Below are 144,179 nucleotides of genomic sequence, written 5' to 3' on the forward strand. Positions count from 1 at the left end.
TGCTTGGACTGGAAGCAGATTTGGTGATAGACATTTTTAGACAATAGACAATAGGGATTAAAACATATTTTGTTTAAGATTTATTTTTGAGTTTCATAAGTTTCCTATGATTTTCAGAGCAGGAGGGTTAGGTTTAAATCTAACTGGAGCTAATAGAGTAGTCATATTTGATCCAAACTGGAATCCAAGTCATGATCTACAAGCCCAGGATAGAGCTTATCGTATAGGACAGAGACAGGATGTTCAAGTCTACAGACTTATATCAGCCGGTACTATCGAGGAAAATGTTTATTTACGACAAATTTATAAACAGGTATAAAAAGGATTGTTTTATTTGTACATACTTATATTACAAGTTAAGCAATATAATGCAATTCTATGTTTCATAATTCTGTATCAAATTAAAACATTGCAAACTTACCAAAAGACCAGTGAAAGTGAAATTGAAATATATTTTCTGAATACAGTGGTAATAATTGACATGCCCTTGGAAGAATTGATACATTGGTATATGAAATAATTTGTGGAATGTTCAAAACCTCATATGTTAAATTGAAATAATTTAATCATCTACTGATTTGCAGAAGGTTCTTCAGTGAATATGAATGACAAATAATAACAGGTTTTTCTTTTTTATTTGCTTAATAATATTTCCGAGCAAGGAATTATTTAAAAATTGTTGTTTCTTTCAGCAACTTGGAAATGTAGTTGTGAGTTCTGAGAATGCTAAAAGATTATTTCATGGTGTTCAGGGCAATAGATTTAGACAAGGAGAATTGTTTGGGGTACAAAATATGTTTCAATTAAGAACAGGAGAGTCTTGTTTGACAATGGATATACTAGAGGTAAGAAAGTTTTGTACATCTTTCATTGTATTCCTTACCACTGGCAAGTAGAAAGTTTCCTTCTTAGTGTTTACAGCAGACAACTGCCCAACATTGTTACATCACATTCTTGGAAACTTGTATTGATGCAGGTAAACCTGAGCTTCCCACTTAGTTTTAGTGGTTTCAAAGGCTATTTCCCACTTAGAAACTCATTAAATGAATTTTTCATGATTTCTGTGACACATTGAATTAAGTACTTTCCTCTGCTTAATTTTATCCAAGGACCTAAAAGAAATTGTAAAGACATTTTATGAACTTTTGATGTGTATGTTGGAAAGTGTTGATTTGCACTTTCCCAATTTTTCAGTCAGTGTTTGTGGTTCTGCAATTCCACTAAAGGTTTGATGACGTCACTATCGAAATATCTGCTTGTATTGTATTAGACACTTTGGGATAGTGACATCATATTTTAATGGAATTGCTAGGAACACAGACGTCTGATTGAAAATTGGAATGCTAACAGTGTGCTCACTAAAAATAAAAAGTTTAAAAAATCTCTTTACAATCCCTTCCAGTTACCTTTGTGAAATTTTTTATTTTCATTCTTATATTTTGTAGAGAAATGCTCAAGTTGAAGCAGGATTAAAAGGTTTTGATATGACAAAGTATATTCCATCAATGTATGAAACTGATAATTCAACACCAGATATAGACAATATTAATAATAAAACAGTTGATAGTTCTACTGATTCTGATAGTTTAATTGACCTATTTCTCTCTGGTAATTATATGTGTATATGTTTTCAGTAGTAAATGATCATGTTTGGTATTATAAAGGTATTTAAAAGATGTTTTTCTTTCTCTGTGTAACTCCAGGAATCAAGTAATCAAATTGAAGTAATGCATAATTTGAGTTCTGTACAAGAATACTAAAAACTCAACAAGGAGAAAAGCAATAGTTCAAAACATGGCAGCTGCCATTTCAAATGTAATTAAAAGTGACTAATAGCTCGGATAGGAAGATAAATTTGCTCCCTTAAATCTCCTGTATGAACCATTCTTTCATGTTGCAATGAAAAAATTGATTGATGAAGAAGTATCTTATCATTTTTTTTAGGCATTGAAGACAAGGAAGAATCTCATGAACAGAAATTGAATAGAAAGGCTTCTGTGAACAAATCTAAATCCTCAGCTGATCGAAGTAAATATGATAGGAATAAGCCAGGACCTAGTAAACCCTATGAGAAACAAAGAAAAACCCAGCCTAGGAGTAAATTAAGAAAAAGATCAAGTAATATTGATGAACCTGTAACAGAATCCTTTAGTTCTGTTGGTGATGTTTTGGGTAAGTTTGTACATTGTAATGAATAGAATGACATAGAAATCAGAGTTAGCTGTTCAAGCCTTTCCAAAGTCTTTGATGACAACTTTTCTCTTGTCACAAGCAACCCTGTTTATGGGAAATACAGAAACTTGTCCGGTGAGATTTTCACTGAGTTGCATTTAGCAATAACTCTTTTTAAAAGGATTTTGTCTTACATTTCTTGGTTTTGTTTCCAGGTCAGTGTAGTGTTCTGCATGTTCATAAAAATGTAAAGGTTATTGGTGCCAGTCGTGCTGAAGATCACATGACCAGATGTGCATTGCAGGAAGTTTATGAACTTCATCAGAATTCACAAATCCCTGCCATACAATGTGATCCACTTTCTGAGGTAAGACATGAAGTATCTTTATCTTGTCATTAAAGACTTGTTGTTCTTGTCAATTAGGTGGCACAATTTATACGTAAAATTTTTCATCAATTAGCAAACATATTCTCTGTTAGATAAGGCTTTGTTACCATTGGTGATTAGTTCCGTGATACATGACTTATTATTGTCTTTAATGTTCTACAGTCCTCCAGTGATGAAGAAATATTACCCTCAAAGAAAAAAGGTGGTAGAAAGCCTGGTGAGACTAAAGTCCATAATACACCTAAAATAATCAAACATGAATCAACTCGTATATTAATAGGCCAAACACCTTCAGCAATTAGACAGTAAGTTACCGGTTTCCAATTGTAGACAAAAATATACAAGTCTGGAGGTTGAGGGATTACAAAATGTTTATTTGAAAAGATAAACACATTTTGTTACATAAAAGGGAGCTATTTGATCAAACATTTATCAGCATATTGTCAGATTAGGAATTATTGTATTGGAAGAAGGAGGACAAGTTACTGACTATTGCCAGAAGATCTTCCAGTAAGTAGAAGACCGATCTCAAACTATTTTTTTTTTCTGTGGTTATATCTCTTTTTATACACCCACACGCACGTCAGTCCGTCCGTCCACAATTGGCTTGTGAACATGATAGAGACTACAGTTCTTATCTGATTTTAATGAAATTTGGTGTGATCATTTATATTGATAAGATCTTGGTCTTTTGACTTAGCAAAAAAGCGTCAAAATTTTGACTACTATAGATACTTGATACACTTAAAATTTACCAGGAAAGTGGGTGTATCTTGTTCTATTGTTTCAGTAAAGAATTTGAAAAGTTGGCAGAATTTAAAGAGAAGGAATTAATCAAACTGGCAGAGGAAATAGTAGAGATGAATTCTGAGGACAGATTAGAATTACTGAAAGCTTTCTATATCAAGTTACATCCTCAACTAGCAAACATCATAAACAGTTCTCTTGCTATTATACCTATTGATACACAGCTTACTGTATCTGCTAAAAAAGGTATTCTTTTCAGACATGAATTTGGTCAAATTTTTTAAATTAATTTTCCCCCAAATTATGCTTTTGAGTTAGAGTTGTCACTGATAATAGAACAGTATTTATCTTAGAGAATATATAGGTAACATACTTTTTGTCATAGGGGAAGGATTAAAATGTTTGTTTAAGGTATACTACCTCTTGGCATGACAACAAATTAGAATTTTTGAACTTGGTTAAATAAGTCAATTCATCAGCGGACCTACCTTGCGTCACAACTATATAACAGATTCTGTCTTATAATTTTGAAACATGTTTAGAAGCGTATTTCAATAATTATTTAATTGATAAATCATGTTATATAGAGATTTTATTCTTAAGTCATGGCACCTGATGAATATATGTATTTGTTGACCAAGTTAAAGACTTACTATGTCTATTCTAAGGTTATCATTTTAAAGAACACACAGAGTAACTGAATGTCAGCTATCAATTCTGAAAAGTGATAAGGGTAATTCTAATTGCTTCTAAATAAATTCTTATTTCAATTTCAGAGAAACTCATCAAAACACCAATTAGTAAAACTACAAGGAGAAAAGAAGCTAAAGGAGTCTCATTTTTAAATCAAAGTTTTTCAGATTCTGAGAGTCCTTCTAGTATAAATCTCAGAAAAAGACAGAACTCTACAGAATCTACAGAAAGTAGTTTGGAAGTAGGTCGAAAACCATCTCCATTAGCCAAAAGACGTGAGCTTCAAGGAAAGCTTATGAACCTAAGATGTAATAATCGTTCAAGAAAAACCATAGATGCGTTATGTACAAGATCTTTATATCTCCGATCAGAAAGTATCAAAGGATCAACTGCAACCGAAGAATCAATCAATATGATTGGACCAACTGAAGAATCAACCAATATGATTGGACCAACTAAAGAATCAACCAATATGATTGGATCAACTGAAGAATCAACCAATATGATTGGACCAACTGAAGAATCAACCAATATGATTGGACCAATTGAAGAATCAACTAATATGATTGGACCAACTGAAGAATCAACCAATATGATTGGACCAACTGAAGAATCAACCAATATGATTGGACCAACTGAAATATCTTCTTGTATAATTCGTCCAAGATGGCTAGGTGATGAAGGTATCATGTATGATAATATGGTTGTCATTCCAAAAGGGAACTTTTCCAAGATGTCACATAAAATATCTGTGAATCTCAATTGTGAAGTCTCATCTCGATCCAATATTGGTGAAAATACACAAAATCTATTAAATGAAATGATAGAAAATGTTGAAGCTGTGAGGGAAGCTAAGTATGAAAGTGTGAAATCGGTTCAAATGACAAATGTCTCAAATCAAAGTGCTGAAAAAATATCAGGTGCTGTGGATAAAAGTATATGCATGAAAATAGTTAAAAATGGAAATATCCAGTCTAAAAGTGACGAATCAAACTATAAATCCATTCTGGATGATTTCTTTACAGAGGATCAAGTTAGTTCAAAAATATCTAACAAGAAATCTCCAGTTAAAAGTACAACTTCAGCAAAATTAATACGAAAGAAACGATCAACTGATGATCTGTTTGTTGACTGGGATGACTTGACCTCATGTTCAGAATCAACAGCTTCTTCTCAAATAGACAATAAATCAGATCTTTTGGATCATTCTACTCTTCAAGATGAGGAGGTGGACTGTTTCAGTGATTCCAAAAAATGGAAGAAAAGATCAAGAGTTAAGCTCAGTGTTTCTAAAACTGTGGATAAATTATTACAACAATCAGATGATGATTATGAACAATTATTTCGTAGGGGAAAAATGAAAAAGAAAAAAAGTTCAGTGCAATCTTCACCATTGTTTGATCATGAAGATATTAGCGAAAACTTTTCAGCTAGTTTATTTTCATGATTTTTCTATATTTCTATATGTCTTTCCTATATATGAAAGAGCCTCAAGAAAAGACGAGCCATCTGTTTAATTTTTGTAACGCAGATTGTTCTTGACACACATTGATTTCAAGACAGTGAGCTATGAACACTATTATTGGTTAGTTTAGCTAAAAAATTCCTTTTGAGACTATGGTACTATTGGTCAAATGGATGGCAAACCTGTCACTAATTTTATGATGGTTTTATTTCAAGTTATCTTACTAGTCAGACAGTGAAACAGACTGGTTTTAAATTTATTTTTGTTTACTAATTAAATTGTTAAATTTATTTGATGTTTGAATTTAATGCGTTAAAGATGCTGTTTTCTACTGTTTTATATTTCTTCATGTACTGTTTTTAATAGAAATGTTTGAACTTTTATTGATTTATAGAGAAGATTTCCTTTTAAAGTTCATGTTAAAGGTGTAGAGATTTTCTAAAAATTATGTGTATCGGGGACAGCATAGCATCTTTTTGAACCATTTCAATTTTCAATCAGACGTCTGTGGTTCTTGCAATTCCAATAAATGTTTGATGATATCACTAATTGCAAATTTCAAAATATGCTTTAAAACATGAGGCCCTTTGGTGACATCATCAAACGCTTAGTTTAAGTGGAATCGAAAATGTCTGATCAAAAATTGGAATGGTTCAAATTTGGTGTCAATACGCATATAAAATTAGAAAACGTCTTTACCATCCCTTTAATGAGGTCCAAGTTTAATTTCGAACAGTGATATAAAAAAAAGTTTATACATTATTAACAAAACATACAGACATTCTATTAGTATATAAAATAAATGTTTATCTCAGAATACTAATGACATTGACTAAGTACTAGTTTCTATATTTTTTAATATAGTACAAATAATATACCAATAATTAACCTAGATTTAACAAAGTAACTGGAATTTTTTGTATATATATAAAATGTGAACGTATATTGTAGTCAACTGCTCTACACTCGAGCACAGTTCTTTGGACAGACAGACAGGCTTTCATATTTTTGCTTGTAAAAATCGTAAAGGCTTGGGTCGTCACTTTCTTTCTTCTAAATTCATTCTCCAGTTGATCCAATCCTTGAGTAAGTTTAATATTATATTAATATTTCAAAATATATCAAATATCAACACATACTCTTATTTTAATTCTATCTATAGAGCTAAACAAAGATTTATTTTAACTCACTGCCAGTGGGATGTATAGATTTGTTTTGTAGTCATCTTTTTCATATTATTTTGTTTAAAAATATATATCAAAAATACTTTTCTTTCTTGAAATGTTTTTCTCATTTTACAAATAATCTCAAAATGAAAAAGTTACTTTATTTGACATTAGCCGTGTAGATTCGATCACTACAGAGTTCAGTCCTACCAGGATTCTCAGAAATATTTTAGTAGTCCTGCTTATACTACACTAAGTTAATAATAGAATTCAGATTTAGAGCTCAAAGGTCCACAAAGATTAATCTGATCAATCTATGATTAAATAAGCAATAGTGTAGTTAGTCTAATACTAATTAGATCAATACTAATCAGACTTCAATTTACAAGTCGCATCTTACCTACGATAACAAATTTAACTGAATGAGTCTTGTTATGTCAATAAGGTTACCGCTCAATATTTACAGACAACCGTTCAAAATGCAGTGGTTCAACTACCGTAGGGACGAGTTTAACCATGTTCACGGAGCTCCACCCGTCCAGGGCACCTACCCCCAGAAGAAAATGTAGGATGGCATACGTTAAAAAGAAATTTTCCGTGGGAGGGGCACCCACTTATCTAGATGATCCACTGTCAAAATGAACAGGTAACCACGCAATATCTATACCAAAAACGATTTATGAAAATTATGATAACTGACAACCGAAAAGAACTGAATTTCGGCTCTAAAAGATCTTTTAATATAGTTCATTGTTCAATATTGTAGACAGTTCTTATATTAATCAGAATGACACATTACATATATTCATTACAGGACTCATTTTATCATTTCGATGAATTAAGTTTTACAACAAAGCGACAGTTTCACACATTAAAATTAATTCATTTAATCTTTATTTAATAAAAAAAAAAAACATAACAATAAGGAATGAGAGACATGATGGTTTTTGGTATAAATGAATGTATTTGAATCAGAGACGTAATACAGACACCCTTTCTTAGCAAATTAAGAATTTGATTGATCACTTAAAAGGAGATATTCAAATGAATTTAAACCTTATCACGAAATACTATCTCTTAATATCTTTGTTTCCTTTGAGCATTTGGACTTCTTTCATCTTTTGGACTCATTTCAGGTCTGGGACTAGATTTGACCTCAGTTTGTCGTGGTGGTGATATTGCCTTCATTTCAATATTACTGACACATGTCTGGAATGAAACAATACTATTAGGTACATGTATATATCAATAATAATGTTATATTATGATACTTCCCTTTGATTTAATCATTACCGTCCTAGTCAATGCAACAACATCTGTAAATATAGATAACGGTCACAGCTATTATTTGGTTATTTTCATTCCACATGAATCCGGCGAAGACTCTGTTTGTGGTCTCACATATTCCAACATATTGATTGTAATTGCACTCCACAATTATGATAGTATTGACTTCCAAACGAACCAAGAAACCATTTTGTCACTCTGCAATTGGATTGCCAGTTCGACCACGTTGAACGAAACAAGGAAATATTTACCAGTAAATTGGTACTCATAAAATATGGTTTGTCACCTCCATTATTCATTTCACAGTCTTCACAGAAGCACATAAATATAGTATCCAGACAGATCTAAAATAAATTAAACCTTAAATAATAAATTACCCGGGAAACTACCTTTCAGGTGCTTAGATATCAAGTAAATGCGCACATAAATGACGCCATTTTATGAAATTAAGATACAGGAATGTTTCATAGAATATTATGCCAAGTTAAGTGAAGTGAATGCGTGAGGTGAAAAAACGACCCGAATCTGAGGATGTGGCGTTGGTATATTGGCGGTATGGAATGACATCGGAAATCCCAGATGATGGTTGTGGCAACGTGCATCAACCGACCAGCTATAGCAAAGCAATGAAAGTTCTGACCGGCTATCATTATTCACAGATTGCTATCACTGACAACCATAAAATAACCCACAGAAAGTTGATCTTGATCGTATGTACTTACTTCATATACCAACATAAAACAATGGGCAATTAGAAAAGCTATAGCTCCTCCAATGGTTAATGGTACCCATGTATAAGTTATGTCTTGATGGAACTGAAAAAAAGCAAATACAAGATTATAAATATGGCTTCTCATAAATTAAATCGGCCATTATGAAAACATTCTCCATTCTTCCAAATAAGTTAGGGATCCTGATACAATGTTTTTTTTCTTGTATCACAGTTGTCGGAAAATCCTTTAGTGGTATATATCCAGTAGACAGTTAACTTTAGAAAGAATCATCAAGGTTAACATTGTGTTATAATACATATCTTATCTATAATTACCTGTATTATCACACTACCGACCATCACAACAATAGCTACACATCCTATTTTATTCAGAAATAACAGGAAAGTTCCAACAGAATTAATAGCTAATACACGTAATGCATTATTTATTATAACAATTAAACCTTTCCTAGCTCCCTCACAAAAACTAGTTCCATGGATCGCTGAAATAAAAAAAAAAGATGTAAATAAGTAGTGCGTATAATAGCAGTCGGTAGCGACCACCATCAGCAAGGTAGGCCTATGTAGGGGAAAATAACTTTCAATTATCATCCAAACGTATGAACAAGGCGATCTCACTGAAGTATTCTGTAGCTTTATTGTTGCATAAAAGGATAGCACGATGTACCACCTAAAAGAATCAATCTATATAAATTTTACATTGAAACTGCAAAGTAATGTTACGCTCTGATACAAATTGTTTACGCTTTGGGGACGAATTATTTCCCGTTTTGATCAGGCCTTGTTACGCTTTAAATCACGCTTTGATGAGCTTTATTAAGCTTTGATGCGGTTATGACGCTTTAAATCACGCTCTGATACGATTATCAAGCTCTGTTATTCATTGTTAAGCTCTGTTACGCATTGGAAAATTTCGAAATGGCCGATTTCATGCCGCTTTTGATCAAGTGGTGACAGACCGTGAAAACTGGGGTCCCCGCTTTGTGAATAAAGCTCTGTTAAGCTTTCCTACGCTTTGAGTCAAGCTTTGCTGAACTTTGTTACGCTTTGTTAAGCTTTGATACGTTCTCGGCGCTTTAATCAATTCGTGACAGAGCGCCCAAAATTTTTAAACAGTTTAACATTTTTTGGCGCTCTTGCCGAATACCCAGCTTTGCTCAAAGCTTTCCAACGATCTATTACGACCCTGGCGCTTTAGTCGAGCTTTGTTACGCTTTGGTACCGCTTTGTACGCCGCTTTAAAGCGCCGTTGGTGTGAACTGAGCATTAGCATGAACACCATCTGAAAGCAGAAGTCAATTATAGCGAGTAACTATAAAACGGAGAATTGTGAGTTAGTTTCATTTTTAAGAAAGCCGTCTCAAGTGTTATATGACATTTTATTTTAATGATATTTTTACATAACATATAGTCGTTTCGGATAGCTTGTAACACTAACCAATTTGGATGTAGGCATTTCTATTGAGAAACCGTAGAAACTTTTCAAAACAAACCAAGCAACAATGTAACATTCTTAGTAGAAACTGGGCAAATTTGTTGGTCGCTCCTTTCAACCTTTAAAATAAATATTTTAAAATTGGATACATGCATCATCAATATATGCGTATTCACTCATGCATATCAAACTAACAAAAGACAATAAAGACAATAAAATCTAACGATGGATGTTTTCCATTAACGGTAATGGAAAATGCCTGTAACTTATTCTTTCTTCTTATTTTGACAATTGCATTTGCTGTTTTTTAGACAAACGTATTCAAAAAAGAACGTTATGAATAACCGCACCACAAAAAACATCTAATAAAATTGGCAAACACAGAAAACTGTCACATAGAAGAAAGGAGTAGTTTTTCTGTTGTGGTAGGTAACGCAATCCAAACATAAAATTATGTAGTTGAGCTTGTGTTGATGCGCCTGTAACTGTGAAAATTCCTCTCATTGCACACTTCATGTTGTTACCAATTATTGCTTCATGTGCTGATGGGAACTAGGTAGCGTTATGCAATGAGCAATGGAATTTGTCTTAACATTGGCATCTATCCTTTTTTTTTCTTTTTTCTTTCACAAGCTTTAATGTACCGAAAGACTATAGATGTTTTATCAGCCCTATGAAATTATAATGAAAGAATACATTTTCTTGTATTATCAGGTATTACAAGACCTCGTAAGTTCGAAATATCACCATCTAGAGCTCTTCATAAACACCAGACAAGTTATGTCTGTTATTCCCCAGCCTAAAGTCCATGTTATGTATTGATGTTTACCTTTGTTGTATCGTCATGAGAATCAATCTAGCAAAGCGTACCACGGCTATAAGAAAGGAGCCAAGTGCTACTGAACCCATATGGTATCTAATAAGATTACATGTTGCTCTTCCAATAGGCCAACCAAGCTTTGATTTTTTTCTACAAAAACAATGTTAAGATGTTTTAGATGTTTCTGTCAACATATTCGAAATTAACCTTTAGAGGTTTCTGTTAACAAATACAAAAGAATAATGGACACACATACTTAAGATCAAATACGACATGTTTTTGAATTTTTTGACTTTGTAAAAATACTTTTGACTTTGTGAAAATACTTTTGACTTTTGAAAAATTAGTTAGTAAATTCTTATGCATGATAATGTTTCATGGAATCGAAACCTGTGCCACGCTAGTTTGACACATTTGTTCGTACGTTCCCTACCACCGACATCAAAGGATAAATTAAACTTGTTTGAGACTGTGTGAATGCGCAGACGTTGGGGTTTAATAATCATTCAACCCCAAAGCAGGCGAGGTCAGCTAGACACTCCCAACCGATTTTAATATGTTTCAAAAAGTGAATGGTTCAAATTACCTGCAAGGGAACTGGGATACGCAGTCAAAGATTAATGGCCACTAGCCTCGGGATAATTACTGTGAACTATAGGTACCAAGACATGGGAAAAATGATTTCAGCATCATATCGAAGTTTGTTTTTATGGAGGACTATTTTTTTGGTCGAAATTTTCAGGAAAGAAGGGAAGACAGTTTGATATTTAAATAAACAAAGTATATGTAATGCTCGGTGATTTATCTAGCTAAAAATGCCATGGAATAACTTCTGTTCCATCATCATGTTGGCAGCTATATCACTTCCGGTGTGAATTTCTGATATTTGAAATATGCACAAACATAAAAAGTGAACGGTTTCAGTTCAATGACTGTTTTGGAATTACTTAAATACCTTGAAAAATACCAGACAGCTACTGCTCCTGCTATGACCAAATCTTGACAAGCTACGATAAAGGCTGATATCCATAATACACCAAACAGATGATACCAGCGTAAATACTGAAACAACGATAATATCATTAACCAAGTTGAAAGTTGAAAATTAATAACGTTATATTGTGTACTATGTTAATGGATTGATAAAGCTTTTTTTTAACTGGAGGACATGAAGAGATAGGCTTTCATCTTTTTATTACAAAGGACTACAGTGATGTGCTAATATTTGTTCCGTAAATTCTTTCATGTTCAATAATTGGAGGTTTGTTAGCAAACCTTTCGGCTGGTTTAAAACCGGATTTGTACATATCCTATTCTTAATTTTTTTCCTTCCCCCATAATATCATGATAATGTATCTGGATCTCATTATTGCCTTCGACAGTTATCAACCAAAATCCCTTTATGCATGCATGGTCAACACACATATAAAACTACGTATGGTTCTTAAATGGATATAAAACACACGAACGTAGTTCACAACCATTTTGAATCTCTTCCTCGACTTATTTTGATAAAGGCTTTAATATTTCAACTAAGCCTTCAAAACACAACCAAAGCCATTTCCAAACCTTTAAAATATTACAGCCTTTTTTAAAAATTCGACTTATTAAGTCAAAAAAGGGATTCAAAATGGTTATGAACTACGTTCGTGTGAATTATTTCCATGAAAGAACCACGTAGTTTCGTATGAGTCAACACAGTGGGAGCAAAGAGATTCTGGAGAAAGTTTTTCAATCGAATGTTTCCATTATTTCCCCATTTCAGATACATGATTTGTAGCATTTCTTAAATAAGTTACCATATTTCGGTATGATGTGCTGCAACATAATGATGTAAATGGCAAAACGCACAAAAATCCGTTTTCAATCCCATCATTTTGGCATTCCAATGTTCCATTAAAATGACGGCCGTCAAAACTGAAAAAATATTTACCCTCATCATGTCTTCTAGTTCATATTTTACATAACCTGATGATTTTACCACTGGGATTTCTGAAAAATAAATAGTTTATAATGATTTTCTGTTAATCGGAAGTTTATTATTAAGAATCAATTCAGCGTTAAGATGTTTTCACCAAGTTACGTATGAATCAACTAGGATTATTCTATATTATAAGGTAGAAATAATTAAATAACTACTGTTTTCCCTTAAAACGGTTTTGGACGAAGTGGCGACAAAAATATTTTGTAGGGTGTAAGAATGCATCAATAGATCACTCACTAGAAGATTCCAAATAAAAGGTTAAAGCTAGCAAGACTCCTAGAGCTGCTATTAATATCATCAATGTCTGAAATTATAAAATACTAGATCAAAATTGCAGATAAGAAAGGCAGATTTAATTCGTTTTACACAATCATATGTTGAACGCTGGTGATTCAGGGTATGTCGCCAGATGGATCTGTCGCAGTATTTACGGATCACAATCATTTAACAACAGCCTTCTAGAAACGTCTAGGATCTTTCGATGTTTCAATAGATTTTAATGTTTACTTTATGATTAGATTGATTAAATGAAATTACCCAAACTGGTTGTATTAGAAGAAGTGGCATTCTACCAATTGCACTACCAGCTTCTTTAAATAGCCGAACTACCTAAAACAGAAACATTTTGTTAATTTGTCCAATTTGAGAGGGTGGTTAATTATTCTCAAGTATTTAATGTATGTGCATTTGTCTATCCAGAAAGATGTGGAAAAGAGACAGATAACTGATGGACAAGGTCGTTCGTACTTCTACCGAAAAACTTCTTACTGATATTTCGCATGATCAATTCTCTCTAACTAACTTACTAATTTGATTCTTTTTCTCATAACTAGTAACACTAGTAAAACTACAACCTATAAACAAAATTAATATCGTTAAAACAGTAGACGAAAACCCTCAAAACTCTAGTCTTATTTGAAGGATATCACGAAGAAGGGAACTTATCGTGCCAATAACACCAACCACAATATCGCACTTGAACCACGGAAATATTCGACTTCCGACTTGCTGTTTCATATCTACTGTATACAGAGTTAGAGCGTGAAGAAGGGATTGGTTGCTGTTGAAGTGATGCTGATCATAGTGTCACAGGGTTCATGGATATTTGACTTAAAGAGGTACGACCAAAATCTATCAATTTCCTAATTCAAACTATAACTAAGTCATTAACCGCCGGCCAAATATACCAAAAAAGGGTAAAGTAGAAAAAAAACCTACTGCCACTCCTGAAGCTACTAAAGAATAAATCAACCATGTTCGAACAACATCTGCTTGTTCTGGAGTCTGATAAGTTGGATCTGTTGATTTATACAGCTTATCAGATAAATACCATTTATACCTACATACAAACAACAGTCCATCGTATAAATGTAAATGAATGTCGTTTTACGTTTTTGGTTCATTTACATGTTCATAAATATAGAGATCCATTTATCAGTTCAAACAACAATGATAAAAGAAATAGAGCTACTCAATAGAATGCTGGGGAATCTTTGAATAAGTCAGCATTAAATCAGATTAAATAAATTCTAAAAAAGGTATATACATGCTTCATAACATGCCTTAATATTATTTAGTTTCAATCAGAAAGTCTTGTAAAACGAGATTACACGCAATAACTGGCTTAATAGAAGCCAAAATCGATCATGTACAAGAAAAATGCGTTTTGAACCTAAAACGATAGCTTGCCAGGCAAGGTAATATACGCCCACTGGCAGCTTTGATTTTGAACATAAATATTTAGCAGTACAGTAACAATTACCAGTATGATATATTCAACCTTCAGACATACACTTCTTTTGAACTTTTTGAGGCGATACTAAATAATAACACCAAGTTTCATCAAAATCTGCCAAGAATTGGACCTTTTAGAGTGTTTACAGACAAACCTTGAACACATTTTTAAGAACAAGGGCAATAACTCATACTTAATATTTTTCGATTTTTTCTGATTTTCGATAGGGTTCATCCTTGGGTGATTACATACACTCACACCAAGTTTCGTCAAAATCCATCAATAATTGTGCTACAAATTGAACGCATTTTCAATAACAAGGGCAATAATTCATATTAAATATTTTTCGATTTTATTGATTTTCTATAGGTTCATCCTTGGGTGATAATAAACAATTTCAGCAAGTTTTGTCAAAATCAGTAAAGAATTGTGACTTGTAGAGTGTTAACGAGCTAAAAATCGAACGCGTTTTAAAGAACAAGGGCAATAATTCATATTAAATATTTTTCGATTTTATTGATTTTCAATAGGGTTCATCCTTGGGTGATAATAAACAATTTCAGCAAGTTTCGACAAAATCTGTAAAGAATTGTGACTTGTAAAATGTTAACGAGCTAAAAATCGAACGCGTTTTAAAGAACAAAGGCAATAATTCATAATAAATATTTTTCGATTTTATTGCTTTTCAATAGGGTTCATCCTTGGGTGATAATAAACAATTTCAGCAAGTTTCGTCAAAATCCTTAAAGAATTGTGACGTGTAGAGTGTTAACAAGCAATTGTGGGCGGACGGGCGGACCGACGGACACGGGTGACGGCAATATACGCCCCACATTTTACGTGGGCGTATAAAAATCAAAAGAATCTGTAAAAAATTGTCGCCTGTTGATTGAGCACAGGGTTGCACAATATAGCTAATAGAGTGAAACGTCAAGTCAGACACGATATTTCGGTGAAAAATTATCCGATCATCGCGAAAATCGATAGGGATCATCTTCATAATGACATTGACATACAAAATAAAAATCAAAAGAATCTGTAAACAATTGTAGCCTGTAGAGTGATCACGAGTTGCACAATATAGCTAATAGAGAAAAACTTCAAGTCAGACACGATATTTCGGTGAAAATTATCCGATCATCACGAAAATCAATAGGGATCATCTTCATAATGACATTGTCACACAAAATAAAAATCAAAAGAATCTGTAAAAAATTGTAGCCTGTAGAGTGAGCACGAGTTGCACAATATAGCTAATAGAGAAAAACGTCAAGTCAGACACGATATTTCGGTGAAAAATTATCCGATAATCACGAAAATCAATAGGGATCATTTTCATAACAACATTGACATACAAAATAAAAATCAAAAGAATCCATAAAGAACGGTAGCCTGTAGAGTGAGCACGAGCCAAATGTGAACGGATGGACGGACCGACGGGGTGATTACAATATACGCCCATCTTACATGTGGGCGTATAAAAAAATTCAACCAGTAACCATGCATTGATCCAAATTGAATTCTTTAAACGACAAAGCAATCCATACCACTGGTTTATTTCTGTGAGCACTAGCAGGAATTAGTTGATATAAGCACACAAGACTATTTAAAGGTATCTAATATATTGGACGTCTTGATTTCCTATGTTATAAGAATGAAGGATCAATATTGATTACCAAATAAACTTACCAACAAAAGCCAGCGGCGCCTGTTACCAGGATAGACATGAAAATTACTATCATCCACACAACAACGCCAGTAAATAACTTCAACATTACAATCATCAATATAGCAGTAGCTGTAATAACAAGCGGTTGCCAAGCATGATATGTCCACTATCCCAATAAATTTACGGTCTATCATGGGCTAGTTCTCTGTACAAATTTAGTGTATGGTTCTTAGATTCATACTTATTCAACATCTCGGTATTTATGGAATCATGCTCAGATAAGAAACCACCAAAATCATGTTAATAAAACGCAACAACATTCTGACAAACGTTATAATTTTAATTTCACAGGCCACTTTTTATACTTGATAATATAGAAATATTTTCAGTATGATTGTTGAATTCTTGCCCGTATTCGCAATTGTTTAAGATCTTGTATACATTTATGCATAAATCCAAGGGAAATGACAAAATCTGTGTCTTCTATCGCGTTCTCAAGCCCTTTCCCATGGAACTATCGGTTTATCAACAATGTACAGTTACTAACCTAAAGCAATTAACGACATATACAGAATTTCTACCCAACTCACCATCACATCAGATATAATAGTCTGGAAATGAAATATTAGGAATTATTGGGGTAGAAACACATATCCCTTATAAAAGTACACACAGTACATACTATAGATTATTTTATTTACCAATGTAGTTCTGATCACTACTCTAAAACAACCCTGATTGTCTCCTACCTCTAATACGAATAAGTAAAAACTCATATTCACTGTCTTATTTGTACAGTTTGAACGCATAGCTCTAAAAATGAATACCTTAGCTATGTCACCAGACATCTTGTGAGTAACTGATGAGGCTGCTGTTGCAGCTGTTTCAAAAATAATTTTTGGTATGCATCTATTCAACAAACTCATGCTGAAAATATAGGATATTCAGTACACACCTATTCAAACTCATACTAAAAATATAGAATATTCTGTACATATCTATTCAAAACTCATATTGGAGAAAAAGAATATTTGGTACACTTATATTCAACAAACTCAAATTGAAAATACAGAATATTCGATACATATCTGGTAGATGGGCTTCAAAAGGTTCCGGATGCACAAGTACGTTCTAAAATTTGCACCTCCTTGTCTTTACGGAGATTACATTTATAATTAATGATAATGATATGTGATTGATTAGAATATTGAAGATGTGTCAATTTGCTGAATGGCTGTACGTCTAATATAATAGATCTTCTCCTGACGTGCAAACGGTTTGATACGTAAAATTCTATCGGATCTCATTCATAGAAAAATGATTGCAGAGTTTCGCTTTTTAAAAGATGCAATAATCGATTACACTTACTGAGGAGTGACTGGTAAGTCAGGACAAACTGTAGAATTAGCAACATATGAATTAACATCATACTGACACAGTGACGTACCGGTTCTGGTAGTAAACGAATTGACATCTGATCCTATGATCATACTTTCATCAGGGCATTCTGCTATACACACCATAATGGTGTCTGGATCTGGTGTTACATCCATATTAGGCATTGATGCCATGAAATATTTTTGATCAAAGAAGAACAATTTCCTGGAAGTTAAAAGCAAGAGATTATCAATCAGGGATGCAGGTGGATGAAGGGATTGACAAAGAAAAAGACTTTTACTCGATCGGATAAAGATGCCTTGATATAATTCCACTTTCCTGTCAAAATTTTCCCAATTGTAAACTGCATGTTATTGTTTGCTTAATCGAGAGCAGAAAAGTATCTTTTTGAAGTTTTCCGGTTCACAGTTTAAAAGGCGCAGAATGTCCTAGGAGTTTCGTTTGACAAGTGTAAGAAAAGGTAAGACACTCACGGCCTATTAGTCACGTCTCTTCCAGCAAACTGGACAGAGATATTTAGATCTGCATTTGTCTGTCCACAAATATTACCCCAACTGTCATAACCATACCGTAGTAAATTTAGATTACCCTTAATAAAAGCTAGATATCCAACATAACCCTGAAATACACCAAGGAATACGGAAATATATGTAGGTGCATTTCCTTAATGAAGTAAAGGGATTATAATACTGGTACTCGATTATTCGATGATTCGGATTTTCCTAGCTACTTTCGCTCCTTTAATTCAGCAAATCATTGAGAAATATAGAAAATTTCTATAAAAATTTGAAACTCGACCATAATATTTTATCCCTTCTTGATTATAAATATTGCATGAAGAAGTCCTCTATTGACAGGTAATACTTTTGTAAGTTCTAACAGTTAGTTATTTCTCACCATTCCACCCAAGAACAATGTAAATATCAGGAAAAATAACACGTCAGTACACCTTCGATTCTTCCTAGGTCCAATTTCATCATCCTGAAAGAATTGTTAAAGCACACGTGAGTGACATAGTATGCAGATTTATATGGGGATTCAGGCCTGGGACTGGGTGAGGCATAGGAGTAGGTACTAATGCTACGCCCATTTTACAGGTCTAGCCTAAAGCTAAGATTCCATATACGCGTCATGCGTCCGTCATGCGTTATACGTCAAAAATCGAAATGGTTGGTTTAAGAGAGCATGATTCCATATATGCGGAAGCGGTATCCGTCAAATGGTCTCCGTCATGCGTCAAAAAAAAATCGCTGGGTGTAGCGATTTTTGACGCATCCTGACGCCTTTTCGCGTCGAGATCTCTCAAATGTGACGTATTTTGTGGGGATTCCCTGTCTTTTTTATGCACCAAAGCATCCATCTGTCTAGAAGTCCGCGCGTCAAAAGAAAGATAACGCATACGTTTAACGCACATGTGAAATCATATTTGACGCATGACGGATCCGCATGACGAGTATATGGAATCTTAGACTTAGTTTAATTCTATAATAAACCTAGGTATGGTAGAACCAGATGTTCTTAACTAAATAGAATGTCATAGTAGTTGATGTTGATGTTACTTGTTTATTAGCCTTTTTTTCTTGACACAAGCAATCGTTGAATAAACATGCAGTTAATCAAGCATGAAATTAGGCTAATACTAATGAAAAAAAAAACCTAAACAAAGCGAGGAGAGCATTGAATCACCTCGTCGTACTCAAAAGGTTCAACTGTAGTCGCTTTTCTACAGCATCCAAATGCCATGTTGACTGGGGATGAGTTGGTCGAAGTAGGCCTATCCTCCTGATATTTTTTAGCCAGTCTGATTATCACAATATAGCCTATCTTTGCGAAAACGATGAAATAGTTGAGACAAACACGACGTACAGATTGGCGGCCTTTCATTTACGTGACGTCACTTCCCATGACGTTAACATAGATTTACGGAATATTCCGATGCTACTTCGGTTTATTTCGTAGGACTTCGTAATTGTATAATTTCACCTATAAAGTGTTCTGCAACTATCTCGTTGCGTGGATTTAGATTTAAGGAAACTGTCTATCAAATGTGAAATTATATGCAATTAATCATAGAATTCGGCTCTTAGACAGACAGTGAAATTTTAAATTGCCTAGCCAACGTTTAGCCTATGGCGGGCCTGTTTGCTATTTTTGCAAGGGCAAAAAGTTATTAGGACTAAAGGATGTGTCAAGAATTTGTAATTTTCTTTCAGGAAAACGGACGGATTTACTTTAACTGAAAATACATATTTTTTAACAGAATTTGTATATAAAATTTGACTTCATTTTTACAAAAAAGAGCTATATAAATACACTAAGCCTATTTAGCCTACCTACCTAAAGGTACACAAGTTATACAAATTGATTTAACAAATAGTGTACAAAAATGTTACGCTCGCGTACCCCAGGTAGGGCCAAGTCAGTGAAATTTACTGCATAATTTGAAATAATACTTTGGTTATTTTGATTATTTTGGTTTTAAGTAGGCCTACGACATCATATTTTGTTATATTTGTGACTTGTGATCTATTATGCAAATAATGTTGATATCATCGTTTAATTAGACTACTGCCTATTAGCCTGAAGATATCCAAGTTTGAAGAGTGAAATAATTATGTAGGCCCATATAAAAACCTAGGTGAAATGGGCGTTAATTTCAATATGTTACACACATGAAGAAGTAAATAGAATTGAATTTCTTGATTCAATCATTAGATAAAGTAAAAAAATCTTTAAAGTTGCATTAAATTTTAAATAAAAGAGATTATTTTATTGTAAAACTTTCACAAAATATCAATAATTTTCATTTGAAGTTCTATATCCGTTTCAATATGGTTCCGTAGCAAAATAGATGTTATGATTATTATCTTGCATTATTTTATATAAAAGTCAAGTTGATCTATTGATTTATTTATCAACTGAACATGAACAGTTAGGCTGAACAGCTCTACATTCCACTTAACAAAACATCATGTTCCCCCATATATCTGCTTATTATTTTCTAAGGAGAAAAATCACTTTTAAACGGGTTATGGATCATGAAGATGAAGGGGCCAAGTAGGGACAAAATTGTCAAGGGGGACTCTTTCACGATGTACAATGATGAGAAAATTTGAAAGAGGGGTCCGTGGGAGGAGGCATAGCCGGTGAGTCTCTTTCTTTAGAGGAAAGGTGATGGATGGCCCACCCTGCCCCCTTCTTTTTATATTAATAGATGGACATTTGTTTATTGCACACCTGGATACTATATACTCAAAACAATAACACAAACAATTTATTTTATTATAAGGTAGGATAGGTAGTTATTAACATAATTAGTAATGATATTATTTTCCATCTTAAGATTCATACTGTTTGTAAAAATATCTAATTTTGCAACATTTTTGCTCGCTCATGTAATTAACTTTTTTCACCATTTCATATCGTATCATCTTAATGTTTCTATTTGTATATATATGTATTTGTAGCAGTTAGGAGATTCCAGGGAAGATTACCTCTATAACGATTTTATCATTATTAGTATATAGCTCAAATCAAAATAGATTGCAATTGTTCATGTTACATTCATATTCCTTCTTAAAAGAAAGCAAGCGAATGAAATATTAATCTGGACATAATAAGCGGTTCTCTTAGGACATATATAAATTAACGTTTTGAATCATGATTTAGATTAATTATTTCAATATGATTTCACTGAATTATCCTGCTGTTTTCTTAAAGGAATAGGCTACTACCTCTTAGAATAGACATAAACTTTAATCTCTCATATCTGGTCAACACGTGTATATTCATAAGTTGGACTTATCTGGTGCCATGACTAAGAATAGAATCTCAATATATAAGACGAAATATTAAACTAAATAATAATTGAATCGCGCTTCTAAGCGTGTTTCAAAATTACTTAGTAGAATTATTACAATACAATAAAATAGTGCAATTGTAGCGCGATATAGAGCGATATAGAAATACCACTATTAAAATAATGCCCAATACATCAATTTTAGAGCGATATAGAAATACCACTGTTAAAATAATGCCCAATACATCAATTTTAGAGCGATATAGAAATATCACTGTTAAAATAATGCCCAATACATCAATTTTAGGGCGATATAGAAATACCACTGTTAAAATAATGCCCAATACATCAATTTTAGAGCGATATAGAAATATCACTGTTAAAATAATGCCCAATACATCAATTGTAGAGCTATATAGAAATATCACTGTTAAAATAATGCCCAATACATCAATTGTAGAGCGATATAGAAATACCACTGTTAAAATAATGCCCAATACATCAATTGTAGAGCTATATAGAAATATCACTGTTTATAAATGCTCAATACATCAATTGTAGAGCGATATAGAAATATCCCCGTTTAAATAGTGCTCAATACATCAATTGTAGAGCGATATAGAAATATCCCCGTTAAAATAGTGCTCGATACATCAATTATTGTAGAGGATATAGAAATACCTCTGTTAAAATAATGCCCAACACATCAATTTTAGAGCGATAAAGAAATACTACTGTTAAAATAGTGCTCAATACATCAATTTAGAGCGATATAGAAATACCACTGTTAAAATAATGCCCAATACATCAATTTTAGAGCGATAAAGAAATACTACTGTTAAAATAATGCCCAATACATCAATTTTAGAGCGTTATAGAAATACCACTGTTAAAATAATGCCCAATACATCAATTTTAGAGCGATATAGAAATATCACTGTTAAAATAATGCCCAATACATCAATTGTAGAGCGATATAGAAATACCACTGTTAAAATAATGCCCAATACATCAATTGTAGAGCGATATAGAAATACCACTGTTAAAATAATGCCCAATACATCAATTTTAGGGCGATATAGTAATACCACTGTTACAATAATGCCCAATACATCAATTTTAGAGCGATATAGAAATACCACTGTTAAAATAATGCCCAATACATCAATTTTAGAGCGATATAGAAATACCACTGTTAAAATAATGCCCAATACATCAATTGTAGAGCGATATAGAAATATTATAACAGCTTTAATATTTGTAGAAGATTTATTACTTAGTTTTATGGATTAATTGGATTATAGTGGGATTCCTTTGTAAGTTATCACACCACTATTTTACAGTGACCTATTCTAAATACTTATTTAATACGCATTTAAACAATCAATCTGTTCCCTATTAGCCATTAATGTATTTCCATTGAAATTGTTCGTCTGTGTTTGCTATATAAATATTTTAAGTAATTTTTCTTGAAAAAATTCCCGTAGGCAAGTTTTTAAACAAAAGTTTCATTTTTAGTTTTATATATGATTTATGATAGAAGCGTAGTTTTAGCATACCGATAAATCGAGGGTACGAATCCAAACAAGACCTCAATCGAAGCAGTGATCTGGTGGCTCCAAATTGGCTAAAGGGGCAGAAATCATTTTGTTCTTTTTGTACTAACCGATATAAAAAAAAACCATTTAAACAAATGTAGTCAATAATGCAAAACTCGAAAAGCAACTTTTAACTATAAGCGTGAGCGTCAGATAAAATGCATGTGGCCTTCACCTGCATGCGTGCGAATATTAAAGAGACGATAAACGACGCCTTTTTCGAATACTGCTTCTAGTAACCTTCTAGAAACTAAACTTAAATTGTCAAGTTTATAATGACATTCATGATGGTTATAACAACAAGGAAATTAACATTCCTGGTTATACTAGGACAAAAACGAAATCAAAACCTAGTTTGAGACTCGAGTCACCTATGTATGGTAATTGCCACCTTAAAATGAATTTGGTTTCCGAAATACGCTATTAAGTTGAGTCGCACCGACCGCCAATAAAATCTGTTCACATTTTGAAGACGGAAAAGAAAATTATTATTCAACATTGTTTTTATAACATTTTGAATATCTAAAACATAATAAGAGAGGGGCACTGCTATGAAAATAGCGGACCTTTCCTTACAAGTGTTAAAAAAGGGCTGTTGCGCCCCCTGCAACAATTGGGCGCCCCTTGATTTTCCGTCTCCGGTAATGGAAACTTAACTGCATGTATTGAAAATTATAGTATAGGAGACTGCAGGAAATAAAAAATTATCTTGCAACATTTCCTTCTTTAATTTAATCAATTGATTTGTATATTGGATTAATGACATCATTATGATGTTATACCTCAGCAGTTCACATTCTGACTTTGATTGTTTATATTGTTTATCAAAGTCGCTACAATATATTGATTTATATAGTATATAGGCCTAGGCCATTAGTCAGAGTTTATGGTTTAAAACTCCATTCGAAAAAAATACAGATAAATGTATATCAGATGAGAATAAGTGAAGAATTTCCGTAGTGTTGGACTAGTGCTGTACACAGCATGCAATTGCTTGTTTTATTTTTTATATTTATGGGAATAGGGAGTGGTCAAGTATGTGAATTAATATTTATGAAAATCCAATACACAGAAAAATTAATAAACAGTTATATTGAGCATTTATCAAAGGTAAATTCGGAACAGAAATGTGCGGAATATTGCAGAGACGATGTTTTATGTAAATCAGTTGGTATTGACACCAGTAAAATGGATTGTTATTTATATGATGGTAGAGTTTATGCTGGATTACCAGGAACAGTCAATACAGATATGATATATTACTGGCAGCTAGAAGGTAAGTGGTGATCATACCAGAATATCTAAATATTAATGTTCAATATTAGATTAGGTCAGATGCGTTTATTGCATTGGCACTTGCAAAACATAATGTTATAGCATTGACAAAAAGTAAATACAAAAAACGTTTCTAATACATTATTTACAAAATACTGATCTATTTGTATAAAATAGAATAATGAATATATAGAGGTTATCTTATGGCTACGAGTGGGTATGGATTTTATGCTTTCTGGTTGTGATATTTTCACATAGCCACTCTTGAAAATATCACAAGCACTCATGGCATAAAATGATCGAAAGAAAGATCAGAACTGGTTTGGTTTGTGATTTGCTAACATTGATGCTTTTAAACAAATTGTATTGTTCTTATTACAGGATTTTTGATACGATCTCCGGTTCTCATCTGATTTATTTCTGTTATAAACATTTCGAGATATACTAAAAGCTTGCTTTTCCAGTTAACAAACAAAATAGGAACTTTTTAAATCACATTTTCTTACTTTCAAATATACGATAAAACACTTTCTATGCAACTATAATCTTATAGTAAATATAATTCATTACTTGTATTATTTCAGCTGAATGTCCTATACATCTTGGATACAGTGAGAATCCTACTAGTAAAATATATAGTAAATATAATTCAATACTTGTATTATTTCAGCTGAATGTCCTATACATCTTGGATACAGTGAGAATCCTACTAGTAAAATATATAGTAAATATAATTCAATACTTGTATTATTTCAGCTGAATGTCCTATACATCTTGGATACAGTGAGAATCCTACTAGTAAAATATATAGTAAATATAATTCAATACTTGTATTATTTCAGCTGAATGTCCTATACATCTTGGATACAGTGAGAATCCTACTAGTAAAATATATCGTAAATATAATTCAATACTTGTATTATTTCAGCTGAATGTCCTATACATCTTAGATATATTGAAGATCCTACCAGTAAAATATATAGTAAATATAATTCATTACTTGTATTATTTCAGCTGAATGTCATATACATCTTGGATACAGTGAAGATTCTACCAGTAAAATATATAGTAAATATAATTCAATACTTGTATTATTTCAGCTGAATGTCCTATACATTTCAGATACAGTGAGGATCCTACCAGTAAAATATATAGTAAATATTTTTCATTACTTGTATAATTATTATTTCAGCTGAATGTCTTATACATCTTGGATACAGTGATGATCCTACCAGTAAAATATATAGTAAATATAGTTCAATAGTTGTATTATTTCAGCTGAATGTCCTATACATCTTGGATACAGTGATGATCCTACCAGTAAAATATATAGTAATATAATTCATTAATTGTATTATTTCAGCTGAATGTCCTATACATTTTGGATACAGTGAAGATCCTACTAGTAAAATATATAGTTAATATAATTCATTAATTGTATTATTTCGGCTGAATGTCCTATACATCTTGGATACAGTCAAGATCCTACTAGTAAAATATATAGTAAATATAATTCATTACTTGTATTATTTCAGCTGAATGTCTTATACATCTTGGATACAGTGATGATCCTACTAGTAAAATATATAGTTAATATAATTCATTACTTGTATTATTTCAGCTGAATGTCCTATACATCTTGGATACAGTGAAGATCCTATCAGTAAAATATGTAGTAAATATAATTCAATACTTGTATTATTTCAGCTGAATGTCCTATACATTTTGGATACAGTGACGATTCTACCAGTAAAATATATAGTAAATATAATTCAATAGTTGTATTATTTCAGCTGAATGTCCTATACATTTTGGATATAGTGAAGATCCTACCAGTAAAATATATAGTAAATATAATTCAATAGTTGTAATATTTCAGCTGAATGTCCTATACATCTTGGATACAGTGAAGATCCTATCAGTAAAATATATAGTAAATATTTTTCATTACTTGTATTATTTCAGCTGAATGTCCTATACATCATGGATATAGTGAAGATCCTACCAGTAAAATATATAGTAAATATAATTCAATACTTGTATTATTTCAGCTGAATGTCCTATACATCTTGGATATAGTGAAGATCCTATCAGTAAAATATGTAGTAAATATAATTCAACCGAAATTACGTGGCTAGAGGCACGAGATCAGTGTCAAACAGAGAATGGTATTTTAATGTCAGTTGATACCCCGGAAAAAACAAATCTTCTTCATGAATATGCATCCAACACAGGTAACAAAATATAATGTTGGATATAATATTCATAAAAGTTTCATGGTTGGTAGAATGCAAAGTTTGATGATGTCGCCTTCAATAAGATAATCATAAAAAAGGATGCCCACAGCTCATTATATACCTATAGACCTATATTACCATTCTCTCAAACAGTAAATCTTAATTTTGAAAAATTATTAAGCCGAAATCGAGTGAGGAACCAGAATCTTTCTCTTTACTTTCAGATTCACGCAAAAAATTGTTCCTGGGAGCAACAGATATAGCGGAAGAAAATGTATGGAACTGGTTTAATGGTATACCTATAGATAGATCAAAATTTAATTTAAATCAACCAAACAACTTTGATAATGTTCAGCATTGCTTGATTTATAGATATGATACACCAACCGGATTTGATGATACAGAATGTAATAGTTACAGGTACAGTTTTATTTGTGAGGTTCCTACAAGAATAGCCTATAATACTTAAAAAAATATAACAAATAACAATACTGTATAAACTTGGATGGATGTTCTTATATAAATCATATCAATATATATTATATTACGATAGTTTCAAATCGAAAGAGAGAAGATTATCCTATTCTCCGGTGTGCACTGTTTGTGTTGCTAGTCTACATTAGCCAAATGAATTACAGAAAAGTAGGATGCAAAACTTCATTTCAATTTATTTGACTGACATCACGATTTCCAATATGCAAAGTTGAGAGCAGTTCACCATCCACCAGAGTATGTTCAAATCAGCTGAAAAATGAATATGGGTTAATTCGCCAATAGTCTTCAAATTCGGATTATAGGGACGAGTTTGCCATTTTTTGACCAATGGAATTCATTCAACACGAAATTAGTACACCCGGTATAATTATATTTGAATATGCTTTATATTTATACCAATGTGTTTTTATTCTTTCTGGAAGTAAAAGTTCATACGACTAAAATAGCATTCTTATGATAATCGATTGAAAACGTATTCCATATCACCATATTAATGTATGATTGATATCCTGTGAAAAGCTCAATCAATATGTTGTTCTTGATTTCTGGTTTTTAGTTGCTATTAGGATTGTTAGTACTTGGTTTATTTATTCTACTTATTTAAACAGATTTTATAATTATAAAGCCTATGTAGGTTTAAGAGTTTGTACAGCATACATTTCTTTATAATACCACAAGGTAGTTATATAGACATACATTGTATTTGAATATATATACATAAATAGATTGCAAACAAATGTGGTGGACTATATGATTGTATCAGTATTGTATTAGATGACTGAAAGAGACTGGTTTTCTGCGAAAGTTGCGTCACGAATTCTTAAAATATAGTGCGCTAGCTTTTGAACAAATTGCTACCGAAATGCTAACCATTTTGTACCATACACTGGATGGGCATTTATTTCGAGTTAAAATTCTCTCACATGCTCATTTATCCACCCCTCTGTGTTATAAACAATACACAAAGTATGGTCATCTTTTTCGAAGCGTTCACAACACAATCATGACACCCATGAAATTGATTTATCGACAAACGGTGGAAGGGACAAAGGCATATTTACTATCCCTAAATAAGGCCCCACTCGTACGTCGTAAAAAGAGTCGGTAGTCTTCATCCACTTTAAAGATGATCACATCAATATAAACTTCACGAATTACGTTGTAGATAAGCTTTACAAGTAGCACAGCAATTAAATCGGAAGTTCGAATATCGACACATTTTTAACATTCCCACTAAATTACAGTATCGAGATTTGTCTGCGCATTCTGAAACGAAAAATCAGAACTTAGATTATGGAAACAGACAATACGATTATGGAATCAATGTCACAATATCCATCTCACACCAGATCCCAAGAACTTAGGTTTTGAAATCTTTCATGAGACGATGTGAATGTGATCCTGAATTTACAATTAGAAACAGTTCAAAGTTAAAGAAAAATTGTAAGCCAATCAAGCAATCAAATTCTTGGGTATGGCAACACCTCATATAGACGATCATAAACATGTATTGGCGAAATTCCAACCGCTATTTTAAAGTCATTGTGGCAACCTTCCATTGTACTTACCTTCTACACAAGGTCTCGGTGAACAGGTCTTTCTTGTTATAGGTCTTGGTTTACCTTTGCATGCTGACCATGCTGGTAGTTTAGATCTCTTCCAGATACATGTCAATATACGACTTTTATACCCTTTCTTTGCACATCGCGGTAAACACTGTAATTCAAAAAACAGATTAAATCAATGTACACAATGTACACAAGTCCCTAAACATCACAACACGGCCAATTAATATGTAAAAAGCGTGTAAATGGGTTTCCATTTCGATGTAAATTCGTCTCTGCAAATCTCAACTGATTGATTCAAATCAATCCTATATTTTAAAAAGTCAATTTTCTGCAATGTGGAAACAAATACCTCAGTCCATTTCGTTGTTCTCCATACACTATAACAATCAAAACTACGACACTCTTCTTTATGCTGTGGACGCTCTAGAGCCGCACAAACATCAAGAGGTGCCCTGGTTCCATTTGAATGAATACAATGTAAAGGTCTTTTCTTCTGACCGTAACCATCTCGAACACACTGCTTTTTATTACACTGCAAGTAGAAAACAGAACTCATCTTGAATTATATCAGTTCACCAAAAGAATATGAAAGAAATACATTGTCATTTGCATTTCATATTCCGAAGAATATAACAACGAAATTCATTTTAAGGGAGATAAGAACAATTATTTGTAGTTTGGATCAAGACAAAGTTACCAACCTTTGACCACTCTCCAATTTCCCAAGAAGGACAATCTTCTCGAACTAAACATTTCTGTATTGAAATTGGTTTCGTCAAACCCCACCTCTTGCATTCTCTGTCGCTTAGCATTTTCATGTATTTGTGTGTAATTCGAGTGCATTTTACTTCACGGGTTTGCTGACCGGAGCCACAAGTTTGTGAACACGGCGACCATGAACCGGAAGTGAAGATCAACTGCTTTGTGGCGTTGTATCTAGGATCTTGAGCGGCTTGACCTCCGGCTGCCTCATCGTTTATTGGCAACACTAAATTACTCTTTTTGTTAGCTTCCCTTAGTATTTTCTTCATTTCGCGCGCTTTTTTAAAAGCGTCTCTTTTGCTTTGAAACACGATGGTAACTGAAGCACTCTGTAATCCAGCACTACACGTATACACACCAGCATCTATTTCCGGTTTAGTTTTTCTTAATTTCAGATTTCCGCTAAAAGTCGTGTGAATCCGACCTGCCATCATAGGGATGAGTTTATATCCTTTACTCCAGAAAATCAACTTCCGCTGAAAATGTTTGACGGGACATTTAATAACTGTTGATTGTCCCGGAAGTAGTACAACCTTGCCCCCAACTATCAACCTCACCCTTTTAGAACGCCTAAATTGAACGTAGGTATAGTTCTCAGATTTTATAATTGGTGGAGGTTCCTCTGTTCCAAAACATTTACCAAGATGGCACTCTCGGGATGTGATTGGTTTCGGACCCATACATTCTGTATCTGATACTGTAACCTGACGACCAACTATTGGGGACTTGACACAGAAAGCTCTACGATTCTGGATACCAACACCACATGAGGTTGAACACTGAAAGAAATTGTAAAAATTGTACTTTTCGGCTCTACTTGTCGGAATTGAGATGAATTGATTCAAAAGTGAAAGTGAAAGGCACAAAGACAAAGAATATAAGCTGTGATCTTGTATTTTTCACGCGTATTAAATTTAAATGGCTCCATTTTTGCCAATTTATCTCGATATAAAGGCATTACAACATTACCTTCGACCAGTCCCTAGTCATCCATCTAGCTGGACAAAACTGTGTGTTGCAATTACGTTTTGACATGGGAATAGCTCCAGGACATCTGTGAGATTCAACTGGTACTTTTGAAATTAAAGATCGTTCTTCAATACATTCTACTGGCCTTTCTTGTACCCCACCTCCACACTCAACTGTACATGGTCCATAATCACCCACTTCCCATCTACAATGCAGATAACAAAATTACAAGACTCAGTGATGGTTTTATATGGATTGGTATTAGAAATTCCCTTGGAATAATTGTGATAACAATCAAATGAGATGCAAGCAGACAGTGGGTTGTAGAAACGCTTTTTGGGGTGAATAAAAAAAAATACGATGCAAGATAAAAACTACGGAACACCTTTGAAAGGCATCAACATCAATTGATACATCTTTTTACATGTCAATGACATATAAGCTATGATAATAATGTTCTTACCTTGGCGGACATGCATGGTCATTACAAATAGTTGGTTTCACCACGGGTGGTACTAATCCTTCACAATGTATTTTATCTACTGTTTGTTTGGTTATGGAGTAGATGCAGTCCAAGAAAGGAAGCCTCTCCCCTACAAGCATAACAATTCATTTAGAGATCAAGGTGTAATGTCGAAACCCAATTTTTTTTTCAGAAATGTCACAATTATATGTCAAAGCTTATTCTGTAGTTTGCTTTTCACTTTTACAGTCCTATCATTCTTGACGATTATAATGATAATGTATTCATACTAGACTGAAGATTTCAACAATGAGTTAAAATGCTCTAAGGCGCACAGTAGATATCTGTATGTATCACATTTGGTTTCTAAACAGTAGAAATCCCAGGTGTACAGGCCACTAGAAGTAGAATCTAATCTGGAAAATAAAAAATGCCACCATATCTGAAACTAACCTTCCAGACAGCTCTTACTACATTCACCATATCCACCAATATTCCAAGAATAGGATTCGCTTGCTGCAGTGGTTGTTTCAATGTTTATGACTGTTGTCGTCATATTTTCATTTATACATCTGTCCAATTGACATTCCTCTCGATCATTTGGTCTTACATCTTCTGAAAATCACCGAAACATACTGACTTGAAATATTCATGAAATGACTTTTATATAATAGTTTATAAAGACCAATTCTGTCAACGAGTAAAGACACATGACTCTCAATTAAAACTCAGGGCGATGGGGGAAATAAAAGGACATTCGCGATTAAAAATAAATCCAAATATATCGTGTGCGAAAAAAAATGATACATTGCAAACTTATTGCTGTTTTAAAAATTTAAAGGACATCTGCAAATAGATGCTTATTGATCATTCCATAAACGTACTCGTATATTATCTTGTATAAAAATATGACATTACTAACAGTGTACTGTTTCTAACGCATTCTGTTTTATTTAGCTGGAATTAGTCAGGTTCGAAATCGTGTTCAAGGTCAATCACGTATGGCCATTAAATCATAAAATCGTTATTTAGTGCAGACTTGTCATTTCCGGTCTATGCCTGTTGCAGATAAACGAAGCTCTTATTGGTACATCAGGACTCACTCCACTAAAACATTTTATGCAAATGTAGTCCAGACTATTTTTAGAAATCTTCTTTCTCTCTCCCTTTTGGGGTTTTTGCCTGCCTATTTTTGGGTAAAATTTGGTCTAGATTTAGAATTTGATGTCTGAAATTGCATTATCTTTCAGATTTGGTGAGATGATGAGAGACCTAAAGGCGGAAGACTAATTCTAAAAATAGTCGTTTTGTGAAGTGCCAAACTCTAGCGGATGAGTATAACCGGTAGTAGTCTACTTTCAATTTTAGTACCTCAAAATTTTCATGGTCATCATATAATGAATTTTTTTAGGAGACATTGAGAATTGGTCAGGCTTTCATTCGACATATTGGAAAGCTTTCAACGAGATTTCTGGAAAAAGTTATAGAAGGTTGAATTTCGTGTTTTAACATGGGAAGAGATGGCAAATGAATTAGTGGAGTGAGTCCATCAGGTCAGTGTCTAGATCAATCTAGTTTTTTTTTTAAAGCAAATGATACCGTATCATTCAAATATTCAGACTGGTTAATTGCGACACAATAATCTTTAACATTCACGAAAGATAAGATGGTGGTATATCGTCGAAAGTAGTTTGAACTTTTATGTTTCTAATTCATGATGAAGTATATATTGTTTTCAAATATCAACAACCTATTTTTTCAATTCATCATTTTATCTTAAATACTTCTGTTATGTTTTCGTTGTTTTGAACTGTATGCGCTAACGTATGCAAGAAACATCATCTATAGGCCTATCATGAATTCACACATCTGAATATTCATTTATTCTGTCTGCGATTTTTTTTTATCATAAAAAGGTTACTCAAGAGAGTTTTACGTCTAGATTTCGGGCACTTCAGTACATGTATTCCATTTTCATTTGTAGAATTTATCATTTAATGAACACGCATTGTACATCAATCTATAATAGAATGTGGTTTGAAATTTTGAAAAACAAACTGCTTTTAGGTTGGTTTGAGTATGGAAGTCGTAATAACTCAAATATAGATCAATACAGACGCCGACTGTTATACACTGGTTCGCCTTACCGTAACATTCTTCATCTTTAACAACTTCAAGGTTCTTGGTTTCTGGTAAAATTGTCTGACATTCCACTGTTCTGGTTTTAATTCCAACACCACATGTAACGCTACAAGTGTTCCATTCTCCTGTGATGTATCTGAAACACAATAGTATATAGATCCCATTGTGGAATGCTTTCGGAACCTTTTTCTTAGAATCTTTACTGTCGGAAGACATGAAGTTTCATGCTTGTTAGGTAGAAGAAACTCCAACTTTGATCACAGACAATACACCACAGGACAAAACACAGACAGCTGTCTTTCCTTGTCAGCGTTGTCAAGTACTTTTCGGATGAGCTTTGACTTGTTTAACACTATTCGCAAAGAGGCGATGAACATGTGGCATAATGGTATCTCTTTCTTACCTTGGTTTGTCATCCACTTCCCCAGTCATCTCAGTGGGATAATCGGGAATAGCTTCTGAAACAACAACACATTCGTCTTAAATCATCATTAAAATTTTCAAAGATCTTGTCTTTATAACTCATCGTAAACATTTTCAAAGATCTTGTCTTTATAACTCATCGTAAACATTTTCAAAGATCTTGTCTTTATAACTCATCGTAAACATTTTCAAAGACCCCGTCTTTCTCAGTGTTGATGCCAAGACACTGCAGTTCTCAATAGTTCCGATAGTTTTATATATATATAGTTATGTGGTTATGTGTTTAATTACTGCTCATGCATTATTTACCAGGCGACAAATATTATTATGTTAATAAAATGATAATAAGTCATATGTATGAAGATCTGTAGCCAGATGTCAACTCTTGTAACTTACTTACCATCACTGGGATAATATAACATATCTTCATCTACAAAAAAGAGAAAAGTTTATTGCCTCAAATTATGAACTGTAAAATACTATGTATAATGCACATCTCATGGATATTACGTCATCAAATATAAAAAAGCATGCTTCATAATGCAATGTGATCTTCAAGGTCATACGCAGTGTTGAGCGTTATAGAATCGTTTATCTCAAGAACAGATGAAAGCAGCCAAAGAACATTTTCCCACCTTTCTGTGCACAAATTATTCCAGTATAGCAGATTCGACGATTGGTTGGTTTTGATTCACCGGAACATGGCCCATGTTTACATGAAACAGCTCTAAACTGAAACCCTTTACCACACGTTACTGAACACTGCAAATGCCAATTAATCGTTGTTAGATATGAGAAGTATTTTCCAAGGCCAATCAGTGTTAAATTATCAGAAATATTCTCAATTCTTCAGACGAATGGTATTATAACGGGGATATGCCACAAAACGATGAGACCGATGTACCAAAGAAACAAATAGATATGACTTGTCATACAGTTACAGGATATACGATGTACCCCTCAGGACAACTACAAATCAGTATTCTAAATGATGCAAGCACATCAGTGAAACAGATATTTTAACCTAATCCGCAAATGAGGTTAATCTAAAATTAGTAATTTTTGTCTTGTATGCCAAATCCGTAAATCAACTTTAACCTTGTGATAAGATTTTCTTTTACTTACCTGTGACCAATTTTTAAAAGTCCATTCTTGACAATTTCCGCCTTCACACACTGGTACCAGGCCATTGGTACAATCTGTATAACATTCCCTAGCAATCTGACTAAGTTTACCATCGACAGGACAATGTTTGTCTGAAACCGTCATATTGGTTGTGTGGTCTGTACAGCTGCTTTTCGACCTCTGTAATCCTGTCTAAACAATACAATATCATCATATAGTAACTAACCACACAGTTCTTCGTATAGTTATCAAATATTTCCAATATTTACTGTTTTTTGCATAAACAGGGAACAGATTTCAAATAATCCTATATGACATAAAGAAGTAAAGGCAAAGTTTCAAAATTGAACATTCTGCCTAGTAGAGGCTTAAATTGTGCTTTGATTTATACAAAGTGATGAATTTGATATCACTGAGATTTTTCAACTTTTTAAAGTTCTATTACATAGATGGAACTAGATAAAATACTCACACCACAAGATACAGAGCAAGACGACCAGGATATCAGCCAGGAATACTGACTAGAGCAACTTCCGGTTCCACCACAAACACCACATTTATCTACAGACAACCCAGATCCTATTATATCATCACAACCTACAGACTGCAAACAGACAGATTTCATTACAATCAGTTAAGTTGTTTATCTCATATGTTAACCGACAGATTTTGGATCTGATCAGGTAGTGCTAATTTCAATCAGGGTTTCTTCTTTCAAGATGCCGGTCGGAGGGTTGGACAAGGAAAGAATCATTCAGATGAGACTAACATTCGTGATTCTATGCAGTACAGTCTGTGTTCGTGTTCAATTTAGAATAGGTATGGGAATAAGTGAAATTTATTGCTTTTGCAGGTATGTGGGGTAAGCGAGTTGGTTTCTTACCATACATGTACCACCTATACAGACGTCATCACCTCTATCTCTACACTTGGTACCATTTTCAACCTTCTCCGAGAATGTAACAGTTACATTACCACTCCGACATATTAAAGCACAGGGACTATTTGTATCTAATAATGGCACCCATTGATGTGTCTCTCCATGGAATGGTTTTGAATTAAATTTTTGACACTGTTGATGTCTAGAATCTATACTATTGTCTAAACAAGGCTGAAATGATATAGTGATTGTTTCAGATAAGTTGCCTTTTTATTCTGATGCTACATTTTCGGTTTCTATAAAGTAGTATTTCTAATAATGTTCATAATAAGAAACTTTCTCCACATTTATAATTGTAGACTCCTTTAATGCAACATCGAGTTGATCAGTTCCATAATCTTCATTGTAGAAAGCAACACGTGCTGGTAATCCAAAAAAATAATAATACTGAAAGATGGTAATTTGGTCACCTTTTGCATCGTTTCATATGCCCCGTTGTGTTGATAGCAATGATTGTCTCATAGCTGTTTCTATTTATAATATCCAACACTGGGCCAAATGGAGAAAACGCATCGTCATGCTCTTACCCATTTTCATAATGCAAAGCTATTACGAATTTCGTATAATACCTCGACTGTAATAGCCGCCTTTCATGTCACGAAAGTTTGTACATGCAGCGATTTGTCTGGACTGTGTGCTATAAACTATAGCCAACCTGGGTCTTCGACCGGGCTGTATTCGCTGCATTATCAAACTTACGTGATACCAAGAAAATGTGACTATTGATGTCATTGTATTAGTCGCAGTAATATCTTGATGTTGTGAACATGAGACTTACCTGTCTATTACACAACTTAAATTGGTATTTAATCCCGCTACATGATTGGTCAGTTTTTAAACATGGTATTGTTCTATTGGTCAATCCAGTATCACATGATCGAGAACATTCACTCCATCTAGTCTCAGAATCTTGGCAAAATATGAACTCCAATAATAACACCACCTACAACGAGAAACAAATCATTGTCACTACCCAAGTTACATAATGTCTTTACTTTGCCATAGTATACCCAGTTGGTAAAGTACTCAAATCAAAACATTTATGTAATAAATACCAATTATATACACCAAACATTGAATCTCAAAGAAGCAAAAATAGTCGTTCAAACCACGACCCCTTATCATAGATGGAGCGGCAATTCACTTTAACCAAAAAATCGAATTTTTTCATAAGAGAGGGGTAACACTGCAACTCACATATTATACACGAGTTTCTTGAGTGTGATAATTAAACAAAACTTAAAAGTGGATATGTGCAAGCCTGTGGATTGGTCGATTTGAAAATCATGCCACATCATGAATATTTATTATCTCTGGCCCAATATTAGGTCTACCAGCTAAAGGGAAACATTATAGTTATATTAATAGTTTAGGAAGTGTTGAAGAAACGATAATCTTACTACATGCATTCAGCGGTAAGGTATCAGCAACGGACCTTTACACTGTGAAATCTAAACGCGACAGATTGTTTCCTATCAGTTTCCGGTGCTGAGGTCAAGGACTAGGGTAATATAAACACAACATTGTTTAATTTATCACTTCTTCCAATAATTCAGAAAATCATAAAATAATAAACCAAGTTCACCTCTAGCACTTCAAATATCAAATTTATTCAATTTTACGACAATGAAACAGGCTGGTTTACGACAGCGCGTGACCTATCAATGGTAGCAATGAATTTTTGGAGGACATTTTATTCGGATGTCATGCGTACAGATAAACAGATTGTGTGCACTAGGCTACTGAGAAAATATACTTAATGTGTTAACCCCTCGAGTAAAACCATAAAGATTATTGTACTCAGCTACAGTGAGAAGTCCCTGAAATAGAACTTTAAGTACCTTGATCAGAAATATATTTATCTGACAGAGGCGCATTTACTTAATGTATAAAATCACATTTTGACAACTATAATAAAATACTGCAAGAGCGACGTCATTGGTTTTAGACGACAGACTTCCTACTGAAAATTGGTATGGTGTACAACGATGCTATCAATGTCCCGAATATACATAAAAAGGAAGAGTAATGATCTTTACAATCCCTCTCAATTTATTGTATGTCTGAGTATTTTTTGCTATTCTAAAGTTTGAGTTTGAACAATTAGTAGTTTTTACTGTTCATGTCTAGCGATATATATCAGACAGGAAGGTAAAATGTTATTTACCACTATCTATCAGATATTGTGACCTTTCATATGAAATGTTAAAAACAAAGAATACAGTGTCAACATGCCATGACCTACCGGAAACAAAACAAGTTGTAATTAGTGATTATCAGACACTTATTCGAATAAATAGCTTTCGAGCATGACAGTTTAGAGATATTGATATTAATTGATTCTGTTTTATAATATTAAACCGGTTCTACACAATCAGATAGTCAAATTTTGAGTAAATTGGGTTGTGTAAGCACATCTTGTTGACCTCCAAAAACTGTCGTTGATTAAAAAAAAAACAATGGCTTTTTCTATGTACGTGCGTAGTGTATAATAATTATTGTTTCTATTAATGCAAACTTTAAGTTTGACGTCCATATACAAGGTATCATTCCTCCAAATTTCAAATTTTTGGATTATATTTGATATGATAGACTCGGTTAACAACAGTTCATATCTAGTTTCAAATAGATTATATATTATTTGGGGGGAGTGCATATAGGATAATAAGACAGGTGCAGATAAACGGACCATTTCAAAGTACAAACAGGTGTTTGGTTGTAAAGATGATGTATCATGTGAAGGCAGGAATGTTGTTTAATCTGACAGGGAAATAGAACGGAGTAATACAGAACTGTCCCACCCAACCATCCCAAACGACAGCACAGAAACTGAATATCAAAGAGTTATGCTTTTATGATATCATATTTTATCATATCTGGAGTGCGTTTCGGTGTACTATATAAGTATGGAGGGCCTCTCATAGGTCCGCGCTCAAACTCTACACTATTGTGTAGTCTACGTTAAACAGTTGATATTTTGATAATATTTAAGCTACTTTACTTTCATATATTTTATTCTTATCTTTGTAAAACAATTGTTCCTTATTGTCACTGGCCTTGTCTATTTGTGAAACTCTGTATTGTCCGAATTTACACATTAAACGACTTAATTGAATTATAGTCAAGTCAAATGATTTTTATAATGATGTTGTAATTGAGTTCTTTATGATTCTCATGCCTCCGTTGAATTCGCATGTGACCTAATTAGTCGTAATCGTGACCTAATTAAACAAAGTAATCCTGGATAGAGGTCAAGAAATTGACCCCACAATGGTCATCTAATCCTTTTCAATACAGAGAAATGTGATCTATACTGGACGATGTTGGAGAATTCTTGGTTCTCTTGTTGACTTAAGATTTAACAGATCAACTAACAAACTAACAACTTATAAAGCACTTTTATTTAGAAATAAGGGTCAAGACCTTTCAGTGGTAAAACGTTTATAGATTTATTTTATTCTCACTCGTTTAAGGAATTAGTTCAAGTAAAGTTTTCCCGGCATAATGCATTATATTGAAAGTGTATATATACCGCATTATTTTTTTGTTCATTACTCATACTACCACCTGAACAAAAAATATGGACTGCCCGTTTTTATGCTTTAAATAGGAAGGGATGTGCAAAACTTATTTTCTCAACAGTAAACTCCCATTGCATAACATCTATCAAAATTATAGATAACACAATTTTTGAATAAAATCAGTAATTGAAGACTTCTCCAAAATTATCTATATCGAACCACCTTTACTGAAAACCATTCAAGGAATATCAATGACAGTGTTGAAGAGTATCATAATTATCAAAGCAAATGAAGCCTTGTATCTCATGATTCTGAAAGCGCACATATGAGATTTTATAGGTAAAACGAAAATCACGAAAAGAAATGATCATTTTGATTTTAATATAGACTTTATGTAATCGTTAGTTTTATCTGTTAAGATATTAACTTTATTGATTTATTACAACTAGTTAAACATAAATATCACCAAGTCATTTGGAGAACACAACATACCCCGTAAGTTGGATAGGCACCCGTATCACCTGTCAGAATGAAAATCTAACTTCAAGACAATCTAAATTGTTTGAACTTCTATCAGGCAAAACGCTGGTTATATCAGATCTAATCGAGATGATATAGAATTATACGATAATGCACATTACATTACGACAATTTCAGCTTTCAATACAACCTATAAATGATTTGATTTAAAGGTATAATTGTTATGATCAAATAGTTTCTGTATTGACAAAAAGGACCGAAACTTGCCACAAGAAAGATTACTTTACGTGCAATTGTTTGAAAAATGTAAGCTCGAACTGCTTAAGGGAACACGTCTGCTTTCATTTCGATAAAGATAGGAAATAAGATCTATGATGTGAAATCGGTAACTGTTTCTTCTTTGTTGTTTAAAAAGAATTCTTATTTCTAATGCTAATCCCTGTCTGGAAATTTGTTAAGAGAAAAACATTGTTTACAGACAGTATTATATTATTTTACACAAATTCTTTATTAGAATCCTAGAAGTTATTCTTTATCCCCGACACAAAAAGTTTGAATGTAGTTTTTTAAGATTCATTCCACGGATTTTCTATTTCGATTCAGACAATGCCCAATTGATTATGAATATTGTGTTATTAGGCTGTCACAATGAGGCAAATTTGCGGCGGACAAAAAATTATAGCCTCAATCATCAATAGGTTCTAAATTGTGAAGCCACCTCACTCTTATACCCATTTTCTTTATCGGGGATTGTTCAAAAATTTAATTCTTCCACAGCTAGTCTTACACAGGTTAACAGAATCTGAAGAATAAACCTCTGTATGAAAACAACCTCAAAAACCCAATTTTAGCAGATTACCATGAATTCAGCACATATTTGCTATGTCTCCGTACAAAGATCAAAGACAAGATGAAACCTTGAAAAAGTTTGTAATTATTTCATACAGTGACTTTATATATTATGAGTCGAGAAGTTTTTTTTTGCCCCGTTAATCAAACCATTCAATATCTGAGAATGTATAATGTTTGAATTGAGATAACAAGTGAGCCAAAATAAGAAACGATGGCGTCGGTGTATTGACTTAGGCTTAAAGAGACAATACGGCCAAATACGACTACTTGAATGTTTGAAGTCAACAATTGACAATGAAATACAATGAAGCATTTAGATGAAGACGTCTACAGTTTTCAGGTTTTCATACAGAATCATACTGAAAACATTCACTTTACCGCACCATGAAAGAAAATCGGATACGTCAAATACGACGGTTTTACTTTGTGCTCCAACCTAGCCTTATTTACTATGATTATTAATTGCAGGCTTATCTGATGTCGGGGGTTTTGTTCTCAAAAGTGATTATGTAGTTGAAAATGAGTTCTATCAAATAGTTGACAATCAGTTGCCTGTACTCATTTACAGCGCCCTAAACACTGGATGAATCTGGAATATCAAAGATGTAAGAAAAGGCAACTTTAAAAGCAGACAAAATAAAATGTATAAGAAGTGATAAGGGTAATTCTATGAATGTTCAATAGTAATAAATAGTTGAGTTGTTATCAGTGAAATAGTTGATAGAATTTATAATGATTTTATATTGTAAATATCTCCTATATCTTCTCTTGTTTAATGATTCTTGTCTAGGATTTATTTAATGCTTAATCTATTTCAAGACCTTGAAACTTGACTTTCAGTTGTGTTAAATTTATTAATTACGATTAATACAGATTGAGCGTACTTTGAAATAACATGTCATAAAGAAATGGATGAGGATCAGTAACTTTAGGATCTGAATATTAATTTTTTATAACTTGTGAAGTCTAAATTGAATGGTTCTGTCTGGTTTATACAGTATTGGTTTGTGTACAGCTGTTTGGATCCTGTTTGTTTTTGTTAGTCCTAGTATGTTCTAAAGTTAAATTATTCTTTAATTAAGTCCTATCCATACGTAATTTAAGCTTGATGGCCCTGTCTGGCTTGTGTAATGTATTTTATTATCTAAACTAGATGGCGAGAGTGTTTTTGTGATGTCTTTTATTATCTGCTAGTTATCAGCTAGGGTAGCATGTGTAACATGGGTAGCATGACTTTGTGTTATATACATTCGTGTGTGGTAAGCTAGATGGCTCTGGGTTGTTTTTGTAATGCGTTTCGTTATCTCAGCTAAATGGTAGCTTGTTAATATCAATTTTTGTTTTTCTGCTAAATGGTTCTAGATAGCTTGTGTAAATTGTTTTGTTTAGTCATCTTGATAGTTCTGGGTGGTTTGTGTAATATAAATTTGTGTTTTGTCAGTTTGATGGTTCTGGGTGATTTGTGTAATATAAATTTGTGTTTTGTCAGTTTGATGGTTCTGGGTGGTTTGTGTAATATAAATCTGCGTTTTGTCAGTTTGATGGTTCTGGGTGGTTTGTGTAATATAAATCTGCGTTTTGTGAGTTTGATGGTTCTGGGTGGTTTGTGTAATATAAATTTGTGTTATGTCAGTTTGATGGTTCTGGGTGGTTTGTGTAATATAAATTTGTGTTTTGTCAGTTTGATGGTTGTGGGTGGTTTGTGTAATATAAATTTGTGTTTTGTCAGTTTGATGGTTCTGGGTGGTTTGTGTAATATAAATTTGTGTTTTGTCAGTTTGATGGTTCTGGGTGATTTGTGTAATATAAATTTGTGTTTTGTCAGTTTGATGGTTCTGGGTGGTTTGTGTAATATAAATTTGTGTTTTGTCAGTTTGATGGTTCTGGGTGGTTTGTGTTATATAAATCTGCGTTTTGTCCGTTTGATTGTTTGTGTAATGATGTTGGTCAACAGAATTATGTGACTAAGTGGTAGATTATACGATGTATCCAATATTGACAATAAACTTAATAGAAATATTATCATCATGTCATCTGATATGGTATTATGTTAGTATTGTTACATAGCTAGGTGGGAAGGAGAAGCTTTATATATCAATTCTCTCTTAGTGTCCAATGAAATATTGATATGCAATTTAATGAATTTATCAAAATTCAAAGGTATGCCAGAAAGAATAGATTGTCTGTATAAAGTATTTAAAAGATTTTTGGTGTTGTCTTCTTTCAAAAAGTTGTGCAAAATCGCAACAAATGATGTTCCATTGTGTTGATGAATGCTTCCTTAAAATACCAATATTGCCAGGTTAGCATTCTTTTTACGAAAGTTTAAACAACGAAACTAGAATATGTATTTTGTCCAATAAAACTGCATGGCTGAACTGTATATAAAGTCAGAGTAACAGACCAAATAATAAATAAATAAATAAAATATATAAAATAAAAAAAATTAAATAAATAAAGATACATGGCATGTGGTGTGAGGTATTTATTTCTAGTAACAATAGTCATATGTGATGTTTATTTTTGAAACCCTATCAGACCCGGTCCTCTCAGACTTCCTGGTGAAGGTCAGGAATGTGTAATTGATACGTTCTTCATAATCAATTATCAGACAAATTGACTCCACCTGCATTTCAACCAGTCATATCATCAGCATGTGAAGTAGGTTTAATCTTCTACTTTGGCTTTTCCGAGATACTTAGATACCTGATGCCGACGTCGTGAAAGATCACTTGTTTGGACACCGGGTGTGCATGACCATTGGTCTGAGAAGCCGTAAAACAAGTAGAATCCCTCCCTTTCACATATATCTCATAGAGACGCCGTAGCGTCAAGTTTCACAACCATACATTCATAACATTCGATTGCGAAGTCTTTACCAAAAGTTGAGTTGGAACTTGTGATTAAGTGTTGTTGGTGGACAAAGCTGTCATGGCAACTTGATGATAAGTGCAAAACACCATTTAGCCATTTTATCATTTCAGATGTATGAAAACGTCTGTGGTGGCGTTGCTTGTCCGCTAGGTCCCGGGACTGAGTCGCCTAAAGTCCTTCCTACTATCGCCAAGATTCATTGAGGAGGTGAAAGTGTCTACGATGAAAAACACGACCCACCTTTGTTTGCTTAACAAACCTGCCAATTGTGCTGAATAGACAATTTGTAGGTTGTACGTTTTCATGATTACGGGGTTGGTAAGTGTTCAACATGAATACGTTTAAGTTTTAACGATTCTTTTAATTCTATTTACATAAAACATTCACTTTAAAGATTAATAAACATCCAAAATTCGCAAGAAAAAATGATCAAAGAATTTCTACCTTTTTGTATTTTTTCATAAAAATCTGTTATAAAATAATGAGGTGGAACTCGTACACAACATGTAGTCTTATAAAGTCTCAGGTGGGTTGCTAAGAGCGGTTCTTTTGCACCTTATTATTTGTTTTTTTTAACAGTTTATCCGCGCTGATACGTTGTTTGATACGTTTGTCTTGATGATTGATTTAGCAATGTATTTTTCTGAATATGAAAGTTTCTGGAAACTACCGACAACCCAAATCTCCCAACCTTTATCTCCCCAATATGTTGCTTTTATGACATCATGTAACGTCAATTTCACACGGAAATCAAAAGTTATATCCTTGACACCCGAGTGTCACCATTCCGTTAAACATAACTTGTTAAGCTACGTACCTTAAAGCCATTACAGGTGGAAAGGACTTAGTTATTAATTGGCTGTCACTTTGTAACTGTTAGCCCTGAACAAAGGAGGTATCTATTCTTCAAAGTCATTTGTTATTAATTATATTATATAGTACTTTACCAATAGTTCTCAGTGTAATACAAGGTGGTAACTTATACCTTTGACTTTGGTTACTTTCATTTACTAACTTCAATCAGTAACTTCTTAGGCAACTTCGAAGTTACAAACTACCACTTATATTGACATTGGAGATTTTTCTTCCAGAGTTGTCACTCTTCTAGTTCCTGTTCTATGAGTTCGCTCTCTCGGCCTCTCTCATTAGAAATTAAATAAAATTATTCCTTGACATCTACTTGATTTTATTGATGGCATCAATAATACTGCAAGCAGAGATAAGAAGAATTTCTAAAAATGTAATGTTTCATTAATTCATTAATTATATGTTATAATCTGGTTTGCAGGCTTGTAAGTTTTGAAAAATTTAATCTAAATTGAAACGGATACCTTTGAACTTTTAATTAATTACATACTAACAATTGCCTATACAGTACTACCTTCACGAAAAAGGTACCGTACCCGACATTGTCTGTTTTTACACTAAGGTGATGCTAGGTATTTTTCACAACAAATTTCATCACACCTTCTTATCTTCATCAGAGCAGACCCTAGGCAGTGTGCTCCACAAATCATTTCACAAATCATTTTGAGATATAGCCACTATTATTTAACCTTGTTTGGATCAATGTGCAACATAACATTTTCTCCTTACTTTATAATAGCACAAGACCCCTCCTCCTAACCCCAGTCCTTCCATTTAATATTTATTTGTCGCTGAATTTAACTGAAAAACCATATAGAATCTGTGTACTACAAATCTACCACAATAAAGCACTGAGAAGGTCAATGAGATGATTCTATGTTTCATATCAAAATAAATATGTATTATTATAAGGATTAATGAAGTGGGCCAAGTTTTAAATAAATAATCACCCAATTCAAGATAATTTATCAATGCATGGAAATACGTGAGCTGGGTTATTTCTAAGAAATATGAGACACTTTGCGGTTTTGTATTCATTTGATTAAACTAGTAAAACGTAATTCTAACTAGGGGCCGTTGCAGTCACTATTTTGTATTATTTTGCAATATACAGTGATGAAAAAGGAGCGCTTAAAGAATGTTTCCGCGACACCTATTTTCACTATACGATTTGGTTGGTCATTTCGGCACCCATCTAGAGACTCCACACAACTTATAAGTTAAAAATTATGTCCATAACCAAAGTTGCCAAGATGTAAAAAGATAAAAGAGAACTTACCAGAACTGGTGTAAATACTGATAATCCTTCAGTCCTCATTGTGGTAACCATGGAATCATCACAATTCAAAATTCAAATATCCTCAAAATACAGAACTCAAGTCATGGAGTACAATATATCAGACATGGTTTAAGTTGTCACATGTTCGTCCATTTCATTGCATACTTTTCTCTGGTATTTTAGTACAGACTATAAAATAGAAGGTAAAAGGAAACGTGTATCTACAAGAATGAACTAAAATATAAAATCTGCACTTAGTACCAAAGGACTGATCTGGCATGTTAAAGGATTTGAAAGAGTTTTTCCAGTCTGGTGCACTAGTTATCTGAGGTTTAAGCTCTGGCCAAGATTTTCTGGAAGAAACAAAAAGACATAAAAAGACAGATTTGGAATATTACTCCTACATATATACAAGAGAAGAGATAAACGAGGTCATCGCAATCCACAATATCAAAATCAATCAATAATACAAGGGCCAGAGTTACATCAACAGGTTACAACACCATACACACCATGACTTTATTGTAAACCCTCTTTCAATCGAAGAATCATATTGAATTTCACAAAACCTTTTCAGGCACATGACCATTGATATAACTTAGCAGTACATTAGAACCAAATGTTTGATTTTGTATATCTAACAATAATATAGATATCTAAACAATGCAACTACAAAAATTCACCATACGTTTAAGTATCAGACACTCGATTTCACGCTCAATGCAGTTATGATATTAATATTTAGGTTACTGTGGCGCTATAAAGTACCAACTTTCATTATTAATTCCCCAAACCTGTTGGAAGACGTGCCAGAAAAAATAGACTGATGTCAGAAAGGGCAAGAATTAATAAGTACTTCCAGATCAAATGTGTTTCTACAGCATATAGCTTATAATACTGGGTTGGCTGTTGGTCAAGGCTATTCTTTTGTTGAACAGGTATTCTTTTAATTCTGTTGCGTTACATCGATTGATAAAAGCTAATGCTTAACCTTTAAGATGTGTATTTTGTATATCGTATGTATATTGTGGGCTAATTCTAATAAATGAACCAAACTATGTATGAGCAAATAATAAATAAACCCCTCTCCTTGTGTGATAATCCAATCAAGAGGACAAGACAGTTTCAGAAAACTTTTGAATAATAGCTTTTACAAATGCCAGAGCATATCAAAATCAATCAATCCACCAGTTCCTACCATTTGTTCGTTCGTCAGTAAATCCTGTGGTGTATTTTATTGACAAATACTCCATCATCATCTGTCTCCTTCGGTCCTAGCTTGAAGTCAAGTTCATAAAATAGTATAATTTATATAGTAGCCTTTCCTGACTGGTATAGTAAACTACAGATTGATTCCAGATGGTTGGCATTAGAACAATACATGAGAACAAGGTCTTGTAAACTAGAATGGTTTCTTATATCGTCTAGTAAATATCATCTGAAAAGGTATCTACCATAGTTTACAAGTAACGTAGACTTATCAGTTTAATATATTAGTACAGTTAAAAGATAGCTGAATATTTTGTTCATCATAGTTGCATAGTGAAATTAAAACTCTCAAATATATTTTCCGAAAGATTTATGCCGTTTATTTCAATCAATTTATACAATCTTCATGCGGCTCTGTATAACATAACCAATGTGTCAATATGAATCTTTTGGCCCTAAGGATATATAAATTATCATTTCAGATGCAGTAAAATACGATTGAGAGTTTTTTCATCAGAAATTATCTTCCCTAAAATTCCTTTATCACCTTTTAATATCGGCATTTTTCTAATTTGTACTTTTACCAGAGTTGGTAGTAATCTAAAATATCCAATATGCCTGTGTGCAGTTCATACCATAGCAAGATATTTTTTATATTGGTGGGAATAAGAAAACATACTTAAGATTCAAAACACTCCATACCATATGCTGAGTGACTGTGACATTACAGTGTTTCGTGTGTTGCTGTAACACAGAGATCTTGAACCTGGGGGTGTGGGTAATGAGGCGCTTTTTAACCCAGCATACAATATTTTGAACAATTATATCTTTTAAGATATCTCCATCATGAAATAGAAAGGGGGGGGATAATGAAATTTATCAATAATTCTGAAAGTGGTAATAATAGGAGAAAAAGGTTGAAAACCCCTCCTGTAACAAATGTAAACTACAATTTCAACTCAGTATCAATAGACTCACCTGTACTGACCGGTCCGAAATATGTCACAATTTGATTAAATCTCACGGTAACTTTTGATTATAAACCTTCCCTTATCAACTTCAAATACGTGGATAGATAAACTTGTCTTGTAATAAAAATATAAACACAATCACTCTATTGTCATCTACCTTGAACGATTCAATTAAATAAATTTAGTCCGACATGTAGACTCCACTGATTAACTATTCAGTTACAATCTTACAACAATACTAAAATATATGTCTGACTTAAAGGTACCTCCTTGTGACTATTATAAAAATATATATTAAACAGAAAATTCTTTGTAAGAATCAAAGAAATTGTGTAAACTAAAACAAATTCCCAGATATATCTGAAATCACCGTAAAGCACACCGCAACAATTAGTTCAATGTCAATAGAGTCAAACCTTAGCAACTTATTTCATATAGTCTTATTTCAATCTTCGTTCTTGTTTCAGAAAACCACAGCAAATATCCAATGATCACATTTTACTTTGGATTTAATATTCCATACATTGTCTTGTACCTTGTAACCCGTTTTTCTAGTAAGTTACTGACCACGCCGGTTTTCTGTAATCCATTCACAACAGTCGTTATTTGTGGACACCGACCAATAGTGAAACAATCCACACTACCCCCACTCTAAAACAAACATTCATTGGCCAGCGTAACAGAATACATATTCATTCATATAAACCTGTCTCCAAAATCTCTAACGAACGCGATACCATATCTACAGTAAAGAAGAACACGATACGCGATATCGACTAATGCATCCAAAAAATAGACAACAACAGCAACGGATGACCTGAGCATGGAACAAGGAAGTAGAGTGTCTAGTTATTATAGTTAAATTATATTATATATACTGTTAACTTACTTGCTTATTTCAAAATAAGAATCACACAGTGGTTTTTGCACCAAACTTTCCTCGAGATGTTCAATTAGTTTCGAGCACAAGAAGAAAAAAAACAATACTGAAAACAACGAGCTTGTTTCTTTCACTGAGATAGACAGATTAGTTTGTACTGAGACTCTATTTAGACTTGATGATAGAATACATCTGACCATCCCAGTAAATGATTATGGTGTTGAAAGCTCGAGCAGATATCAAGTACAGATTTGTTCACTCGCATTAAGTACATCTCTATTTAAACACCCCATATATTGGCGAAACCTTGCAAAACGAAATATGCTTGGAACTCGCTAGAAGAAAGTTGACATCGGTAATAAGGACAAGGAGAAGACCAATCCTGCAGTATTGCTACCATAACAACCGATTCCGACAGACACACAAAGACAAAATCACCCCATTAAGAAAAATAAATAGTGCACAATTTATTTGATATGCTACTTACAACGAAAATATAGTGATGAATATCATCATTATGTGATTAACTTCCTATCAGCGTATATATCAACAAATTGGTGATGCATTAGCTTTGCTAAACAATCACGTTTGGTTTTGAGAAGGCTCTTAAAATAGTTGTTTCCCGTATACAAATACAAATACAAACTACAGCATCAACTATATTCCTTCTAATGTTTGATATTTGACAAAAATAATGTAGACAGGTTTCCATCTTTCCGTCACTACATTTTACATCACTATATATATTTCACATAATTACAGAACGTAATATACTACTAACAATAATATATATATACAAATTCGAGAAACCAGTCACTCGAATATTCAATGAATGGTATAGAAAGTTAAATATACATTACCGTTAAATAATATTACCTAAACATGGCGCCATTCGTCATGATATATAATATAATATAAAATGTAAGAGTAATCCGAAAAAATAGAAAATAGAAAATTCACGCTTTACCTGGGTAAATATTGAATTCTTTGAACACCTTTCATTTGACTTTAAAAATCGTTTGACCTACATAAAACTTTTTATCTAGACTTTTAAAGGTAACCAATTTGTTCAGCCACCAATTTAAAACCACTTCATACAAGAAAATCGACACTTGACAAGGAAATGAGAATCTTTAAGAAGCTGTATATTACAACAAACTTAACATATAGTTTGCTTGTGTGGCTCCTTTCAGAATGTGTAAACTATATACTACCAAATCAATGGTATTTTGTTTTTGTCGTATTCTTGAAACAATCTCAAGAAAAAGTTTGCTCTCCATTTGACAGAGATTTGAAAATTGGGTGGAATTACTACTACATGTATTTTGATTAGGAATATGAAATTTACGATATTTTTAAAAAATGGAACAAACTGAATTTAGGCCCGTGAACACCACAGTCTCATTAGCTTAATGACATAGAAAACTTAATTTGTGTATGTGACAGTGGATGAATGCACATTTGAACACACATTTGTGTTTTACATTGTTTTAAACTCGTATTTTTAGAATTATAGAATTGTGAAACTGTCAAATATTGAAGTATTTTAGAAGTTATCGCGTGAAATTAGAAGATTTAGTGCAAGATAAGAAATAATCAGTGATGAAATCTGAAGAGTGTGCATGAAATTAATCAAGTTTACAACCAACAAATTTCAAGATATAATTTGAACACATTATTTGTTATACACAATTTCAACCTTGGGATGTTTATGCTCTCTTAAATCAATACGTCATAACGAAACAATGTATAAGGCTGTAGTGGTATTTAGATGACACAAAATTTCAGTTCTCTTTCGCTTTACTTGGCAAACAGAATCACTGGAAAATATTTGCGATACACTAACCAAGCGATTGAATATACAGATGATTACTTTAAAAGATATACACGCAAATTACCCAAAATAAAAAAAAATATATGTCATATTTGCAAGACAAAAATCTAACAAAGCAATAGCTTTGAATCAAGAAGACACTGTCAGACAAGAAATGTTACACTAAATTCGGTGACAATTTTCCTCTCAAAATACAAATCAAACATAAAACTTGATCAAATCTAGTCTTCACCATCCAGTTCTGAATTTAACACGATTGAAATTTGTGGTCAGAGAGATCGAGACTATCTTGAATAAATATATAAATATGGACGAACACCGGATGTAGTCAAATGGACACAGCGGAGTTTACAATTACACAATGGATAACAATAAGGTGTCGATTTCGTCTGAGAATTTTTACAACCTCTCACTATGCCTGTAATAGTCCAGTCACATACGATTCTAAAAATCTTAAATGTCAGCGATAATCAATCAAAAACACAGTGGGAAAGTAACATCTCAAAACTATTCCATTCATTTAAGTTTGTTCATGCTTTGTGGAATAAAAGATGGGGCTAAAAAAGAGTGAAGTTCAACTTTCAGAGTTAAAACAGACTTATATCAAAACAGCAGTTAGCTTCATGTAGTTACAGAAATACTCATGGTCATTTGTCTATGTTTCCAGATTACAAATTTCCTTTATATCATTTTGTTACGAACATAAAAAGCTAATGACATAATACAACACCTTTTCTCACACCACACACGAGTTTATATTATAAACCAATTTGTCTAAACTGTTCGCACTTTCCATGATATACACAGTTTTAATGGTGTTTGAAATAGAACCATTTTAAAGTGCAATCACATTCTTGCCTCCACATTCGCTTTGCCTATTTCAGAATGTAACACTGTTGATTCGTACGCTATTTTGAATATAAGATCAGAACATTTTCTATTAGCTTGATTGACTAACATTATATGAACTTTTGTATGAAGAGAGGAAAGAACATGTTTTATTTTAATTACAGATTTAGACAGAGATGAATTTGGTTTAAGATTTAATTTCAATTCTTGGTTTCTTTTCAAGACTAAAAAAGTCCTAGACAACTGAGCATGTAAGGTGAACACGATTGTTTCTGTATTTCTTGTGATCTTACACGTACTAGACATAAGTTAAATGTGACCACCCATTGAGAATTAACACTTTCAATAAACATCATGGCTCAAACGGACATAAATAGGAGTTAAATGGCTCCATTTTCCTTTTAAATTTATCCTTCGTTAAAATTCTAATATAAATATTCTATTAAGAATAGTGGAGATCCAAGACAATTTCTATGATACAGCGCTAAATGTTGAATTACAGTAATTATATGAAATAAACAATTTCAAACAATCGTATTATATCATCTGTAAGGAATAAACACTGGCAAAATGCAGACATTACAGTCAACGATTTGAAGCAGTGGGAGATTCCAGAAACAAGGATCGACAAATAACATATAAACTATATTTGAAGGTTGTTTATAAAACTGGAGTTGAATTGCTTTCAAAAAGACTGATGTTTTCTGGGACAGGCTGTTGGTCAAAATGACGGAAAAAATTAAACGTTTGTTGAATACGGTGAAAGATTATTTTGATAAGAGCTATAATAAATACACCAAGACTGTGTTAAATATATTTCTATGGAATATTTACATCATAAAATACCTGTATCATATAAATGTCAATAGAGCTATCATATATTAAAGTATTTTATTCAATCTTTACCATCTTTACAGCATTAATAGGTACCACTTGAAGCACTTTGGTTATTCCACGTAACAACTTGAGTATATTGAGGGGTATTGTTGTTTCAAACAGTAAGATATTGCTAGACAAGTGGGAAAAGAACACGATGTGAAACTTTGATAATCTTGTTCTGGAGTTTGTTCTCACAACTTACTTTGATGTTTCGCGTGATTTGTCTGATGTAAGAAATCAGGAAGATAATTTAGTTGTTTGGGATATCTTATAGACTATATTACATGTTTTATATCTTTTAAGTGAGGTTGATATCAACCTTTCGGCTGACAGAACTGGGAGCAACTCGTGAAATTTAGGAGAAATTGATCATTCCCTGATTTAGTGAGCGCACCCAGGCCTTACAGTTCCATCACTTGCGTTTCGTCAATGTTGACTTCAACGGATAATGTGAGATGGTTGGAATCGCAAGTCGACAAGAGCCAACTATTTCCTGCACGAGGAGAGAATAACGCAATCAGATTTGATATCCTTTGGGCCAGATGACGACATAGATTTGCATCGCTCAATCTTTACAGGTTAATCGAAAATGATGCTTCATGATCAGTATTTATGATGAAGACTGGTGGTATTAGACTGTTAATGACCCTAGAAAGATCTGCTACACCAACAGAGACATGGCATCAGATTCAATTTGACTGGTTGCCAAGAATAATGAATGCTTATCATCAATTGTTTACTTAATGCAAATAGAGAGAAAGGCAGACGTATAAGACATTCTACACCGTTTTTCTTGCATCAAAGATAATCTGACTACTGGTTGATTAAAATAAAGCTTTAACACTTTCTTATCGAACAGTAACAGAATAACACCGAAATGTCAAATCCTGTAGGTCTAAAACCAGAGGATTCGATATAATCAGGGTGGGATTGATATGCCGATCTGTACCAGTATAATTTTTTGGTAGGTTCTTATTTTCCTACTTGCTTGATAGATGCTTGGAAGAGGATACTGAATGGAAAAATCTATTATATTTTGACAAATGTTGGTTGTGAGAGTTTCAACAAAAAATTTTTCTAAGAAAATGGTGTCTGAAAACATTTTTTGGAAATTTAGAAACATTTTTTCGGGAACAAACTGTGAGTCTGTGGTGTTCCGTCCTCGACCAGTCAACATACAACATCTTGTTATCTTAACTACTTATTAAGACCTCTTAAACAAATCTATTCTTAGAAATATCGGTACCCTTTGATAGCCGGTAGACTGAACTGGAACTTCCTACTGGAACTGACCTGGATATAAGAATATGTCGTGGGTGAAGAGAAATCACACCAATGAAATCTAACAATATATTGGCCTGAGACTGAAGCGATAAATCCTTATCCGTTGGTGAATTGGCAAAACCAGTTGTCTTTAGAAATATTTACTCAAAGAATAGAAAAGGGAGTATCTAATTTCATTATCCGTAATAATCGAGATTGTTGAAATAGTAAATAAAAATAAAAGATATCTAGATCTTCAGAATTACAAAGACAAATAAACCTTTTGTCTAGTGAATGAGGAATGGTTTTTGTTTCTTTGTATATCTATTTCCGGTTTTTTAGTTTGTATCTAATACGTTAATATCACGTAAAATCCGAAACGCGCGATTCTAGATCTGGGTTCATATAATTAATAAAATAATTAACCCAGTTTAAAGTCTTAACCATTAGCTACAATCAAAGTCGAATGTTATCGGAAAAGATTAGAACAAATTTGAAATTGAAAAGGAAACATCTTCGTTTGTCGTCTGAGAGTAGGTGATGAGGGTGGACCATCCGAGTGTCAGACCTAAAGAGCATTTGGAAAATCTTCACTGATCATGATAGTTTATGTGGTGATGATCAACCAAACGGTTAAACTGCAGAATTCCACATAAATGTACATATCTATTCTGTCCTACCATAGATGTTAACCGCCAAAATAGGTAGCAGAGGTATTGGAAGTTTCGAACTAGATCTGGTAGTGATGAAATGAGATGACGCAATGTTATTCTTGAAGAAGGCGGAATGACTGGGTGATTATTGAACATTTGGTGTTTGAAACGCCTTTCTGTGGTATGTCTATACTATAAGCTAGCATGATATATATACAAACTATATTGTATTTTATTTGAAAATATCTTACATCAAGGCCGTGGTGTCAGTAACACGTCAAACACTCCTACACAATATGCAACTTGGAAAGCCCTAGCTTTGAAGGCCACCATATTCACGAATAGTTTTGTGCGTTATATTGCCGCTCTTGCGTCGTTCTCTATGGAAGTTTTGATCGTCTCCAATTGAACTTTAAGATGCATACCAAAAAATCAACAAACAACATTTTCTTTTTCTACAAATGTCAAAGTTGTTATTATAAACTATGTTACCTCAAAATTTATTTTAAGATTTTTCACTAGAGGATATTTTCAAAGAAAAGAAAAGCCACCCTAGGGTTATTATCTATTGAAAATCAGCGATCGATATAGACTGCACCAATAACATGTATATTACCTAATATGGGGAAGTCTTTGATTTATTCCCTCCTGGATTCACCAATAGTTCCACTCTCTTATCAAAGAGGCTGGAAAATTAATAAACTGTAAACCCTCAATTGATTTAGCAATAAATTTCAGCCCAGTTAGATAAAGTTGATCTTATACATAAAGACAAGTTAATCAAGAAATTTTCCACATGATTTTTTTTATAAACAATATGTTATTTATTAATCAAAAATGGTACAGTTAACATGGAATATAATAAATACGATACAGAAAGAAGCTGACGCTTAATTAAAACTGCTTCGCGGAATATTAGCCATAAAACACATTTTTTAAGTAGTAAGACCTGAACTAAGTAACAGTATAATACAATAAGATGTGGGGCGAGAGTTTGTACTTATCCCTCTATCTGTAATAGGGTCGGTCAGTGGTCAGCATCATCCATGTGTAAATAGGGAGGCAGGAGACTGTTCACTGTTGGCGTCGTCGTTGCTATAAAGGAATAGTATTCAGAAGCAGTAGGTTTTCAGATAATGTTATCGTGTTGTATTAATATGTTTTCCGGTATTTGACTTACTCCTTTAGTGGTTGAACAGTCAGTGACGTGTATCAAGGCATTGAGTGGTCTGCATTTTCTAAGGGATGCCCTTGGGGACATCTTGGGTCGTCAGATATGAACATAGAAAATTTGTGAGCATTTAGATCACTTTTGGAATGTCTAAGGCGACAGTGTAATATTTGAGTTGTTCGATTTCCAGTATAGTGATAGGTTGGTATTTTAGAATCTGTTTCTGATAGACTGCGTTTAAGTGTAGCGATAGTTTCACATAATTTGACTTTTTCCGATTGGCTATTCCATAATTCAACCGCTGAAGGTCGGAAGGAGACCTGGTATTGAGTAGAATTGGTTGCTATTGTTCTAAGGTTACCCTGATTACGAACAGGATATGGGTTTATAAGAGATATAGTTGGTGGGACAAAAATGGATAGATATTGGGGAACTAGTTTATTAATCATTTTGTAGAAAAGTATTATTTTGTGACGTTTACGTCTTTCTGATAGAGGAGTATATCCAGATTCTCGGTATAAGACGGCATGAGAAGTACCCCTTACAAGACCAGTGATCGTATGAATGGCGTCTAGTTGCAGCTGTTCTAGTTTATTGCTGTCTTGTTCGGAACAGTTATCCCAAATGACATCTGCATAGTCAAATAATGGTAAGATAAAAGATTTAAAGATAGTATTAAGAGATTGACGACATAGGCGATATTTCATGCTGCGAAAACAATAAACCATTTTGTTAACTTCAGAAACGATGCTGGAAATATGTGTAGTCCATGTACCAGAGCTATCGAAATGTAAACCAGGATGTTTATGTTGATGAACGTCGTTTATCGGTTGGTTTTGAACTTGACTGGTACTGTACTCGGTGACAGTTTTCTGCTGAAGGTCATGGAGATTGTTTTTGTAGGGTTAAAGACAACTTTCCAGTTTTCTGCCCATTGGGATAAGATTTCCAAATCACAGTTTAGAATTTCTCGGCATTGGGTAGTTTTATCAATTGTAATGTACAGAGAGGTGTCGTCCGCATACAGGTGAATATTGGAATTGATTTGTTTTACAGTGTCATTGATGTATATGAGGAAAAGGAGAGGACCTAGGACTGAGCCTTGTGGTACACCATTAGGAATAATCTGTGAATTAGATCGATGACTATTTAAGACGACAAGTTGTTTACGATTTTGTAAGTAGCTACTTAGTAGAGAATAGAAATTACCTCGTATCCCTAGTTGGTACATTTTGTACAGGAGACCCTTATGCCAGACACGATCGAAGTCTTTACTGATGTCACAGGAAATAGCTTTAACCTCATGGCCGTCATCGAGGCTTTTCAGAATGTAATCGCTTATGTCAATTAATTGGTATATGGTTGAGGCATTTGGCCTGAAACCAGATTGGAATAAGGTCAAGATGCTATTTTCAAGTAAAAAATTGTATATGTGATTAAACATGCATTTCTCGAAAACCTTACCGATAGTGCTTAGAAGTGGAACATTGACATTGTTCACCATTCTTATGGATTGGAACGACGATCGCCTTTTTCCACTCGTTGGGGTAGATTGCTGCAGAATCAAGAATGTTGAATTGTCTGGAGAGTGGTGCAGATAGACATTCGGAGCAGAGTTTTAATATCCTGTTACTTATATAGCTTTGTTGTTATCAAGAGATTCTAAGATGTTTTTAACTTCATGCACAGTGTAATAGGTTGTTCAATTTCGGAATCGTTTAGTGGTAAGGCTAAGGGAATGCTATCTGAATTATCAAGTTTAGATTGGTTGATGAAGTAATTATTTAAGAGGTTGGCTTTTTCTGTATCTCCAAAAAAAAGTTCATTATCTGATTCTAGAGGTAGAAATGTTGTTGCCACGTTTCAGTGCATGAGATTTCAGTAATGCCCACCAATCCTTTTCTCTGATAGAGTTACTGTTAATTCTTGAGTCAAGTTTTTCATCATGTTGCAATTTGCTTTTTTCTGATCTTAGAAGTAACATGATTTCTAAAAGATTTGAAATCTTGCCAATCTATTACAGATTTAGAAAGTTTATATTTTTTGTATTTTCGATTTCTTTGTCGTATAAGTGTACGTAAATGTCCATTGAACCACTGGGGATCTCGTGGGCGAATTGTGACCTCTTTGTTAGGAACAAAAGTGTTTATACCTTCAATTATGACATTTGTGAATGCAAGAGATATAGTTTGAGGACTATGTGACAGAAATAAAGAGTTCTAATCCGTTTTTTGGTAGAAATCAATTATGTCAGAGGTATTCAATTTAGAATAGTTCCAGATGTGCCTCTTGTAAGCTATATTCATAAATTGTTCAAACTGAATGGTGAGGTTGGTTGAGGCATGATCACTGATGGCATGTTCATTGACACTAACAGATTCAATGAAGTTTGGGCAGCTGACGATGATGAGATCAAGACCACTAGAAGAATGATCGGTTATTCGAGTAGGTTCGGTTATAAGTTGACTTAAGTTGAAATGTTCTATGACGTCATGTAGTCGGCTGTTTTGAACAGAAAGGAACTTAACGTTGAAGTCGCCAAGGATGATGACATGCTTGTTCAGGTCCATTGCTTTAGAGATATTGGATTCTATTTTAGTCCAGTACTGAATTGGGGCATCTGGGTTACAGTAGAAGCAGCCTACAAGGAAGCTTTGGTGTCTTTTTTTCAGTTCCACCAATGCAGCTTCTAAGCCAGGTGATTGGAGCTGTAAACAGTGCTTGTTGAAAAATCTCTTGTTTATGTATATAGCGACACATCCACCAAGGGCGCCAGACCTATTGCACCTGATCGGCTTGTGGTAGTTTTTGAGCATAATGGGTTCTATTTCAGAATCAGTTAACCAAATTTCTGAGAGGGTTAAAACATCTTTATCATGAAATGCTGCTTTGATCAAGTCAATTTTACCAGTTAAACTACGTACATTTTGGTGGCTAACAGAGATAAGATGATTTCCTGGACCAGGATTTTGTTCATGTCACCACAGACTGTAAGTGAGAAATATAGTCTGAAAATATGTGAAAAAGACTCGAAGAGTATAAAGAATCTCCGATATATCCGATACAGAACCGCACAAGATGAGCCAGAATGGTCATTTACTGCCAAATCCATGGCTTGATTCTAGTTTAGAAAGCGATCCAAGGTACCCAAGAAAATAATATGTAGACAGAAAGATAGTGGACAGATGCAGAGGGGGGAATTGTAACATAAGATAATGTATAAAACAGCAAGGTAGGTAAAATAGGTCTGTGCAAAGTATAGCGAAAAACAATATATATATACAGTATGTACATTTGGAAAATTTTGGGGAGCATAACTGTGGACCGGGTAATGTGGATTGTGAAAGATAAAGATAATGTCATACAAAATAACATTCACATACGCGTATACGTATATTATAAAAATATATGTATATAAACATCACACAATGCTTTGCGCTTTTCATATAATTATTAATGTAATCATATTATGTAAAACTAGATCTAAGATTTTCATGTATTAACGAAACAATAATCTGTTTCATATTACTTGATAAGCGTTTTACCAAAAACCATCCAGCAGAGAGCCAATCAGTCTAGCATTAAGAAATGATTTTATTCCGAATACTTGAAAGTTCGATAAGCTGATTGAATTTGTTTGCTATACTGTGACATTTCATAGTTTACAATCAAAATAACTTTTTATTTTAATCAAATAATTCATCTTCAATTTTATCTCAAATCGAATTTACTAACTCACTTTTCATTTCAAATCAATATAGGTCATGTTTTCTCAAGAAACTGAATATGAGTTTTCAATATTAAGAAAGCTCAATATTTTCGCTACTAATTTGTAATACACTAATGAAGGAACATATATTCAGAATTCTTTGGTGTGCAAAGATGTCACACAATATTTTCTCTGCAACACGTCCGAACCACTTGCAAATTTCTCTTTTTAAAAATACATGTTCAGAATTCATAGCAAAATAATTTGATGTCGTTTCCTGATCGTTTCGCTAATCGATTCCTATTCGTTCCACGTTTTCCTTGGCCGTTTCCTGGTCGGTTCATCTCGGTTCATGTTTTAGTTTCTGCATGTGGGCTATTTTAGTCGGGCAATGCTATGCAGGGGACAATGAGGGATATTTTTCAAGGACAGTGACATAATCCTGCTCTTTTTCGATTTCCAACTGTCGGTGTATCTTTAACGTGCACAAGAGATTGACAAAAGAACACTGAATTACCGATGTATAACAAAGGAGTTACGTAAAAACAATAAATTGAATAGTTAAATTGAACATCGGTTACTCTCCTGGAAACCATTCTTCACATTTTTTACCACCCCTGGCGCTACCTGGTAGTTAAAATACATGCCATATTTTAATTCCAGTAATGTAAACTGAACGCATTTCTTAGAACAAGGGCGAAAACTCAAGACATAATATTGAAATATTAATTCAAAGACCCAATAAATAAAGACATAAAGATACATCAATTACCATGGATTTTCCCATACCGAAAGTTTTTTTTAAAGTGAAGCTCCTTCTGCTTAAAAAATGCCTAATTTAGTCACATCATAAGGTCGCTTCGTCCTGTATATCGCAGTTGTGTGTCTATATGATATAAATTTTAAATTTTCAATCAGAATGGACATGAAATCAACAGACGTGAAATTACTATAATTTGTCTAAGTGAACAGTCGCCATGTTGTTTAAATCTTCTTTTTCAAACAAAAATTATGCAACAGACGGATAAATAAATGGCTCGCCAGCTAAATAAAAATCATGGATAAAATATTAACTCAGTTTATAGAAAACACTTCAATTCAAGGACAAATTAATATAATTTGTAGGGATAATATCAAATTCTTTTTGTCACCAAATAGAGTCGGCATGGTAATTGTATGGAATATCAGAGAAATTATTTTCAAATTAGTGCATATCTATTTCAATAATGTATTGCTATAGGCCCAAGTCCCTCCCCCCCCACCCCCCCCCCCCCCCCCTTTGTTCTTTGTTATTCATTCTTTTATTACTCCTACTCACCGTGTGTTCTCAATTGGTTGCTTGTTGTACCTTTTGTTGTCATATACTTATCCTTAACTAGTGCTTCTTTGTTGTTATAATTTGTTCTTTTATCTTCCCACTGGCTTTTAATATCTCCTTATAAATTGTAATGTTTTTTGTTGTTAATCATTTTACTTGATAACGTTACCTGTATGTGTTCCGAAACGTAGTATGTAATAAATGCAGAAGTAGTATATCCATATATCTTAGTGTTTTAATATCAGAGAAGTTTAAATCTTTAAATTAATCAATTGATATCACAAATCGACGTAAACCTCGATGTAATTCCAACTAGCATTTAGATACAATTAAAATATTACATTCAAATGGCTGACATCGTTACTGAATGCAGCCAATCAAAATGATGGCGGATGACAAAGGAGACACTTCAGATCGGAATGTGCCAATTATAAATTTCAAATTAAAGTAATAAAGACTACTTGAAAATTGAGAATTATTTCAAGGATATTACAAAATTGCAACTTTCATGCAATCAGCGACTACTTTAAAGCCATTACTAGACAGTTATACGGCTATTAGAAATATTCAATATAATTTTCTATGGAATTTTGTTGATTTTTATACCATCCCAACAAATGGCGTCATTTAGAAATAGCAAATGAAAACTTTATTGTGAACTCAGTTTTCACTGACCGGATTAGGAATACCAAATATATTGTAAAGAGGTTTTCTTACAAATTTGTGAGTGTGTATCAGGGACACTGATAGCATCAATTTTCACCATTCCAATTTAAGTCAGACGTCTTTGGTTACTGCCATTCACAAAATAAATGTGTTTAGTGTATAAATGGACTAAACATTGTATATAGTCAAAAGCATTAATAACTTTCTTCGTATTTTCGATACTGGTAAGGATGTAAAAAGGTAGGGGTTGTGGGACAATGCCCCCACGAAAAAAAGGATTGCCTCTCCCCCCGAAAAATGAATTGCCCCACCGAATATATTACTTTCCCAACCCAATAATTAAGTCTAGCTACGGGCCTGGTTGACCTACAAATACGATTGTTTGTTACGATTCGAAAGCTCCACTAATGAATTATAGAAATCATCTCAAACATTCGAGAAAGATTTTAAGTAAAGTTATTTTGAAACCTTATTTCTGGATCAAGTCTAACTGTGAGCCTTACGGCAATTTACTTAATATCAACGACAAACAAACTAGGAATACAGTACAATTTACCAGTAAATAGGCAGACCTTACAGATTTGAAATTCGAAAATTTCAAGTAATTCAGAATGAGTCTTTGCATTGACACTCTTGAAGTGTTGTACTAAGAAACCGGTGCAAGCAGTATTAGAAAAAGATTCATTCTTCAAGAATTAAACTATACAGATTCAGAAAGTGTACTTAATAACCTTTCTAATGGTCTTTAATCTCCAACATCAAGTGTTGATTTGAAACTATTTTGGGCGTAAGTTTATTTTCTAATTTTTTGTCATCAAAATATTTCCGCACGTATTACAAATTTGAAGAATTTTAGAAGGAAATGGTCTGATTCATTTTTCTAATGAATATAATAAAAATCGCCCGAAATTAAAAAAAAGTGACATGACCAAAATAAATCCAAAACTTCCCAAATTAGATGAATTTTCTTAAAGTATTTCCTGCAGTTTGAACAATGGACAAAACACAATTACCCGCCTGGTACACACAAATATCGCGGAGAACTGACATGAAAATGTGTAATGTTATTAGAATTTGCACAACAGACATTTGAAAGAAGAAAAGCGTGACGCTGATCAACAAAATCTCCCTCAATTCAAAAAAGAGAAAACGTAAAATCAGCCAATGCAAAACACATAGAAAATAATCCTTCACACCAAATAAAATGGACAGAACCGACCATATTTGCTACAAATTTAATGAAATGGAAAAGTAGAGCAATAAAAGAAGTACTAGATATCAAAAGATACAAGCCAACCTTAAACAAAGATAGTAGTCTTTACTTAAGTAATAGCTGGGAAATCGTCTAATAAAGTTATTAATAATTTAGGTAATATATTATCCCTTTCATACATTTCCTGAAATATGAATTATACTTTAACTTAGCTGTATGATCATTAGATCTTTACAATCATTTTAACTCTGAGGCAATCTAATTAATTGTTAATCCTTTATTATATGAATTTTTTTTTGTACATTTGTTGACTTATTAAGTTTCTTCCAGGTCATATATAAGGAGTATATATTTGGTATGGTTAATTATCACCTGAGAACGTTACCTGTATGTGTAACGAAAGGTTGTGTTTAAATAAAAAAAAATAGAAATCTATATCCATAAAACTGTTGTTTTTTGATGTGCTGTGATACTTCTAAATGTCTTATTTACAAGGTCTACATTATATTAGTCATATAAAAAAACCCATTTCAAGATCGGACCACCTTTTCATGTCCTGTTCTACGATGCCATTGTATCTTTGTCAACCTCCGAACGTATCTAAATATTTTATATTCTATATTTGTAGATATACGCTTTCATTTATATTTATACAGTTTACTGAATCTAATTTTAATTACATTGACTGAATGCATACTAGATTTAGCTATTAAGATCAGACTATTCTTATATATGAACCGATTTTTAAAGTCTACTTGTGCAATATAAATCAAAGTTTAATACTGAATAGTACATATTCTGAACAAATGCTGCTAAAGATTTACAAAAGGAATGACAGATGTTCTAACTAGAACTTGTTTTCAGATCGACAAATGACTTGAGCAACACACAGAACTATTGTAATAGCTACAAAAAAAATTTAATTGTATAGTTCTTATATCAGACCTTCTTGAATATTTTATCTCTTAGTAAAAAATAACAGTATTTAGCATTGGTGCTGTGGGCCAGGGTGTCAGTACCACTGCAATATATATGTTACTTATTACTGAAAATAAAACACTTTCTCTTAAAGCTTGGGGCTCGGGTGGTCAGAAACATAATCTTCGTTGTTACTAATGTTTACCTGACAGGCACCAACATTAATATATCTTTCTACAGAAAACAAAGAACAGAAATTCTGTTATCACAATTTTGTTGACTAATACACTAAAAAAAAGATAGCTTTACGAAGCAAGATGGCACATGCCCACCAGCAGCTTTGATTACAAGTACAAATCAGTGAACGGAAGGACGGACGAACGACAATATGCTTCCATACTACGTGTGGGCATATAAAAAACAAAAGAATCCACAAGGAATTGTTGTCTGAAGGACGAGCAAAAAGGGCACTATAGAGCTAATAGAGTCACATCGTGTCCAAACCACACCCTATTCGTCATACTTCCTGGGGTTAATAAGTTATGGTTAATAAGAACATGTCAAAACCCGTCTTCGTGATACGATGATAGAGTCAGTACGCAAGTTGGAAAAGAAAAATTATTAGATCAGGACAAATATTTGTGTGGGCGTATAAAACAGTAATACTAGCTGAAAGGTACAGATCACATGTGAATATAAACCCCATGGATCAAGTTCGAAAGCCGTTGAGTTATCGAAGCTAAAAACTGGAATAATCACTATAAGGCACATCGAATTGTACATAAGAAAACATTTTGAACTCTCAGCACAGCACGAATCTGTGGGATCTGTAAAGAGTTTTGTGTAATCATTAAAGTTAAACTCAACTGGTAGAGAATGTAGCCAAAATCTAAACTTGGTTCACTCTATTCATTTAATCTAGATTGTATTTTTGGCGTGATTTGTTGTCAGACTGTGGTGATTATAATCTATGCGCCTTAAATTATTACAGTTTGAATGTCAACTGACTTTAAAATGCAAGTGAGAAACCGGTTAGAGGTGTCATCTATTGTTATTTAGTGTAACACGGTAAGGTTAAGGTCATTAGGGTTAATTATCTGCATTGTTCAACAAATTAAAAGAATTTCTAAAAATTACAACTTCCTGTATTTTGAGTTGACACGACAACAATTTCAAAGTCCTTTAATTTTTGTTTTGTTTTGGAGAAGATAAAAAAAATCTCTATCTTATGAAATCTGATGCAATTCGTAAACGTTGGCCCTAACAATAACCTAAAATCTGAAAAGGGATTGGAATGAGCATTGGACAACACGCTATACAAATATAGCTCCACCAAGAACTAAATCCCTGTTGTCATTAACTTCTAACGTGCTTTTTGTCCTTTTTGAATTCGCTGTTTTTCAGATTCTTTTCGTATCTGTGGTTAAAGGTAATAAACGTGCTAGAGTATCTCCCATTATATCTTTTATCTAGATTCTGAGAGGAACGCCAATATTTTTAAAAGAAAAGGGAAAACCACAAGAGACATCTTGGTGCGTATTAATTGCATCATTAAAATCTACAAACTAGAAACTAAAAGACACTGGGTTCAATGTGATTTATATTTCTTTGATATTTCGATGTAAACGATTAAAAATCTGATTTAAATTGAGACCACACATGGTTCAAAGATGGTGATTATCGCTGAAGGTATAGAGGTTTGTTTGGGATATATTTTTATATATCTTTTATAAGCGATTATGATGAAGAGAAATGAAAATATAAAACATAATCTCCACATATGTTTATCACAAGTCTTTTTTTTTAACCTTACCTTCATTATAAATCGATGGTTCTAAGCATATTTTTCTAAGCTGGAGGTCCGAGTATAGATTCCTTGATGAATATATGTATGAAACTATAAATAAATACATAGAATTTATGGAACATCGATAACTACAAGTAGAGCGATATATTTTATCTCAAGAAATATTTCTTACCAATACGTCATTCAAATCCCAGTCTTTCTCAAACCTGGTATAGAAGAATCTTGGGTATATTTGGACTGCTAACAATAGGAAATAATATCGGGTACTAAGCGACTAAAGGAAAAGAGATGAATATTTTCTTCAGAACTAACTAACTAACAGTATGATGAATATCTAGTGATTGGAAGCCATGATTAATGTGGTTTCCAGGTTGTTGACGTGTGAATAGCATGTCGGTGTACCTGTCATTTACACCAATTAATTATTCAATTCCACACACCAACAACAATTTCTAAAGAATGTTCTGACAATCGATTTGAATAGTTCTCACGCCATTTGACAAGAGAAAGCCTGTTGACATCTCAAGATTGTGTAATATTATATAACTTCTATTGTTTTATGAACATACCAACAGAATACCGCTCTTAACAATGCCTTGTAGAGCAATATTGGAATTTCATTCAGGCATGTCAAAATTTCATTGAAACAATTCTGATCTTGTCGTAACCGGAAACGATAACAAATTTAAACTCACAAACGGTATCCTTAAAGAGAAAGTTTTGTTTAGTAAATTTCACCCAAGACAATTCATATATTATAGTAGCTCTGGGAAGGTGTACAAGGGAAAACAGAACTTTCAGATTTTTATGTTATTTCCAGGAAAGACTCCTGTGGATAAATCGGAGCATTAAACTCGTACACTAGATCGGTTGGGACGATTTATATCATAAAATCGCTCATGTGGAAGTGATGAAAAATTAAATAATGGCACATTGGTAACATATTTACCTCCCTTGAAAAACATGGTATAAACAGTTGGGCAGGAATTATTGGCGATTTAATAGAAAGTTGAAAGAAGAGATCTGTTAACAAGATGTGTGGAGTAATTTCACTAATTCCCTGTTTACCACATGGGAACATGTTTCTCACTGCCTAACCTAGACTATAAAACCATGGACTCTTGGGAGTTCCTCGATTTCACTTTACCTGATTAATGAGAAAGAGTTGCACCTCCCCTAACTTTTCACCGATATACAAATGTGGCGTCTTAGTCGTTATAACGCCATTTTTATTAATGTGATGATATCTTTTCTATCCATTGAAAGACGTGTGTTCAGATCGTACTTGTTATTTCAATGATTCATTTGATGAACATTGCCAGTGATTTCAACCGAACTGCTGAAATATAAGCTGTTTTGTCTTCAGTACTAATGGATATGCAATTATAGCAACAGCCCATACACTATTCGCCAACAGACAATATTTAAGTACACTGTTATTACTATTTGTTTTGATTAACCCTTTTAACGCATGGAATCATGCCGAAATATGAAGTAACTGATAGAAAAACACAGCAGACAATAAAAGGTTAAACAAAAGCTTACCTAACCCACGCCCGTCTTGTTTATTTCTATATACAATATTTCATAGAAATTTAAGATAAAATAAAAAATAAATTTGTTAATTTCCCCACATTGGTACCATATGGTTACCACCTACAATGTCACGTGGTTTCAATCAGAATCTGTCCACCAATTCCTTCCAGCAGGAAAATGGCCGCCAATCTCTCGACTGGAATTTCCGCCTCAAGACTTTCTGTCAGACCTCTTAACATTTATGGCATAATTCCGTCAGCTAGAAGGAAATTTCGGGTCTTGAGGAGATTCTTGACTCGATTGACAAGTAAACACGTTTTAATGAATTTAGATAAGAAGTATAACAGAAGTTTGTTTTCGGAGACATTACGTTTCAAACAGCTTTGGGCGTTTAGATTATCAAATATTAGATATATAAACACAGAAACTCATTAAGGAGCCAAATTGCCCAATTCTAGTACAGTAACCGCAATTATTATTGCGACATACGAGCATGTGCTGAGATGTAGGTAAATCTGATTAATTAGAAAGCACGCCTCTGATCGTGATTTACAATTCTCGTATGCATTTGACAACGAAAATACTGATAAAAACATAATTGCAACCGCCAACCAATCAGTGTTCATACATTAAATGTTACGATATTTCTGAAAACAGGCCTTCATTTTGGTTAAATTGTGTAGCTTGTATGAAACAACACTAAAAGATCATCACCATAGGCAAAACTACATTATCACCATTACCATAATCATCATCATCATCGTCATTGCGATCATCATTAGGATCATAATAGAAATTATACAGAATTATCTTCATGTCGACAGTAACTGGAACTGTTTCCCAAGAAATCAAGAGTCTCTTTCGCAGATATAATTCAAAACTAATTGAAATTGGTTGTCGTGAATCTTTGTTTGGTAATAGTTTATGCTTGGACTTGGAAATAATGCTAAAGGGGCTCAAAAGAGTCGGCTACAATAATTACACTCTTACCTGATACGTTAAACTTCCTTCAAAGTATTCCCTCAGAGTAGCGATGCGTTAAAACTGTATAAAGTATGATGTATACATGAACCAGAGTAGAATAGAGCACAATCAAAGTATTTTATTCGGACAGTAGTCAGCACAATTTAATACAGAAGTCGACGATTTCTTTACTCTGCTCTACAATCAGATCGACTCGTCGTAATCTCAACAAATTTTAACTCGAATATAGAAAATTGTTGTACCTATACTACATACAAATCACAACAAAGAAAAGACTTCCGGAATAGAATATACTTATGGACAGGCTGGACAGAATTTTAAGTCTTAGTGGGAATTCTTTTTTATTGACACTCTAGCACCAAAAATGTTGGACTATATATACGTCCACTTTGTGCTATTGTACTATTAGCCTATTATATTCTTTGGCAGATTTAATCTATCCATATAGATCCCCAGTTCCCAACCTGTGGTGTTTTCACCCCTGGGGGTGAGTGACCGAGGTGTAAGGGGATTGGCCAGCTGGTGTAGGAAAAGAATTTATTCATCATCACATGCTGGACATGTGGATGAAACAAATTTTTTGGTGTGTGAAAGGTTCAGGTGATTGTTCCAGGGTGATTGTTGAAGGCTGAAAAGGGTTGGGAACCATTGATATAGATTATATGGTTAAACTATAAAAGCTTGTGTCCACATACGCGTTTCCATGGGCTAGAACCCTCAATAGGTCCTTGTCCACTTAGGCGTGTTGTAAAAAACGCCACGCGCTGCCGACTCAGCGTACAAGAATAGACTATGAAGCATCTAATTCTGCAATGCTAGAGATTTAGATATTCTAATTGTTTTTTTTTCTTAATCCACCGGATATATCTTCTAACAGAAAAATTCTCTCGTACCAATCCTGTATCATAAACTTCATATGGAAAATTTCAAAACAATTTGAAATTATCGCCTAAACCGAACAGTCAATATTTCCTGTGATTCTTTTTTACCTTACTTCTATTTATCTGTTTATTTCAATTATTATTTGAATAATGTATCATACGTTTAATCTTCAAAATTGGAGGAAATAAAGTTATATAAAATATGAAAATAGTTGCTTCACCATCCCAGTGACTTCTTTTTTCAGGTTGACGCCGTATATTGTAGATATAAAGTGCTTGACTTCGATGCCATTGCCTGATTTGTCCGCCATGCTGTCTTCCTCTCTGTTTACGCTCATGTGGACATAGTATAACGCAGTGTTAATATACGCTGTGTCAATTTCAAACTGACGCTTTACGCGGCGTTAAAACGCTAATGAAAACACGAATGTGGACACACGTCTTAACACAATCAAACCGTTTCTGATAGAAGTATTCATCTTTTAAATCAAAATTATTCCTGAAGGATATGTAAATAAGTTTGACACATTGAATTATTTATTCTTAATGTTACTCCAATCTCTGAAGACTTGATGAAACCAGAGATAAATCCGTTTTCATTTGAATGTAAATTTGAATTTATCCTTAGAGAATTGCGAAATGTCTTATTGTTAAGGATAGGAGGGGGTTTATTTTAGACTAATTCCTTTCAAACAATGTATTATACGGTTTTGTTAATATTGTATGTCGAACAAGTATTGTTACAAATTTTAAAAACGTATTTCATAAAAATAGTACTTGTACGAATGCACAAATTTTGTTGTATATCACGGTATATTATTATATGCATATTATATATCCCACATATCCTGATGTCGCTTATGTGTACATTAGGTACAATGGGTTTAAAAAACATTCTTGTTTTTTCTTTCAATAGTACTTAAGCATTCAATTCTGACGTCGGATAATGCTTTGAAATCAGAAGAGCATTATCCTCTTAAATTAAAGTATTTCGTATTTCAAGCTAAATTAGTTTTAACGCTTTTTAAAGCTTCCGATAATATCCTTTTTAGATTTTAGATTAAATATTCCAGGAATGTATACTCAACGAAACCAAATTCAGGGGTGAGAGATTAGTCTATCAACAAACCAATTAGAATCTGATATTAGACTACACAGATTACAAACAATATATATACACCCTAGTTGATTGATTGTCTAGGTGTAACAGCCCTATTCAAAATAAATAACTTATATCAAATGTCTGGTCAATGTCAGACCTCGGTGACAAGTATGATTCGTATGTCGAACTTACAACTGACTGTGTATGTTATCAACTGTAAGAAGTTTTCTTAAGATGCATTCACTAACGTCATGGTTTTATCGAGAATCCTGGGTATAATGGGTCATATTTTGAACTTATTCAGGTATGGCAATGGAGTGTGGGTTTTGAGTAATGGATTGCGATTTGGATAGGTGAATTCCAGTTAATCTTTGCGTTTTAACACAGAATCCCATTATTAGTAATCGTTTAACTGCGGCAAAGAGTTGTTGAGTACTACAATCAACTTTAACAAATCTTGCACCTTAAGATCTTAAAATGATTATTGCTGCAATTAAGCTACGCCTGCCAAGATTTGTCATTGAAAGGGAGATAACAGAAAAATGTTACGAAGACTTCAGTCGGTATTGGTTTTTTAGATTTACACTATATGGCGCCTTTGTGTTCCATTATGATAAATGCAGATTTCAATCAGCAGATTATATTCTCTACACAAATGACCATATTACCGCCGTTACAGTAACATGTGTTACACCCATCATTAAAACTTTCTCCACCATTATACAATACATCTTTATACAAACATTGATCTGGACGCAATCGAGCTGTCGACACTGAAAGATATGATAAATCACATCAAACACCGGTAAAGAATAAGACAGAAGACAATTCAAAATACCTGATACAATTTATCGATTAAATTTTCAGGAAACTCGATACTTTTTTAATCCAATACATGATCCCGTTAATAGAAAGTTAAACACCTTGATCAAGTGCACCGTGTTTATCTACCTTGTGAGTGGTGGCAAAAAAGAACGTACTATTATAACCTTTTTACAATACATACATGTACATAATAACAGATTCGATACACGAATATTCTCAGGATTACTACAAACTCTTTATTGACGGAGCATTTGACTCGAACATATCCTCTTTGTCTTTCTGTTAGTCGTCCGATAACAGGTAAGGGTCGAGATATCGTGGCTTTTAGATGAATTAATGCATTATTACCAAATATCATAAAACTTTAGAACAAAATGATCAAAAATATGAAAACCTACCAGACGAGTGAATGTAAGATAAAGTCAGTACCAGAATCAGCAGATATGCTTTCACTTCCATATTTCAGCTTTCCAGACAACGGAGAGCAAATAATAAGGTAATTATTCCAATGACATAATATATATATATACTTCTATAAATTATGGTATACTGTCAACGATCATTTACTAGAGACGTTAAAAACTAATTTGGGCCTGTCTTCCGCCATAATTGACATATGTGAGCAGAAGTGCAACTGGCCCTCGCACACGGAGGGAATAAATTGGCGCGCACTACTAGCTCAGCGCTATAGTCTCAGTTCAGCCGTATTACATGACAAGTAAAAATGGCGGACCACTAGGTAATAGTTCAAACGATAGGAGAGATTGCAGTTATAATTGTTATTACTATTCTGACGATCGAAATGTGTACAGGAAAGGGTATTCTTGACACAATTCAACAAAGTTTTCCTCTAAGATTTCTTCCGGGACTACCGTATCACCAATAATGCATGTGTGTTTTGTTCGTCGCCTGAGAACGTCGCGCACGGTAACCAGCAGACCTTTTGCCATCGGCCACGAGTGGTAAAAAATATCAAACACGACAGATATTTTCCACACGACCACGAGTGACCAAATGCACACTTAGAATCACCCGCACACGATGTGCTACTAGTCAAGCGTTATTAGCACTGCACCATTTTTCTCTGTGCGCGGGCACCCGTGGTTAACAATTGATCAATTATTTAGTCATTTAAAATAATTCATGCGACGGCTTGGAAATACGATTGGTGTTATGCACTACATTCATATCTGAAACAAAAACAAAACATTTGAAACACGGAGAAAAATGGCTACCCATCGTCATAGAGTGTCATTTGGTTTATAAGGTATATAAAGTGTAATGTTGATTAATAATCCATATCTACCTATTTAATCAAATTGTAATTATTGTTTATTGCACAGTTTTGAAGTAAATATTGATAAGTTGTTATGCATTTATAATGGAATAATACGCCTACTGAACGGGTCATACAACCATTACAACCACAACGGATCTTTTACATTGTGTAGTACCCGGTGTCCACCACAAGCAATATTTTTGTTTTACGGTCCAGTTACTGATTATCTTAAGAGAGTTTATTGTTGTAAAATTACAAGACCTAGATCTTATATCTTGAAATGTAAGCACACGTGAATTTATCCATACCCCATTTTCGAGAAATTGTATTTTACTTTACGTCAATAACAGGGCATGGTAATCACCTTGGCTTTTGATATATACTTGCCACAATGTAGCGCGCGTGTGATAGGCACTATAGTCTTATATATTTTACCTATACAACTGCCAGTAATATTATGCACACGGCATTTACCTAACAACTCTTTTACCTACGATACTATTTATAGAATAGAGACCCAGAGCCAACTAAGATTCTTTCAACTTCTTCAATGTCGAAACAAATTTATTCTCGCTGGTAAGACTTAGAATTTTACATTTATGTTGATGGCGTTATCAATCTAAGAACGTGTCGGTGATGTTGATTTCTTAGTTTGAAAGTCAATGTTTGAGTCCGAATTAGGAAATTGTACTGGGATTCCATTCATGATACTGTCGAAGACAAGACAAAGGATCAAGGCGGACGTATTGATATATATCGAGTATTCACTAAGTTTCTTTAATGCATTAAGATTCCAGAAAGGACACTTTTGCCATATAACTAAAATGACACGATGAATCGTGATTTGGCAATCATATTAATGTCAATGATCTGAATCAAAAATGTAAATATTAGAGTTATTGCCCTTAGATGATATTTTGCGCTACAGGGTTTTGTTACACACGACTGATATATTACATAACAAATGTTAGCTTTTGTTTCAAGCTTTCATGAATGACAATTTCGCATATTTGAAAAAATATTTATTTTATAAAATGAAGTTAGACTTAATGTAAGACTGTAATTAATGGTACATGATATATAATGTACTTTATCTACTATAGAATATGACGTATGAAAAGTAGGTTAATGAGTTCCAATTTCAGTATTATGTTATTACGTCTTAGTTGTGAATTTAATGATATATGATAAATTTGAATACAGAATTATAATTGATATTTCTGTCAAATATCCAAATATAAAGAATTTTGTTACATGGTAATTGTAATGTATATAAATACAGAATACATGCATTGCAATTGCTTACTGTAATGGAATAATAATTACAAAAACCAAATGAATACAGTGGCGTAATTTTATAATGTACATGTATTGAAATACAGATTTGAATCTAGAAAGACTAGAATATATAAAATAATTAAATCATTACAATGGTATAATATATTCAATATCTAATGGACGTGTACGATATAGACTTTTTACCCACTTATAGGTAAGAGTTACCTTCCTTTTTACTTTAAAATCACCAGAGGTCCCAAGTGTATTCAATTTCCTTCTTTATGTCCTTATTGAAATATATTCATAGGGAGAAGTTGTGTATTACTGGTATGAAATTTTTTAATTTGTTTTTTTTTTATTAGATTAAATCAATTAATTGGAAGACATATTGAGCTCATCAATGGACATTGATACCTATGTTTATGTTTATTAAATTTCCATCTTTAAGTTTTAGACTACAGGTGTCAACCAATAAATATATTATAAACCTTCTAGGCTAAACCACCACTGTATCCTGTTGTATGATTCATTAATAAGAGATCAGCAATACTACGTTGTTAACTTTAATAATATAAAAGAATATTATAGAGTACCTGTATATCGGGTGTCGTAAAAAATCTCCAGTTTGACAGGTAGTATCTCAGTTGTTGGTAAACTGATCTCTTTCAAAATTCTTACAGAAATACTTCAACTCTGAAAATATGAAAGTCATCGAATACAATTGTACTAGTACTGCCCCGAACGAAAAAGCATGTCAAAAAACCCAATATCAAGGAAACTTTCCTATTTAAACCTAAATTCAATGTGCCCTCTATCTTCTTCGACCACCAATCACGACCGATTTTTCTACCCCGAGATGCTGTAACGGATCTCATCTGAAGGTATCTGCTCCCAAGAAGCAACTGTCCTGCCTTTCGGTTCCTGTTCAGTAAGTTTGCCCTGCTGACTCCAGTACACTGTTTGTTAAGAGAATTCCAAATTGGGTTACAGCCTGGGAATTGGGGCGGCCAGTCATTCTTGTGAATGAATTCTGGTGTAGCCTCCTCCAGGTATGCTAGTATGCGATGGGGTCCCGTTTTGTTGGTATCTCGGGATGGAAATTGGTGATCGAAGAAGATGGAGGGCACCTTGAACTAAAGTTGAAATAGGAAAGTTGCTTTGATATTGCATTTTGACATGCTATTTTGTTCGGCGCAGTACTTTTAATCGATGGCCTTCATATTTTAAGGGTTGGACAACGACATCGTGAAGTACATATTTGAGAATTTGGAAATATATCATTTTACCAACAGCTGAGATACTACCCGTCTAACTTTGGGACCTTTTTTGCGACATGTAAAACTAACGTCACCAGTAGTGTTATACATATATAAACTAATTATTCAACACCCAAATGTAATGTAAACTATAGTCGAATAAGCGTATATCATAGATAAACCTTTGAACATTTTGGATCCACACACTTAGTAGACTATGTTTTACGACCATAAACACCCAAAAATAGTTCACTGAGCCATTTAAGGATTTTAACAAAAATTTGGTCTTAACCGACAAATAAGGAATTGTAGAGTTATGGCCTTTGGCCAGCAAGTATCGCGCTGTATCGTGGGCGTGAATACTAGAGCTCCACTAAATCTGTGCTTATAAATTGGTCAAATCAAAAGATAAAAGGATCTGGTCACAACTAGTCCGATCCGATTTTAAATATCAATCCAGTTTCACGATAAGCAAGATATGCATTTGAATGTCAATATATAGTCAATAATGTTTATATTGTGTAAGGTTTATAACGGATCAGTGACAATTTCGTGTGAATTTTTAATTTGTATTATATTGTATCTATGCGCAATATATACCAGCCTGAATTGTGATCCATTAGCTCAACTTTCAATTCGAGAAAAAGTGCATGCGCAGATGATGACAAAAACCAATATTTTGTATCTACATACAAATCTGTACACTCGAAAGGAACTAACAAAGAATCTTTCCCCGTGAACATTTACAATATGTAATTTATCACAAATATGTGGGAAACTTTTAAGCTGAACCTTCTGTTTTAATCGTTTTGTGAATAGTGGAAGCAGTGTTATCATAACCAGCGAGTTTGTGATTTTAAATAATTTACAATATAAACAGTTGTTGATGTAGGTTTAAGAATCAAATATGGGTAGATTTCTAAGCAGTGATGAGTGTTGCCATTTATATGCTTTATCATATTGTAGGACGCAGAAGAAAAGAAACTCAATGGATACAACCCGCTTAAAAACAGCAGCAAGAAGGGAATCATCGGGATATACCAGGGAATCCTCGTCTAAAAATAGATACGACGAGATTACAATTTATGACCTGCCTGATTCGTTGCTCCTGTATATATTTTCCTTTTTGGAACCAGCAAATGTCTTGACTGTGATTTCCACTTGCAAATGGTTTTATGAAATAGGTACGGAAATATCTCATTGAACTCAGGGACCAAGAACACTTTGACTCATTTATGCACTATTCTTTTTCTCATCCTTCGTCCGTGGTTCCTGTTATTTCAGAAAAACAAAATTTGATCACATAATAATGTCAAAATAATTCCTTTGATACCCTATATATTTCTTTTCTCTCATGGAACTGGATATAATTGTACTCCATATCACTTACTGAAGTTAATCACTGACGTATATGTTTTTTGTTCTCTTTCAGGAAATGATGAATGTTTGTGGAGGAATCTTACATTCAGAGAATGGGGTCCCGAATGCACTAAGGCGCCATTTGTAAATACATGGCTTGAAGAGTATAAGCATCTTCACTGTCATGCTCCTGTGATGTTATCAGAAGAATTGTGTGAACATTCTGATGAAATTTTCCATATTTCATTTTCTCATAATGGCAAGTTGTTTACTACAACTGGTAAAGACGGTTCAGTGAAGGTAAGGATTTGTCAAAGACGTTCTGTAGGATTCTAGACTATGATACATATCATCAGTTTTTTTCTGAAACTGAAATTGTGATTGTAAAATATCTCATTTACTCATTTGTTGCAGTCATTAGTGCTACAAATTTGAAAATCTCGTAGAATCGTACATCAACTTGCACCTGGGAAAAGGTCCAATGTATTGTTTAGGATGCATGTTTAACATAGTATAGGCCTAACATTAACAAATGCAGATTGTTTCCAGTGAAGAAGAATCAAATATGAAAATGTTATGTTATACATTATCTAGGTATGGGAAATTGGTTGCCCAACTAAGCTAAAGTATACTTACAACCTTACACAAGACGCTGGATGGAATTATACGCGGTATTCAGCATTTAATAAAGATGATACTAATCTACTGGTCTCTGGTTTGAGATTTCATTGTGGCTGGGTGGCTTGGTTCTCCTTAGTCGACGGTAAGTCGATCTCATCAAATAATTCCATTCTGTGTCTCGTGAATCGCATTTAATATTCTTTGGATGTAAAATCCATATTCATAATAAGAAAAGGTTTAGGGAAATAATCATAATTTTGAATGTATCAATAAGATTAAGTATGCTTCATTAAGCAACTGTATGACTCTTTTAGGCTTTACTTTGACCTGGACTGACGTCATGACACCCCAAGGAATGAGAGGGGCGTGGCTATCCAACCATCGTCTGCTGTATGGTCTTCAATCAGAAACGGAGGAAGCTGTAGATCTGTGTGTTGAATGGGTACGTAGTGTCACTTATTTTAGGGGCTTGCGTAATTTCGCTATGTATATATCTAGGATTCAGCATGTGTGAGAGAAAGAATATCGCGTATGAACTTCTTGTATTTTTTCAACTTTTTATCAATAACAAGATCGTCCAAAGTAGATCTTCTTAGAAGGGAAGGTGTACATAAATCAGTTGTGTCGGCTGGTTTTCGGTGCTTTTTCAGGACAGATATAGAAGGAATTACGATTTTGACTCGTTTGTTGTGTTTTAGGAAGGTGCAAATGGAAGTCACACTGAAGATGGAGAGCCCCAACATATCCAGGAAATTAGTTTTGATGTTACTATCAGGATACAGTTTCTGAATGTTGTGAGAAGGAAACATATGATGGCGAGCGATTCCCTCTTTAATTCGGTGAACAATGATTACCATAATACTAATGACTCACAAAACAGAAACCAAATGAACAATGACTATTACTTGTCTAAACAAGAGAATGGCTATACTCTAGTATTTGCTACTGGATACTGTGATGCTCTCAATCAAATCGGGATAAAGTACATCTCAAAATCTAAATTACGTTCTGTGATACGTCAAGGCAATAACGATAGTAATAACCGAAGACAAGGGGAGGTGATTCGAGGACGTCCATCGATTAAAAGGAAACAAAATGCTCATTGTGATTATTTGATAGATCTGCATGGTCAAATCCTCGGAATGAGAGTCAGCATGAATAGCAGGTAAGATGGAAATATTAACTTTATTCGGATTCTAAAAAAGATAACCAAAAGGTCCAAAAGGAACATATTCGAAGCTCTTGTCGTCTATCGAAAACTATATTAATGAACCCAGATTGGTCAATTTAGCGGTATTGGTTTATCAGAATTTATTGATGTATTCTTTCTACCATCCATTTAATATTCGAATACATTCATGAACGTCCAAACCTTTATATGCTTTTACAAGCTTTTTTTAGACATCTCCGTGTTGTTTGTAACATGTGACTTATTTCAGATATCTTGTGGTGAATATGAGACGATGGATAGAGGAGCCAGATGGATCAGATCCTTACGAGAGGCCGGAACTCTCAAAGAACATGGAAATACGCTTGGTTGATCTGTTCTCATTGAAGGTAGACCAGATGGTATATACTGGACACAAAGCAGTGTCTGATACAGACAGTTTCTGTTTCTGTTTTGGTGATGCTAATAAAGATTTCGTTGTTTGGTAAGAGATCAGAACGAGGATTTTGAGCTAGTGGGTAGAATATACGGTTACATAACTGCTGCAATAGGCTACGAATGCTACAGAGGGTAACCATAAATTTCTGGTCTGTCTCGTCAGAGGAAACGATGAGTAGCATCATAATCCTATAGAAACCGGCTGCGGCCATCCTAGATTTCTCGCCTACGGAAAGTCGAGACACGACAGGAAAAAGGCGAGCAAGCGAGGGTGACAAAGGCGAGGAAAATATTTCTTGCCTTTTTCCGTCACTTTCTCAACTTTTTTCTCGCCTTTTTCCTTGCCTTTTTCCTCTCTTTCTCACCCTCTTTCCTCTTTCTCTCCCCTTTTCCTTGCCTTTGTCCCCGCTTTCTCGCCTTTGTCCCCACTTTCTCGCCTTTGCCTCGCTTTCTCGCTTTCTCGACTTTTTCCTCGTTTTCTCGCCTTTTTACCTCGCCATTTTCCTCGCACTTTATTCATTCGTCTTTATTAATACACATTTTTGGGGAAATGGTTCATTTTAAGTAGATTATTTAAAAATTGAAAAAATCATACGAAATTGATTTCCAAAGAATGTAACACATGTATATTCTTTCAAAATAATGAGTTTTGCTGTTGTTCATTGTATGTGGTAGTTTCCTTTTGTATTAATGTATTAAAATCAAAGGATGAACTATATTGAAAATCAAAAATATTTAGTCCTGCTATGCCATTGTCATTGTCACTAGGACCTAGCCATCTGATTTCCAAGATACCAGCATATCGTATATCCATGATCGTTTTTGCCAATAAAAAACCTTTTTCCATAGAAGCTATATGTATTTATATTACAGTGGAAGTGAAAGTTATCAGGCCTTTATCTGGGACAGACATTCTGGAGTTTTATTATCAACATTAGATCACCTAATGGCTGGAGTTAGTGCCGCAGCAATCAACCCTGTAGATCAAGAGTTTGTAGTCTCGGTTGGTGATGATCAAGTCGTACGAGTTTGGCGATCAAGAGTTAAACAGAAACAATACTTAAAACAGTGTGCGACACTCGATATCGATGCTGGTGATATGGAGTATAATAAGCCAAGTGATCAAGACTATTCCACCAGATTGTGAACTTCCACGCATGAGTGTAGCCAAAGAATATTGTGTGGTACTCTCTTCCAAAAATTTGGTTTGCCAGCCTATACCCTGATGTTCATTTAGGTCATTTAAAGATGTGCTATAGAGGATTGTTGTTTGATATTTATTAGCAATCTTTATGTTCTAATATGTTTAATCCCAAACTACCAGGTGCTGTATGTTACTCCAGAGCATGGCCTTAATCATGTGTATCGCCATTTCATCTGAACTGCTGGAAAGGAAGCCTACACGAAAAATAAGTATTATTCGCAATATCTTAATTCATATTTCATGTCTTTCTTGAACGTTTCGTCGCATCTAACTTTTCATGAATCCTGCTAGCTGTGATATATAGATGTACATAACGATATTACAAGAAATAAGTTTAAATTACCTACGTGGTTTGATTCAGCTTGAAGTGGGATATACACTTCTATACTTCCTCTGTGTTGTGAGTCATTTACAAGGTTTTTTTAATATTAGACTTTACATTAAAGTCCCAATAGTTTAAAATGTTGTTACTCATGACATATGGAATCCTTGCATCAGATTCCGTTGGCGTTCAATAAACTTACACCGGTTCCGTGGTTGGACCGAGTCCCACCTCCGAAGATTCTATCAAAATTATATAGTTATAAAACCCTCCTGCTTTGCTGTGATATAATATGTAGGCTTATATTTATTTTCCCAGAATGTGGTGTTATAGTATTGTTCTATGCTACCTTTCGCAAGAGATACCAGCCTAATAACTTCTTTTTCTGTGAAAACTCTTAGTAAAGACTTTATATTAAAGTCAGTGTATGTCAGATTATGTTGTTAAAATGTTGAATATGAAGAATAAATATGTTATTACCGTTGTTGGCTTTTGAACCACACAGCTCTGTAGGTACCACATATACACTATTAGCTATGCGGACAGTTGAAATTGCGTACCGTAGTCTACATTGGCTCTAGTCAGAGAAATCGAGCTTTTAGGGGTTTTATAGGCCTATACAGTTCGATAGAATTTCAACTATAGTGGTGTACGGGAAAAAAGAATCGCAAACTGGCCTATTATATATATATTAGTGGCTTTTTTATAAGAACATTTGACCGTGCGGTAACAATCACCAGTATGAAATATTCAACTTTCTGTCATACACTTCTTTTTGGGTTTCAATAGCGATCTTCTTAACGATAATGAATGATTTCGTCCAAATTTTGCCCTCGTAAAATGTCTATAAGCTATACGGTACCTCAAGGCTTTTCGAAAAACAATGACAGTAACTCATTAGATTTTTTTCCATTTTCCTATAGCCTATATGCAACAAATTCTTTTAAATATTCAAGAATTGTACCTTCTACAATTTTTAACGGCAAAAATTGGACGCATTTCGAAGAACAAGGTCAATAACTCATAACAGTAAATTTCCAATTCTATTGATATAAGGATTCATCCTTGAGTGATAATGAACAATTTCACCAAGTTTTGTCACAATCCGTCAAGATTTGTGTCTTCTAGGGTGTTTACAGGCAAAAAAGACAACTCTGACGCCCCCCCCCCTCCTTTTTTGTCAGTCTTCTTTCTTGATTCAATTGGGGTATGAGTGCCTGAATAAATTATCATTATCAACATGGCAAGCAATAATTTTTGTAGTCTAATGACTTTGCTCCGTAGAGTAGTTTCCCTTACTTACAAAGGAAAATGGCGACCTTGGCTAATGTTGGAAAAGGATTCCTGACAAAAATAGCCCCTTCTCTCCGTGTTGGATCAGTCAGGTTTGTACCATCTGTTCAATCGGTTCAATATTCAATGTCCCCTTATCATAAAACAAATTTCATCATGAAATTATTTCTATAAGTTGATTAAGTGAGAGTAACCTATTTTAATAGAAATAAAAAGTTTGTGTTGTTACCTTTCTTTCAGGCACCCTAACATCTTTTGCCATGGCATAAGCCCATGAGGTAATCATTAAATTTCATAGTTTTTTAGTTGTTCTACTTATTTATTGTTTCTTCCTTTTCTAGAACTTTGATTTCTGTTGGTGAACCATGTCCAGAGAAAACAGGTATTGATGATCACAATCTAAAAGTAACAGAAGAGAAACATGCTGAAACTCACATTGAAGAGATTGTAACAATACCCATTGAAGATAAGGTAGCCTACAGTACTTAACTGATAAGCCAATGCAAAGTACAGTTGTGTTACCTATATTCATGCATAAAAGGATTCAACACCGAATTTCTTCAACGAATATAAACGTTGTTTGGATACCCGGTGGTATAATTATCATTTCTTAATATTTATCAAAAGGAGAAAAGTAAATCGTAAGAGTACAGTGGTGTAACCTATTTTCGTGCATATCAGACGAATTTCGTCAAAGTTAAAAAACGGAATCTTTTTTTATTTCTTAGATGTTTCCTCAGATATTCTACAAAATAATTAAAATTGGTTTGTTTCGGTTTTCTTTATGAATCCTTCACTTTTACACATATTTCATGAGCAACCAACTCGGCAACAGCGACAGAATGCGTCGCCTATTTTCGTGTACAATGTTTGATCTATAAATAAGTCACATTGTATGGATACCGGGTGGTATAATTAACTTCTCTTAGTATTTATCTTTTATATCAATTCATTATAACTAGTGACAATTCCTTCAAAGAACCATGATTTAAAAAAAAATGGTGACTGACAAAATAAGATACGTAGCGTGATTTAATGCTAAAAGTCATTGAAACAACATAAGAATATGTCCCACATTGTGTTCCATAAATGCTAACACGGAATCAGCTAGTTGATGCATGATTTCATTCGTTGGACTACATTCTAGCAGACGACACTTGGAATTCCGATTACTGCTTGGGATCATAAGGAAATTCGGTAGATAAAAACTTGTGACGTTTGGTAATAACTGAAACCTGCCATTTTGTATTTGTCAAAGTAAACATTAATACATTTTACCTTGCTTGAAACTACTGGATTCATTCTACTTGCTGACATTGTACAAAAAACCCATGTTTATCAAAACAAGCAAATGCGGAGGTCACACGAGGTCGCAAATGTAAATTATTAATCATTTCCGGAAATGTACGAAAATTAGGTTAGCACGAAATTAGGTTACTTGACTGTAATTTATTGCTAAAATTCATTGATTCAATATACCGGTAGGCTAACAAAATATTTTCAAATATTGCTCAATACATCAAGAACAATTGTGTTTGTATTTTCATAAAGAAATATTAAAACAGAACCTGAAATATGTTGTTACTGTACAATACTCAGAGTTTAATTTGTCTGGTAATATTTCAATTTTTTCATCATATATTTTTAAATAAAGGCAATAGAACTATAAAATATTTCTAATCATTAAGCTGTATATGTACTTATATCAGTCTTCAAAACATCGTGCCCAAACCACACCCTCATTCGTCATAATTCATTGGAGGTGTGGTAGCACAAGTGAGAAAAATTACGTATTCATAGCTAAATGTTGTCCAATCAAAATTGGCCATACTGTATTGGTACCAAATTTCAGCCAATCAAAACAAATCACCCGTTATGAAAGCAGCGTGCTATTACCATTTTGATGAATATGTCCGGTACAGAATTGAGTAAGATTTTTGTTAAAGAATTGAAGATGAGAGAAAATCAAACCTTACTTTGGAAGATTTACTTGGAAAGAATGACTTCTTATCTCTTCAAACTGGCAGTGGCGAAGAGGTGTTGTTTACATGACCTCATTTCTGATTGGTCAGATTTGAATGCCACCAATCTCATTTCCACTCCCCCGAAACTAAGTGTAGTGGGCTTAGTTTAATACGGATTAATAAGACTTTGTCAAAACCGGTATTCGTGATACGATGTCTTCAGACTGACAAATTAATGATGTAATGATGAAGCTCAAAGATATATTGGGCACTATGTTTTGTTTATCCATCATAGTGCTACTGGTGAAATAGTAAGGTTTAACTTTATAACTCCCTTTCTTTTTAGATGGATATATCAGCTATATCTGGTGTACCAGAAGAGCACAGAAAAACTAGAATGGTGAGAATCTTTGTTCCTGCTAGAAATGCCATGCAGTCTGGTTCATATGGTACAAGAAATTGGAAGATAGAGTTTGACCAACGAGAACGATGGGAGAATCCTTTAATGGGATGGGTTTCAAGGTTAGTTCGAGCCTTTATTCTTAGTAGGTGTAGCTATCCTGCTCAGAATGTAAACTTTATGAAGTAATAAAATGTTCAAAAAAAGCTGTCCTGCTCACCCAAAGGATTTAAGTTTTACCAACTACATTTTATAAGAAACCCTTTAGGATTTCCAGAAAGTAACTGAAAATGGAGCAGACCAGTATAAATAAGAATCATTAGTTCTCATTGTTAAAATAAGTGAATGGACAGTTAAATATGACTTTATTCATTAGATGATATTGGAAAACTTGTATTGTTTTATTTTTTTCTCTTCAGTGCTGATCCTTTATCAACTATGAATTGTGAATTTAACACAGTGGAGCAAGCTCAAAAATTTTGTGAGAAAAATGGTATGTATTGAATCAGAAACGTCACTTCATAATTATTAAAGCCATTGCTAACATTGGGGTTACAATACATATCAATGTACAGTATTAAATATCCATTCAGCAAACAGACCTTTAGATTGATTGTTTTTTTTCTGTCTGAGATTTAAGTATTCTTGATAATGTTTTCAGCTTCTTGTATAAGAGTGGTAATCTTCATAAAAGTATTTTAAACTATTCATAAAATAAAGTAATATGATATTTAAACATGATGTATTTTCAGGTTGGGAGTATTTTGTAGAGAAACCTCATGTACCAACTTTTAAAAAGAAAAATTATGGAGATAATTATTCCTGGAATAAACGAACCAGAAAATCTACCAAATAAACTGAAGTTTAGAAGTTGAATTAAATGTGTGATATGTTTTAAAATTATTTTTCTGAAGATTTATCAAACTATTTAATATCCTTTACAATTCTTCCCATTCCTTCATGAATTTTGAGATTGGAGAATGAATAAAAAGTACCAAATTGTCCAAACATGACACAAAAGAAGTTTTTTTTAAGGGATATAACTCTAAAAATAACACAAACTAAAGGTCTATGATTGAGTGATAACATATATTTGTAGATTAAATGCTATATACTCGTTTGAGTTGAGATATGGTATGTAAATATAAGTAAAAAAAATAGAATATGAAGTGTAAATAAAGACAGTAAAGGTTTTGAATATCAGAATTTATTTGTGACATTGTTCTAAATATTTTATTTAACTTGATCGATGATTATAATGCAGTCATATTTTTTTTGGTACATGTTGGGCTTCTACAGCTTTTGTGTGTGGTCTACCCACGGGATGCCCACTTCACTATCGTAACCAAATTTTCCTAATTCTCTACCATAATTCAATAAAATATAAATCATTACTTCATTCGTGAACATTATTTCATGTTCCGCAGCGAAAAGTCACAAACTGTAGAAATAAATCCACTCAATTAACTGCTGGTGACCTTGAGTTTAGAGCTGAAGATGGCATAAGAGACAACAATGCTTTACTTCGTTGATACAAATGAAAGTTTATCATGCACCTCATTGCCTCTTCTATGAAACTATCATACTTGATATATCTGAAACAGTTATCCGTAACTTTATATAGTTCTTGTGGAATGTCCCTGACATTTTGTAACAGACAACTCAAGTGATAATTATTTCATGAAAAATATAAATCGTCTGCCTATATTTCTTGATTAAAAACTATATTTACCGTCTGGTAATCCGAGGTTGATTTAAGACTACAATAGTTTACCCTTTATAATTACAGTTATTTTTATAGCATGAAGGGTACCCTTTCGTTGAAAAATATTTTATATGCAGAAAGTAGTTAAAAATAAGCCTTTAGCTGAATAAATAAAAAGAAAATAAACTAGGGTCCAAAAGAAACGATACCAACTTATTTTCAAAATTGTTTTTTACTAAGTGAATTGTCTAATATGAAAACATGCCAATTCGTATTGCACATCCCAAACACAGCATAGTCGATAAAAATACCGGGAACACGTGATCACTTCCGGGAAAAAACGTAAATTTCGTGAAAGTGACATTTCCCTCTCTAGCATGTTCTGCACGTGCATAAAAACTGTATCAAACGGCTGATCAGACACGTTGATATCACAGCAACAAAAAGAACACAAGATATGCCACGTTTGACAGCCATCGAGAGAGAGACAGCCGTTGGAATGGTCCAACAAGGAGCGACACACGTCGACGTCGCCAGAAGGTTGGGCTGCGCACGCATCACTATCACCAGGTTGATGCAGCGGTTACGTCAGACAGGTCAGACGTCAGACAGGCCCAGGAGTGGAAGACCACGAGTAACCACGCCCCGTGAAGATCGTTACATCCGGGTATTACACCTGAGGAACCGCACCGTAACAGTGACGTCCACGGCGACTACAGCACTGGGACACAGGATCAGTCGACAGACCGTCTACAGGAGACTACGGCAGTATGGTATCCGGCGACGTCATCCCTACCGCGGACCGCTCCTAACGCCTCGACACCGGAACAACAGACTGATCTGGGCCAGGCGAGTTCGACGTTGGCAACGCCGGGACTGGGCACGTGTTATGTTCTCTGATGAGAGCAGATTCCTCATCTTCAAAAACGATGGACGGCAGCTTGTATACCGACGATTTGGTGAACGTTTGGCGCCTACAGGTCCGGCCGTTTGGAGGTGGAGGGTTAATGGTTTGGGGTGGCATATGTGGTGACGTCAAAACGAGGCTTGTCGTAATTCGTGGAAACCCGCTACTGACTTGACTTTGTGACGTGTGGTGTGACATTTCCCGTTGTTTCTGTGATCAGTGCTCTAACGAAATGTTCTTTTTTCGACCCCACCCATCTTTAAAGGCTTGTCATATTGGTTGTACAGATTTTATTGAAATGAAATTTTTGTACAGATGTTGTGAAAGGATTTCTCAAAAGCATAACACCAATCCTAAACTTCTGCATTGTTTAGTTTTTCTTTTACGTCGTTGCAAACAGGTGGTATCGTTTCTTTTGGACACTAGTTTAGATTAGTAGCAATTGCGATTGTTAAGTGGACATTGGGCTCAGGTAATACGATAAATTGTCAATTTCCGACAAGATCCCAGTTTCTGTCGAACAAGCGCAACTGCAAGTTTTCGGGTTTTTTTCCAGTAATTGGCCAGATAGTCAATTGTACCACCAGTTACAAGCAGTCGTTGAAAATACCTTATGTATGCTTAAGCTACCCTATTCCGAATATTTGACATGGTAGACTATTTTTGTATTTCCAAATTAAATTTGAATTACTCCAGTCTTGGTTTACCCCATTTAACAATATACTAATGCGAACTTCGAAATTGTACCTTGAATGCAATAGCCACTATTCTTTTATCACGAAATGCGTCGATCTGACTGGGTTGTACTCTAAGGCTCTAAATATTATAGCTTTGTGTTCACAGACTCTCTGTTTTTCTTTCGCTATCGTACAATCAAATCGCTTCTTTTACTAACTTCCACGATAAGAATTGCAGTCGAGGTAGAAGTTCTTAATAGCTTGACATTGTTAAGATGGACTAAAACATAACATGTCCCATTCTAATTTTCAGAACCTGTTAATAGATTCTTGTCGTATTGTGCCTGAAAGGTACCAATAATTCTGCCTTAAGTATCTGACCCAATAATTAGTGTTATTTCTACTACACTGATTTTGTAATAAAATAATCCGATTAATAAATCAATTCTACTCATTTCTTCATGTAATTCACTAATCACAATAATTGGGTCGCCACAGTGTCATCAGGTATAATAATAGCTCTCTACACGCTATCATTAGGGGCACCATTGAAAAGATTCCATTTTACTTTTTTTACAGATGTAATGGCGAAAACTTATAAAACTGAGCTTAGTTTTCTTTGCAGTAATCTGATAGATTTCGACCAAACTTTAACTGACATAGTTCTCGTCTGTAAATGATGACATTGTGTATGTTTTATTGCAACAATATCAGACGACGGAATTTAAATATGAAAAGTACTACGTTTTAAGCTGGAAAGCAATTTTTTTAGATGACTTAACCCATTTATCTATCAGAAGAAGAATCTACAATGCAGTAACAACATCACAAATCAATGGCTTATATCGATGGTTTCTATGAATAGATCTTGTTTACAGTCGCACCGTTAATATTTTTCAATATATAATCTATAAAAGATCCAGACTATATAATCTATATTTGTTTGATTTTCTATGGTCGGTTAATCACAGATTAATGGTCGATATTTTATTTATATGAACTGTAAAAGTCTCAACAGTCGCTGAAAGTCATGAAAAGCAGATTTTCAAAGGTAGTCTCACTCACGTTAAAGTGAGTTTTATTAGCTGAATACATTCTTGATACATACATAATCATACATCATTCAATAGCACAATATAAATAAGGAAAGAATACTATACACTACTCAATGATACAGTATGAAAATATGTATCTTTGAAAAGGCCTTATAGTTTTGGTTCATGTACCATGTGTTTTATCTCCCCATTATTGTCACCTTTATTCGAATAAATAAATCACTAACACTATACCGATTTTTAGATAGAGTCTTCATAATCAGTTAACTAGCTCAGATCGGTGGTCATCTCTTACAAGACTCTTAAACTCTGGCTTGTACTCTTCTAGTCTATCTGGAAACTTGTTACCATTTATAGATGTCAATTTGCTTGAATCAAAGGAAGTGGTAATTAGGTTTGTTGCTATCGTTTATCAAGTGTCCATTCGCTATTTAAATAACCCTGCTTATATTCTAAACACAACTTTTCTATTTTCTTAACGACTTGAGTTAACATAAAAACATTCATTCCAGACCATAACAAAGCGCTACATAGAAACATTTCACTTTTTTTATAGGTCGGGAACACAACCACAACTCAACACTTAACTCAAGCTGAGGAGACAGTTGTAATCTGTTTTTTCCTATGGATTCGCGTCTGAATACTGGTAATGAATTTAAATTAAAATTTCTGTTAGTCAATTACACTCTTTAATTTCTACCTCATGAGCCTACAAAATCTGTATGTGCATTGGAAAATGATCATCATTCAATATCGACATGAAAACAATGTCTCAATTCTTCGAATAGGAACAAAACTGAAACGTAATTAGAAGTCAGAATTAAATTTCAACAAAATAAAGCCTATATGACACACACAAACGTACACTTACAGTTTTCATATCGGATATTTTGGACGACTGATATTGGTACGTGAACGAGCTTTTAAATAGCAAATTTGTCTCTCATTTCAAACGATGGAATGTTTTGCGAGATACTGGTAAATAAATAAATATCTTCCTCTGCCAACTAAGCATTAATTTTATCCACCAGTGTCATGCCGTTAGGTTGAGAAAATAACAGGAAAAGAAAAGCATCGTAAATTGCTACAATAATAACGTGACAAATTGTTAATCATGAACCGTTTCCAGTATAAAGGCTAGAACAAATAAGGGGCAATTAATCTCGAATAACCTTCTATAATAGCTATCACCGACCAGATCATGTAGTTCTGGTTGCTTTTCTATGGTCTTCGATAAAACACTTAATTACAGGTGAATAGAAATGTTCAACTGGTTGTATTAGAATATCAGAGGCAATGTTCGCTTAGTCTGTTAGGTTTGAAAACATAAAATTCAGATAGTAGTTTGAAATGAGATGAACTCAGCGTGACAATGGTATATTTGAAGTTTTTGTGTCAATATCTCCATTTTTTTTAGATTTTCTGTATAAATAATGGTCTGTTAGATAGGAAGATTATCCTTTTAGAAAAGCCAAAATCAATATGCGTCTTTACGGTTCCCAATATGTAGTAAGCGTAGATTTGATTTGATTTGAATTTGGATTGAAGTTTATAGTGCAAGTATGTTATCAAGAAACATCTGTAATGGATGTCATAGCTGGGATTAGTCTCGTATTCCAAGATATTACAGGCATGACAGATATAATCTTGATATAGCTTCCTACATACCTCTAACCATCGGGAAAATGAAGAGTAAAATCGTTTAATCGAGTTCAAATCGTCAATGAAAATCCATTATCGTCTGAACAAATCAGTCTGTTTATACAAATATAGCTTGTCGTCTGCTTAAAGTGTGGTTGTAATATTGTGAGTTTGTCTATTAAATAGGGATTGCTCAGGTGAGTTTATAAACGTTTTAAACTGAAACTGAATTTTGTGTCTTACTTTAAGAAATTATAATGGATTGGAAAAAGCAAATTTTAAGGTACAATCGATACACATTATGTGTGCATGTTGGTGAACTGGAACGCTGAACTTGGAAATTGTTTTTGCAATGAAAATTAGCTTTGCGTTAGTAGTGTAAGATGAAATTAGCAGGCCTACGACAGTTATTGTAATCTCATGTGTCCATTTGTATACGTTTTTTTTATCTTCTAATGATTGAATAACATCTGATTTATTGCTTGGTATTCCAAAGGTAAGTGTCAATTTAGTAGTATTAGGGGGTGAAAGCCGACACTGAACCGACTCTTGGAAGCAAAGGATTTTGTTAACCTCGAGGAAGGTTTGAACACAGGGTAAGAGGTGTCGAATAAGAAAAAGATATTAAACTCTTCAAATTGTTTAATGTCATGTACTTTATTAATTTAGTGAAATGGGGTGATATCTTCAATGATCACTTTTACTCATTATAGGCTACTCGTCGCTATCAATTATACCTCAATAAATATTAGAAACTAATACCGATATCAAATCTCCAAAAAGAAAATAAGAGGCCTAGTATCTTTTAACAAAATATCAGAGTCAGATCTTGACATCAATAATGACATTGAATGATAATCACCACATTCCTTATTTTAATGATCAATTGAATTTCTTCAAAACTTCGAAAGTTATCGATCTTTGTTATAAACATGGACGTATCATTTATTTTTTCATCCTGGTCAATAGTTGATAACTATATATAGACACAGCTTTATGGAACAACAATCACTGGTTAAAGTTTTTTGCAACGTTTCGACGTGTTTCCTCCAGTGATTGTTGTTCCATAAGGCTGTGCCTATATATCGTACTCACAATTGCTAAATGCCATTCAAAGACTTTAGTTGATAACTATATCAGAAAGTAAAGTCGGTCTAAATCCGTACTGAGATTTTAATCGAAAATAAAGTTCCAATAACCTCTGCAGTCTGGACTAAGTTTCTTGTGGACTTTTCTTAGGCTACACATCTATGTTCGTCGAATCAATTATTTTGAAACGAGGGTATATTGAAGCATGAACGATATTTTGAAAACTGTTACTGCTGTCATTCGCTCGTAGAAAGTATCATAAAATTATTTCCAGTCTAGGTTAAATATTAGAATCAACTAACAAACATTACTAACAGACTTTAACTTCTTATTAATTTTTAAATATATGTGTAAGCGTCAAAAAATTGAAAATGTCCCCCAAAATCACATAGTGTCTGTGACTTAATTGGACAAATTCTATCGGATTACTGGCTTCGACGATTCTAAAAGCAACTGGTAATTTCATGTGAATTGTAATAATAAGAAAATAAATGTTTTAGTCTCAGTGGATACGAACTTTAAATCTTTTGAATTCTGTGTAGTGTAAGATCCTCTGGGGTTGGAAGGCCAGAAAGAGAATGGCATAGCAATATTTCCCAAATGGCATTTGGCTATGCCAATCTTCAATATGAAGTAAAACACACGTGCTCAACCCCAACATGGGTTGAGATGAAACCATTTTCACTCGTGTTCCCTCCCGCCAGTAATGTAGCTGTCATTTAGCTGAATTTTATGGAAAAGCTCCTGGTAGTTCAAATGGGACAAATCGAGGAAACGTGTGTTATTTAGCAATATTTTAAAAAATACTGTGTACGTTAAGAATCCCTCGACATTGCCGCTTTGATGGAATAAATTACTGCATAGCATTTCCGTCCTCATTAGCACGTACAGGTGCAGGTTTCATCTTATACGATATCGCTATTTATCAAACTTTTCTTGATCAACCTCGGGCAGGTTATGTTCACAATTTTTGTAAGAAAAATATATATTTTTTAAAGAAGTTGTTTTTGTTAAAACAGACATAATTTGTTAGATGATTTCCAGACGTATAAATTATTCCTGAAAAAAAGACACAAAAAATCTTTGAAAATGATCTTCTATAATAAAACGCCCCAGAAGGGTTTTATAGGTTGGTAAACAAAACATGAAAACACGTGTGAGTGTAAATATATTACTATAATATATTCTGTGGTGTAAGGGTTAACGAATGTGACTTTCTGTTCATATCAACAGTCATTTCATACAGCTGAAACTACACCCTTTTCCCTTGACAACCACATGAGTAGGGTTTGTGCCCGGGATTTTGCTCTCCTGCATTCTGACACCGACACCACCTTGTGAGTCAATTTAATGCCGGTAAATGGCAGATTGAAAGATTTCCGTCTGTAGTTAATGTTATTCCACTGATTTATATATTGCCGGGGTGTTTAGTTTGATTAGTTTTTAAATTTTGTACTACTGAGGATGAAGGCTCCTAGGGTTGGGACCCCGCAAACTTCCACCATCTTGGCAGGTGAGCCACTGTCCTTTGAAAGATAAAAGATAAGCTAGAAAAAAATCACGGAACAAATATGCAAGTATATACAATACATCATTTTGTTCATGAGACTGTAAGTAACGACAGCTTCGAGATCACATATCACACCTCATTCAGTGCCTGTCACCGTAGCTTTTGGTAGACAGCAACTTACACAGACCAGGTAGGTAGGTAGATGACAAGTTAACGTTCGCTTCCAGCGGGTGCTGATATCGCAAACTAGGTAGTTGTTGGTAGTCGTAGTAGTTGGTAGTTGGATTGGATCAAATTGGATGATTCGGTGTTGTTGGTTTGGTTGTTGATTCTTCGTTAGATCTGGTCGGGTCGAATGACATGGCGGTGAAACTCGGCCCTGGATGGTGTGGCGTGAGCTACTCGGTCTCCTTCATTCTTCCAAACTCGTTCTGATCATGGTATTTCTTGTTGATTGGTAGTCGAATGGTAATCGTTGGTTTGGTTTGGTTTGGTTAGATTATCTGTTATCTGTTGGAAAAAGTGAGAAAAAGAGGGAGGAAAGAGGGGGGGGGGGGGGGAAGCTTTCACAAAAGGGGGGAGAGATGTTCTCTAATGTTTCTGCAATGAAACTTGTTAAATTGATTGGATATAATTAAAAAGTGTTAAGGAACTTTGAGTAAAAAAAACTTAGCCTATCTGTTCAAGACAGATTTGGTTATAAAATGGAAGACTAGTTCCATTATCGTATACCAGTGGTCCGTGGGTGGAGCCAAAACATTCTGTAGAAGATACGATACTGCAGAACTCCGAATAGGAGTATTCTACAGGCTCGATATCCTCCAGACTCAGACTTTCCTTGGCACAACGGTCTGCTTGATCATTGCCAGGAATGGAGACGTGCGATGGAACCCATACTAATTCAATCTTCTGGTTGTTGTTGGTTTGGTAGTTGTGGATCATTCTTCTTATTTCGGAAATAACTTCTGACCTGCAATTAGAAGAGGTGAGAAAAATAGATTGGAGGCTGCTTAGCGAGTCGGATAGAATCGCGGCATGCTCCGTGTGATTGAGGGACAGCCATGCTACCGCGTCCCTGATGGCAAAAAGTTCTGCTGTGAACACTGAACAGTGCGGGGGGGGGGGGGGGTCCTTTTACTGATGCGGATGCCTTTTGCTGGGATGCACAAACCGTAACCTGTTGCGGTACTACTCTTGGAACCATCGGTGTAGATCTTCAAATGGTCGGCGTACACGGAATCAATGAGATCAAGAGCGTGAGCTCTTGCTCCCACTGGGTTCTCGTGCTTGTTGGTACTCTGGATCAGCTGGGTGTTGACTGTCGGGTTGGTAAACTTCTAAAACGGAGTAGCCGATAGGCGGCGTTCAAGGATCGTTACTTGATCGAGCTGATGCTCTCTCAATAGATCAATGACCGCTTGCCCGTAAGAAATACTCCGATTCGTCTGGTTATTTCCGACACGAGTAAATCTTCTGATGCTGGAATACGTCGGACAGCTTTCGGACAAATACTGAAGTTTCCCCCAGAATTTGAGAGATAGCTCCTCCCTCCGAAGAGAGAGGGGTTTCTCTCCCACCTCCTGAAGTAGCGCCTCATTCTTCGTACCGAACGTTTTGATCCATTGTTGACCGTTTCTGTCTGTAGCCGCTTTGGTTGGGATCGATAAGACCATTTAGTTCACAGTGGTATCTAAGTCTATTATTGACCATCGTCTCAAATGTTTTACATAGAGTCGAGGTCAGAGAAATAGGCCTGTATGAACTGCATAGACTTTTATCTTTCTGCGGTTTTGGTAGAGGAATGACCATTGCCGTTTTCCAACTTTCCGGAATTGTACCATTATACCATGATTTGTTGAATAATTCTAGTAGAACTGTAGACGCTTCCATTGGTAACTCCTTTAACATGCTGTACTTGATATTATCTTCACCAGTAGCACTGTCTTTCTTACTGTACAGTGCTTTCTTCAGCTCGTCGAGGGAGAAGGGAGCGTTAAGATCCCGTTCATCCTCTAAGGGCGAATGATGAATTGGAGTGTGGTTGGTGTAGAAGGCCTTCTTGTTCTTTAGAAATTCTTTGGTATGGTTGGTATCAGCACTGCCGTCAGCATAACACTTGGCTAACAAATTGGCTTTTCCTTCATTGCTGTATTCTGTGGAATCCCTGTAACAAAGAGTTGGAATGGAAGAATTAGATTTTTTACCAAGCATTGAGTCTATTTTACCCCAGACAGATCTTAGGTTGGTCTTCTCATTTAATGAGTTGCAGACCTCCTGCCAGTGCTTTGTTTGTGATTCACGCAACAGAGCAGCTGTAGAAGCCTTGACCGCTAAGTATTCTGCCTTGGTATAATGGTCCGATTTCCTCTGAAACCGTCGTAGAGCCCGCTTGCGAGCATCCACGGCAGCCTGGAGTTTATCGGATCACCAGGACTTGGGTGACCTACGTGCAATGCCATCCTTAGTCCGGCGAATAGAGCCCATAGCAGCATCAGTAATAACCTGAGTCAACTTCCCAGAAAATCTAGAGACGTCCTCGTCCCTTGCCAGATCTAGCTTGGAACGAGTGAAATGACGCCTAAAGAAATCCCAGTTAGCCTTCCCTAGTCTCCATTTGCCTTGACACATGACTTCCTACTTCACAACATTGCGTGACAGCGTGATTTCAATGACAACATGGTCACTTCCAAGGGTCTCACTGGTTGCTTCCCACGTACAGTCTTTAGCTAACCAACTGCTTACTAATGTGAGATCGAGATGCGAACCAAGAGGAGCAATTGCACCAACATAAGTAATGCTACCATCATTTATGCTAACCAGGTCATTGGCCTCAATGAACTCAGCAACTTGTCTACCATTAGTGTCAGTTGTTGGCGAGCCCCACAATACGTGTTTGGCGTTGAAATCACCAAGCACAATATTGTCGGTCCCGGGCAACTGATTGTAAACATACTGATATTCACTGAATCGTTGAGGTTTGCCTTTGACTTCGGGTCGATAAATATTAACGATAGAAAAAACCTTTGACTTGTCGGTAAAGGATACCGCCTGTGCCTCCAGAGGAGCGATGGTTTTCAGAGGAACCTCACTATGGGATATACCATTTTTGATGTAGATGGCCAGACACCCACAACTTCGATGGTTGAGAGCATTAGGTCTGTTTAATCTGATCAAAGTATAACCATTGATGATAGGGTCTTTATTCCTTGAACCGAGCTTGGACTCTTGGAGAAAAACGGCATCATACTGCTTCCTTTGTAGTAGCTGTACCAGTTGGGTCTTTCGTTCAGGTACGTTCAAACCATTGATGTTCAGCTGTGTAAACCTGAAATTGAATGTGAAATAATTAATGACTTAATGGATCAGTATGGTTTTTAGCATGGGGTTTGGGGTGCCGTAAAAACCTCTACGTCCATTTCCGTTACTGAGCCAGTGGGCAGTGGTCTAGCTAGCGAAGTGCTTCTAGAGCGCTCAGTCACGGGTCTGGAGCCTGTACTTCTGCAGATGCTCCTTGACTGACGAGGTTGGCCACTCGTGGATACCGCCTTTACTTTTCTTGGCGTTTCCACTGATTTGGCACAAATGTTGAGTGTCTTTCAAGTCATTGCTATGACATATCAAGGTTCTGATCACGTGATCTTTACAGATGGAGGCTGAAAGTCAGTATCGGGTGTGTCCACATTGTACGTTAATAACGGCCCGGTATCTTATGTACATGGAGTGGCACAAACGATTTACAGATGCCATCTGCACTGAGTTCTGCTGCATTTCTTGGTTGGGTTTAGTCGTCTTTGTATGTCATCCCACAAGTGTTCTATTGGGTTTACGCACGACTGAGTGGGGGCCATAGCATTACTCTGATGTTGTGCTGTTGGAGGAAGGTTCTGGTGGCTATGGCAGTGTGTCGACGGGTGTTGTCATGCTGGAAGGTGTGGTTTCGGCGTCTTGCAAAATGCGGTACAAAGTGGGGTTGGAGAACGGATGGTTGTGATTACATGGCCTCTGCCTGGGCCTATATTCTTGAAGACAACAGGTCCAAGTTTCTGATTGATGCCGATTGCACCTCGTACCATAATGCTTGGTCCTCCCCATGGGTCTCTTTTAACCACACACTGTTCTGTAAATCTTCTACGCGACAATCGTACTCCATCTGCGGTGGAAACTCTCATCTGAGAACACGTGGATCCTCCACTGCTGATGTCGCCAATGTTGTCGTTGTTGTTGTTGTTGATGGACCAACGCAAAATGTTGCTAACGATGATGGGGAGTGAACACCGGGCTCCTGTATGGACGGCGCCAAGAGAGGTCTGGGAGGTGAGCCGAATTCGAACGGTATCAGCACTGGTTGTTGATGGTGGCCAATGGTTTGACGAGCTGTCTGTGCCGCTGTGGTGAATCTCTCATACAGATGTTGCCGCAGGATACGTGGACGTACGTGGACGGCCATCAGTGCTGTTGGTGGTGTTGTAACGAATCCTAAATCTCTCAATGGTTCGTGCACTACAGTTAAATGCATTGGCAATGACGTTGTCCGGCATTTAATCGTCCGATGGCTTGTTCACGTTGTTGAGAGGTTAGATATGCCATGAGCTCGCTGTCAGAACAGCAACTGAATTCTCAGTTTGTTTTTATACACAACTCTGGTACGTGTTGCACGTGCATATCGATTTTTCAGCGCATCACTTACAACTTGTTCCCACGGACATCTGACAGTTCCCAAGGTTCACAACTCTTATATCGAATGTCATACACTGGTCTTTTTAAAGTCTAAAAATCATATTTTTAAAGAAAAATAACAATTTTGATCGTGCACGACTTTGTCCAAATAATCTAAAAATGCGTCGTTTCTTTATCTGTTCAGTACATTAGCTAATTGAGAGATCCAGTATTCATTACATTCATGCAATTGAAAAATAAATATGCCCTAACTAATAATTAAACCAAGCTGTCTAATATATGAAATATCTTTATTATGATTTTGCTTTTGGGCATTCATTTTCTTTCCTGTTCTCCACATGATTCTCATTTGTAAATTTGCCAAGTTTTCAAGAGCTTTCGAGAATTAGAGATTTCCTTGTTTTATTAGAACTTAGCCGACTTAATCATCGGTTCAGGTTCACAAAATACGCATGAAGATAAAATTAAGGTTTGCACGCGATTGAATAAAAATTTCGACAAAAATATACATTTGAACCTTCCTGTCTGTCAGAATGCACTCATAGTCTAAAGGAGGCATTTCGTTTGCTATTGACGCGGCTTTTTTCCTACTTTATTGAGAGGATAACTTCAATTAATCTCGCCAAAAAACCCGATTTTCGGAATAGATTTATATGAAATTTAAGAGATATTCAAGGCTTTTTTTTTTGAGGGATTATTTTTTCAGGTAATGATCTACATTACAATAATTATAATTTGAGTTAATGTGTCACATGATAGATTACCTCCCCATGCTGATATCGGAAGTTAAAACGATGAATATTGATCAGAACTTCCGGTTTTATCGATTGGTAGATCGGGTATCAACCTTCTATGCTTGAAAGACTTTTACATTAATGTATTTTATCCTTTTCTATCTGTAATAGTATTTCCTCAAACAAGTATTCTTTGCTAAGTTTCGTGCTGATACATTTGCCTGTAATTTTGACCGTAAAGAGTCAGATTTGCCACGCGTCTAACTAATTGTACTTTTAATCTTAGAAACGTGATTTAGCTGAGCTAATCAGTAATATTATTTACAGCTGGCCCTCGAAAACATGTGTGTCAAGAAATATCCGCGTTGAATGTTAAAATGACGTCATTTCTTGAGTCGCTGCCATAATATAATGTATAAAAGACATAGAAATAGAAAGTGAAATTCCTGGAGTTATGAGGGGGTTCCTTTAAAGAACCCTTTAAACAGAAAGTCGGTTTCATATTAACTGATTTTTTAAGGATCTCATAAAACCCACTTTTATTTTCGTTCGCTGTTGGGTATTCAATAAGCCATGGTACTAGAATCTTTATGCTCCATCCAGGATCCAGCAATCATCCATAGTACTGTTTTGTCGGTTCGCAGACACTAACGTCACCTAATTCGGGCTTTCAGGTCCTCCTGATGGACATTGAGACGCTAATGATAATATGATCTTGATTATTCCAGCAAGTCTATTAGTTTTTAAATTTGTAAGTTAGATTTGTTTTCAAGGCTGTAGGATATAATCCAATTGTCGATGTTAATTTCGGGATTTCTGGTAATTTCCCTACAGGATGGAAATCTAGACTAATTACTAGACGAAATGTTCCTATAAAACCAGTCATTAAACCGACCTGATTATATTACTATTGTAAACTTACTTTACACCTGCTATATCTGTTCATAGTTTTATTACCATTGGGTGAATGGACAACTTAACACACATTACAGATAGACCTTTTTCAGAATAGAAAGGATTAACATTTGACTAGACTAGTCTCGGGAAACGAGACAAAAGAATGTGGACTTACTATTGAAGATCACTTCTTCATTTCAATCATGATTAATCAAAAATGAAAAGTGTTCAGATCTGAATAGTTCGTTGTCTAGTTGCCAATATATTCCGTCAAAACTGGGTTGGGACTCGCTGAGTGTAACTGATTGTAACCTTTTACAGGCTCAGGTGTTTATTTTTATAATCGACGGATTACTTCCTTATTGCCACATCCTAATTCACTCTACCAAACTGTTTTAGAAGTAGATAATAATCCTAAGCTAATCTAAGGGTATAAGTAGAACAACAACAATGATAGTATCTTGGCTCTAATAGGAAAATTGGAACCCGATAATGACCTTTATCAATCAATCAAAGAGTTTTCTGACATTTTTCCGGTGCATAACAGGAAATCTACGAATATCATTCCAAGACCTCATAAGTAAGCCTCACATAGCTTTTCTTTTTCTTTTTTGACTTGACCTACATTCGTAAAATTCGAATAAGTGTCTGATTCCTAGTCTGGGTGAAGCATACACTCTGAGAGTATCTTTATTTATGTACTATCTTTATGTATACCTCTTCTAGAATATGTTTCAGTATAAATCATCTTATCTTATTTCTAATCTACAACACGATCTTTTGCTTTGCTAAAAGTTTGATCTAGTTTACATATTTTTTCAGGAAGACGGTAATGAAATCTAGTGTTTTATTGTATGTGGGTGTTGATATAATGGATGTTGCAATATTAAGATTAGGTTAAATCTCCTTAAACCTGCAAATTTCTATATATAAGCTTATCTTGGTACAGTATAAGCTGTAAATATCCGTGACATTTCAGATTGCTGAGATCATTCGATTCTGTACAGATGTGATTTTTTATATAATATCTAACTTCATTCTCAGCACAAATAAATAATCCTTTGCACCGAGTAAACTGTGGACGCCATTCTTTCAATGTGTAGTTGGCCAAGTTTATTCCGTTCAAAAGGTACATTTATCTCGAATGACCAGAATATCAGTTTAAAAAAATGGAGTGTGATTTGAACACAAATGTACGTTCTATACTTACCGTAAACTAATCTTAGTTAAAACAACCTGGCATAATACTGAAATACTTAAAGATAGCTTGCCAGGTAAGGTAACATACACCCACTACCAGCTGTCAGAAATGATAACAAAGTCTGTAGTGGTTTAATATGTGAAACCAATCATCCGATTGTTACTAATTTCAAGCTGAGATCTCATACCAAGCTTCATCAAGATCGAATAATAAATGTAGTCTCTATCAGGCCCACAAGCCAAATTAGACGCATTGAATTAATTCAAGGGCAATAACTCCAATATCATTCATCCAATTATGACCTTTTTTGAACTTGAGATTTCATCAATATATACATGCATACCAAGTTCAGATAAAAAAAAATGCACCCTGTATCACGACAACAAGCCAAATTTGAAGCGTTTTTACTAAGTCAAAGTCAGTAACTCCAAAACCGTTCATCCGATTAAGACCAAATTCAAACTTGACCGAGATCTCATCAATATATGTTAAGTTGTTTCATCAAGATCGGATAAAAACTGTAGTCTATAGAGTGTCTACAAGCCAAATTTGACGCGTTTTTATTAAGTCAAGGGCAATAGCCCTGAAATCGTTAATCCAATTATTACAAATTTCGAACTTGACTAAAAACCTTATCATTATATACATGCATACTGAGTTTCATCAAGATGGGATCAAATTTGTAGCCTTCATCGGGCATACAATCGGGACGGACGGACAGGGGCGACGGCAATATACGTCCATATTTCCATGTGAGCGTAAAAAAAACGTTGCAAGACACAAGAAAGGTTGACAGGAGTCAACACCTGATTTTCGCCTGACTTATACTGATCTTATATTTATGAGGTATAAAAACTTCTATGAATAAATGAATATTTAATCAATTTACTATTCAGAAATAGCCTAATTCCGATAATAAATGATTTGTGAGGCGATACAAAACTACGTAACTATTATTATTACTACAAAAATCTGTCATTGTGTACTTTTACAATACCTGTGCTGTATCATTCAAGGGATGTAATTCATGTTAAAAGTATTGAATATTTTGGAAAGTTGGTCAGTCAGTAAACTTCCCAATGTAGAGTAGAGTAAATAATAAAAAAATGTTAATATCGAATCCTATGGGAACCTTTCCAATCTCAATAAAGGCTTGAAGTTATTAAATCTTACCCGTATTTGAGTGACCTAAATTGCTTTTTTTATGGAGTGTGTATAAAGAATTACTTTTAAATTATTTCCCTTGGAATTATTTGATAAAACAAGACATAACAAATAGACATTTTTACAGAAATTCTCTTGAGAATACCAACAATAACACTTTAGCGTATAAAAATTCCTATAACCCATTACTGTATTCCTGGTAAGATATGGAGTTATTGTTTTTAGACTGATATATAAGATCTTTAATTTAAAAAAATCGTAGAATTTGAATTCAAACTGTCATTATTATAAGAATGTTCATTTCTTCCCCTTACTTTAAAAGGTAGCAAATATAGCAGGGGTTCAGTAGTGTGAAGGAATGTTCGTGTCTATGTCTATCAGCACACTTAAAGCTTGTTATTACATCATTCTTATTTCCTGTTATTCCTGAAATTGAAAGTAAAAACCTCAATAAAATATGACGTTTGGACCAGTTAGCAGGTCTGGAATTTAGTGCATCTAGGGAATTATGTATCTCTTCAAATTTAGTAGGATTCCTATGATTTGGCCAATAATTTGTGTTCGTTCATTTAATAACAAATGTACTCAGAAAGATCTAAAAGCAAAATATGAAAAGAAAAAAGTTTGGTCGCTCGGGAATCCAATGATGGAAATTATCTTTGATTTTATTCATTAATCGAATTATCTTACATTTCTCTTCTAAAACATGTTAGATATAGCCTATTGAAATGTCATTAATAGTTATCTCAATCTTGTAGTTGTGAAAGTTAAGGGTCTCCTGATATTTAGAAATCGAAAATAGTAGACTCACGTCAGGGTACTAAAGAAATTGACAAGTTGATCAGCCAAAAGATGCAGTGAACATGATTCCATGCGGTTTCCATTATTCTCTAAGCTTGTTGTTTTCAAAAGTTCCAATCGCAATTGTATAATCGATGAGATTAGTAAATCCACTAACATACTATCATGGTAGGTAGATGACAAGTTAACTTTTGCTTCCAGCGCACTGTCCTTCCGGCTTCTAATTTTTATAGGCCACATATTGGCGTCACCCATGTCCGCCCGTCCATAATTGCATGTTCTTGTGTTTTCGAAAGGTGTTTTGCTTTCTTGCTATTAAACAAAACTCATAACAAGTTGGACGCAATGATAATCAAGGAAGACCCCTATTGAAAACCAGAAGTGAATGCCTGAAGGTTGAATGTTCCATATTGAAGATTGTAAATGTAAATTACTTACAACTAAAACAAAGCTGTCAGTGGGCGTATATTATCTTGCCCGGTAAGCCATTCTTCATATTTGGTAAAGAACACCCAGTTCAAACATATGCAGGTTTAAGATCACAAATATCTGATTCTTGCTCCTGAATTTTAGGTGAAATTGGTTAGATGTGCTTGGTCAAACGTGCCGACACTCTATAGGGTTTCCGACTGTCATGAAATCAAGCGGACTGATCTGGTAGTCCATTTGTTACAGAGGAAGACACAGGATACGTAATACTTCAAATATCTCATGACATTCAATCGCGGCAATCGAACGACTGAGACTGAATCCGCCAACTGTTCTCGCACCTGAACATCACTGAGAATAAGCTAGAGTGACAGTAGAAACAGAATGATTTATTGAAGTCCACTTGCATGAGATCTCATTTGAAAAACATCTGATTGTAAAAAAAATCCAGAACGCAGATGTCGTCATTAATCTGCGATTACTGTGAATTTTTATAAACTGGAGTTTCTATTATAAGATATTCTCGAGAGAATTATTTTCCTATGTTTTACGTGTCTATTTATAAATGTTAAGTTTTGCAAGAAAACTATACAAAAAACACAGAAATTGTAGCTTTCCTTAGAAATGATTTACAAGTAATTCTTTGTTGAAATTTTTTGAATGACATTATTTCACATTTAGCTTCGAGACATTTAAGACTAATCATAACATTTTCATTCAAAATGTCGTAGGTACATATGGACGAGAATTAAGCAGTTAATTATGCTAATTACAATACCATTAGTAAGTGCTGTTATATTGCTTCGCTGGGGCCTGTAAGAGTAAGCGCTTCTCCAAGATCGCAATTTGTTACAACTATAAATAGGTTTCTTTCAATGAAAGATAATATGAATAACATACGTTAGTTATATGTTTATAATAGATGTTATGAACTGTATAATACGATGTCTGTAAATGTATTTTATCTATTTCACAATACATTTTTTCATCCTATGGTATCATTACAATTGACAGATCAGTCAAATATCATTGGCAATATTAGTGTATGTCTTTCACGTAACAACAAAATGAAATGATACGCCTGAGCAAACGTTTGGTGTGTTTGCTGAAAATTTGTTTACTGTACACTCTTACGGTGACATAGTACAAAATGTGTGTCTTTTAATGTCTTTTTAAATATAGTGTATTGCTTTTACAGTGCATGTACTTATTGTTAGAATATGGTATATCTTACCAAACATGGAACAAAAGTACCGGCATTAAAAAAAGGATCGTGATGTTTTTATGAAATAAAGTCGTTTTAACTTGATTATGATTATGATTATTGAATAATGACAACTGTAATAATGTTAACACACAATAGTTCCAGTTTGTCAATTTCCAATAAATCGTGTCTATAAAATATATCATTAAGTATTTAGAAAGTGTTAAATCATGATTTCAATAATATTTCTATGTGAACACCATTCAGAATTCTACAATAGACTCGGTTGATAACTGAAATCTGGTTTGTTACCGACCACCAGTAGGATGTAATCATAGATATCATAATTTAAACGACGTGGTTGTACGATTAAAACAGATCAAAGGCAAAAATAAATGTTATGAAAAACTCTTAGTGATATTATTCTGAAAATGTGAAGAGAGAGATAAAGACAATTTGTAAAGGATACCACAAGAGTTAATCTAAAACAAAATTGTGGCTTCGGTGTAATACAATAAAACTGGTTGATGGAGTATGATTTTTATTTATCTCACCGTTGTTATTCAACGCAGACGACTTGCAAGGAAGTGCTCTTCTGACAACATGTAAAACCTGTGCTCTTACTTAGTAGAGCTTGTTATAGCTTAAGGTAATGTGTACCATTGACAGACACGAATTTATTTTCCGATGATTCGGGTTTCACACTGGTGACGGACATTGACACGCACGACCAAATCCTTTTTCCATTTTAGTCAAGACTTGCATTAGCTGATCCTTATTTTTGCAGAAATTTTACCGAGAGAAAAGATACTATACAGAATATTTTTTTTCGACTTAACTTGCAACTCACTTTCATATAAATCTTTATTTGGTGACCTGGGCCAGTGCTCTTATGAGACTGTGTTCTCATCACCACCTAACACTGACATGGTAGACAAGTTTCACCTCGCCACAATGAGATATTTATATAGAAATGTGCCTAAATTTCTAAAAGATGAGACAGACTGATAAGAATTTTAATAAAAAAAAAATCTATTATGACACTGTCATACCTTTTACTATGTATATTTTATTACTGTCTTTCAATGACATTCCATTTAATAGCGAAATTAAAATCGATAGTATTTTGACATAACAAACATTTTTGTCAACTTTTAATGGTGAATGCCAGACAACAATTTTTACATGTAAATCTGCGTATAAATGTAATAAAGCTAAGTAAGACATCCTACTTCTTTATGTGATACTTTGTTAAGCGTGAATCTTGGAGTCATCCATGTCCATCCGTCGGTCCACAAATGCTGGTAAACACTATACTGTAGAAGGCACAATCCCTGATGGATTTCTTGGTTTCTTATCAAAGATGATCCCCATTGCAAATCCCCCCTCCCCCCAAAAAAGTGTGTTATTGTCTACGTTCTTCAAAAGAGCGTTAAACTTTTATCTGGTTAACATTGTAATTATTGACAGATCAAATTGAAACTTGGTGAAATTGAATCAAGAAGGGATCGTATAAAAATCACAAAAACATATAATGAGTTACTGTAATAATTTTTTTTCATTTCTAGCTTGCAAACACAAGTTTTAGATATCTCTTAGAAAGATGTCTATCTTAAACCAGAGAAGGTTCGAAGGAAGTGACCAAGGGTTTCATACTGGTGATTGTTTCCTTGCTGCGAAATTTTGTATTTAAAATGAAAGCTGCCAGTCTATTTAACGCCCTTAAGGGTATGTCTCGCAATAAATCCCCTGGTCTCGATGGGTTGACTGTTGAGTGGTATGTGAGTTTTTGGGATGTGGTTGGGGACTCTTATCTTAATGTGATCAAAGCTGTTGCTGATAGTGAGGAACTTTCATCGTCTTTGAAGCGTGGTGTTATATCTTTTATAAACAAAGGGGATATAAAGATAATTTGAAAAACTATCGTCCTATCAGTCTGCTCAATGTGGACTATAAAATTTGGTCCTGTTGTCTAGCTTTGCGACTTAAAACTGTTGTAGCCGATGTTATATCGTTAGATCAAACATCGTGTGTTCCGGGTCGTGATATTTCTTTCAATATTTGTGCGATACGGGATGTTATCAACTATGTGGACATTGAGGATTTACCGCTATATCTGCTGAAAATTGACTCCCAAAAAGCCTTTGATATGGTATCGCATGACTTTTTGTTCAATTTGTTAGACTGCATGGGATTTGGTGAAAAGTTCCGCAAATATACGAAGATTCTATATAACGACATTAAAAGTTGTGTAAATATTAATGGCCATATATCAAAGTCGTTCCCTGTCATGCGATCAGTTCGACAGGGTTGCCCCATTGCAGCATTATTGTATGTTTTGTCTGTGCAGCCACACCCCTCCCCCTTTTAATTAAGGTAAATCCAAACATAAATGGAATCCCTATTCCTGATTCTGATAGGGTATCATTGGTGTACCAGCACGCTGATGACATGACCCTCACTCTGTCTAATTTGAGTTCTGTTAACGCTTCCTTTGATGCTCTCGATGAATATTGTTCTCTATCTGGAGCTAGGGTTAATGTAGAAAAATCCGAACTACTTGTTGTGGGTAATGCCAGATGCACTCAATCGGATCTGAGTCTTCCCTTGAAAATCTTGACTGACAGTGTTTTAATTCTCGGTGTACATTTTGGACCAAATACGATTCAATGTGATCGTCTGAATTGGGAGGGTAAAATCTCAAAATTCAAGAGGGTCATTGGCATGTGGTCGTCAAGGCAGTAGTACTACAAACCTTATGTCTTTCACTGGTTTGGTATGTGTTAAGAATTATAAGCATCCCTGAATGGGCGTGTAATGACTTAAACACGCTTAATAGGAAATTTCTCTGCGGTAAGGACAGCACAGGGCTGATAAAGTTTTCAACTGTTTTAGGCGAACGATTTCGTGGTGGTTTAAACATTCCTTCCATTTCATGTCGACGTGATTCATTTCGTTTAAATTGGCTTGCCAAATTTCTGAATCCTGATATTGACGCTACATGGAAACTGCTCATGTTATATTTTCTCAAAAGGTATAACAATTTATCGTTGTCGACAGAGTTGTTATTCATGAAGTACCACTCTAACCAGCTTTTGTTGCTTCCAACATTCCACCGCGAAGTCCTTCGTGCTTGGGATGAGGTCAATTCTGGGGCAAGAGCTTTTTCCGATGATTATAGTTTTATTATAAACCAACCATTGTTTGATAATCCGAATATTGTTCTTTCAAAGGGTATGAATAATTTTAGATTTGCTTTTTTAGATTCAGGTTTAATTACAATTTTTAATATCATCAATGATAATGTTCCTGGATTTTTATTGCCCATATCTATTGTTAGAATTATACAGAATAAGTTTCCTGATATTCCACATAATCGCATTTGTCACTATTATCATATTTTATGCAATGCATTTCCGCCATCTTGGGTTACAATTTGAAAGATACTAGTCAGCCGCATAGTCAGTATTCTAATGTTCATGTTGATGTTGTTGGTAAGTCTATTATTGTAGATTCTTTTACAGCTAAACGAGCCTATTGTATTTTAAGAAATAATATTTTTTAAAGAACCTTCTGCAGTTGTATATTGGAATGCTAAAGGTTTTAATGTCAATTTTAACAAAGTATGGAAGTCAGTTTTTTATAAGTATAAGAGTTCAGCGATGATAAATAATGATTATTCGATAGTGCATAATATTGTATGGACAAATGGGCGAAAATTTGTTTGTAAATTGGTTGCTGACTCATTTTGTGTCTTGTGTTGTGACAGGAGAAATGAATCATTACCTCATGTATTGTATGAATGTTCATCGCTCAAACTGTTTTTAGCTCAGTTAACTGATGTGCTGACTACTTTGCTTTTAGATTCCGGATTTAGTGAGGATGATTTTAAACAATGGATGATTTTCGGCTACGAAATCATTAGGTCTCAACATAACCTGTTTTCAGTTCTTTTATTTTCTTCTGCTCGTTTAGCATTAATTAAGAGTAGAGGGTATTTTATTTCAAAGCATATACATATAGATGTTTTTAAACTATTCACTGAAATTCTTAAATCTCAGCTTAGTTGTATTAAGTCGAAATATGGCCCTGGTAGATATTTAATGTTAATGAATTTTAATCCATTTATTATTGATTCGGGCGATCCTGGTATTGATTTGAATTTTGCATAATTTTCTGTGATATATATATATTTATTTATTTCATGCATGATTTATACGTGTTTTAACTGTTGACTTCGAATTTTAATTGAATAAATATATCAAAAAAAAAAAATTTTTGGAGTCATCCATGTCCATCCGTCGGTCCACAAATGCTGGTAAACACTATACTGTAGAAGGCACAATCCCTGATGGATTTCTTGGTTTCTTATCAAAGATGATCCCAATTGCAACCCCCCCCCCTCCCCCACCCCCCAAAAAAGTGTGTTATTGTCTACGTTCTTCAAAAAAGCGTTAAACTTTTATCTTGTTAACATTGTAATTATTGACAGATCAAATTGAAACTTGAATCAAGAAGGGATCGTATAAAAATCACAAAAACATATAATGAGTTACTGTAATAATTTTTTTTCATTTCTAGCTTGCAAACACAAGTTTTAGATATCTCTTAGAAAGATGTCTATCTTAAACCAGAGAAGGTTCGAAGGAAGTGACCAAGGGTTTCATACTGGTGATTGTTTCCTTGCTGCGAAATTTTGTATTTAAAATGAAAGCTGCCAGTGGGTGTGTATTGCTAGATATTTTATGCGATAATATTATAAATCCTCTTCTGTTATCGAGACCAACCTGAAGGAATGAGTTGTACAGTTCGATATCATACACTGTCAAAAACGAGAAGAAAGTGACACATCCTTAAGTGTTGTTACTAAGAATAGAGTAACATGATCTTGACGATTAATTTCAAAAAAGTGTGTAATTATACAAATAGAATTGAGTTGCATAAAAACAGAGTGAAGTAATAGTATTTGAATAAGAATTGATCGGAAATTTTCATGTTAGATTCTCGGTTGTCTCATGTGTCACGATAGAAGATGGTATCTATGCCTCATGTATAACAGTAACCGGGCCAAACTTGACGTTATTCGTGCTGGAATATGATACAAATGTCAATGGCAACAAACAAAATATCGCTTTCCACTCACTCTCAGAATAGAAACTGGAAAATTTGCAAAAATAATTTCAGATAAGCTGGAATTTTCTTTGGATTAAGAGAATTTATCTATTAATATCTTTTGGCTATACAAAGCTGGATAAAAATTGTGTTCACAATTCGTTTTTTTTCTATGAAAGATTTAGTTTTAAAACAATGTAATGGAATTTTTCTTATACTTCTTACGATAGTATTAAGTTCTCGAGATTTCGAAGGAGACTCAAAAACCGGATATGAAGCAGGAACACGGTCTATTTTCAGATCCATAATTTCTCTCAATAATTATAATGAGTGCGTTTGAACCGTACTAGTAACATCGGTAAGACTAGTTTGACAAGACGTTCTTTTCTTTTTATTTCAAGCCACCGGCACTTCATCAATCCGAAACAATTCAAAACACTGGCCTCCAATTACTTACTTGGAATGTTAAGTTGAGTTTTTGTACTGACACGTGAATGAAAGAGTTCCTGGAATCATCAATAATTATTCTATATAGAGACAATATTGTATAGATCTAGTATAAACTATCGTGTAAAGTTCTGTTAGACAAGTCTGCTATAATGCTTTATATCAAGTTAGCAACTATAGTGGGAACATTTGTTTTGGCGGGACTATTCTGAATAGTGATTTTCAGTCCATGAATCTGATTGACAGTGCTTTATCTCATACGTTGAACACGTGTTACGGATATAACACGGTTGGTTTTTGACGTCTGCGTACATTTGCATGGAACATTTGATTAGGTAAGTTTAAGTCAGATTTGTATATGTCGATATTTTGCGTGTGATGCTACTTGCAAATTAACTGCTTGTTAAGTTATGTATTGAAGAATAGTGAATCGAGAGTGAAGAATACCTGATAACTGATATTTTAAAATGTGTTTTCAGTATAAATCATGGTAGATGTATATGAGGAATCATACTGTGTAACACTATTAAATTCAACGGCTGAATATACTGTTGTTAAAACGTTTCCATAATTTACACTGTTAAGTTCTCAGTTGAATGATGATTAACCTTAGGAAATCTACTATACGACAATTTCTGGGTATCGTTTGGTATTTTAGGCTCGTGGATATTCTGGGAATATTTTGCGAATCATATTTATGTTTTTGAAAGGTGGTCTGTAAACATTTTCTGACAGAGGTGAAGATGAAACAGTATAATAAATAGAATATTAACATTTATGCCCATTTCACACTGATAGCAAGCATTTACAAGTTTATATCCACCCTTTCGTTGTAATTGTAAATTGAAGTTTATTGTTATTTATATTGATATATGATATATATAATAAGATGTTTTAGTTATCATATTTTAAAAGGTGCATAATGATGGGATGTTCATTTTCATAAAAAAAAGTATACTAGGAAATACTGTACCAATATTTCATTACTTACCCGAGGATAAGGGTTGTCGAATTAAAAATTTTGATGATAAGTAGAAGACAGTTTCGTGGTATTTATTAGTGGTATGTATGGTCACGCCGTGGAACTCTAGTAAAGGTTTATATCTATCTTCGTTCCTCTTTATTAATATTATCAACATTAATGACCATTATCAATTTATACAGTACAGTAATGATTTAATACAATAATACATATCTCTATTGGGAATATAATATTGATCAATTATCCCAATGAAAATTCTGCTCTTCCATTTACATGGTTAAGCCACTTGGCCTCACTGTCCGTCGTATATTGAACATTGACCCAGCATTTAATACCATGGTTCACCATTTTCGGCGTTCAATCGTACGTTGGTCTCATAAATTGACTCCCTTTTTTCAAAACTCCATCATAATGTGGAACATTTAAGGACTGGAAAATCCAAAATTAACCGTATACTGTATTTCCTTTTTAGACAGTATTAACAAGGCGAACAATTTTTGTGTACCCTGATTTTCAGGCAGAGGATAAACCAATGAAAGAAAAAGAGAAACTGAAATTCATAGTTAGGGGTATCTTTGAAGGTACTTCCTGAAGTCAATTTGCATAAACTTAAGACCCAAACCAACCTCAGAAAATGGTGAACTATGACCTTTAAGATGTGAGACAAAATCGAGGCAGTGTGTGTGACATCCGTCTTCTTTTTTACAACATGAGCCCTTTGCTGTTAAATATTGTAGTCCAATCAATGCTGGTGAGCTGGGTTTACTTCAAAATAAGCTTCACTGTTCTAATATATATTTCATTTGTATTGTAGCATCATATAATGAAAGAAGAGATGTGAAGCTAATGGGCAGTGAGACGAATAATTGACATGAGATCAAGAGCGGTAAAATCGAGATAAATTAAAGGCCATTAAACTGGAGAGTTTGAATGAAAATATACCACATGGGAATAAAGTTGTGGATGTTTAATACTTAGTATACTTAGAGCTGTTATTGTTTCAATTGGATACGTAATATTGTATTACCGCTAAAATTTTAGTGCTTCATTTGTCCTCATTCAAATAATGGTGATCAACTTTTGATGCATTTGAACGTTTCACATCTTGTGATCACAATACCATTTACTTCGTATAAATGATGCAATCGAATACAAGTATATAATTTTATAACCATTCAACAATTCGAATGATCTCAAATGTGTGAGGATTAAAACAGGAGTTGCATTCACCAAGAAAGTTTATTGTGTTCACAAATAGTGTTGAATTCCCTTTTTACACCCCTCCCCCTTTTCAGATGGTATTACTCAGTTGCTTTTACTGGTAAACACTCAGTAGAGGATTCAATATCCCTGGTTATTTTGAAATGAAGATATGCAATAGGACATCTTTTTCCACTATCACAATCGCCAATTCATCATTTAGTCAATATTTTCATTAATTATTAAAAGGGTTAGTAGCGTGTGTATTTCCTGGATATGTAATAATAATATAAGCCAAGTGAGATGAGAGGCACAAGATAATGTAGGCTAACATACAACTTTATACAGTTACGATGGCTAAATCTCCTACATATACTTCAACCTTGGAACATCTCTGTTCAGATATCTTTTGAGACCAGTAATAAGCCTCAATCATATATAGTTGAAAGCTGCGATGACGATTGTGCGATCTAAGCCCTTATTGTCTGCCAATATAATCGGAAGATGGCTTAAGCTAGATTCTAAATGATGGAGACAAAATAATAATACAGAAAAGAATAGGTCTGATACTAATTGTGGGTGTGTTTATTAAGGCTTGTGTACCTTCCTCAGGTGTGACTTATGGATTGATCTAGCTCATCGTATTAGCGCTGCTGAAAACAAATAAATCATCAAGTAAAGAAACTTGCCGTTCATCTTTAATAATTTATCGAGAAGTCATCATGGAAACAGTGTTGTCTATTAATGAAGTATATTACATCATGAAAGCCATACAATATATAATTCATATTTTTAGTTGTATCAGTTTATGAGGTGTCGCTTAACATATAGCTCATGATTGTATTACATCCATTCTTTAGTGATGTGATAACTCGTTCTTTTAACATGGTTAGCATGTATGGAATAATTTAATTACCATCAATGTTGTTGTACATGCATTTGAAACGAACAGATTATAATGTTATTCTTGATAAGAGCTTTCATTCTATACAGTCCGAAGATACTCATGACGAAATGCTCGGATGTGGTTTTCATATTTTAACGAAGGTTTTTAGTGGCTCGTCTGAGCAAACTTGTTTGTGTATTTCGGATATAATTTCATAAGATACTACTAGAATTGGATTAATGTACAAAAGCAATATGTCACGCAGAGGAATGCCTAGTTTCGGCATGACAAATCCACAGCAGATACGAAAGGCTCAGTTCGATACGAGATACAGACGTCTTCTGTTTGCTAGATTGCGTCATCCTTCACGACAAGATGAAGCAGAATATAAACCAAACCATAATCAACGAAATAAACAGGTAAGGACAATTTTCCTTGAACACCATAGGTAAGAAGCACAAGGCCTTTTCAGAACGCATACTTCCCATCTATGTAACAGCTATATTATAGTTTACAGGCATTTAGAGGGATTAATTTTCACTTAGAAATGGGAGAGATAGGACCTTTCTTATGCCCGAAAGAGTGAGGACGCGTGGTCCAAAGGCCCATCCCCTAAGTCCACCACTTACAGTATGCGGAATTCGGAATTCACAATGGAGGAAAATTTCAGTTGTAAGCTTAATTCCATTAACACTTGCTAAAGTAAACTATGATTGTCGAAATTATACCTTTAATTTTATAAGGTAAACAACCAATCCAAACCGTTAATCATAACAAAAACCTAGATATGGCCACCCCTACGTGCCCTAATCAAATGGAAGATATGGCCACCCCTATCTTACCCTTGACAAGTTATTACGAAATTTATGACTGCCTTAACAATGGTCACTAAAGTCTTTCTTTTGGCTTCAAACGGACCTGACTTCGCTTTGGAGACTCCTCTTTTCAGTTGGTGGTTATCTTTACATGGTATTATGACATTGTGTAACGTTAATGCAAGATTGCAGGGTATTGTATCCTCCAATAATACTAGTTACCAAGTACGATTATAAACTTAATTTTATCATATAGTATGAAACCTTTGTTCAGACGCCTGCTTTTTTCACTAAGTCTTGTCATGTTTCAACAAAATGAAAACGTCTGAAAGTTTTATCAGGCACAGCTTTTAGGGAATTAGGCCATTTTTTCGTTTTTACATCGCTTTGTCTTTCGGATAACGATTATAAAAGTGCATGTCTAAATTAGACTATGTGTTTTGTGATTTCTTATAGTGAAACACAAGCATGCATGGCTGTATTTTAGACATGCTTAAACGAATAAAATCGTTTTGAAAAGGACATTTCTTGCTTTATCTTGTTTATAAATGCTTATATTGATCCTACCTGTCGACATTCTTTGATTCCCAGTAAACTTCAATGGCTTAAGAAATAAAAGTAAACATCTAGAAACCCTAAAAGCTGAGTTGTTTGATGTCCTCTGTCCATTACCTATTAGTAAGAACTTTGATTCCTGAAATAACTCTTATGATATAAATAACTCAGCGATTAAAAGAAAACATTGTAGTAAACATAATAAATGATCCCCTGTTGATATCAGTTGTCAAGGCAACCTTTCCACTATAATGTTTAGATTGAATGAAAATAGAATAAAGAATCTTAAAATAAAAGTTAAAAGTCTACTGGAGTGAATGACAAGAAAATTATCAACTTGAAAATTAATTTTATACATAATACTTGGTAAATAATGAAATATCACCACTCTGGAATATAACATGCTCTGCAAATTATACATTGTTACTTCAGCACTTTTACTAGTTTTAATAATTTTGTCTTTAAAAGAAACAATGAAAGAAAGAAAAAAAACTTTCCTAAATAAGCATTAAATTGACAATCTGACAAAAACCTGACCTGTAAAACAATTTGAAAAGTAGGTAAAATTGAGTAGTGAATAACTTTTACAATACTCGTAATTGAATGAAAGAGATCTTGAAGGGTTTAAAAAAAAGTTCATAAACTGAAGGAGTGATAAAAAGAATTATTATCACCCATTAACAACATGTTTATCATCATAAATGACAGAAAACATAAGAAAATGCCAATGAAACCCATCATTATTCCATCAATTCACTCGGTGACAAAGTTAAGAAACTCGAAAGGTTGAAGTGTAACTTCTGGGATTTCACATTTAACAGGGTATTGTTTGTTTTACTACTGTCAACTGGTAGTGAACGAAATTTAAAAATGGTTATAAAATAAACTTTATTATTTGTCAAATAAATGGTGCTCATATTCGGCATGTCGTATTGTTAACATACCGCCTGATTATGGAATTCACGTGGAATTAGATTGATTAGATTAGATGGTTCGTTTAGGGGGTATATATTTATTTCTGTGAATTCTGAAATATAATAATTCAGAAAAAATAAAGGATAGAATGGATATAAAATTTAAAGTCTCAAATTTGGTCAAAAAGTGTATATATTCATCATTTGGACTTACCAGGTACCATGACTAAAGAATAAAATCTCTATATAAGACAATACATGTACATGTTTATATCAATTAAACTAAATAATTATAAGACACTTCTAAGCACGTTTCAAAATTACTTAGTTTAATGGACTTATTGGATTATAGAGGGACTCTTTTGAATAGTTATAACACCAGTTAAGTCCACATTTGAACAAAGACTCATTTTAACCAAATTAAAAAATTCAATATTTTGGTCATCATAAGAGGAAGACATAAAAATAAACAATAAACCATCATACATATAATATATATATAATGAAATAATGCCCCAAGATAAAACTACAGAAAGAATCCGGATAACAATGACTTCATAGAAAGATTTATTATGGCTATAAAACTACAATATCATATATTATAGAAAATGAAAAATACCGATGATATATGTTAATGTACTAGCAAATACAGTGCAGTGAACAAAACACAAAACAAAATTGTTCTGCGAACCTCTGGATTTGCCATTTATTTCTATCTTGTATGACCAAGGATGATTGTACAGTAATTTCATGTTTAGCTCATCCATCGTCGATTTTGTTGATTGCGTTTCCCCTACCATTATTAGTGTAAGATTTGAAGAAGGTAAAATTATGAAGAAAGAGTCACTCATTAGGGATATTGGTAATAATTTAATTCATCGATAGCTGAAACCTTCCATTATAATCCACTTATACAAGAACATTGTGGCAGGTGTTACTACTTACCTTACAGCTTATGTAACTTTGCTACTGGTCAAATCCAGAGAGTCGTCATAGATAACATTTTTCGTTTTTTTTATATTTACTTAAAAACTCCAATTAATAGCAGTCTAGTTTTACTTTCAAACCTGATTAAACGGAAACTCGGAGGTAATAGAAGACAAATAACTCGTCTTTAGAAAGCAATGAGGATTTCCTAAGCAGATGTCTTTTTGATGCGTACATAATGTTAGAATGAAGTAGATTTCTAGATCATTACAATATTCATTGAAACGTTCGCGGACTTCACAGAGAGCACCAAAACCATTCTTGAAAATTCCTCTCACTAAAAGCTTTTTAAGATCCCTTTTAAGAAAGACTTCGACATTTATTTTAAGCAAAAATATGAGAGGTAGATCTTGAACTCACATTAATGTACTATGTAATATCTAGATTGCATTTCCTCCTCTCGTATTATCGTCAATAATTGGGTGTATAGAATTGTGAAGAAGAAAAAGTCAGCATAATGTTTCATAATTATAGGCTATTATCAGATAAAAGTGGATTATGTTTTATGAAGTTGAAATCGCCAACGCATCTAACAACACAGACACAAAACGCAATAAGACAATGAGTTGAGGAATACCCAGTACAGTACATGTACGACACCATCGTCACAACACAAGTTTCAGTTATATTTTACATAATTATTATGACAGCCTTGATAAAAATTGATCACACCGTAGACCATATGGACAAGAGAGTCTAGTCAATGTTCAGTAACTATTAAAACTTGGCAGTGACACTGTAAACAAGTTATTTATAAATACCATGCTGTAAAAAGGTCGCGACAGGTTGTGATTTCCCGCTAGTATAGTTATCTGATTCTTTGCTCGCTGATGTGGCCCAATTTCCCACTCATGTTTCCATATCATTTTAGTAAACGTTATGTATTTTACTAGCTGTGGACCAAAATTTTAATTTTTCATTTAGTGTTACGTGTAACCTTGATCACCATGTGTTCCATTCACGAAGCGGGTAGTTTTAACCTCCTAGAGCACCCAATCCGGAATATGACCGGAATATTCTATGACATACTTAATCAACAAGGTGTGATATATTGGTTCTTTATGGTAAAGAGTCTGTACAGACTCTAGAAATCTGAAATTAATAGACTCCAGTAATGATTATGGTAGAGTAGAATCTGAAATAATATAACTAATAAGGAATCGTCCATTCTGAAATATTTTATGTTTCTGAAACAAAGTGTATTTTTGTTAATTTTTATACATTCCTTTACATTATGTACCTAAAATGATCTTAACACCCCTTCAAATCAGTGTATCAGTTTGTTTTATCTTACAAATCAATGAATTGCGTCGAATTGCCCGAAGATAAACGGTAACTATAAACGATAACGTTGGTCAGTTCTGCTATTTGATCGTTAAAAAGGGACATTCCGCTTTTTTTTTTAAAGATTTCATTATCAAAAACGTTGTAAATTGAACCTGGAAATATTTCTAAAGTATGCTATTTATATCTATGTATCTATTTGATCAAAATGAATTTGTTTTAAAAGGGTTAATTAAAAACGGAGAGTACAAATTGTTAATAGAGCAGTTCGGTCTAGTTTTCGTGTTTGTCTTTATAATAATTCGATATTATCAGTTGAAATCTTTAGAATACATAGGAGACATATTTTTCTACAATTAGGCGTTTATTTTACTCAAATCCGTACAGTTTTCTGACAGATACGTAAAGGGCACATTTCTCTAGATGTTGGTGTATAGTTTTCACAAATTTGAGCATTTTACGACTTACAAATAAAGGGGAGTGTACCTTTATGTCATCCTTATCCTTGTATTTCTGATGAGACCCATTCAGATTTCATTCTCTACTTCATATCTACAACCTCAAATTTAATATTCTCTACGGTTTTCAGTTTGAAAATGATTGTACATTTGGAATGAATTCTTATGGTTTTGGAGAAGAATTTTTGCCGATGTAACTGCTTTGTCATTCCCGAGTCCATATCATGGTTCTTCAAATGTACAGATTGAAACACACTTTTGAACAAGACTAGGATATAAATCACTAAATATGATTTTGATGTCGACAATGACAGTCAACTAGCGTTGTTCCTTCAACTTTCTAGTTGCCAACTTAATTGACACAGAAATAAAACATGATTTGAGTTTCCAGATATCTGGCCAGAAGACTATAAAACTAATCCTCGTGTCTAGGCTGAAGAAACGCAGGAATTATCAACTTATACGGGGAATATACTTAATGAGAAGAGTTTAGCATTGAATAAATCACTTCAGACATTTTAGCACAACTACAGGTTCTGTGGATGTCCAGATTTATAACATTAAATAAGCACTAAATGGAAAAGACTGGGCTCGTGGTGTTCTTCTATGGGAAAATACAGTAATGATGAAAATAATGATCACGAAAAAGATTTTAAAAATGTAATTAAGTGTACTTTTTATATTCGAATGAGGAATCTGTTACTGAAGTCTTCTTCTTAAATGAAGTAATAAGAGTTTATTCAATTTATTATTCAAATTATGAGATTAATTTCAAAGAAAGAAGAAAAAGTCTGGAAATATTTTAGATTAATGAATAAAAATCCAATGATGAAACTTTCAGTTTAAAAATAATCTTATATTTTTTTTTATTTCAAAATCATTATCAGAAAAAAAATCGTCGCGTATTCATATTGTTTCACGATGTCATCTCTTTGTCCACATTACACATTGCAGAATCGATGATACACATGATAAATTTCTAGTATAGCCTTGTCAGTGATTCTATACAACTCGATTATTCATCGTAGGAAAATGAAAATGTAATTCCTTTAGTAAATGGTTCAAATTACCTTCAGCTTTGTTTAGGCACTTCATGGTAGGATTATACTTTATCCATACATTTTTTCATGAATAAAGGATAAACGTCTCCCAACTGTGCTATCCGTATTCCCTTATCATTACCAGTAGTCTAGAATTCCTTGAATAGCAAGGGGATACTTTACTGAAGAGGGAATTGGAATATAGAATGACATACAGATCATGAATGACAAGTGAAGTAAATGAAACAATATAAGATACACATGACTAAATCGAACTAAGTGTACGGGATATCATATGTACATTAGTCTCACGCCGGAGGTAAGGTCCCTTTTACCAACGGGAAGTACAATAATCAGATTCCTGACAAAGTGTGCCACGTGACAAGATAAATAAACTCCACCGGAAGTGATAACTTTATTATAATGGTACGTCTACTCAAGTAATAGGTTTTTAAGACCGATTTAAAATCATTTGAACGGAAGTTAGCTTCTTTGCGCTTCAGACACAAAATTATAAAATCGATGAATGTTTTTTTTAAATTAACACTTATGTAGTTTCTATGACTTCAAAAAGTTTTATTCCATTATTGTTCGTCATACGTTTGACCAACCGTGCATTTTTGCTAAGCTAATTCAAAGCTCACCATAAAGACTTTATCCTTCAAATTCTTGTGTGTCCAGAATTCCCTGGCGCTACTGAAGCCCGATTGTCACAATTTTCCGTTCTTTCCTGTTTTTTTCTTTACCAATCAACAGAGAGCAAATCTTTGATCTGGTTCAAAGAAGACGATCCAGTATTTGAGACAATTAATTATTTAATGATACATTTGATACCAAGATAGAAAATCTTCTGTTAAATTTGGAAGAGTTTAATCTGTCTTTCTGCTTTACGCTTACTTACAACTTTACAATGTATCAGACGTTACAGCAATGAGGTACCAAAATACAACGGAGAGGTTGGCTTAACATACGGAGTGGTACCAAGAAGGGAAAATCCTATCTCTCGGCTGTTTTGTGCTACCGTGTAAGACACATTAATGGATGGACTCATTAATAATTCAGCTTTGTATACATACTAAACTTTATGCAAAATTAAGCTTTATCATTTTAGTTGTGTTAGAAAAGCCCAGTTAAAAAGTGATATTTTATGTCTGGCCCTAAACGTGCCGATATCCCATCCGCATATCGCGCTCGAGTGCTAGCGTTGTCGGACTAGTTGAACACAAGTACACAAGAATTATTTTATTCTCTGGGTTTGTTTGCAGAAAATGGATACTGAACGATTTGATAAGGTTGCTGTTTCATTAATATACACCTATTTACTTCTATCCATTAAACAAAAATCAATTTAGTTGAAATAATACTGCCTTTTCACAACATATATTGTCGAAAGTATATTAATTCCTAATTTCCGGTCACAATCTGATTAGGCCGGAAGTCGAGGTATCTTATTGATTATTGGTTAAAATTTCAAGATTTTAGATGTCTAGAAACATTTAACACAATTAACACCTGGAGACACATTAAAAGACTTTTAACATTTCATTATGTGCATCTTATTAAGAAGTTATTCAAATAGAAAAACCTTAGCTTGAATGAATTTTACGTTTCTACCAAAGAAAATTATAAGCTATAGTTGTGTAATAAATATAAAATATTAGATAAAAAGAGATAGCTAAAGTATTTAGGTTTCATCTTGCCAGTCAATATTACATATGTATTCTACAATTATCAGAATTTAGAAAGAAATGATATCAACTTTCGGCAGTATTGATGTTAACGTTACCTTGATGGACGATTATCGCAAGGGTTAAACTCGATTTCCACGCATTCATATTATCGAAGGAGATTAGGTTGTGCGGAATTAGGGATATGTTAAACTTCACTTTTGCTGTATCTGAAATATTCTGATCCCCATGTAAGATAATAATCATTTATAGAAAAAGCAAAATTAACCCGATTGTACAGAGGCTGTTAACAGCATTTTTAATAAATATAATATAAGTAGCATATTATTCGATTCTGTTCCCTGTTATAAACCGAGGTATGGATTAGTGCCATATTATGTATAAAACAACATTATTTATACCTCTTACTTTTTATGTAGTGCTAAAGTTTTAGCATTTACAATTATCAGTGATTTAGGTTAAGGATTTTTCTCTGTGTCTAATTATAAATAACATACTCTATACTTGAATGATTATTGCGAGATATTGAATTATCTCCGGGAATGTCACTTAAGTCTATCTCCAGCTTAAATTGGAATGTTTCCAGCTATGATTGAGATATGCCATTCAGATCTAAAGGTTGACATTTTTCCCTACAGATGTGACAGATATGATTTGCCTTGAAACATATTTACCTGTGTCGCGGCTCTTATTATAATTGACTTCAAGCTTCTGCTTTTTTCATTCCGGCATCCAGGAAGGACATTTTCAAGTGACAGCTCCGATCAATGCGATAAGAAGTGGTACACTTACTTAGAGAACATTATCTGGCGCAGATGGTTGAAACTAGATTATCATTCGGAATTCCATTATAATTGTTCGGATTCTTGGAATGTTAATCATTCGTATGAATGGAGTATGAAAGTCAAAACGATTTAAGGACATTAAACGATGATTTTGCTGTTTGTAAATGGGCGAATTAAATGCTTAGTTGTGTATATCCTTCATATAAATCGTATCATTTTCTGTTTAATTCTGTGAAATCAAAGTTCATCTAGACTTGCGATCATTAGTCAAAAGTAAAACATACTAAGGACTCGGTGAGGTGGAAATTACGCGATTTTCAGCTTCACTGATTGCTTTTATATCACTTCAATAAGTACTTCCCTTTCTGGAACCTCACTCTGTAAAATGTGTCTTAATGATACTTGACGTATGTTCTGACACAATTTGTACGCTTTGGAACTTGATTTGGTGAAGTGGAAGTACTAATCATTTGAGATTGTTTTAGAAATAATAACACGTCTGTTGATGTACTGTAATCATTAACATTTTATTAGATCCGTAAAGGATAATACTAGCGACACATGGCATTTCTGACTACACAACAAACAATTCTACCTATGATGACGACGAATTCATGCAGCATCGGTGGTAAAATTACCTCTGGGCACAAAAAAGGGACATTCTGCTTTTTTTTGGAGGTCGAAGAATTGTTTTGCTCAAATTTGTGACCACCAAGATCTAGGCAATTTTCCCCTTTACGTATCTGAAAGTTTTAGCTAAAAAAATCCAGCCGTTAATTTTGAAACGCCAAAAATATTTAAAAACATTACGTTATCAGTTTGTTATGCTTTTTGGAAGATATTAGAAAACTAATGTACAGATTTGAGTAAGATAAAGTAATTGTCTCCTACGTATTCTAAAGGTTTATACTAATATCGAGCCATTATAGAGTCAAACACCCAAACGAGTTCAAACTGCTTAGTCGACAATTAACAATGTTTTAATTAACCCTTTTAAAAGAAAACCAGTTTGATCAAGAAGATATATAGATATAAACAGCATACTTTAGAAATATTTTTATGTATGATTTACGATTTTTTGATATTTAAAACTTTTTTACAAAAAGCGAAATACCCCTTTAATTTATATCCAGTCTAGATTGAGTAACATTGTACACAGATACACGCTATATTCAGCTAAGCTTATTAAACAATGTTAACCACTCTGTAGTCAGTTTTATCATTCACAATATTTTTTGTATTAGAATAAATAATAATTGTTTTGTATGAGAAGTATCTGATGTCAATTGATAAATTATTGGTGAGATTTGATACTTGATTACTACCATTGACAATTATTCAATGTTTACCGTTAACAGAAATTATGGATTACTCCAGACCGAGTGTGCCAGTGTCATGAAGAAAATCACTCATAGCTATAGTAGATTAAAATAAGAAAGCTGTTGTCAGAAAAATAATTTTTCTTGATAAGTCCTGCTACTCCTATATTTTCTAAGGTGTCTGAGGTGCACAATATAAATGGCAGCGTCGCTTCTTCCGCCATGTTACCGTGGTTGAAGGATGGTATAATGCGACGATATCTTTCTCCCATCTGTAGACACTTCATTACCATATTTCAAGAATAGAAATGTCCTAACATGTAAATATTACGAAGTCAGTGACACATAGTTTGAGATAATTGGATGAAAAACATCGTGTTCTAAATTTTGATTAAAGAAATCGACATTGTCTGAAAAATGATAGAAAAAATCTATAGCACTGCCTAATTGAAATGATATTTGTCTAACACTATTTTTTACCAGTCAACACTGTGATTATAAGTTTTAAAGGTAAACAGACTTCTGATTACTGACATAACCTTCTGCACGGTTTCAACTAACAGTAAAATCTTCAGAAAATATCATTTACAGAAAGTTTACAGAGATGTTTTTTTATCACCCAAAAGTTCTGTTCTCGGGTTCATAACACAGGTTTATAAAAACTATATGAATTCGTAGCACAGGTTAATAACTATGCAAATAAGGTCATGTATTCATGCACCATATAAACAGATCATCATGACATTCTTCGAAGTTGACGACACACTTAAATTTGAAGACAAAGGGCAGTCATTTTTCCAAATGACATAATTTGGGGGGGGGGGGGGGGGGGTAGGGGGTTGCCCGAAAGTCCCTTAACTAGGCTAAAGATTCGGGCAATCTCAGAAATCTCTCTGTACTTTTCAGCCAACCTTCGATTTTCTGAAAAGTCCTTATACTAAGTACATTCCGTTCTCAGAGGACTTTATTCCTGTAAATTTTATGCCGATCATTACGACACGATATACTCAAAATAACCTAAGGTTTATGTTTATTATTTCGTATAATATTCAATTGACGACGTGATTGCCGTCTGTTGTACAGGTTTTAGAAGCAGTTATGTCCCTTACATCTATCGACTATTATAGATTATCATGAATAGGCAGAATAGAATTCAAATCACTCATGTATATAAACTGTGAAGTACATTCTTTAAAGCTAATTTAGTTTGCAAAACACAGATCGAAAGAATTAAACATTTTTACCATAATGGCAAATGTGTGTCCTTGTGCGAATCTGTGAAAAAATGAATTTTAATTCTTTCTATCTGCGTTTTTCAAACGCTAACAGAACGAGGTTTTTAGTACGGGTGTGGGTCATCGACCGCCGAGGACAGTCTATTCTTGTAAGGCACGAAAAACTACTTTCACATATAGCCGTGTCCGAGCCGAATGTTGTAGGCATTTTAGGTTATGACATTGCAGTTATGTTACGAAAGCACGACACAGGCATGTAGACGTAACTTCTCGAGAGGTTTGTACAGTTAGTTTGAATAATATAAAATAATTTGAAAAAAGGCCTGTCATGAAAATAAAGCTTGATTAACGTGTAATAATGAAGGTGTCTAAGTTCAAGCTCGCTGGAATCTATTTATAACATAAATAATCCAGTGAGCTTGGAAGATGTAAATATTTCAATTGATGATGCATTTCTGTGAGTTTTTTTTACCGTCGATTCTTGAAAGCCTCATATTGTGCCGTTAATTTTGTGTACTTTAAATGATGTGTTTAAGTCCATTATGAAGAGCTGTCATTTCTATTATATGGAACAATGCGCTCATAGAACAGCAAAAAAAAGCTTGGCTATAAACTTGGATGTCACTTCGGCTTCTTCGAGTGCATTAAAATCCGTACAGATGCATGCTCGCACCTGAGTTAACCCTTTTAGTTAGGCTACTGACAAGTATCAATGTCGCCCTAATGTAAACGTGACCTTTTCATCGCTAATCCATAATATTCATCAAAAGGTGAAAAGTCGTCTGAAAGTCAAGTCGTGAAATAATGACAGTCGGAACTGGCTGACAATTAATTTTATTTTCAACTGCTCAGTCAGAGAGATATTAACTTTATAATTTGTTTATTTCAACGACCTCTACATGTCAAGATGAAGTCTTTAAAGGAGAAAGTATATACAAACAACGCAACTCCATCATGCTGTAAGAAGCATCCTTGTTTCACAGAAATAACTTAAAGTATTTGGATCATGTTAACTAACTGTTATGTTATCTTTCGATCTTCTTTTAACATTCATATAAATACATCTAGTCACATTGCTCTTTGATCAATAAAAATTTATATTCTTGTTGCTTTGTTCTGTTTCAATGCTTAATAAAGACAGTAGTTTTATCTTCGAAACGTTGTTAGTTATCTATTAAAGTTAATTGTTATCCAAATGATTGGGGGATTTGGCGAAACGGTATTCTATTTCATAAATCATGAACATTTTCAGTGCATGAAGTTTAATATGAAGGGTTGCCTTAAAAAATAGTTGATATTTTTCTGGAGTAAGATTATCGGTGGCTTTATAACCCGGCCAATCGCATTGTATGGGTTTAATTTCTTAACATATACAATTTGGTCAGATATTATCAAATCAGATAAAACCAATAGATTCGATTGTGGAATACGGCACCTTCAAGTTAACCAGCTGAGACATCAAATCTGATATGTTTTCCACCAACATTTCTCTTTAAACTAAATGACATGAAAAGAACATGTTGAATTGTTTATTATATGACAAGTGTAAATTAAATCTACATAACCCATCTTAATCATCTAGCTTTATTTCAATGTTATGACCTCACATTAAAGGGGTAAACAGAAACATATGAATACAAAAATGTATACCGAATACTAGGTCGTATACAGCCTGACAGATGTAGACAAGGTCGCACATTTTTTATTCGAATTAGAAATAGGAAATATTGGGACTTTTAACAAATGCTCATATTTTTCAGAATTACCATAAAGTAATGTGACTTGACATGACTTGACTATGTGGTCTCAATTACGCAGATTACTTAGAGTAACAATAAAATTCAAGTTGCATTAATCCTATGTCTCGACCTTTTGAATGTCAATCTGAGAGCAGTTGGTTTTTCAACGACTGAAATGGGAATTTAACGAGTTTCTGGATTTAGTTGACTTGCGCACAATGGGCTGAAAAAATCAAAATCATGTTCTACTTTCTAAAAATACATGGATCGTGTCGTCGAACAGAGCAGTCAGAATCTGGTATCATCAGGTACATTACAGTTGCTGATAGACGGTCAATTTCTTGATTTTAGCGTTTTGCTAATGATGACTGTAACGGATCCGACGAAATGAATTTAATAAGCACTCGATCTGAACTTATCTTTATTAAGTAGGCCTTGATACGGTTTTATAGAAGTTGATCACATTTCGCTTAAAAATCTTTTCTAATCTTTAAAATTGAAATCGCAATTAGTGTGTTTGAAGTAACAGTTTAAATTTAAAGACAGGCCTTACGCCCTGATATATCTACACTTAAAAACTGAATACGGAAACGGGGATCTAGCTTGTGGTTTCTTTTCTAAGTTTTTCTAAAGTTTTGTTTATATTTTATTTTTAAACTATTACTTTATATATTGTTACAGCTTTCAAAAATTGAAGCACGTGACGATGAGAAGAAAGGTATATTTTCAAAGGAAACACGTTTTATTCACAAATTTAAAAGACATGCATTCAAACTGAACGTTTTATCATACAACATAGTGTGGAGATGTGTAGCTTGAAAACCGTATGATATAAAAGTATACATGTCTTTGTGAGAATATCTTACTGGTCATACTCTAAAGTCCTGGGGGACTTGATGACTTACGATGACCACTCCTTGTTAGTGTACTATATTTCCAAAAATAATCTTTATACATACATAGAGTGTTTTGAGTAGAAGAATACTCCTTGAAAATGATAATTTGTAAACGCTGACATTATCATTTTTATTGGGTGTAATAAATTATAAAATATGAAATCATAACATAATGATATAAAGCTCAAATAATAAAAATAATTTAACCCTGTAAACTTGTTTGTCGACTATATTTGTCATAGTTTTTATGATGTCAAAAATATCTGGTTGAAAGTCAACAAGTCTCTGTCAGCTTGCAAACTGCAGACGTGGTATTAGTAGATTGAAATATTTAAACATTTGCCTTATCTGGGCATGGTTTTAAAGAGAATAAGTCATTACCTTAGTAGTAGTACATTTGGGTCAGTTATTTGTTATGGACGAATGACATATTTTGCAAATTAACTTTGTGCAGTAGATGACATTGTAATTTTCCACGTGTACGAAATACAGTTTTGTATATTTTTAAATTATTAAATTGTACCTAAATTGTAAAATTTCATTATTTGCGACGTTACGACGATGATATTCTTTCCTTTATCGAGAAATGCTTATGATCAATAAAAACGGGAGTATCTTCATCGAAACGTTGCAAGTTATTATTATAGAATATGATAGTATCCAGTTATTCATTTTCCAATTATCAATTGTCACCCGAAGAAGTTACTTGAACTTCAGAGCCTGTTTGTTAACTTATAACCAATAACTTCAACCGACCTATAGGCTAACTTTCTAATGATACCATCATCATTAACATATCCAGAATATATTTTATGTAGATTGGCGCATTATGCAGGCCAAATCATCTATTGTCAACCGTCATACCCCTTAGAAATTGTTTCTCTATAAATAAGCTAATGCCTGGGGGGCTTCGTCAAGTTAGAAATTGACAAGTTAACTTGACAAAACAAATTGAATATGTGAAAAATAAATTGATAGAAGTTCTAAGAAGTGACAGAATTTAAAAATTTAAAAAAATGAAAAAAATAGGGAAATGGCAATTAAATGAAGTAAACGAACTGGCTGTACTAGATTAAGTTGTCAAGTTTATATCTAAATACATTTGACGGTAATAAATTATGCTATTCGAGCCTAAAGCAATCAGAATTACCATGTTTTACAATCAAACTATCATAAAACCATCATGTCATGGCTTGATTGAAAACGAAATTATAAACGTCTAATACTATGATGTAAGTAGGTAAATCAAACTTATTTTATCTCTTTTTTTTTATTTTCATGGAATATTTCTGGGGTCAAGAAAGTCAAAAACGTGTCGTGAATTTTCAAGGCTTAAGTTAATGAATATGTCTGACAGACGTTTGTCCTTATGACAGTTTATATTGGCCAAAATGACTTTCTTACTGTCAACCGTCCATTACTCCTAGGCAAGATAGAGACAGTTGTAAACTTGATCTGCATGATCAAGATTGTGGAAGGAAACACTTGTTTTTAAGATAATAGTATTATTTTTGAATATACCTATTAGTATATGCCAGCTTCGAAAAAACGTTAATTATTGTTCTTCCCCTTTTGTCCATAAATTTCTCAATTTTGTCAAAAGAGAGAATGAACTTTCAGATTCAGATATCCAATATTGTATAAATCATATTATGTTATTTTTAATTATGAAAAATATATCGGTGCGCACTGCTATTTCTATTACACAATAAGAGCTGGGGAAATATTGCTAAAAAACCTTGGGAGGTTAATAACATTTACGATATTTGTTCCTCAATATTATCATGTGTAAATATATATTGTTACGTTCAACGTTAAAAGATGAATGAAATGACCACAATTTCTCCATACAATAGTCGAATATTTGTATATTATTTACCAAACAATAGAAATTGGGTCAAAACTGTCACTTTTTTTTATCCTCTCGTTTACTTTTTGAGAGGAAAATCATCGTTCAATTTTTCCTTGTGAAATTTCTTATTTATGACGTCATCAATTAGGTCGTCTAAATTGGCACGAATTAACTTGGCAGGAGAGAAGGATAAGGCACGGAAATGAAAAAAAATATAGTACAAAATGTATTGAATATATTCATATTTAGTCAAATAAGGTTTTTTTTATCGTCGTAAATTTTTAACTGTCAATATGACAAATCGTTTGAATATTAAATATATGAAAACGGCGACACAATCAATTCAACAATCTGCTACGCAAAATATATTACCAGGAGTGTATATAGACCATTTTTGAGCAGATTGGTCGCTGTAAAGCATCTTGGAAACCCATACGCGCAATGCTTGTATCGTTTTTTTATCCACCCAAGTGGGTATCTGTTTTTTTTTATCTTTGTGTGCTGTTGTTGAAAAGAATTCTGAAATCATGCCAGTTGATGAAATTAAGGTATAGCTTTGATTGACATAAAAGAATCTTGGTTTTCTATCTGAGATTACATTCTGTTACTACATTTATCAACTCAACATTTCATTTCATATTGACACAAAATAGTCCATCAAACAAAGATGTGAGATTATCTTGAGGCGGAGAGCATATTTTGACCCGACGTCTTGTTCATGTTCTTGTTTCTACGAACAAATTACTGATTGTTTTAACAAATGCCTCTAGGCTTTGCACGAGGCCCATTTCAGCTGCAGTTTCAATACACTAATTACTCTGGCTAACCACGCCCCTCTCGTGGCCCTCATTATGATGAACAATTGATGTATTTGTTTCTATTATGAAAATGGACACGTTTATTACCTTTTTTCTTTTATATATAAATTATACAACTTCATAATTAAACATCCTCTAAAATACGTCGAGAAAATGTTTTAATTAATTGTTATACATTTAGTTATTAATGTTATTTTATACACTGAAGACAGTTACTGCATTTAATGTGCTTTATTGTAGGCCTACACAAGTTTATAACGTTTGGCGCTACATTAATTGAGAATATCAAGGTATCTTTCATTCTTGAAGTTGCACATTCTGATATGTGAAGCAAACTCATAAATTTAAGTTTTGAAGGAAATAATTAATGTTTATTAGCTAACAAAGTTACAAGTATCTGGTGTGTTGACTACAATGTGGTGAACAGTGAGCTGTTGGTGTTTGTGTTGTGGGTGGTAGACAAAGTGGTTTCAGTGTTTCTGATGGATCTCATCTAGGCAACGGTAAGAAATAAAAGTTAAACTGCACACTGCAGTTGTTTGAGTTGTCGAGCACTGTCAGCATTTTTTTTCTGCTGCTTCAGTCAAAAGGGTTCCTGCATTTGCTCTGAAAGCGATATTTAAATGATCGTCTGATTCAATATGTTTTTTCTATGAAAGTATGAAATGCTGTTCATAAATAAAGCTTTCAATCAAGCATAACGTTCAAAGCTTTAAAACTTGAGTTAGAGTTATTGTTTTAAGGTGTTCTGAACATTTTTTTTTATAAACCTTTCAAATCAGGTTTTGCACTTTGCAAACTTGTCGTCTGCATATGATTTAAGAAATATAGGGTGCAACGTTACAAAAAAATATGTTTATCAGTTTATATTTATTACTCTTGTGACGTTAAGATTCGTTAATAAGATCGGGTTGTCATAAACAAGGGTTCTAATTTATGCATATTCTTCAATATTCATTGTGTTTGTCAAATTTGAGGCGGGACTTTCCACATCATAGGAATTGCGTAGTCATACACAAACATTATGCAAAAAATTTCGTGGGATAAATCAATTTCTCAAGAATCTGAGTACCATTTGAAAAAAGTAAGCTCAATGCACGCTCTTCGACACCAATTGGTTTATATAATATAAATGTGCATGTTTTTTCTTTAGATTAACTTCTGAAGTGTTTATGACCGTGTGCCAAGGTTATGTTCACGTACGACTCGAAAGGTCGTGGCTGTTGTTGGTTGATGTGACACTCAAATTGAAGAAGGTTGTACCACCTTACTTTGTGTCCATGTCGATGTGATAGTGAGCATTTTTACCAATTCTTAACAAACTCACATACAGAACAGAACACGATATTATCTCTGAAACTAACCTTTTTTTCAGGAGACTAGAACATCTCAGCCAAGATGGAAGACACGGTTCCAGAGATAAGGAACGATCGGAAAAAGTCAGTTTTCAGGAAGTCCATGTCGAGTGGTCAACTCAATACCATGCAAAATGGTCACTTGAAGAGACAGAGTTCCTGCGTTAGCTTTATTGAATGTCCGTATGTTAACGAATCCAAAGATCTACCGAGACCAGCTTCTCTACAAACCTTACCAAAGTTCCAGTCTTTGTTGAATAAACGTTCAAATTCTGTGGCACTGCCTGCTAATATGAAACCCACTGTGAATGAAAGTTTTTCTAAAATGGCATCACGCAGGAATTCAAGTGGAAATTTCCGACCATTATCAGAGAGACGTGTTTCTATTGAATACATAGACCCAATATCAGCTCGGACAAATTCTAGTGGATTCTTTGGAAGTGGCTTTATGGATGGTATGGACGAATTATCAGCAGAATCTTTACCGCGGGACACAAGGGTATGTTTGTCTGTTTGTCACCTTGTTAGACTAACCGAGGTGGTGGTTTTCCCCCTTTTACTTATATATTCAATTCAAGTTCAATAATGATCTTGCCGAGCAATCTCGATGTTGTAGGTCTCATTGGATGATAAATTATTCTTTTAATTTTTTTAAATAATTTTCATATGCCGATGTTTTAAATAATCAGTTATATATCAACAAGATTAAAATACTATAGGATTATCCACGGCAGATAATGAAAAATTCCAAGCATAACTTATTTCCCCACAGCGCAAGTCGCCAGGAAACTGACACGTTTCTGATACACTGTCAAGAGGTTTGGCACCTATCTTGCAGTAAAGTTGAGCATTGTGTACATTATGTTCTGGTACAAGACAATAATAATACTACTGTTGCAATCCTATGATTCATTACTTCATTATTCATTGCAAAAGTTTGTTTCAAACCTACTTTTCAACCAACTCTCGTATCATAATATTTCATTTTGGATTGACTAAGTGTTTGTAAAAACAACAAAAAACATTCACTGGAACCAACTATTCTTCGAAACAGAACTATATGTACCCATCTTATTATAATGCAAGTTTTTTTTATTTATACTGTTCCACGAAGTTGACCGCCTAAACTAAGGAAAACGAAAAATCTACAGAAATATCATTTATGTAATAATGTGCATATGACGTATCTGCGATTTTGACATTTCTCTTATATAAATTATCGACTGTTTTAGGATTTTCTGGTCTTTTACGTTTGTTTCTGGTTCTTATGGTTTTAAGGGGAAGTAGACAAACCTGTTCAGTACCAGAATGAATCAGTTTATATTTAGAAGATAAACTCAGTATGTCCAGCTGTGATTTGTCAACCAGGATTGATATGACCTTATATTATGACTTTGAAGATCTTGGCTTAGTTGTAATGTTACAGTTAAATGCCATAGGTTCTTGGAATTAAAAAAAACCTCTAAAAATCCGAAGAGGAACTGTCTAAGAGCATTGACCAATGGTCCCTGCCACTCAATAATTGTGACATATGATAAGCATAAGAGTTTCTCTTTTCATTATTGAATAGGTTTTTATACAGGTGTATCTAGTAAAACATCTTTCCGCCATTCAGATTTCTTTTTAAATGAAATCAAATGAATGCAGTTTTACGTCCTACCTTTCTGAACTTTTTGGGCTAATGAAGGCCTCGGTTAAATTTTTTTTAAGAAAATCTTAAGCAGGAATAATACTGTCAAGGAACTACAAACTTTAGACCGGAAAATTATGCCATAAGGATATCGCGGATGATTGGCTATGAGGCAAACTGCAACATCCGTCAGTGTCATTGTCAGTGACACACGACAATTTATTATGACATTTCTCAATTTAAACTGTCACAAGTTACGTGTAATTGAATTTAAATCAAATGAAATATATATAAAAACTAGGAATATTACATTTGTTAGTGCTGATTGTTCATCTTAACTGAGGCCCAACTTCAGATGGCTAACATAAGCAAATAAGCAGAAATTGCCTTGGCATTGACCGATGATAATATTACCCCCTTATATATTCTAAAGTCGGCATTATTCTTTATATTAACATTGCCATTTTAGTTGTAAAGTTATATTTGTTCAAAATTCCATGAACATCTTGACTGTATAGTCGAATTTACTTGTGGTTGAAATAGTAGAGCTTGTGTTATTTGGCGGTATAGTACCCTGGACAGAAAGCGCATCTACATTCTACATATATTTCCTAAAAAGTTGTACAGCCTATTGCTTACGGTAATGTAGTTCATCTGTCGCTTTTGAAATTTTGAAAATTCAGGATTTGCAGTCGAAATAAATGCTGAATTAAAAGTCACCTTATATCACTGTCTCAAGGTTGTGTCTTACAGCAAGACAAAAGAGACATTTATTGCTGCCTGTTTCATTGTTGACAGATGAACTTATAGTCAAGTGTCATCACATAGAGCACATTAATATTACATTTAACTCTGAAGAATTAATTTTATATAAGATGACATGAGAATTCCTTCAGTTATGTGATAATAAACCGTCGTCCAACCAGGTTATCGAAAATCATGAACGCATTACTAAGGCACTCTGCAATGCCGGAGGAAAAGCTGACATTTCTTGCACTTTAGTATAGGAGGTTACACGAATTCAGCGCTCCCAATGACTGCAGCCCTTTAAACTTTAAACCCAACATGAGATCTGTATCTGTATAATCAGATTGATAGAAAATAAAGTATATTGGGAATATTTTAATAAAGTTTAGAGCAAGTATGTTTTTTCTCTATTTCTGCGACTTAGTGTGATTGATTATACATAATTTCACTTTCTTTTTATAAAGTATAAATATTGTTGCAACTTGACTTTAGACATGTGGTAGGAGCCGAATTTCTTAAGGTGATCTTATATATAATAAGACCACAATAATATTGAGGTTTTTCAAGCTCTCCCAAGGCGCAGTGGCAGAGAAATACATTTTAAAATGTCGTAATTTACAACAGATAAGAAGGAGAATATAAGCACTATAGTGTTTGTAGGAGATCCTTGTAAATTGCATGTCCATTGGTCGAGTTGAAGATCTTGACATTCTTGTTCTCTATGCCTCATAATGCTACTGTAATGTCTTAAAATAATTCAAATGAAATTTGTCAGTTATACTAGTTGTCTCCCTTTCATTGCATATATTCAAAACGCATTAGAATGGTGATAGTATTTTTCTTCAGAGGGAGCGTCGAAATATCAAGAAAATGGGTCTATTTCATTTTGTTGTATGGTGTACAAAATCCGGAGAAAAGGTATAAAAATATTTCCCATCAAGACTTAATAATGAAATAAAGCAGCACAGCAACCGAAGAAAATTTGTTTGAAAAAATATTTAATGCGACGTTCCGACCTTGATGTAGGCCCACTGGCATTTATGATGTGGTGTGGTTGAAGTCGTTTCCCAAGAAAGTTTCGAGGTCAAACTTTAGGCGCAATACAAGTCAAAATGAACCAAAGTGGAGTCTGGATGGAATTCAAATATGTAATTGAAAAAGGACACTTCTAAAGTTTGGTCGTCGTGTACCAAAATAAGACATGCTACGGCTACGCCACTGTGTATAAGATCAAAGTTTAATTAAAATAAAATAACTTTTGTCGACAACCTAGTGCCAATACAGGTATCTGGTCTACATGTTTCCAGTTTTGATTAGTTTTTCTTTTCTCCATATAATATTTACTGATGAAGGATCAATCGACCAACTGTTTTCAACCCTGGTGATGTGTACAGAATAAAGAGTAAACATCCTGATATAAATATATAACTCGGGGAATTCTATTATCTGATACAAAGAAGAAGTTAAATAGATAATTAGACATGATAAAACCATTACTAATTACCAATAGAATTATCCATCTGTATTATTACAGGTCTGATTAGACTAATATTGATTCTTACCTTGATCTGTTTATACAGCAACACAGATTCCTGGAATTCCATGCGAACTATTACTTTTAGAAAGAGGAATGTCAGACAGAACATCCTGATATATAACATGCAAATACTGTGAATGAAAAGGTCAGTTTAAAATCATACGTGACGTGACATCTCTTTGTAAAGTTGATACCGGAATTATAGAAAGTTATTTTCAAATTTTCGGTATATATTTTATGATGTTCTATTGCTGGCATTGGCACTGTCACTTGCGGTAGCATTTACGCGGAGCTCAGGTTCTATAAAGATGGATTCCAGAGGTGAAAGTTGATGAAAACCAGCAAAGAGATCAGGCTAAGCATGCAATTCCGATACAGTAGTACTGAGAATACATATAAGGATTATCTGAATAGAAACACTGTAGTATAAAATTCTTCCTATAGATAAGTAGTTAATATTGATTGAATATATAGATTTATAGACTATTGATTTATGATTCTATATACGTTGCTATAATTATAAGGTATATACAAGAGAAATCAAAACTTCAATACATATACAGACAGTTAACTTTATTTTTGAAGCATTCACATGAAAAACTAGTGATGATGTGCTACTGTTAACTCTATATACGTCACCAATGAGAATTCTAAAGGGTTCGTTGTCAATTTGTTCGTACTGGGTTCTCAATTCAATTGAACAACAATATACATATATAATATATAATATACTACCATCTGAATCCACCAAGGATTCTGTGGTATTTTTTTATACATCATTCAACTTCAGTGATGACCCATAGAAAATGGTTATATGGGAGTATAAAACTAAGACGTACAACTTCATTACCTTTTATTTAAATACGTCCACGGGGAAAGATAGTACGATATCTACATGCTATTAAAACTCTAATTAATTAAGAAATATGATAATTAATTAGTTTCCAAGACGATGAATTATTGATAGCTATTTTTATATTTAAACTATTTATATACCATCACGTGACTGATGATATAAACCTGTTATTCTATTAATAATTGATAGTCTTATGGTACTAAGAAATAGTTCTTTTCTGAATTCGGGGAATGAATACATGGAATGGATCTTGAATGTGCACTGCTTGTGGCGCATGATTTTTTGTCAAATCCGAATGACTAGGCCTTCGATCTGCTTTACTGACGGAACCCTGGATCCTGGATTGCACAAAAGATTGATAGATTTTGTTGAGTAGACCTACAGTAATCAGAACACTTTTTAATGCTAAATGGCACGTAAAGCAACGTTCTTAACTCAACTTGTTCTTGTGTTTTTCTGAATAAGTATAATATAGAACCTTGAAAGGGGCTAATATGTTTGTGTAGCAGAATTTTGTTACTTTTTTTTAATTTAAGGAACAATTTCCGATACATAAGTTGTACGGCAACGAAAGGTTGGAAACATGAGAGTTATCCTTGACACAAACAAAACAAGTCTTCTGCAATCCTATTAGTATGCACTATTCAATTGTTATATGGGCTTATCTTCTATTCTGTGATGTAATCAATGCTTTTAACCAACCATTCCGGATACAGAGATAAGACTAAAATGTTTCTATGTGGTTACGTGCTTTGTTTTCAAATCGATCTGAATTGTTATAAGCACCTCTCCATGGTGTTTACTGTTGATTCCAAGATAGGCCTACTATAACTGTGTTTCCGAATATTGAAAGATAAGACATGCTATGAGTGTGTGGAGGACTTCAAAACCTTATCCAACACATCCATTCATATCTCCATCTCAATGGCGGAGCCAGGTTTACATCCAGGGGGGGGGGGGGAGAGATTTATGAAATTTTTGTCAGAAAAACTTGCTTTCACGACTGCGAGGGGGGGGAGGGGGGGCATACGAATGTGTAGAATACATCAAGACATAGCAGGGTAGGACCGGTTAAAACAATTGGGCATGACATAGTAGAATAGTGCAATTTAGAATATAACGTAGAATGACGGAGGATTTTGTTTTGAAAGTAAGTTGTTTACATAACATTCTACAACATTAAACTCTCTTAAAGTTCTAATGTTCAAAACCATATTTATGCTCTGAACGATCTCAGTAATAGAACCTGATGTGAAATTGATTAAATGCGTGACTTTATACGATCCTTCATCTTGTTATTGTAAATAGAACTTTATCATGTATTTATCTCGGCTATTTTCAGCCGCCATATTGTTATCAACTTTGAGTACAAGTTTTTCCTTGTAATCTAGGCATTGTTTTTTTTTCTTAATGTCGAGTACTGTTTCACATGCCAAGCAGTACAATTATGTTTTTTTATTTTCTTAAACCTTGTTATTTTTACCAACAGTAGTTCTCAAATTTGAGGTGATATTTTTACGTAATGGTGTTCGAGTCTGTGGTGACAACACTCTCTGTCAAAATGGCATAAAGAGTGATAGATTTCACATGCTGACAATATTGAAAAATTGTCTCATTTCATAAACAGAATTTTGCATAGTAATCCTTTTTTCTCCAAGAGATAGATTTCCAAAACATTTGTTGGAAATGCTTTTTTGTCATACCCACTGTCATTAAATAACGCCTCTGTGATGTCATGACTTTGAAAGACTTAGTATGTTGTATATGGGTTAAGTCGCTTGTATAATTTGAAGACACGACTGTATCTTTCCATGCCAGAAATACTTTTAAATCATCGATTTTCTATAATTATTGAATGACACATCTTTAAGATTTATTCTCGATAACGAAAATAACTTCTGATCTATCTGGCTAATGTATTAGAGCTACTCTTTTGATGCTAGTAGTGAATATCACTTGTTTATAGTTCTGAAGATATTAAACAAGTAAAGTCGTATGGTTACATTTATTATTGCGATTACGAGATTATAACGGATCTTTGTTGATAATCGATATTTTTTGTTTTTGCGTGCAGACCATTTCGAATGGTCGAATTTGAGATCCATTATAATTGGCTTATAGTATTCTTGTGATATACCTTGAATTGGAAAGTCGATTTTGGTCTTATGCAGATAATTGAAGAAAAGCAGTGCTCAATAAATGGTATCGTTTCATGATATGGGTTTAATCCGTCCTTGAAAAGTGTGCACACACAATATTGTCTACTTGTTGCAAGTTTGTAGGCTACCACAAACCGAATTTGATATATTTGTGTTGACATTATGTTACTGACTCGATCTTTGTCAATGACATTCGTCTACGATATTCAAATATTACGGTAAGGACTTGTATTGGTATAATTATTGGAAAGTGTACTGGAAAAAGTTGGTGTCAGTCCGTGGTTGAGTGTTCAACTCTTATGAAGAAATACTAAAGTCTCTGTATCTGTTACACATTTGGAGGATTATTTGGAATTTGGAAAAGACTTATTATTGATGACAATTAATGAATCCTGTCAACTGTCCTGTCCTAATTCTTGACCAAGCCTTTGATGTGTTTGTTACAATTTATCCGACATTTCTTCACCGTGGAATTTTTTAAGTGTGGGTTGAAAATCAATGCTGGAAATGATTTAGAATCAAAGAGTCTGAAACTATGTCGATGGAATCAATTATATAAAGTGCCAGTAGTGACAGATTGGTTTAAGGCTAATAAACTTCTAAAGAGGTGTTAATAATAATACAGGCTTAACAAACATTAGACTTGAAAACAATCACTATCGTGTTTTATTATTGGATTTTCCCTTGATTTGTAAGTTTACTCTCTTTATTGTTTGTTGTAATTCACACAAGCATAGGTCGGGTTTTAAGTTTTTGTTGTTGTTTTTGTTGTTTGTCTTCATTTTATACATTGTAAAATTGATTAATTTAGAGTTTATTATTATTTTAATAACATTTACAAGATATAATGGGATCCATGGCAATCAATCTTTGAGTAGCCTACCTAACGTACACAACTATATAGTCAACAAATACATCTTTCTTGATATAAATGTCCATTAGAAGTAGAAGCCTTTCTTTGGCTAATCGAATATTTCTATGGACCACGTGCACTGAAAGCTGAAAGTTAACATTACCCTACTTAAAATTTTTAAACCATTTTAAAAAGTGCAAGTCAAACAAATCAGAGTGGTCTACCCTCCTATGTTGATTTTGGTTTAAGATTTTGGCTTTTAAATTATTTGAAAAATGTGAGTGGGCGAAAAAGGAAGGAAGGGCGCTTGTTCCCTTTCATTCATGAAATCTAAGGTATGTTTTGATTTACCTGTCATTAAGTCTATCTTTAATCAAAGGACCAGTTCAAGACGACTATCATTTTTATCAAAATTTATAATGAGGCAACATAGTTGGATCTAATTACCCGCGATGAAATAACCAAAGGATGATTAGGTGAATTAGTTTTTGGGGGTTTATTCTCATCCTTGTTCCCAGTAATTAAATTATTTGCTTTTAAAAACATGATAAAAGTACCGGTAGGGAAAATAAAACTCAACAATCGAGTGATAAACGATTACATTATCCAGCCTTTTTTCGTCTGCTTTCACAAACCGGAAGTTTTGCATGACCTAGTCCGAACATCCTTCACCTTTACTTCTTCAGCGTGAAGCAAATTGAGGGATTTTTGTCAGCCTGTTAAAGTGATATTTTCTTAAATTGTAAACCACACTTCCATGGAAGGAGCTAATATAAGTTTGCCTTTGTCAAAAAGACATTTCTTCTGCTATTGCCGTCTGGACATTTTCTTGGGTAAGACCTTTTTCAGTGAAATTTTTTGTTTTCCGATAGGCTATTCATGAACTTAATCAACAATGAATGACAATGCCGATATAGCGCCTGTTTCCAGTTCTAGGTAGTCTTCAGTTCAGTCATCATCCACTGACAGGATACACTCTCAGACTAGGTGCTTTCTCCGTTAGATTGTCAGTGCATTTTAGTATAGGCCTATTTGACATGTTCATTCAGTGTATTCAGTTTTTCATCTGGCAGCCTCTTAGTCTAAGCAGCCTTGTCTTAGTAGTTAATATCGGGACTGTTAAGTATCTAACAGTCCCGCTTGTAGGCCTATTGCTTTTATTTTGATTTTCTAAATGGCAGACAACTTTACTGCACAATTTGAACAATTAATTTCTTTACTTAGATTTTTGTAATAAATTTATATTGCACAACCTTATTGATTGATTTTGTCTTAATTCCACACTTATTTGAATGAAATTGAGATATAACTTGTGTGCCTAAACATCTCCTTTTCCATATCTGCCTTGCGTTAGCACAACCCTATTTTGTTCTGATCATGGGAAATTGTTTCCTGAGGTTTTAGATTAGAATTATGCCTTCTTAATGCTACCGGTACTGTATTAATTAGTGCTAGGTATCAAATCATACCAAGATATGTATTGCGATACAAAAAAGGTCACGATACGTATCGCAATATGGAGTTATGGGATAAAAGTTAACGGTTTATCTTCACAGGATCAATATTTATTAATTTACTACATAATATGATATTTGGTAATGTAGTTGATGGAAGTGGTTGACCTCCATTGTCGTATAAAAAGTTTTGAACAATATCAGTCAAGTCAGTGAAAAAAGTTTTTCATTCCAACCCCATCATCAAAAATCAATATATGACATGTTGCATCACTGATATATATTGTGCCAGCACTAGTATTAATGATCAAACTTACAGTTAATATACAGAAAAATATGAATGAAGAAAACATTAGCCAACCAATATTTGATATAAACATAGCCCTATAATAAGGAAAACTCTTATCTAATGTTAAATTATGTTTATTTTTGATATGAAACTATTGATCATGATCAATCCAGGGAGTTAGTCTCAGTTATCAAGCCATATTACACCATAAATATTAGAAATAGACCATCTGTTACCTAATATAAATACCTAAGTTACTCTATATACAGTGGATCTCTTCATAGTTTATAAATAATATAAGTATGGAGACCAGAATAATATCTCCTTAATCACCTTTTTAAATATGACATTTAAAGATAATTGCTTTAAAAAATCAAAATGAATAATGTATTGAAGTCAAGTTTATGAAATGTGTAAACTAGTGTGTATTCAGCAATTTTACTTGTGATTATTTGAATGTCTTCAACCATTTATTTGTTAGCAATTTAAAAGGAAAGGTTTAACCACGGAGGATCAACCTTGAAACCCTCACAAGTTACAAATATTGAAAAGTATTAAAGGACATTTTATCTTGGTCTTGGTGTTATATATTCTCAACCATTGTGCCTGGAAAGCATAATGTTGCTAATTTCATTAGCTCATTGAACTTGAACCATTGTTGAGTTGCTGAAGCTTGAGACAACATGGCAATGAAATATTGGTATTTGAAAATAATTGAGTGAAAGTGATAATGGGATTGTGAAGGAATGTGTAATAATAACAACTGGTCTATATAAGTCTATCTATATTTGATATTGATCTACAACATTTAAAGCTCTGGTTTCACTCAGTCTTAGATATTAGAATTTTCTGACTTTAAAGGGGCAAGTGCAGCATTTTGGGGGGGTTGACTTTAGCCTTGAATGTTGGTTAATACTCTTCAAAAGTATGGTACTAAACTGTACAAAAAATGCATAATTCCTAGCTGCTAGAATGCTCCTAATTTACTGGTTGCTTTGTCTTTTTATTGCCCTTCTGTTTTTGGCACCATAAAGGGTTCCCTTAATTTTTTTTCATATTGAAATTGAAATAAGTGTTACCCTAAGTATAGATTTTCATCCATTGAGACATAACCGAAAGAGATGAGAGAAGTAAATTAGATTTGAGAAGAGTTCTGAAAAAATTTAAAACTCAATTTTTAGATTTGAATTCTGTTATGTCAAGGAATCTAAGTTAAATCTAATAATCACCATGTTATTTTGTTTGAAATGCCTGTAGCACGGAATCTTGTAAGAATAAAAGGAGTAGAAGTTTATAATTAAATCATAGCTAGAGGTTGTTGACTTGAGTAAAACTGCGTCACTGATGGTCCAAATAGTGGCCAATCAATATTTTATCAGTATCAGCTTAGTTTTTCTTGTTTAGTTCAGCAGTATGATAATATAAAATTGATGATCAAGCTGAAATTCAACTGAAATTTTATAACTTTATAGGGATACATGCAGACAAATCTAGCATGAGTGACAAAAAGTATTGAAAGCACAATTCTGTCATTTTGCATGCCCCTGTTCACCAGTATTCCTAATGTTCTTTCATCCACCTGTATCAGAATTTCTCTTCAGTTTATATACAAGATTATACTAAGTTTAACTTTTCAAATTTCTTTTTATAAGAACATTCTGTGACCCTAGATACTATTATCAGACAAAAATCCCAAATCTGCCTTTAAAAGACATTTTAAGAAAAAATCTGTCAAACAAGAAAATAAATTTGTCTGGCATTAAGTGAACAATAAGAGAAATCTCTTCTCTTTGAATCAAAAATTTGATAAATTGAATATGTTTCATAATGATCATATGAATGAAAACCAACGCCTTGTAACTCATCTAGAAATGTATTATTACTATGAATAGAGTAATCTTATTTGACATTATAGCATGTGATAATCAGGGTCACAAGATATGATGATGAAACTCCAATTATAACACAGACTTATCATTTGACAGAAGATGGTACACTAGCTAAACTATGATTTGACCATTTTGCACTTAAATTGAATACAAATGTAGTATAATTATTTATAATAAGTGTCCTCATATTAGGGCTCTGTCAAGACTTTTTGTTGTATGATGAAGAGTGGATTGCCTCTTAAAGAAGTATGATATCAGTATGAATCCTTACAGGAGCCAGACAGGTGCTGTAATAGTGCTCCTAGTAAAATCAGTATTGTCTTAAATTGTTAACAACTTTCTTTGCATTTAAAGTGATGTATTGAATAAAAGACAAAAGTATCAGACCAGTACCAGTTTGAATACATGCTGGTAGACAATTGACTATTCTGTGTTAGATTTTACTGAAACCACATGTTGAATTTTTTATTCTAAATCTTAATAGGTGTGAATTTAAGCTCAATTGGTAGAGAAAACCAGTATTGGAATGACACTGCAATAAGCATTGTGATGATAGTGTACAAGGTTGAATAAGAAGATTAAAACAGTGCTACTGCAATGATTTATCTACTGGCTAGAATAGATTTTACTTAAAATAGATTTTAATTCTTCTATGTTAACCTTCAACTTTTAATCACCATCATTAATTTTGAAATACCTTTCATATAGCAATATAGGATGAAAGTGTAATATTTTAGTATAGATTCATGTTGATCATTTCAGTGTGAACACAATCTACTGAATCTAAATGATTGTGTTTGATATCATGAAAGTCAGTAGTAGAAGAGTCTGATAGTTTAGGTTTATAAGGTTACACTACTCAGGTTGTGATATTTCTCATAAGAAGTAATTCTAAGATTTCTTAGAATGGAAATGAATGTGTCACCCCTTTACCATTGTGTTTTGAATTAAGTTGCTTTAGATGTTACTACGTCAAAATGTTCAGAACAGTAGAAAAGACACACAATACTAGCTAGGGAGTCCAGAACATTTTAGGAAAACCAAAAAGATACCAATATTGGGACTTGTAGTGTTTTGGATATTGTATAGTGTATGAAATATGGCTTTTGGCACGTCACAGCCCTGTTGATGCCAATAATACAACCCTAAATATTGATTATTCCAAACCAATGAAACAGTTTTCTTAAAACAATTTGTTATTTGAAGATACCAATATTGGGACTTGTAGTGTTTTGGATATTGTATAGTGTATGAGATATGGCTTTTGGCACGTCACAGCCCTGTTGATGCCAATAATACAACCCTAAATATTGATTATTCCAAACCAATGAAACAGTTTTCTTAAAACAATTTGTTATTTGAAGATACCTACCTGTAATTCACAAAATATGATTCGAATTGATTTTTTTCATTTTAAAAAGAAACATTGGCATTATATAAAGATCTTGTGTTGACATATTGACAAGATGTATTTGTAAGAAGTCACATTAACAAACATTGTCTTTCTAGCAATTTAACTGATTCACATCAATCTATTGATTAGACAAGTACATGTCATGTTGATGTTTTCATAGACTTTACCATATAGACACAGTCTGAAAACACCAGACACAAATTAGTTCTTGTCTCTTTGTCTTGCACTGTAAGATTCATGTGGTTAACATGTACATAGTACACCACAATGAGTAATAATTGTACCAAGTAATCTATACAAGCTATGTTGACTCTCTGAAAACAATGCCAAATTGACAAATTAAGTCCTAGAATGTCATCAAATTGACAAAAGCTTTGAGTTGCTGAAAGGATGAGCACACCTTGCCTAATGTATTGTGAATAAGCTTACATATTTTGCTAAGAAGATGCTACCTGACAATACTCAGTTTGCTGGTTGGCAAAATTACTGACCATGATTTTCTTCAAATCTCATTGTAACTAATTTTTGTGCTTACCCTGAGAGGAAGTCATGGAACCTTATGGCCATGCAGCAGACAATTCGACTAATTCTACCCCACTTCTCTGTTGTAACAACAAAATTTTGATTCATTGTTTGTGTTTTTCAGCTATGGTTTTCAGCAGGTGGGATGGCCTTCAACCAGACTACCAACCTTAAAGAGAGATTAACAACAGCAGAAGATGAAAGTGCTCTACTAGTCAGACAAATGGTGAGTTAGTTTAAACCAAAAACAAACCACATGCAATTATTTTAATCATCACTTACACTTAGCCCTTGATTCATTGACTTAAATTTTCTCATTCTACAAGCACTTCTAATCTAAATTGAAAACATTCATCCATTGTAGCTTAAAATATAAATTGAAGATGAAAAGCTGCATTCAATATGGCCAAAGGTTTCAAATACACAAAATGCTTACTTAATTTTGAGTTATAAGCTTAATAAATGGGCTTTGAGACATCCTCAATGGCCTCTATATAGAATTTTGTATCTTGACCTTCTCATATTTGGTCAAGTATTCTAAGGGAAGTAATCACATTTTGTATAAAAATATTCTTACTACAGACAACAATGGGCTGTAACTCTTTCTCAGCTTAGTTTCCAGTACATGGGAGATAATTCTTCATAAGAAAACATGACTACAGACTTTATTAATCATTCATTACACATGTCAAACTATTATTAAATTATGATGAATATTAGAACACTAAAGCTATAACATAGAATATGAATGAAGCTTCTCTTAGTGCATTGAGGTTAAGAAAAAAAAATAGTAGAATTAGACTCACAAAATCTAGTATTGAATTTATAAGGCAATTTTTTCGGACATTCCTTGTTTTTATCAAGTAAATTTCTATAACTAGTCTTGAATTATTTTTAAAAGAAATCTTTCATGGTAGAATCTTTTTTTATCAAGACAGATTTGTGTTTGTCAAGTCAAATCGCTGCAAGGGAAAGATGTTTCTGACAATTTCTGTTCATCTGTCATATCAATCTCGCTGGTGGGTATCTCAGAGATTCCAAATATAGACTTAGATTGTCTTTATTAGATGCTGGAAATGGCAGAAACCTTCCAGGTTCTTTCCTGATATTGCTTTCATGTTTCAAGTTAAGAGTTTCTATTTTGGTACTGTTGGATTTTATACTTACACAATGCATCTATACATTTAGAATATATTTGTCAGGGAAATTATTTTAGATATTACATTGATCAAAGTTTCTGAACAGTATGAAGTTGCAGAATAGCTGTAAATTGTAACTGTATGGATTCACTTTCTACTGAGATAATGATCTAGTTGTCTTTATAATTTGATAAAATCAAAATACTAGACTCATCTATTAAGTAATTTTTCAGTTGGAGAAAATTGTGATTCATTGGAAATGAATGAAGTTTCTGCATAAAGTGAATAGAATGTTAAAACAGAACTTGAATAATGTTGTTCACACTATGTGATCTTCAGAAGTGAAATTATAATGATGATTTTAAAAAATTAATTTGATAATTTATAATACTTTTGCTATAGATAAGAAAAGATGTTGAAATTCTTGTCATTTGATAATGTTGTAAAGATTTTAAATTTCATAATATTTAATAATAGAACTGTGAATATAACCACCTACTTCTATGATTTGGATGTCATGTTGAAATTCCAAGATATTGATGATGAAATAATTGCAATCAATTTCATCCTTTTTATACACCCACACTACTATGTGTTCACAATGATTCCTTAGTAAGAAGTACAGACTTAAAATTGTAATTGTAAGTCTGCTAGGATTTGAAGTTGTAGAATATGTATAAGTAATTAGTGAAAATAGAAGAAAGAGGAAACAGGAAAACCAACCCACTATCCTGAAGATTGAATTTTAATATAACATCATTCTGTCTTTCCAAATAGCTTGACCAGTAATTGATTTTGACTCATTCTATTATTGTATTGACATGAAGGGTTTACTGAACAAATTACTGTAATACCAGGAGCAATAATTCTTAACCTGAAATATTCCTAAGGGCTAATCTATACCTAGACATCTACCATTTGACTAAATATATAATTTGCTAGATAAACTTAGTCAGTCTAAAATAGCAACATGACCAGCCAAATCATGTTATGTTGTAGATTTTGTATTCCACAAGAGAGC

At 33.7% G+C, this 144,179-nt stretch overlaps 10 protein-coding genes across 10 annotated transcripts in view; 6 read left to right on the forward strand and 4 right to left on the reverse strand.

Annotated features, from left to right (window-relative positions):
• LOTGIDRAFT_103296 (hypothetical protein) overlaps positions 1–896 on the forward strand; it is a gene marked incomplete at both ends in the record, with an annotated part of 11,142 nt that extends 10,246 nt beyond the window's left edge. Inside the window, 2 exons of the mRNA XM_009045555.1 lie at positions 118–313; positions 693–896. Of these exons, the coding sequence (XP_009043803.1) occupies positions 118–313; positions 693–896 (400 nt within the window). The remainder of the gene's footprint in view (positions 1–117; positions 314–692) is intronic.
• Positions 897–4,295: 3,399 nt separating this feature from the next.
• LOTGIDRAFT_102212 (hypothetical protein) lies at positions 4,296–4,679 on the forward strand (the record flags this gene model as incomplete). The annotated part of the gene is made up of 1 exon (XM_009045556.1): positions 4,296–4,679. A coding segment is annotated over one exon (384 nt), but the record flags the coding sequence as incomplete, so codon positions are not given.
• A 3,349-nt stretch (positions 4,680–8,028) lies between these two features.
• Positions 8,029–16,893, reverse strand: LOTGIDRAFT_102496 (hypothetical protein; the record flags this gene model as incomplete). The annotated part of the gene is made up of 13 exons (XM_009045557.1): positions 8,029–8,262; positions 8,641–8,733; positions 8,967–9,133; positions 10,090–10,205; positions 10,916–11,056; positions 11,862–11,968; positions 12,385–12,424; positions 13,124–13,194; positions 13,428–13,499; positions 13,697–13,744; positions 14,109–14,229; positions 16,315–16,423; positions 16,842–16,893. Coding segments are annotated over 13 exons (1,371 nt in total), but the record flags the coding sequence as incomplete, so codon positions are not given.
• Positions 16,894–24,073: 7,180 nt separating this feature from the next.
• Positions 24,074–27,070, forward strand: LOTGIDRAFT_152087 (hypothetical protein; the record flags this gene model as incomplete). The annotated part of the gene is made up of 18 exons (XM_009045558.1): positions 24,074–24,365; positions 24,949–25,002; positions 25,035–25,088; positions 25,121–25,174; positions 25,207–25,248; positions 25,293–25,346; positions 25,379–25,432; positions 25,557–25,610; positions 25,643–25,684; positions 25,728–25,769; positions 25,900–25,941; positions 25,986–26,039; positions 26,072–26,125; positions 26,158–26,211; positions 26,244–26,297; positions 26,330–26,383; positions 26,416–26,598; positions 26,826–27,070. 18 exons carry the CDS (start codon positions 24,074–24,076, stop codon positions 27,068–27,070), a joined length of 1,482 nt encoding a protein of 493 aa, XP_009043806.1.
• A 1,173-nt stretch (positions 27,071–28,243) lies between these two features.
• On the reverse strand, positions 28,244–45,400 carry LOTGIDRAFT_152088 (hypothetical protein; the record flags this gene model as incomplete). The annotated part of the gene is made up of 17 exons (XM_009045559.1): positions 28,244–28,362; positions 28,665–28,812; positions 29,014–29,196; positions 29,366–30,205; positions 30,396–30,600; positions 30,859–30,988; positions 31,312–31,473; positions 33,006–33,136; positions 33,404–33,458; positions 33,824–33,853; positions 34,059–34,185; positions 34,549–34,740; positions 35,021–35,152; positions 35,432–35,659; positions 36,267–36,431; positions 36,924–36,989; positions 45,362–45,400. The coding sequence occupies 17 exons, from the start codon at positions 45,398–45,400 to the stop codon at positions 28,244–28,246; spliced, it is 2,952 nt and encodes a 983-aa protein (XP_009043807.1).
• Positions 45,401–55,111: 9,711 nt separating this feature from the next.
• LOTGIDRAFT_152089 (hypothetical protein) lies at positions 55,112–55,798 on the reverse strand (the record flags this gene model as incomplete). The annotated part of the gene is made up of 1 exon (XM_009045560.1): positions 55,112–55,798. One exon carries the CDS (start codon positions 55,796–55,798, stop codon positions 55,112–55,114), a length of 687 nt encoding a protein of 228 aa, XP_009043808.1.
• An 18,951-nt stretch (positions 55,799–74,749) lies between these two features.
• On the forward strand, positions 74,750–78,575 carry LOTGIDRAFT_152090 (hypothetical protein; the record flags this gene model as incomplete). The annotated part of the gene is made up of 7 exons (XM_009045561.1): positions 74,750–75,026; positions 75,275–75,501; positions 75,796–75,964; positions 76,137–76,264; positions 76,521–76,987; positions 77,262–77,474; positions 78,302–78,575. The coding sequence occupies 7 exons, from the start codon at positions 74,750–74,752 to the stop codon at positions 78,573–78,575; spliced, it is 1,755 nt and encodes a 584-aa protein (XP_009043809.1).
• A 3,982-nt stretch (positions 78,576–82,557) lies between these two features.
• LOTGIDRAFT_102351 (hypothetical protein) lies at positions 82,558–83,467 on the forward strand (the record flags this gene model as incomplete). Its single annotated transcript, XM_009045562.1, has 3 exons — positions 82,558–82,733; positions 83,031–83,104; positions 83,364–83,467. The coding sequence occupies 3 exons, from the start codon at positions 82,558–82,560 to the stop codon at positions 83,465–83,467; spliced, it is 354 nt and encodes a 117-aa protein (XP_009043810.1).
• An 8,163-nt stretch (positions 83,468–91,630) lies between these two features.
• On the reverse strand, positions 91,631–95,345 carry LOTGIDRAFT_152093 (hypothetical protein; the record flags this gene model as incomplete). Its single annotated transcript, XM_009045563.1, has 4 exons — positions 91,631–91,705; positions 91,928–92,165; positions 93,834–94,520; positions 95,266–95,345. 4 exons carry the CDS (start codon positions 95,343–95,345, stop codon positions 91,631–91,633), a joined length of 1,080 nt encoding a protein of 359 aa, XP_009043811.1.
• A 33,367-nt stretch (positions 95,346–128,712) lies between these two features.
• LOTGIDRAFT_152094 (hypothetical protein) overlaps positions 128,713–144,179 on the forward strand; it is a gene marked incomplete at both ends in the record, with an annotated part of 15,496 nt that continues 29 nt past the window's right edge. Inside the window, 3 exons of the mRNA XM_009045564.1 lie at positions 128,713–129,168; positions 142,144–142,245; positions 144,158–144,179. The exon at positions 144,158–144,179 is cut by the window's right edge and continues 29 nt beyond it. Of these exons, the coding sequence (XP_009043812.1) occupies positions 128,713–129,168; positions 142,144–142,245; positions 144,158–144,179 (580 nt within the window). The remainder of the gene's footprint in view (positions 129,169–142,143; positions 142,246–144,157) is intronic.

This window comes from Lottia gigantea (assembly GCF_000327385.1).
Source record: "Lottia gigantea unplaced genomic scaffold LOTGIsca_1, whole genome shotgun sequence".
Lineage (NCBI taxonomy): Eukaryota > Metazoa > Mollusca > Gastropoda > Lottiidae > Lottia > Lottia gigantea.